Below are 144,179 nucleotides of genomic sequence, written 5' to 3'. Positions count from 1 at the left end.
CTTCCCCTTTAAGGAAATACGTAATTGCTGAGAAATGAGAAAAATAATCATTGAATTCCATCAAATGTCTGATATTTTTCCGAGCAATATTGATACACTGTACCACTTATGCTTTTCTAATGTTTGATCATCAGAATTATCAGTTTTAAGCTAAGATTTTATGATTTCACAAAGATAAGTTTACATTAATGTACAAGATCTAGATCTACGATAATATTTTGACTGCTAACCTTGATTTTAAAGACTTTCCCATTGTTTACTGCAGCTACTATCTTTCACCTAAACCATATGGCCTTGTGAAGCTATTAGATCAGTCATATATATTACCCTGTTAAAGGTGGTCTATGAAAAATTATACTTCTGATATATCATCAAGATCATGGATGATGATCATAATGATTAGCTAATTTGATAACAAGCTGCTTTCGAATGCACTCGAAAACAGAGAATACCTGGGCCACGTCTTACAAAGAGCCACAATTGATCTGATCAACCTGAAGTACCGGTTTATGGAAATCCATCAATGTCATAATTTTTTCCTCAGGAAATTTGCACAATGTCTTTTGTAAACAATGATAAGCGCACTGAATTTTCAAGAAAATTATGAATGGGGACATCATGTGTATACAAATGCATTGAACAAACAGGCTTTTTAGATGATGACGTTGCTGGCTTTCCATAGTTATGGTTGATCAGATCAATCGTAACTCTTAGTAAGACGGGGCCTAGGTATTTTCTGACTGGGAAATATACTTCATCTTTCCTGATTAGAGAATACCAATTATTTTTTCAAGTATGTAAGCAAATAATTTGTAATTACCCTCCAAAGATGCTTGCTTTTAGTAGGTACATTCACTTTGAAATGTCATAACTTTCTTATTTTACATCCGATTTTGATGAAATTTTCAGCATTGTGCTCATCTAATTTTTCTCTATTGATTCAAACCAACATTTTCTGAGGTGGACTTGACCTTTAAATTACAAAAACTCTCACTGGTATTTTTTTGTGACAAAGTTATTGGTATTCAGGCAATGGTAGGAAAGCAAATGTACAAGAACTTTAGCATCCCATTAGGTGGTTTCAAACAGCCTTGATCACAAGAATTCCCTGTTAAATTACATGAACTTTTCCAGGCTAAGAATACCTGATAATTATTTCAGCATTCACACCGCCCCAAAACATACTCTTCGGGGAAAGTCCCTGAAGTTACAAGCATGCGCAGTATGGGCTGATGAGCAGGCAAAGTGTGAGTTTCAAAATCGCTAGCTCAGCAGCCACCTAGGGTGCCAGTGCCCAACTAAGAAATTCCCATAAATTGCTTTCACACTGCCAAAATACCTGTGACCTTGGATTGGAAAAATCCCAGCGAAAGCTCTCTAGTTTTGAACATTACCTTTTATTTAGCGGGTATTTTCTTCAGAGTATATTATGTGTAATTTGCTTTCACACTGCCAAAATTACATGGTATTTTTTTATCAGGGCAAATTTCCTGATCAGAAAATACCTGGAACTACGAACTCCGAGGCAGTCTGAAATCACCTAGTGAGAATGCTGGGTGGGGATGCTACATAGGCTATTTTAGTTGCTAGCTTGCTTCACGATCATACTGTGCAAATGCCTCCTCATAACTTTGATAAAATATTACCCCTGGTTGTGTTGGGTCATTGTAAGTGCAGAAAATATCGGGTATTATGAGATTTGAACATTGTACTTTACATGGGTCGTGTGGTCTAGTGGTTAGAGCATTGGCCCCATAATCACAAGGTTATGAGTTTGAATCCCTACTCTGCCATTGTCTCCACTTTGCATGCTTTGATAAAAAGACCATAGACTAATATGTCGTCTATAATGTCACCCACTATGCTTGATTAACTTGGACATGCAACGTTTCCTATGTAATTGGTCATATACAAGCTTGGCATTTAACAGCAAAAAGCTGTCCTGCCGAGTTCCTATGGGAGTTTAACACCATGAACAGAAACAGAAACTTCTCATTATGTATTGGTGATCACATGAGTCTGAAAAAAACTTAGTGTGTGTGTGTGGTTATACAGAGCTTGCATGGCACAATCTTATTTTGTAGTTTCGCATTGCATGGTTGCCATATATTTGATTGATAATGATTTGTAAGACCTTTTATCCATTATCCCGTCGAAGATTCATTGTTGGTAACAAGAATATTTTCTTTCACAGTTTGCACCCTTTTAATTTTTAGAAAAGATGTCATCAAAGATGATCTTTTGGTGAAAAAGAAAAACGTACAGCATTGGTCTGTTTTGATCTTCTTTTGATTGCCATTATCAGATAAGTAATTTTGACTGCCAAAAAAGTAGTTCCCTGGATCTATTTTGTTCACCTAGAAAGCAAGAAATATATATTTTTTTTTGTATCATATGAAAAATTATTAACTTTTGTTTTATTTCCTTTTTCTTATCAGGGTCAAGTGCAAACATGGAAACTGCTGCAAGCACGCCATCTCTGGTGCTACTGGAACATCTGATGGATAGTCCTGAAGGCGGGTCCGGGCTCAAGTCTTATCCTTCCAGCCGAACTAGCTTACCTAACTTGTCCCCTGGTGGAAATGGTAGGTCCAAGTGGCCGCAGAGTCTTCTCCAAGACTTTCTTAGATCCTCATCCCGGAGAAGCAGGAGGAAAGCACCAGAGGGGACACCGGATCCTCCACCAGTCACCAGGAGAATATGGTGCGACAGTGAGGAGTGCCTTCAAGCCAGTCCATTTATCAAGATCCAACAGTTTCCACAGAATGGACAGTGCCAGAACTGTGGCCAGGCTATGAAGGATGTTGCCACCAATACAGAAGTGGTCCAGGATGCGAAACCAAGTGGTGAGTTTGGAAGTTCTCAAGGTCTTGTCACCAGGGATACTGAGCGATCAGAGCCAAGCATTGAAGAAGCCGTGACAAAAGTTGTACGAAGACCAAGAAAGAACCCTAATCTTAACAGAGTTTCATTTGATGAGAAGTCTTCAAGAAGGAGAAGTCTTCCAACAGCACTCGACTGGTGGTCAGACAAGGTGCTCAAAAGGCAAAGTTCCAACCTCAAAGACAATGTTCGTAAATCTTGGGGTCAAGATGAGAATGATCTGTCACCATATGGACCTCGTTCAGTCAGTGATCAAGCAATAAATCAAACTGTTGTAGGTGCTTCCAGAACCAGTATTAATGCAATAAAATCTGAATCTCCAAGACGTAAAGCAAGCAGTCAATGGACTTTGAGCGATAATGGAGGATGGTTCAGGGCCAAGAAAGAGCTTAAACATGTTTCTAAGTCAACTCCTAACCTCTCATATCCCTCAACTCAAGTAGATAAGTTAGAGTCTGCAAGATTAGCGGCTTGGTGGGAGGAATCTCCATTTCCCGTCCGTTCTCAACGTTTCACATTCCGTTCCCATTCAAGTGGGCAGAAAGTAGTCCTCAGGAAAGGCCACAGTTCTTACGAGGTCTCAGCGAAGGGCAAGAGAAGGCAGTCAACCAACCTTGCCGATCTGGAAGACCTGATGGGTGCAGTATCCGGATCAGAAGAAGAGACCGAAACTGATGGTGAATGCCAAGCCTCAAGAGCATTCCTTTTGCCGTATCAGGCATTGCAAGAGGAAATGGATGCACGCTCAGGGAACTTCAATCACTCCAATTCCAAAGATGCAATTCCAGCCATTAGAATAGATGCAGCCAAAGAGCACAGGACACCTCAAAGACCCAGTACCTTGTTGCTTGACCACTTAGTACCAAAGACACCTGAAACATTGTCAATGTCAACACCATACATCAACGGGTCTGGACCAGTCTCAAGTGATTGGTCTTTCTCATCACCTAGTCTAGAAAGTGTGATCCATTCCCAGTTTCTCAGAAACACTTCCCTTACTTCTCTGCACCATCATCAGAGCCACAACCACCACCAGAGGAGCTTTAGACCTACTGAAGGACTTGGGACACCAAAGAGACTTCAGAGTGGTAGAAGGAGTGGGACCAAACGGAAGGATCTTCTGCGCCATTCTTGGGCCGGTAGACCTAACCCCCTCAGTACCTCCATGCTAAAGTTGGCCAAAGGTGAAAGATCGTCATGGGTTGGTGTTGTCAATGAACTACCAGTCATTCCAGAAGATAGAAGCAAAGAGAAGGCCAGAGGGCAATGCAGATCTCTCTTCAGACTCCAAGGATCCCATTCATCTCTCCTTGGCTCAACAGTGCAATACCAAGAGGTAAGTTTTACTTGAATGCATTTTGTTAACCTGAAGGGAGAAGGGCATATGCCCCTGTACTGAAACTCAAAGACAGAGTCATTTCAAATGATCACCTTAGTCTAGAACGATATTGAAGATTGACAAGAAGCGGAATGTCCATTCTTTCTTGTTAAAGGTTGCTCAGATTTTGCTGAAATTATATTCTCCTTATATTGTTTTCTCTTTTGATGTAATGTTATTTCTTTTTTAATTTATTTTAGTTTGTTTTACAAAATTCTTTTTTTTCTTTTATAAAATTCAACCCATTTGTTTATTATTCAAAGTTCAAATAGCTTTATTTGATAAAATTTGATTCTAAGAATATATCTAACTCATCTTTGATATCCGAACTATGAGGGGTGAAATAAACTCCTCATTCTTTGCAAATCTCCAAAACTCAATATTCCCATAAGTACTTGTAATTCCATTTGATTTATGAGGTTTTATTTTGATTAAATATGACATGCCTTACTTAACTGACTTATCAAAAAGTTTATGATATAAATTAGCACTTTATAGATGACATGTCCTCAAGGTGTTTGTATAACCTGCCTTATCTTTTCAAGATGGAGGGTCTCGTTTCTCCCCTTGAATGTACTTGTCGCCAGAGTTTTGCTGATTTTCTTTTCTTGATTGTGTGACTTATCTCAGTGATTTTTATAAGACACCATTCTCACTACCTTCCTAAAACTAGTTTAGTGGAAACTAGTTTAACGTGTAATGAGAACGGTCGAAGAGATCTTCCAAACCGGTTCATAAAACCACCTTGCGCTGTACAGTTTTCAAAATCGCTTCATCTCGTTAAACTGGTTTTAGCCTAAGTGACGACACAACCGTTCTTCAGGAAGCGATCTTTACACATTTTGAGCGCGCTACTCCACACATTATGTGTAGATTGCCTACGCTTCGGTTTCGAATTTTGTGCAAAACGTGTCACTCCACTGAGAGCGTTCCCATAGCAACAAGATCGCTTTACGTGAAATGATTTTGAAAACCACTTTTGGATGATCAAATGGGAATGATAGCAGAGTGATCTTCCAAACTGGTTTCCTGAACCCGTTTCCAGTAAACTAGTTTTAGAAAGTGTAATGAGAAAGGGATCTTAGTTTCATACCAAAATATGTCAAAATAATTATTCAGGTCATTTTCAAATGGAGTATACAGGGCTCTGCTCTGAAGGTGTATGTTTTTTTAAATATTTTATATTGAGTGCTTACATGATTTTGTTCAAACTAAAGGCAAAACTGGGAATGATCAGATTAACATGAAATGAAGAAGATTCATAGACAAACATATTTACAATATAAAAAATAAAAAGGAAACAGTTGGGATATGACGATATACCAGAAATAAAGAAAGGGGGAAAGTGAGAAAAAAGAGGGAGAAAGCTGCATTGAACCTTGACTAAAGCATGCTGCACTTTTAAAACCCGACTATTATAGATATTTGAACAAATCGCATTTTGCATTAAATAAGTTCAAAGAAGTAAAGTGATCATATTTGATAGTTTGGCGTATTGCGAGGGATACTAAAAATATTATTCTACTTCACTGCAAGGGTTGTGGTTGGAGTAAAGTCCAAATTGGCTTCAAATTGCAGTGATGATGATATTACAATTTGGAATTGAATTTCTGTTGTTCCTACGAGGGGCTCAAATTAGACTAGACTTTTGCATTTTAGTATTAATCATAATTATTGAATTATTATTTAACAATTTCTTCAAAAATCAAATCGCAACAGATCATGAAGTGCACATCAGTCGTACTGTAAGGAAGGATAGTGACAGAATAAAAAATCAGGTCATGTTTGCCATGTGCCATTTGGCTTCCAGATGACATTGATTCTATTCTGTTAACCGAGAAAGCAGAACTAGTGTACATCGAGTCATATTGTGTACATTACTATTTATAGCAGCACACGACTCTGGCACCAACTGGTCCGACGGACTGTCCCAGACCAGTAGATATTGCTGTCGGGCCAGTAACTTTTCAGAAATAGCCAGATTTACTGGTCCGACATGACCAGTAAGATCTATATCAAACTGATGGTATTTTGCTCTTTTGTTTAATAAATATATAAAAGGCACTCATGGATTATGTTGTGTGTGTGTGTACTGTTAATTTTTTTTTTGGGGGGGTGGTATAAATAAGCAATAAAAGACAGCAAAAAAGTATTTTTTTATGTTTTTCTTTCCTTTTTTGACCAGTAAATTTTAGGTTTGGACCAGTAAAAAATTGAAAACTTGGTATCTACTGGTCTAACACGATCAGGTCGGACCAGTAGAAAAAAAGGGTTTGTGTGGATCCATGTTTATAGTTTGTATCATAAAACATGTATGGCCTACATGTAGATCTACATGTACATGTTTAGAAAATTACACATCTATGCACACCCTATAGTGTTAATATAGTATTTAGTTTAGAAACCTCCGATTAAATTGCCACGTTAGATTACACAGCCCTGCAAAAAGCTTTTCAATGAGCATCAGTATTGTCTTCATGCATTTTAGTTTCTATACTGAACATCCAATGGAATGTGGTCGTTGTAATAGCGAGATGAGAAAGATAACTCGGACTCCTTCTGAAGTGGTTTTTGAAGGGTTTTGTTTGTATAGCTTAGACAAAGAATGAAAAGCTTCCTATAGTCTGTTGTGCAAAACCCTTCACTGGGGTGAAGGGTCTGAATGTGCAGCCTATAATGCCTTGTTTAATACTGAAGACCCTCTCCCTCAGAATTGAATTGAAACTGCAAGTTTGTTATGTGCTAGTCTTTGCGTGGAGACCCACTTGTTGATCAAATTCCAATCGGAATCTGTGCCTCGGACTAGAGACTGCTCACACAAGCTCTGTGTTCAGATTATTGGCAGAAGAGATGGATGGAATTCCAATCTTGTGGCGTGAAGTTTTTCAGAGATTTTTTCCTGCACGATCTGTGTCCAGTGTGTTTGTATATTATGAGATTCTGTTTTTTGCGGGGATTTTCACTTTCTACAATAACTTGAGGATAATGTTTTGTACTTGAAACCTAAGAACACTGAATTTTGCATTTTTATTTTAAAGGACCCCAACAAAAAGTTGATTTGAATAAAAAGAGAATATTCAAACAAGAATAACAATGAAAATTTCATCAAAATCGGATGTAAAATAAGAAAGTTAGGACAGTTTTAAGTTTTGTAACTCTTTGTAAATCAGGGCCCGCGCCCAGATTGTCTTCTCCCTTTGGGGGTAAAGTGACCAGACAGTTTGATGAAGTCCAGAGATATCCTCTGTTTTTTATTCATCCCTTGTGTATTAATTAGATGAAGTGACCTGATGGTTAGGCTCAGGACAATTTGGTCAACATCGTTCAGTGCGCAGTTAAAGGTATTGTTTAACTTTGTGAGCAGCCGATTTAAAAAATTCTCAAACCAAGATGAAACATGTGTACAAGTGCATGTAATAGAACTAATAAACCCTGAAAACAACCATTATTGAGAATGAAAAGCTAAAACTACAAGGCAAACCCCGATTTTGTAAATAGGCGTCTTATAGACACCTAAATCGTACACATAAGTGTATGGTATGAAATTAAGATGGTGTTTCCGGTCACTTTATAATTCAATGTTTGAAGCACTAAATTATTTTAGAACGCAATTTTTTCTGGGCTTCATTTTTGTAACATCACAGACACAGGTGACAAGTGTGACCTTCTAGCTCATATTTTTAAAAAGTCAAACCAATGTTAACCAATCACTTTAAACTGCCTTCTAGTATTTGTTTAGCTACCAAAATAGTGAGGAAATTATATTATAGGACAGTCTAATGTGGTAGTTCACTGTTGTATTTTATCGGTTCTGGGTCAAATTTCAGGAATTAGAGGGGAATTTTAAGATTTTTTTTCATAAAATGTGTATTTATTATCAAAAGTAAAATTGAATGTAAAGTTTTCTACTATGCAAGTTTTTATAAGTGTACTGCAGATATATTTGCTCCTCTTTTATTAAAAAAAAATCATATTTGTTATGATGTTTACAATGAAATATTGAACCTGACCTTTACAAAGAAGATGATGATCAAAATGACTTATGATAGTACTTCAAAAAGCAAGAGACATGAGAGTAAGAACATTCTAGGTTCATGATCAGACAGGAACAGAGAAGGGGCAGGGGTGGAGAGGAAGAGAGGAAGACAAATACTGGAAAAAGTATTTAAATTGGAATTCAGTTTTGATGAGTTATTACTGATGGGGATATGATCAGGATAAATACAAGCAAATAAGCAAAGAAAGAAAACAAATACTTGAATTAACAATTGATGAATATCTTTATTTTTAAGATATGATAATAATCTGATAAACATTTCTAGCTATGAAGCACAAAAGCTGTTCACCCAGAATCTTTGTTTATAATTACTTTGAGAAATGAGATTAAAGGAGCTTGAAATTCCATGAGTCATGTTCAAATTGTAGCAGTCACATAGGAAGAAATTGTCAGTTTAAATTATAGAGCCCCTTTTCTTTCTTTCTTTCACTTCAGATGGATTCAATCCTGATTTTTATAGTAGTTGTCAATTGCTCCCTCTTCTGTCAGTTGTAGACCAGTCCCACTTTGTTTGTGTGTCCTTACAAACTCGATCAGGGGGTGAACTAGTTTGCTCAGTAACCTTTACAAAAAAGTAGAATGAAAGAAAGCCCAATATTTACCTTTCATCTGAAAGACTTTGCCTGGGATATTGTTCTTCAAGTGAGTTATAAATAGTGACAATAGCCATGGAGAGTGACTGCTCAAACTTCAAGGTACCTCATCCAGGCTGAAGTAAATACGAGTTGAGTAAAAGGTGATTGAAAAGAAAGAGTATTATTATTATTATTACTAAGTCTTATTTATCCAGGGTAGCCTCATCAGTGATGTACACTGTTCTCCCAGAATAAAGTTTAGCGAATTGTGTCTTAAAACCTGGAATAAGATCTTCGGTTTCTCCAATAAGATAAAATAAATGAGTAATGCAGCAATAGAATTGATGCACATCTCCCTAACGTCGATGTATAAATAATATTCATGAAGACTAATCTGTTTTTTAAAACATTTTTAATTCATTTGATATGTTTTGGACGCAATGCTGCCATCACAGCATGATAAAATTCGAGAGCATATTAAATTGAATGAAATTAGATTAAATGGTAGGAAGTTCTTTCTACCAACGTATGAATTCACAAAATTTGTGTATTAGAATTGCTGTATTGCCGTCATATAAGTTGATTAATTTGAATGCTGAGTATTATAGTGAAAGTGTCATTAGTATACATTTCTAATTACCTCAAGATCAGACATTTTTCAGACGTTTTCTCCTTCACATGCCCTTTTTTGGAAGAAAGAAACTATGATCAACTACTTATTTTTTATACCTTTTTTTCACTTTGAAATATATTATTTGAATGTATTCAGCTTAAGCTTTTAAGCCCCCCAGACAAATGTAAAACTCATTTTCTCACACAGAGCTACGGAGTAGAACAAAGCATGGTCTAAAAAAATAACATAATATCATGGCATCCACAAAGAAATTACAACAATTCACAAGCCACTGGATTGTTATGTCATGCCCACCAGGCCCTCATGCACTTTGTATATTATTGTACAAATGAATGTAATTTTATAAAAACGTCCTGACTAGTGGGGCACTTAAAGTCTGTTGTTTGCTCCCGATATCACTCATATGTCTTGTAATTCAATTTGTGATTGATTGCTAGTCTGGTTCCTGAAACACTAGGTGGTTTCAAACCGCCTCGATCACAAGAATCCCTGTTAAATTACGAGAACTTTTTTAGGCTGAAAAATACCCATTAATTATTCCTGCATTCACACCGCCCTGAAACATATCCTTTCGGGATAAGTTCCCGAAGTAACGAGCATGCGCAGTATGGTCTGATAAGCAGGCAAGGCGCGAGATTCAAAATCACTAGCCCAGCAGCCACCCACGCCGCCGCGCCCAACGACACGCTGGGCTAAAAGTTCCCGTAATTTGCTTTCACATTGCCAAAATACCTGCGACCTTGGAAAAATCCCCGCGAAAGTTCTCGTAATTTCGCCAAGTACCTACTATTTAGCGGGTATTTTCTTTCGGGGAAATTACGCGTAGTTTGCTTTCACATTACCAAAATACCAGGTATTTTGGTAAAACTACGTGTAATTTCCCCAAAAGAAAATACCCGCTAAAATACCTGGAACTGACGAACTTCGAGGCAGTCTGAAACCACCTACTAGGTGTAATCTGATTTGCCTCACCTAAAATTGATAAAATTTCAACAGAATATTTTGCAATTAATTGCAAATATTTTCTTGCAACATCCCCTGGCGCAGATAATCTTCCAGATTGAAGAGTGCCAACTTAACTCCAACACCAACCCTTAAAGACTTGCCATTTTGAAGGGGGGGGGGACGGCAGAAGCCTTTGAATTATAACCATTAGAGGCCAGAATGAGAAGTGCATTTTAGTCACCATTATGTTTGAAATAGTCCTATTAAGTTTCAGAGTGCTACAGAATTGCTACTCTGTCATCTCTCACTTTATCTTCATTGTGAACGCCTTCTATCCAGTCCACCCGGAAATAAGAAAAGATTCATGGATCAATATTCCAATATTCAGACAAGTCATTAAGATAATTGTTGTCAGCCTCTTTTGTCTGAATTCCAATCTCTTTCACATATCTCCAGCCATCCATGTGTTGTGCCTCATCTGGTCGATGTGAAAGGGTTCCATAGGGACCGGGTTTGACCGGGTAGCTTGACCAATCGTGCATCACAACAACTGATCAATGTTCAACTCCCTGGTCACTGGTCAGACTCTATTCCTTTACAAGTATGAAGTATGGATTGACCCATATTTAGGACACTTCATTCAAAGTAATTGCTGATAGGCATTATGACCCTTAAAATGATTTTGTAGTATTTAATGGAAAATTGAAGGATTGCATGTTTGAAAGTCTCCATTTCTGATAATTCTACCAATGATATGCATCATTTGTATAGTGCTTTGAACACAAATGTTTCAAAGTTCTTGAAGTATTCAACTTTTGAGACCAAATTTGCAACATTCTGGTATAGAATTACAAACAACACATGTTTTTTACAGCACAATGTCATTTTGAAAATGGCTCAAGTTTATACTTTGTGTTATGGTGTACTATATAGTCTCATCTCAGTTCCTGTGAAGCGTTGAAAAAAAGAAAGAACAGTCATTAGGCATTGTCAAAAGACTAGTACAAAGTAGTCTGCTGGCACAGACCATGATTTGAACATTTGATCAACAAGTGGGTCTTCCGACAAGACTAGCCTGCAGAAAACTTGCTGTTAAAGGACAAGTCCACCCCAACAAAAAGTTGATTTGAATAAAAGGAGAATATTCAACAAGCATAACACTGAAAATTTCATCAAAATCGGATGTAAAATAAGAAAGTTATGGCATTTTAAACTTTTGCTTATCTTCAACAAAATAGTTATATGAACGAGCCAGTTACATCCAAATGAGAGAGTTGATGACATCACTAACTCACTATTTTATTTTGTATTTTATCATATGAAATATTTTTATTTTCTCGTCATTGTCATGTGAAATGAAGTTTCATTCCTCTATTATTTTAACATTTTGTGCTTCAGGCAAGGAGGTCCTCATCATCAAATTCGTAAAAATTGAAATATTGTATAATTCAAACAATAAAAAACAAAAGAAATAGTGAGTGACATCATCGACTCTCATTTGGATGTAGCTGGCTCGTTCATATAACGATTTTGTTGAAAATAAGCGAAACTTTGAAATGTCATAACTTTCTTATTTTACATCCGATTTTGATGAAATTTTCAGCATTGTGCTTGTCAGATTTTTCTCTATTGATTCAAATCAACATTTTTCTGAGGTGGACTTGACCTTTAACAAGGCCTTCAGTATTCTACTCATTAATTGTAGGCTGCGCATTCAGATCGAGTGAAGGGTTTGCACAGCAGACTATTGCGAGCATATTCTGGGTCGGCATTAGTCTTATCTCAGTCCCTGCATGGAAAATAATAACCTCAATGACAAGGCCTTGTAATAAGGCTAGTGCAACTACAAACATAGCATGAAGTTGAGTGAATATAGGGGAAGGAAGTCGAAATCGGTGTGATCAAGCGTCCATGTAGATTGAGATGTTTAGATTCAGTCTTCCTTTCAGGCAAGGCTACGGGATCTGTGATAACAACTACATAGGAAGTATCCTTCACTATTAGTCTGACTGACGCAGATAGCTAGCGGTCCCTGTCACATAAGGCTAGGCAATTGATCGTGGGGTGGACTTCTGCGATCGATTTCATTGATCATTGTGTATGATCAGTCATAAAAATCAGCACCACTATCGATTACTATGCATTATGATACTAGGCCCATATGCACCGATGATTCTCCATGTGAGGAGATCAGAAGATCAGTGATATTTTGTACTATGGGAACTTTTGTTTTCATTCAAAGGGCCGTAATTCAGCTCTTGTAAATGCCTATTTTAATAAATATTAAAGAAAAATGAAATGATGGGTATAAAGGGTTACTCAAGGCTGAAAATGATTATATCTCAATAATTTTGGGACAGGAGGCTTTAAGCCACAGTAATATAACTTTTTCTCTTTGTTAATGGTTGATTTTTCTTATCTTGTATTGTTTATACTGAAATGTATTGTTCTTTGTATTTTTTTCTTTCGGAATTACTACTATACTGCTGCTGCTGCTACTGCTACTACTACTACTACTACTACTACTACTACTACTACTACTACTACTACTACTACTACTACTACTACTACTACTACTACTACTACTACTACTACTACTACTACTACTACTACTACTACTACTACTACTACTACTACTACTACTACTACTACTACTACTACTACTACTACTACTACTACTACTACTACTACTACTACTACTACTACTACTACTACTACTACTACTACTACTACTACTACTACTACTACTACTACTACTACTACTACTACTACTACTACTACTACTTCTACTACTACTACTACTACTACTACTACTACTACTACTACTACTACTACTACTACTGGTATGATGATAATAATTATTGAGTAAAATTCACTGAGCAAAACATTGAAAATTTTATTACAATCTGAGAACAAATAATGAAGTAATTGAATTTTTAAGTTAGCATTATTTTGTGAAAAGAGATGCTTGAAATCATGAATATTCATTGGGTGGGCTGATGATGTCACATCCCCATTTTCCTTTTTCTTATGTTATTACATGAAATCATAATTAGTTGATATTTTCCTACGTATTTGTATGATATGTCTCCCTTATTTTTATGACTAAAAAGTGACATATAGAATGAATATCTAATGCTTTAACCCAATCAATAAATTTTTCATATCATTCTTGATCGACAAAATTTGAAGAAAAAAAATTTACAAAGCGTATTAAAAATAGTTTAAACTTTGAAAGCGCCCTGGGGATTTAAAAACATACAACATGTGGGTAATTTTTTAACATATAATCTTGGGTTTGGGACTCATCTACCCAATGAGATTAAAAGATTTGAGAGAATGTTACACTTGAGTGAGCACTGTCAGAAATCTGTTTACGCAGAAATGCTTGTTTGTACGTGGTTTTCAAAGGGAATGGGGGATATCAAACTTACCCTCCGAAACATTTTTCATATATTTCCCTTGCATTTTTAGTCAGTTGAAATAAAACGGATACATCCATGCATTTTCCAACAATTTTGCCACCCAAATTGAAATTTCAACACTTAGTAAACACAACCTTTACCCTTTTGTGCCAGCTGGATCTGAAGACATAACTGAATCTGAATTCTGAACAAAAGTTTATACCAGACATCTCTAGCATTTTTTTCACTAAGTTTTTATCATTTAAAGTGAGTTTACATTTCATTTTTCATTTAATACTTGTTTCTCCACACTTTTCCCAAGCTTGTCAATGATTAACAAAGTGAAAATCAAGCCTAAGCCATTTTACGTAAATCACAGCTCAGTGTAAAGCAAATGGTCTTGGTGTGTGGGGGAATGGGGTGGGGCGCAATGCACTCGTCAAAGTGGTTTGGGCAAGGAAACAAGATAAAAAAAGGTAAAGATAACTTCAAATCAATTGTACTAGCTGAATTCCACGTGTTATTTATGATTAAGGTCTACTTTTATTTGCATAACTTTTTCAAAGTTCTGAGCAAATCATTTTTCACTAACTTTTCACAAAAGTAAGTGGCGCTTACTCGAGCGGAAATATTTTTCGACAGTTATATCGTCATTTGCTTAAATGGATCTGTACCAATGTTAAAATGTGGAAAAATCTTCAGGATATTACAAATGTTTAATTTTACAGGATTTTTTTCTAAGTGTAAACTTTTTTTTTATACTCACTTTTTAGCGGGGATATCCTCAGTTTGCTCATTGCATAGTAATGAAGACATGCATAGAACTGTTTAAGCAAAATAATACAAATCTTTAACATATAACTTTGTTATTCCTAATTTGATCTTGATGAAATTGTGTGAGTTTTGTTTGATCATATTTCTTTATCTATTCAAAACAAATCATCAACTTGGAGTATCCCTTAATATTGCAGAGAGTTGTGATTTTCTTGATGCTCTTTTTCAATTTCCATTGCTCTTTTGAGCATTTTTCCCTGTTACATTTTCAAAATTGTACAATATTTTTGTAAAAATGAACTTCAGTCAGCATATATATTCAATAAAGTTATGACATCATTTCTATTCTTGTCATGAATACCTTTCATTTTCTTTTCCATGGCAAATTAATGATGCAAGGATTATGTTCCCTCATATGAACTGATATGAGACTGCAAAAAGCTTCCGGTTTCCAGTTTGATAAAGGCTACCATATGTGATGACTTCCTTCCTTTGCTCAACTTCCATTCATAAAACAATTTAGGGATAGATAAATAGATTTATTGAAGAGTAGGCCTATGCATATACATGTAGCACAAGGATTGACGGAACATGAAGGTGAATTTCATAGGGTTTGTTCACTTTTTCCTAGAAATGCAATCTTTAAATGAAATGGCCTGAATTCACAAAGGTGGTTTTGAAAACCATTGGCTGAACCCATGGTTTATGCAGGTTTCCTGTTTAAAAAAATGTCCAATATTAATAAACGCTTTTGTCACAGTGTGCCAAATCAACATATATTACCATGGTTAAGAACACTATTTTATTCATGTGTCCACTGTTTGAATAAATGAGTCCACTCTTTCAAACAGTGGACTCATGAATAGAATTTCATTGATCGATCAATCGTAACTCTATGGAAGTCCGTGTCATAATTTTTTTCTATGAAAAATTTGCGCAATGTCCTTTGTATTCTAAGTGAAGTGCAGTGAATTTTTAAGAAAACAATGAATGCATGAATATGCATCATAGCTAGAAAATATTTTGAAAAAACATGTATTAATATAATTTTGATGTAGCTGGCCGTCCATAGTTGCGGTTGATTGGATCAATTATAACTCTTAGTAAGACGAGGTCCCTGGTGGGTGTTTCATAAAGCTGTTCGTAAGATACGAATGACTTTACGCACGACTGGTGATCCTTTCTTGTGCTATCTGATATCCCTCATGTAATTGAGTTATGACAAGAACAGATTCCAGTCGTGCGTAAAGTTGAAGTTATGAACGGCTTTATGAAACACCTTCCTGGTTTAATGAAATTTAGCTCTTTAAAATATTAATTTTTCACAATCTTTGGTTACACTGACTCTAACACAGTAATAACCAATGAAATAAAAAATTTAGTCTGCTTGGAATAGAATCACAATTTCTTTGACAGCAGTTGGATATTGGAAGCGCTGCGGTCTAGTGGTTCTGACTCTAGCTTTGTAGTGAGTGGGTCCTGTGTTCACTCACTGTTAAAATACTTAAAACAACGCTGGTTACCATGTGAATAGCACAGTAGTTGTTCAAACATTTCAAACGAGTGTTTAAAATCTATAACTACAAAGTTTGAATTCAAATATTCAATTATTAATAATTTGAGCATGGTTGTTTTTAGATTTTAAACACTTGTTTAAACTGTTTTAACAACTACTATGCAATTCACATAGTAAACAGCATTGTTTAAATTATGTTCGACAGTGCATCCAAACGGGTTTCTGCTCGGAATAATGCCAGGGATACTAAAAACTTAATTCTGCTTTGCCGCAAGCCTGGTGGTCGGAGTAAAGTCCATATCGACTTCAAGTTGCAGCCGATGATGATGTTGTTACAAGTTGGAATTGAATTTACTTTTAGTCCTACGGGCTCGATATAGACTGGAATTTCAATTTTGATATTCATCCCATCACTATTTGGAACTTTGATCGTTCAGATTTTAAAGGATGAAATGTTCTCAAATACTATTATAATTTACTTGAAAATCAGATTGTGTAGTATGTGCTGGGCTTTAGAGCCATGTCTATTGTACTTTTGATCCCAATCCAATTTTTCAAATTTTTGTGGAATTTTTATAACACATTGATTGCATTGGTGGGGTTATATTACTAATCAAAACAAGATTAAAGTCCAAATCCTTATTTCTTTTTATGGTACTTGAATGTTCAGTCAAATATTTAAATTGCTCTCATAAATCAAATTCTCCTTTTAATTCTTGGAAGGTGAATTTTTAGGGAGTGTTTGATGAAGAACTTTTTCATGAAATCAAATCAAGTGAAATATCAGATCAGTTTTGCTCTTTGATACACAAATTGGCGTATCATCACTATGTCATGGTTGTAGAAGCTTGCATGGACTTTTGCACGGAGTGAACATGGACCTACCTACATCCTAGTATGTATCCTTCTCTTTCTCTGCTAGCTAGCATGTGAAGAAACGTGAGTTTAGAGTGAAAATTGATTTCTAATGTTCTTTTGAAAACCCTTGAGTGATTTAGCTTGAGGATTGCGCTCCTATTGTGTCTGCTTGACATACAGAGTCCATTGAATGGTGGGGCTATTGTTGGGCTTGGCAGTGGGGACAGTTATGATGATCACCTTACAATAGGGCTTTGGAACTGGGTCTATTGTTCACATTGCCCAAATCCTGTGTTTTCTTGGTCCTATGACAAGGGCCAGGTCCACTCTTAGCACCTCCCTTCTTGGGTGAATTAATCATTGAGTTCTTTGTGGGTTGTGACTTAGGGTAGAGGCATGCACTGAATTGGGTCTCTTTGAGCTACCACTGTTTACCTATCGGCAGGGCGAACAGGCCCGTATTACGACACCAGACTTGCATTTCTCATGCATACGCTGCAGCCAGCCGTTTTGTATTCATAGGTATTGTCACAATTGAAATTCTATCACACAGCCCCCGATTGAATGGGTCCCACACTGCGATCAATTATCCATACACTTCATGACAATATTAATGCTTGGGAACTCGGCGATGTCTTGCGGGCATGGACGTAGCGGGTCTAAACATGGGTACCTATCAGACGGTCCATGAGAACAGGTTTGTTGTTGGAACTAATTGGCAGTGTGTGGCATCCTTTGGAAAGTAGCTGTGCCATTGGACTTGTTTTTATCCAGCTCCCCTTCCTCATATTATCATCAGGACGTTATTTTTACCATGTCTCTTCTCTAAGGTCCCCTCTATCAAGGGGCCATCGGATTTTTATTTCTGGTCTGGAGAGTAGGAGCCAAGGTTTGGGTGAAACCGTGAACACGTTACCGCTCTTCAGATATGTTTATTCAAAGCTTCGACTTCAATTGAAATTCAGTTTGCATATGAACGCCCTGTACATTGATCATGTGCTAATATGAAGCAGACAATTTGCATGTGAAACTGCGAAACTCGTCGTCGTCGTGTTGGTTATTCAAATTTTTGGAATTTAGAGAATGGAATATCATAAACATTGATGAAAATTTTTTTTTCGACCTATCCGCTGTGGATTCTTATATTCATAAGATGTACTACTGATGCCAGGTTTCACAGATATAAGAATGGTAAGACGATGAAAAATATTTATTATGAGTTTATTACTTATCTTTATATTCTCATTCAAGGACACTTGTGGAGGTGTACATGTAGACCATAATTTTATTAAAGTCCATGATAATTGACAAAACTACTTTTCGCAGTCTTTATCTGATAGTGATATTAGGTGAATACTGTCAGACCCCCTGGTGGAAAATTGCCAATTCGCCTGTTGCCACCTCGTCCATTCATCACATGGTCTACCTTCATTAATAGTCTGTCATTCTGTCCAACATTTCGACTAACAACTATCGATCAAATGACCATTTGGCCCAATAATCAATTCATGTAATCACCAGTTCGCCTCATTACTACATGTAGTTGGTCTACCCATTTTATTTTCATCAATTTTGCTCAATTAACACTGAGTCCAATAAGACCAAATGGCATGTTGACTAAATGGCTATTGGACCAGCTGGTTATCAGACAAAGTGGTTAGTGGACCAAATGGCAATTAGACCATGTGGATAGTGGATGAACTGATAGTTGGTAGTTGCCCGAAATGGCATTAGACTTTGAATTTAAGTTTTGAAAAAAAATATCCATAATAATCATCATGTGAATAGGGTTTTACATGTACACATCAACAGGGAGAGGGGAAGGGGTGGGGGTATAGGGGAAATTGCCCATCTGAAATATGCAGTCTTTCATTATTATTGAAAATGTCGTTAATACACAAAAAAGTGTGACCAGATTCTTCAATTTTACTAAATGTCTTGTGGGGCGTCACAAGAAACTTTCAATTGATCGCAAGTCAATTTGAGGTCAAAAAATCAATTGAAAGTCATGCATTTCATTGCAAATTTGCACTTAATTGATGGTCTGCTTCTTGCATCAACAAGTATGAATTGATTTTCTTTAGTTAGAATTGATCCATCAATTGTAAATTTGCTTCTGAAATTTTAAATTGATCACAAATATTTTCTTGCAACATCCCTAAGATCAGCTTGGTTAAGCCCCCTCAAATGATATTGATACAAATTTTAATTGTTTTTGCTTCCCTACACAGTAAAAAAATAGCACATTGTTTAAGCCTGTTACTCTTGAAAAAAACTTAAACAACATGCTTAAGATTTTAAACAACATTTTTACAGTGTACAGGGAAAATCCTAGCGTATTGCTATTGCAAAGGGAGTTTATTAGACAAGAAAAAGATACCTCAGTTTTGAATATATTTTGTTTTGAATTTGAATCTTAATTCATCAAATTTAGAAATTGAAAAAAAATATCTCTAAGTGTTAAGGAAAAATATAGATGGGTTGAATCATGGACCTTGAATGCATGCATTGCCATTTCATGTAAATGTAATTCATTCAGATTCTTTGTGCAATATACCAGATGTTAGTTGAAATTTTGAATGGAAATGTTTAAATTAATTTTAGAATTGTGCAAATTTAAACAGCTAAATCAACAAACCTTTTTCTGTTAAAAATACATATGAAAATTTAATCAATGCATTTTGATATCAAGGAACTATATTGTTAAATATCAAAGTTAAGTTTTTTTTTGGAGAATGTATACCTTTTTTTGCTTCACGTTACTGAGTCATTTTGGTTTTGTCACTGCCTGCTTTATTATAGTACAAACAACAATTAGCACCATCTGTTGTGTCATTGCAAATTCTGATTTTTTGGGTTTTTTTTTTTTTGGGGGAACCCATGAAATTATGAAATCTGTGTAAAGATTTCATAATCTAATGGGATTTACCCCCCAAAAACAGAATATGGTTTGCTCTACATGTTTCTTCCCTGTTATAGAAATGTAATTGTGACTAGCTTAGCTTAGGAAGCACTAGATAAAGTGAGAAAAATGGATGACACTTCCTTTACAGTGGAAACACAATAAAAGTAACCATGCATGTATAATATGTAGAAAAATTCATTACTGCATTCCTCCGCGTATCAATCCATTGTTGTCTTTATTTGCCTTTGAGAAGGACGTCGAATTATTGTAAATTATTGTTTGGTTTAAAGGTAGTTTAGAGTTGGAGGTCTGAGCTTTGATATAAATCCAAGGACCATTATCATTCCATATTTATACAAAATATAATTTATTCAAAGGTAAAGTAAGTTGATAAAGAGGAAGGATATTTTTGTTATGTTCGTAGTTACCTTTGCCTTTTATTTCAGTGGCTAAGATGGCACATGTACAAAGCCTTTAAATATTATAAAATTAGCAGGTGTATGGCTTGATTTTTATAATGATATGCGTAGAGCTGTGCTGAATCTGTTCAATTCTTGCCATGACCCTCAACTTTATTGGTCATTTATGCGCTACTACATGATACATGTATAATTGTTGAAATCGAAAGATTTTTATCATTTGTTGAAATCTGAAATATTTGTTATAATACTGACAGCTGTTTTTAGGGGAAATGTACATTGTATTCTGTAAGAATAAAGGACTGTCAAGGGTATCAGATCATTTTCCCTGAGGCCAATAATTGCTGTATCTCTCTTGATATTGAAGTACAATTTTCAGGCAATCTCATTTGGAAGTATTAATACTGAATTATAATTCTGTAAATACCACATTGCAATGGGCTACGATTGATCTTTTGTATTTATTTTTTAGGAGTCTTGTGCTCCAGCCCAGTAGATGTTCCACAAAACTTTGTATAACTCTGATTTCACAAACATTTTGAAACTAAAGAGCTAAAAAGGTTCAGTGATTTATACCAAAACTTGGTGAAACTTCCAATAATCTCAATTAGTACAGCAAGTACAGGTTTTGTAGATAGCCTGTCACCAACACAGTCTTGTTTTTGTTCATCTGAATAATAATCTGAACTTCAGGTTTATTTAACAATGATTTGATAGAATTAATGGAGAATTCGCTATGGAATCATGGATGGGGGGGGGGGGGGGTGGGACATGTAGGTAGCCCTCAGGCACAGACTCTGACTTGGCACTTTTATTCAATGGATGAAACTTGACAGAAGTCTAGCCTAAGTTCTAATTGCTTGCTATAATGAAGGCCTTGCAAAGCTTATATCACGGATCCTACTTGAACATTATATTCTCATATTCTGTTCCAAAAATGAGACAATCTAATAGTATGTTTAAACAAAACCAGGATTTATGGCTGCAGCGGGGGTGGGGCAGCCGAGACTAGTTTGCTGAAAAGTGCATTATCACACATACCAGTTGATTTTCATAAAACAAACATTTAGGGCCTAAGTCTAGATTGAACTTAGCACTGTAAGCAGCTCGGAGTGTATGCTTGTTTAATCTTGCATGATTTCATATTTGATAATGGCCTAGTTATTGATCAACGTAGGTTTACATTGAAATCCCATAGGAATTTAATGGTGTGAAGCCAAACCTTGTACTTGATAGGTTTCTATATATGTTTATTGCTATGGTGGTGAATAGTGTTGATATTTGTGACAATCTGTTTCTTTCTTCAGATGGAAAGAAAGATGAAAAAATAAAACCCACAAGTATAAAAAAAATCAGTGATGTAAATGTTTACTTTCAAGGCATTGTTTAACTTTGTGAGCAGTCAATTTAAAAAATTCTCAAACCAAGATGACACATGTGTACAAGTGCATACATTAGAACTAATAAACCCAGAAAACATGCATTATTGAGAATGAAAAGCTAAAACTACAAGGCAAACCCTGATTTTGTAAATAGGTGTCTTATAGATGCCTAAATACTACACATAAGTGTATGGGATGAAATTAAGATGGTGTTTCCGGTCACTTTATATTTCAATTTTTGAAGCACTAAATAATTATTTTCGAATGCAATTTTTTCTGGGCTTCATTTTTGTAACATATCACAGACACAGGTGACAAGTGTGACCTTCTAGCTCAGAATTGTTAAAGTCAAACCAATGTTAACCAGTCACTTTAATATTTCTCATAATTGACAGCTTAATTTCAGCTATTTCAGCTTTCCTCTGTTCAAAAGTAGGGGAGCTCTTTTAATATCAATTTTCCGCTTTTCCCCCACAATCTTCACCCTTTTTCAACTCTTTACATTTGGGACTACTGACTCACTCTCACCCATGTTCATACATGATTGTACTGTGTTATTGTCCAGAATGATTTTCGTTTTCTGTATACAGATGTCTCCCAAAATGTAAACAAGAAATGCTGGGGCCTGTTGCATAAAACTTTTAACCTGAGAAAACTCAGGTTGATTTTACCAGAGTTTTTGCCCTGTGTTAAAGTCAATGGCAGAAATCAGACTAACCTTAGTTTTCAGTTTTTACCAGAGTTTTCTCAGGTAAAAAGTTTTATGCAACAGGCTCCAGATATTTTAATGTTGAAAAAGAGGTGTCTTGAAAGGCCATTTGGCAAAAACATGTGGAATAAAATTAATTTGAATGCTATAGAGATCTCGAGCTTGATCGTATGATGACCCTCCGACATGTATGCATTGGATACGATCAAACCCACACTGCTTTGGTGAAACTGATCAGTGAATTAGATTGAAATACAGATTATCATTAGGTGTATCTGAACCGCTTCGAAGTTCGCCAGTTCGTACCCTACACATTTATAGAAGAACAGCCTTTCTGGCACCCATGAAACAATATTTGAAAAGTGAAAGTTGAATCTTCAGTCACAAAGATCAACATGCATGTCTTTGGCTCCATCTTTGCTAGCTCCAAAGAGTCGATTGCTTCTGAAACATTTCCTTTCACTCGACAGATAGGAAACTGTGACTAAAACAGAGAGATTATATGCCAAATCTGAAGAGATTTTTTCTTCTAATTCTCGGGGTAAACAATTCTTCTCATAATTTTGTAAATTGTAATTTGACTTTAGTTTTGACGCTCTTGCTGAACACTAGAATTGGGATATGTCTTTGAACGGTTACATGGAAATACCTGTAAGCATTATTTGGGAAGATTGTTTCACATTGCTGTACATATGGGAGAAAATCTTTCATTTTGCATGGAATATGATTGATTCTTGATAATGGATAGCTGGTATGAGGTGTGTAATGCTTGTTATGAAGCAACTAGAGGACTGACAGCTTTGCATCCTTTTCAGGGGACCTGGTAATGAAGATTGATGGTTTATCTTAGGGCATTTGTTCATTGACTTGACATTGAACTGTGATGCTTATAATGAAGATGGTTTTGACTCGACCACTGGACCATTTTGCCATCCAAGATTTGTGAATATTTTGGAAAAATTGATTCTGTTTGCCCATTTTATTTCAACTTCTTGCGAGTGTTTTACTGAGGGTTGCTATGTACATTAATTGGAAACTAGCAGTGATGAATGGCAAAATTTTGAAATGACAGGATAAACATTTTGCTAGTACTTGGAATGAAATGAAATCAGCTCATTTTTGACCAATTAAAAAAAAATTCTTTTGTGGCAATTTGTGCACATTTAAGCAAAGTGTTTAGGAGTATCTGCAGTGCTGAGCTACTTAAGATTAGAATTACAAACATTGACAATCTACAAGACTGTGGTTGGCTGAGATAAACTCTATTTTTTTAATGGATTTTCATCTGTATGATGGTGCATCTATAAGATACATTGATGGGAAACTTGCCTTAGTGACTGAACAATAACATTTTTTTACCATCATAGCATCCGGAGTATAGAACAATGAAGTTCCTTGATATATTCAGCTTCGGTTTTGAGCCTTTCAGATATCTGTGTTTGGGTGACAAAGCACAGGTTAGTTTCATTCTTTCCCTTCCGTATCTTGCGAATACTACATTCAGAGTAAAAACACTATTTTTTCATACAACATTTTTTTCATAAAATACTGTGTACTATATAAACCTTTTAGTAGTTTAAATGTTGTAAACAAATGTTCAAATGGTTAAGAAACAAAGTTTAATATTTATATTTAATTCTCAATGAAATAAACATGGTTGTTTAAAACTACTGTGAGAAGTTATTCAAGTCTTTTTAAAAAATCTTTTAACTTAAATACATCTAAATTTGAGTGTCTCCACTCAAAGACTAGCACATACAAAACTTGCTGTTTCAACTCTGAGCGAGAGGGCCTTCAGTACACAAGGCATGAGTACATGTAGGCTGCAATGCAGACCCAAATCTCAAGTGAAGGGTTTGCACAGCAGACTACTTGCTGATGGCGCTGCTTCCATCAACCGTGGATCATATGCATGAACCAAAAGATGAAAGTAGGTGGTTTCAAACCGCCTTGATCACAAGAATCCCCGTTAAATTACGAGAACTTTTTAAGGCTAAAAAATACCCGTTAATTATTCCTGCATTCACACCGCCCCGAAACACATCCTTCGGGATAAGTTCCCAAAGTCACGAGCATGTGCAGTGTGTTTTGATAAGCAGGCAAGGCGCGAGATTCAAAATCACTAGCCACCCAGCCACCCACGCTGCCGCGCCCAACGTCACGCTGGGCTAAAAGTTCCCGTAATTTGCTTTCACACTGCCAAAATACCTGCGACCTTGGAAAAATCCCCACGAAAGTTCTCGTAATTTCGCCAAGTACCTACTATTTAGCGGGTATTTTCTTTCGGGGAATTTACGCGTAGTTTGCTTTCACATTACCCAAATACGGTCTGAAACCACCTAGCCATGAGATTGTAACTTTGTTCAGGAATGAAAGCGAACTGTTGGAATATTTGCAGTATGATGATTGATGGAGTGTTTCGATTGATTTGGGAAACCCAATTCATCATTCTAGTTTTGATATTGGCATTGTAAGATGGATGATCTGGTAGCTTGGCGAGGAAAAGGAAATTTGTAACGAAAATTGACAGTATAATGAAAAGTCCATACATGTAGGTAAAGTTAAATTTGGTTTGATCCATTTTGCATGTGCAGTATTTATTCAAGGACCTTTAAAGGTATTATTTAACTTTGTGAGCAGCCGATTTAAAAAATTCTCAAACCAAGATGAAACATAAGTACAAGTGCATGTATTAGAACTGATAAACCCTGAAAACAACCAGTATTGAGAATGAAAAGCTAAAACTACGAGGCAAACCCCGATTTTGTAAATAGGCGTCTTATAGACACCTAAATAGTACACATAAGTGTATACAATGAAATTAAGATGGTGTTTCCGGTCATTCTATATTTCAGTTTTTGAAGCACTAAATAATTATTTTCGAATGCAATTTTTTCTGGGCTTCATTTTTGTATTATATCACAGACACAGGTGATAAAATTGACTTTCTAGCTCAGATTTTTTAAAATTCAAACCAATGTTAACCAATCACTTTAATACATGTACATACCTTGAGAATCTTGATTTGGGTTTGTGTTTTCTTTTTGGGTTGTATTTGCAGACTTGTCTGATGCTTTAATTGATATATTGAACCCAACCTTTCTCAACTCATAATAGCTCCATTTTTTACTGTGCTTTTGTTCAAATTCTTGTAAAGCTACATGTACTTCCGAGCTTCCTGAATTAAGAAATGGGAAGTTTTATCTTTTCCAAGCAGGCTGAATTGATCCTAACAAAAAAGAAAAAAAAAAAAGAAGACCGAATAATTCAAGAGGAGACATTTTTACAGTAGTGTTTATAATATATCTTTTGTTATTGATAATTGACAACTGATATAAGAGGGCATTTTGTTGCCTGTCTGCTGGAATAATGAAGATATGGAGACTTATGAGATATTTGTATTTTCCGTATGCGTTCAATTTATATAGAGTCTGATTGCTTAGATTTTTTTGCACAGCAAAATATAGGGGCCACAATTCTTTAAGATGTGTATTTTAGGTTGGTTTTCATTTATTGAAAAATTGTTTTGGCATGGAAATGTAATTGAAGTTAAAGAATAAATATATATACTTCTGGTTTGAGAATCGTTATTGTGATAATTTTTCTTGGTTGTTTTTTAGTTGTAGAAATAGATATGATGTAACTTAATCTTTTTGTATTTCGCCACTGAAAACTTGAGCAGTATTATTTTGTTAATTTTATTCAGTTCGTTCCTTTTCAGAATGAAATGGGGTATAGTGTTCAGCTGTTTACATAGACTTAAATTGTTTCAGGATTAAATGTTAATTATTTAGAATTCTTTAAAAGTTCACTAAACATGAATCATGAGTGAATGATTTTCTACCTCTTCTGGTAATGAGAATGTGTGAGAGCTTCTGCCTCTGGACTGAAGCAGACTTTAAAGGGGAATGTTCCGGTGCTTATCTGGCGGTGTTTACACGGGACTAAAATAATGAGGACACCTTAAAAAATTCAGATATAATCAATCCTCATCTTGATTCTTTATCACAAAGGTTTGTGATTGATAGGAAATATAAAAGAACACTTCTGATTGGTTCCATGTCAATGTTAACAAAATGTACATGCCTCGGTTATTTTCATCGGCCATTGACATTTGTCTGTGTTACAGGGCCCTGATGAAAATTTTCTGCAAGTACGCACATATTCATTTTGGTCCTCTTTTTAAATTCAACATGAAATCAAAATGGAATGTCTGTTTTATGGTTAATTCATTCAAACAAACATACACAAAAAACAACAAAAAAGAAATAGAAATTGATAGGATCATGATTTCAATATTACATGTACTTCCTTCAGCAAGAAATTTAACCACACTGTGCTGCACTCGACCCAGGTGAAAACTGGGTACCCGGCATGAGTAATTCCTTGCATGCACTAAACGCTGGTGATGGTAGCTCGACCTGAAGCCGGGGTAATAATAGCAGCGCTTTGTATATCCTCTAGCAAAAAGTGCTTTATAAATCCAGCTACCTTTCACAACCTACTGCCTAAATCTGCAATATTGGATATGCTTTTATCATAATAATGATAATAATGATAATGATAATGGTATATATACCCAGGGTAGCCACTTCAGTTATGAAAACTATTTTCCCTGCTTGCCCTGCTATTATTATTACCTGGCTAAACTAGGCTACTTATTCAGGTTCACACAGCTTTTTGAGGAACTATTTTCCGCCTGAACCCATTTACCTCACATGGGTCAAGTGCAGCACACTGTGGATGAATTCCTTGCTGAAGGAAATTACGCCATGGCTGAGATTTGAACCCACGACCCTCTGTTTCAAAGTCCGGAGACTAATCCACTGGGCCACAGCTCTCCATTATTTCAATGAATGGGGATTTCCAGGGCTCCTTTTACTTGGTTTCCAGGGATCTTTTGAGCTTTTGGGGGGCGAAATCACTCCGAGCCCCCGTGTACCTTTGGTGAGTTGCCAATTTGTCTAAAGTTTGCACTCCACTCATCACATGGTCTACCTTCATTTACTTTAGTCTCTTGCAATTCCGTCCATCAAGGTTTTGTCTTAAAAGGGTCGATATCCATTTCGTCCTATGATTACTTCATCTGATCACCAGTTCGTCTATGACCATTTCGTCTCGTAATTAACCAGTTGCTCTAATAACCATTTTCTTTTCATTTCGCAAAATTAAAGAGAAATTCCAGTAGTTGCAGTAAACACTGATTTCATGAGAAAGTCTGTAAAACAAGGCTTAATTGTCAGTATATCACCGAGGATCTAGATCTGGTACAGTTACATCAACTGAACGTTGTTAAATCTTGAAATCTACGCTGAAAAATGTTCACACTGAAGATAACCAACACAGATAAGCGCACGTGGGACAGTGTATTATTATTGCTGGAATAAAGACCCGACGGAAGTGACCAAATCCGCGCTTATTTTGCTGATTTCTCAGCAATTACACAATTTCTTCCAGAATCCTTTGGCACATATGTTTTATTTATACAAACAGATACTTTGGTGGTCTTTTCATTGGATTCTGTACGAACTCATTTTGATATCGTTACCAAAACTAGCATTTACCTTTAATGCTTAGTCCAAGTAGACCAAATGGTATATGGACTAAATGGCTAATATTGGACCAACTGGTTATTGGAGGAAATGGTGAGTGGACAGAATGGCAGTAAGACCCTGTGGATAGTGGACGAACTGATGGTTGACCAAATGATAGTAGATGCATTGGTAATTGGACGAATTGGCATTAGATTTAGACCAATTGAAAATATAACCGTAATGTTTTTCCCGGTGTGAACATATCCTTTGGGTGTATTTCCTGTATGAGAGTGATGATTACCTGTGTCTAGCGAGCATGGTCACTTCATTTTGGTTAAATTAATTGCTGAGTATACATGTCTGACAGCTCTCGCATTAGCAGCTCTGATTTATGTGTTGTTGTGAAGTACATGTACATGTAAGGGGAGACATCGCCAAGTCTCGAATTTTGAGACGTTCTTGGAGAGATTGTATCGTTAGTTCCGTTTGTTATTGCACTAATATATTTTTGCTGGAATTCGTGCAGAAAGGAAGCTGTACAGCTGTTGTGGAATTACACTGGTGAGTCTTGATTGTCAGTTTTCATATTCATGTTCCAATTCAACTGTTTATTATGTGTGCAAATGTGCATATACATTCATTACTTATACAAAGTTCAATTTGTTGCTGTTTTAATAGTGTTTTCTTGTGAGCCGCATAATTCAACTCTGAATAATTTGAATACTTTTGTACAAATTCAAATGTCTGATACACGTATGTGTGCCTGTATGCATGTGAATTTATTTCTTTTACTGAAGATCATAGTGACTCGTTGTTTTATAAAAGTGTGTTCTTATTGGCTGCGTGACACCAGCTCTAATGAAAATGCAAATATTATGAGATAAATAAATAGTGTTATTCTCTGCAGCTACAACGGCTAATTGGTGCAGAAAGCTCAAGCAGTGTAGCTGATTAAAAACAGACAAAAGGATCTACGTTATTATTATTTTTTCTTTCTTTTTGTGTATTTGTTCATTTTTTTTGGCGGGGTGGGGGTTCCACATGAATGATCAATCACAACGTTTTTCCAAAAGTTTTGTCGAATTGTTAAGTATTATCAAATGTGTCTGTCAGAAAAATGATATGATACTTTTCACTGTACCATCATGTTTATAACGACAATAAGATATGGTATGCTGGCTTTCATTTTGGTGTAGTACACTGTAAAATGTTGTTTAAAATTTTAGCACTGTAACCATCATAAAAATTGGTTTAAATCTTTAAAACAACTTGTTTGAAACTTTAAACAAACTGCTTAAAATTTTAAACAACTTTCTTATAAAGTTAAACAACTTGCTTAAAACTCTGAACAATAGTTACTTACAACATACTTAAAATTGTAAACATGGTTTTTACATTGCAAAACTAATATGTTTCCTTTGAACTCTTCTCAAAGTGATGCTCTGCCTGGCACCTAAAGGTTGTTTAAATTTAGATGCACTTTTATGATTTCTTGATCAAACAATAACAAGCCAGTCGTTGTATGTATACCTATGATAACACTCGCTCTATTGACGACTGGTTTGATGGAATAATACGAAGGTGTCACATCTTTTTATGGCATTCTCCTTCAATGAGTGACCTATATGTGTTCAGACAAAAAGAGACCCTCTACTTAAAGGCATGGTCCGGGCTAAAAATATTCAAATCTCAATACATAGAGTAGAAAATGAGCAAAATGCCGAAAATTTCATCAAAATCAATAATAAAGTTATTGAAGTTTAAAGTTACGCAATATTTTGTGAAAACAGTCATCATGAATATTCATTAGGTGGGCTGATGATGTCACATCTCCACTTTCCGTTTTCTTATGTTATTACATAAAATAAGAATTTCTTCATTATTCCATACTTGTGTGAATAATATGTTTCCCTTATAATGAAATAAGTTGCAGAAATAATTATCTTATGCGCTAAATCAGTTGTCAATCCAATTTTTCTAGTTCTTAGAGGAAAAAAATTGAATAAACCTAATTTCATATAATAAAATACAGAAGAACAAGAATTTTATTAAGCTATAAATACTTTCAGCCCGGACCATCCCTTTAAGTATAGAGTATAGGGCCAAAGGATGTAATTTTGGCTATTAAATGGTAACAAACTGTTTAGTAGGTCTATGTAACAAACCAACAAACAACCCATTAAAGATGATGATTATTTTTGCAAGAGAACTCCATAAGCTTTGCTCATGTGTCTGAATATTATATAAGGCAAATGAAGTTTTAGCATGGAATACATGTATATAAACATATGTTATGTATTAGGAGGATGTATGCAGTAGGGGGAGGCCGTTCAAGTTGGTTCAAGCAGCACTATTTTTCTTACCGAGAATCACTGTGAAAAGATGTTCGAGCTAGATACATGTATGATTCATTGGTGTTTAGAATGGTAATTTCCATCTTAAAGAAGATGATTCTAATACCCTTTTCATAAACCTATCCTCCAATTAGCCGCCTAAGAGTAATGCGGATAATTCAATAAAAATTGCGTTCACAAACTCCGAAAATAAGCCGCATTATTTTTACGAGCGCCCGTCCTGAAAAAGGCGGATAATCGTCATGACAACTGGACACGCCCCCTCCGATGCGGTTGTGTTGGAAAAGGGTGACCTTATGACCGCACCATGGCAATTATCCGCATTATTTGGAAATGCGTTCATAAACTCAAAATCTTGTCTCGATGCTGCTATTATGCGGATAATAGCAGCATCAAAATAATGCGGATAACTCTGGTCCTCCTCCAATTTTACGACCAAATTATGCTGCTATTAGCCGCATAATTGGGTTTATGAAAGGGGTATGATACACCACTTCTGATACACCATTCTGACAGATTTTATGCTGTCAGATGCAGCACCAAGCTCAAATACTGGAAAAGAAATTATGGGGAATCAAACCTTATTAGTCCTTTCTTTTCGAATTCAACGAGATAAAACATTGAAAATAGATAACACATTGAAACTAATCATGACTCTGATTGTACTTTGAAATATTTCGACGTCATCCTAATTTGGAAAATATATCGATTCATACCCAGAATAACATGCACAATCCTCTCACTGCTATATGATAACAATCAATTTTTTTCTCTTGTCGATTGTGAAGAAAATGAAAGTTAATGAAAGTGAAACACACCCTTTAATCCTGTATTCCTAATTAGTAGCCGTGGGATAGAGATATAACCCGTCAGTCTTATAAAGTGGTGAATGAATTTTCAGTTTGAAAATTTCATCATCCCCCCATTCCCTGTCTGTGATCTGGTTCCGACACCTCGCCCATAAACCCTGAAGGCGAGGTAGTTTGATTGCGAGGATGTAGTCCATCTTCGTCTGATTGAAAATTGTTTCTTTCATCATGAGACTGAAGACTCTCAAGACTGAATATTTGTAGCATCGAATCCAACTTCGACCTAATTCTGACAGATTCAAGAGGAAACCTCTGTGTCAAATTATCTCTGTAATGTAATATATATGGGCAATTCCACAGGTTGGGACAAATCTGTAACGTGAGTAACCGACACATTCCAAAGATTTGCCAGGAGCATAATAGAATTTCCCAAGTTTTGTTTTTATACAAAGGATAGTCAGACTGTGTACTTTGTTGTGATACGGAGATGTTTAGTTCCTATCAATAATAATGGAGTTACAGCTCCAAGTATGAGTCAAGGTGTCTCCAAATGTAACGTGAGTAACCGTGGAATAGCCCATATATATATATAAATATAAATAAATAAATGTAATAGTGCTGAAAAAATATATATTTAAAAAAAGCCCAGAACAAATAAAAATCCTTATTAATGCTGGAAAACAATAAATGACATATTCCAGAGTATCCTTCAGAAATCACATTCAAGATGATAAATATATGGGGTATTATTTATCATTATTGTTATTACTACTACTTCTATTAGTACTATTATTATTTATTTTTTTCGTAATTTTTTAAATTTTTTTTAGATAATATTTTATTTATTATCATTATTATTATTATTTTTTTTTTTTTTGGGGGGGGGCAAGGGAAAATAATAAATGATGCTTAATACGATAAAAAGCACATTAATTATGTATTGAAGGTGAGCCACTATAGCCAGTTGGGTTCAAAAGGGTAACTGTTTTTTCCCCCCATTTTAATCAAGCCAGATTGAAATACCGTTCTCACTTTTGATGATATATACCCAACTCTTAGAGTGTCCACCCATATCGGGACTCTCGTCGGGTTCTGGGGTTTCTTTAATATTAGTCATACAGCTCAGAGTCAGTCTGTCACATGGCAAAAATACATTGATTGTATCGTACTAAAGCTTCCTTCGTGTACCCAAAATTAGTCCATGAGTGGGCTGAGAACTTGGCAATGTTGCTTTGGCATTGGTGTACTTGTGCTGATAACAGTTCCAGCCAGCAAGTTCACCTTTTTCTAGACTAGTTATCAGGTTTTACGTGCTTTCATGAGCTGGAGGAGGCACTTAAAGAGTTGGATTCTGAAGATTGAGGGGTCCGAGAGAACATAGTGCTCAATGGCTACAGGTTCTGGTACAATGTGTAATTAGTGTTTATGAGAGGAAATTTTCAGGATATCTCAGGATAATATACTAATTATTTATATGAACTATCTGTTGGATTATTGATACTTGCCAGAGATTTGGAGGCAGTCTACAGATAGAGAAGGTATGTATTATTATTTTTGTTGTGTAATTGCAATTTCTTGTTTTACATGTCGATGAAGAGAAATCTGCCCTGCAGTTTTCCTGCTTGGCAATTATGCTAAGTCTTGCAAATTTTAGGTCGCACTCTTGGACATCAATATCTGATCCCAGCTGTACATGTAGTATATAATCAACCATAAACATTTATCTATTTATTTATTTATTTATTTATTCATTCATTCATTCATTCATTCATTCATTCATTCATTCATTCATTCATTCATTCATTCATTCATTCATTCATTCATTCATTCACTCACTCACTCACTCACTCACTCACTCACTCACTCACTCATTCACTCATTCACTCACTCACTCATTTATATATGTATTATTTATTAATTTGTTTGTTCATTTGTTCTTTGTTCATTCTCTTGTTCGTTCATGTATTTATTTTATTCATTTTTTTTATGTATTTTATTTTTTTATCTGCAGATGTATTTTTTTTCTTGGGGTGAAGGTTGTTGGATGTCAGTGCCAGCAGCTATCGTGACATAGGGCCCCTCTTACATTTTTCCCTCCCAATTCACTAAATTTCCTATATTGTGCCTGTCGATATAAAAAGAAAAAAACTAAGAAAAACCCTCAAACCAGAATAGGTTTGAATTAAGAGTGCAAAGAAAGGACTACCATGAATATCACATTGAAAATATGTTATGAATTCCCCTGAAAATATGGCATAAATTCTTACTCATATTGAGTTGTTCAACGAAATTGCATGACTGATTTTTCAAGTAACGATTCTCTTTTTTTTGTTACCACATATAAAAAAACAGCCTTATAGTCGTAAATAGAGCTCTTGTGAATACATGAAGGAATCATATCCTCTTTAGTAGTATGCTAATAGGAACCACATTTATGCAGTTTCCTTTCTGTGGATATTAGGACATGACAGGCAATGGACAGATCATTGAGACAGGTCGAGACCCCCATTTTCAACTGAAATTTCCATTCCAGAGCATCACCAATTTAGAAAGGCATAGAAATTTTTTCTTTTTTCTTTTCTGTATCGGAGACCCTCAAATTTGTGGTTCCTTGTTCCAGTTCGCCCCCATCATTATGAACTATTCTGCTGGTCAGTGCAGCAAGCTCAATTGAGCTTGCTGGCCTTACAAAGCTCCCTGTGCCGTACTCCGATCCTAGCATTAGCTTGATCGAAAGAATTGATTTGAGTATGACGCATGCATCTCTGTGTGTGTCTATGGTGACACAAATCCAGTGAAAAAAATAGTTTTGGAGACCCCCATTTTCTGATATATGGTCCGTTCCAGAGCATTGCATTTTTAGCAATCTTTAATCCTAGAGTAGTTCTGAAGACCCCTATTTTAAGGCCAAGGTTCCAGAACCCCCTTTCTTTTTACTTTGGTGTGGCACATGGGTATCATGTTACAATTTGAGCGACCTCCCCATCCCTCCGGGTTGTTTTAAAGTCTGTATGAAACACACCTTTGAACTAGACTAATGTTGCATTTACGTGCCGGGGGGGGGGGGGGGTGGTCAATGTCATATGAGTAGACAGTGATAGCTCAGTTGGTAGAGATTCAGATTCTGGTGACCCGGGTTCGATTCCCGCTTGGTGCGCTATTGCCCTTCGGTAAGGCAGCACTCCTCATTACATACTCTATTCATGTAGGCCATCCCCTTGAACTTAAGGGGCTCTTTTCTTCATTTTTTGTGTCTGCGAAAAACACCCATATATCTATTTCCGCATTTTTCTTCTTGTCAGCACTTGCTGTCCACTGTCCAGTTGATTGTGTCCAATGGCAGTGATCCCCCCTCCGCCATTTACCTCATGAGTCTGATAATGTATACAGGATATGAGTCGGGAAATGATAGCTCAAAAACACACTGCCATGGTGTCATACAGCTAATTGCCCCCATAACATAATGATGTAACCTTGAACAGCTTATAATCCATGCATGACACCATAGACCACAGACTCTCTTCTAAACCACAAGCTATCATATGAACCTCATTAACCCTACAGACCAAGGGGATCCGGATAAATTTCAGGATAATCGGTTCACATTTTCTAGAAGATTTAGACGAAGATATTCTTGGCACTGGAGAGTCTCAGGGATAGCTTTGAATATTGGTCTACCTGCCAAAAGTTTTTTATCATAATTCCATCTGCACTGCAAATGATGAAATGTATATCAGAACACTGGCAGGAAGGAAGTAAAGAAATGCAATTGAGATGGTGGTACAGCCACCCCTGCCAAAAAGTTACCCAGTATGCATTGTTCTGAATTTAAGAGGAAGTACAGTCCACATTCAATATCAATATACAATTTACCCAATCTTGGTGGGCGCTCAAAAAGGCGAGGGGACTTCTGCACAGGTACTATATTTCCTAGACTTCAATGAAAAACTAGAAATATTTTTTCTTGAAAGCGAAGCCATAGTTTAGCAATTTACAGAATCTCTTTTGCTACTTTTTTTACTTGGTCTTTTTTTTACATTTTGGGGTAAATAGTCATTTTCCCCTTGTGTTTTTTTTTTTTGGGGGGGATATTCTTCAAATCTCTGAAAGTCTTGATAGATCTTATCATGAAAGGTTCATCGGTTATGTGTGTAGTATTGTGTACAGCTTTATGAAATGGCCCCAAGGCTAGACTAATATGTGTGAGTGATGGTAACTTACCTAAATTGCATGATCAAACTGAAACCTGAGTCTAATTACTCTTGATTGAGCTTTAGCAAGCTACTTTGAAGTTGTTCTATGGATCAGGCAGGAACTAATCATCAAGAGGAAGAGTCTATTGTTGTCTCACTATGTTAAGTCTTGATGAGATTGACATCTGGTCTTTAAGTGAAATTTATGAAAACATGAATGTGTCCCGATTATTCATGCGACATCTGGATTAGATGTTGTCTATGTGATTCATGTTTGCTCACAAGTCAAAAGAAAAAATTGCCCTCAAGTTGCTGACTTTTTTCAGTCTTTCACCAGTTCCGGATTTCTTTTAGATCTGCTTGTTTATTTGAAACGAACACAAGAGTGTTTTGATTTGAAACTTTTGAAGATAGTTTAGTCATGATGAACAAAGTTAAGTATAGTGGGGGAAATCACACACAGCCTAGGGACCTCTCAAAAGTCTTTAAAGAGATCCCAATCCGCCCCCAAAATATCAGAGTTAAACCCATTATTATAAAATGCTTGAAAAGTCACCCCCCCCATCCTGGAGCAGAAACTTATCCTTTTCCAAACTAGGAACTCCTGGAATATACATGTAAGACTTAATATTTTTGTCAAAAATGCAATTTTGTAATATGAATAAATCAGAAATCGTCCACTAGAAAGTTATAGTATCCTTCATTTTACTTCCGTAGAATTTAATAAGTTTTTTTGTTCACATGTGGCCAAGTCTCTATCCTGAAGGCATATTGGTTTCATTCCAGGTGGATTAGAAATATATATTTAATCTGATGAGCTTCCTTATACTGTATGTTTTAATTGAGAAATAGGAAAGTTTATACCCCTTTCATAAACCCAATTATGCGGCTAATAGCAGCATAATTTGGTCGTAAAATCGGAGGAGGACCAGAGTTATCCGCATTATATTGATGCTGCAATTATCCGCATAATAGCGGCATCGGGACCAGATTTTAACTTCATGAACGCATTTCCTAAGTAATGCCGATAATTGCCATGGTGCTGTCACATGGTCACCCTTTTCCAACGCAACCCCATCGGAGGGGGCGTGTGCAGTTTCCATGACGATTATCCGCCTTTTTCAGGACGGGCGCTCGTAAAAATAGTGCGGATTATTTTTGGAGTTTGTGAACGCAATTTTTATTGAATTATTGGCATTACTCTTAGGCGGCTAATTGGAGGATGGGTTTATGAAAGGGGTATAAGATCATTGATCGTCTTTTGCAGTTGAGTCTGATTTGTGAATTTAGTTCATGATAGCTTCTACCCTATTCCCAGCCTTATGGTTAGTCTTTTCTTGCTGGCAGAAATTGATTTTGATTTCAGAGGATTGGCTTAGTAACAGACTGTAAAACTCCAAGTTGCACTGAAAGAAGGTTTATAAACTTGATTCAAAGTCACCATAGATCAGCTTGTGTGTTATTTGTATGCTGAAAGAGAGAAAAGATTTCCTATTATTGTTGTGATCCCCCTGATGGTTTTATCTGTTGTGGTTTTATATACAGCTAATTACGGGTGTGTTTTGATACCACTCATGTCTGGTTAACGATGCGGATTAGTGGGCTCCCAAGTTCAAAGGGTGAAGCTAGATGGAAGATAAAGAAAAATCAAATTCCAGACACATTTTTCTATTTGTGTGCGATTATAAAGGATCTTTTGTGGCTCCCTCTGTCGTGGGCTGTCAGCTTTAGCAAATTCTCATAATTGAGCTCACATGGGGGGTTGAGATTTGCTGTCTCGATGTTTTATTGGATACCTGGACTATTGTGTTATGAAGCAACAAAAGGAAGCACTGAAAAAAATATTTGTTGGTCTTGAAGAATTGATTGAAAAGTATTAGCACATAATGAGCCACATTTGGGCTACTTTTGACGATCTCTTGTGACTTCATATTCATGCAATCATCGCTGGAGTGAAAAATGTCTTTGAGATGAGGAGACGAAAGAATAACAAAGATGTCGGCTTGTACCCCATCTGGGCTGAGAGGGTGATGTAAAATTTACCATCGATGGTGAGTTCAAACTTGCAGACAAGACGTACTTTGAATGTGGAGTGAAATAAAAGTTTCCTGTGAGGCTTGAAGAGCCGTGGTATAGTGGTTCTGACTCTCGCCTTGTAAACAGAGGGTCGTGTGTTCAAATCCCACCGCGGTCTAGCGTCCTTTGGCAAGGCGTTAATCCACACTTTACCACTCTCCACCCAGGTGCTAAATGGCTACCCGGTAGGATGCGAAATATATTGTATGTTTGATTTTGCCAGCGCCATAATGTGGCTCCGACGAATGCAAGGAATGCTCCCCAGGGAGTGGAAATTGTGCCCTTTTCGTGCTTGATTGAAATGAATCCAATGACCGGGGTAATAATATGCTGTAACACGCTTTGGGCCATTCTGGGAAAAGCGCTTTATAAAAATTGGCTATTATTATTATTATTGATCCCTGGCTTGTATTTAGCCTGCGATTGCTAATCTAATGAATTAGCCCAATCAGAGCACATTGGGCTTATTTTCTTCTTGAGCACCTGTAACTGTAGATGTGTATTCCTAAAGGCCTGGTCACACCGCCCGAGCGTTGTTGGAGCGGTCGTGGAGCGGAGAGAAAAAATCATCACCGCTCGCTACAGTTCACCATTTTCGATTTATATATGTTTTTTTTTTTTTTTCTCGATATTTTCCCCAAATTTGTGAGCGAAATTCGACCCTCTCTCCCTACCGCTCCACGACCGCTCCAACAATGCTCGGGCGGTGTGACCAGGCCTTTAGACTGCTCGAAATAGTTTGGTTGTGGTCTGGTCATCATTCTAAAAATTTCAATGTACCTCACCAAATTGGTAAACAACATTTTTCAGGTTTGACTCATATATGAAAAGGAATATTGAAAATAACATTTTGCGAAAGGCATAGTTTGGTTTTTACTCATTCATGAAAGGGGAATACCCCCAGAAAATTAAGACATTCATGGTAAAACTCTTTGACTCACTGAGCAAAGGGGGGATAGGAAGATACCAAATTCAGAGAGGACTTTGGTCAGTCTGCCAGAAATAGTCTGGTTGTTGGGTTAAAATAAATCATAAAAAAAAAATTAAGGCATCTCACCAAATTGGTAAACAACATTTTTCAGGTTTGGTTCAGTTCATTTATAAAAAGAAATATTGAAGAATTTGCGAAAGGCATATTTTCATTTTGACTCATTCATTAAAGGGGAATTCCCCCCCTCAAAAAAAAATTAAAAAGGTAAATGATAAAACTCTTTGACTCACTGAGGGGGAATTAAAAGATACGAAAATCAGAGAGGACATTTTTTGACAGATTTGGCATCCCAATATGGTAAAAAAAGGAATTATCTGTAGCTTCTGGGGTTTCTTTTTTGGTTTAAAAACAACCACATTTCAATAATCAGTTATGATTTGTAAAATCATGCTTAAGGATTGCTAACGATATAATTGCGCAGGTTCAAAATCGGAAGAAGAAAGTAAAGTGAGACAGTCAATTTGGTTTTAAAGGGCCAGATATGGTCAATTTGAGAAGTAAATGTGTAAATTGCTCTAACAGTGCACAATAGCTTGCCAATATAGATTTAGGATTGCAATAAACTTTGAGGCTGTTCTCACTACGTTCCTAAAACTAGTTTACTGGAAACTAGTTTAGTGGAAACTAGTTTAACGCGTAGTGAGAACGGTCAAAGCGGTCTTGGAAGCGATCTTCCAAACCAGTTTGGAAAACCACCTCGCGATGTAGTTTTCAAGATCGCTTTACCTCGTTAAACTGGTTTTAGCGTAAGTGAGGACACAACCGTTCTTCGGGAAGCGATCTTCGCACATTTTGAGCGCGCTTCTCCACACAACAGGTGTAGAATGCCTATGCTGCGGTTTCAAATTTTGCGCGAAACGTCTCACCCCACTGAGAGCGTTTCCATAGCAACCAGAGCGCTTAACGTGAAGTGATTTTGAAAACCACTTTCTTGTGATCAAGTGAGAACGCTAACGAAGCGATCTTCCAAAGTGGTTTCCTGAATCGGTTTCCAGTAAACTAGTTTTAGAAAGCATAATGAGAACAGCCTCATACTTCTCTATACGATGCACAGAAGGCGTATACATGAGCTATAAACAGAGGTTTGAATTAGGTTGGCATAAACATCCCAAACCCATGTACTGAATTTATCAATCATGAAATGTCATTGGACCAGAATAATGGGATTATTTAAGTATTCAATGAAATGTTTTTTTTTTCGACTTTTCAGGTTTTCATAATGGTTGAAACAACCCCACCTAGTTTATTGCGCAGTTATGCAAAACCTTACAGATGATGGGTTTGTGATTGATTAAATTGGATCTTCCATTTCTTTTTGAAATCTGGATCTGTTGTGAATAAGGGTGTGTTTATGCTTCCATTGCGAGGACAGAATCAGCGATTTCAAACGTTGATTCAAAACGCCGATCGTAAACGTGGTTCTGGGAGTGCTGTTCCGCAACAGAAATTTCCAAGCTTGCGGGAAGTGTGCGACTAGCTTGCGCAAGCTTGCGACATGCTAGTAACTAGCATGCGGTTAGCTTAATAAGCGTGTGATATGCGTGCAGAGTAATAGTTAAGCGATCTTTTAGCGAGCAGGGACTGTTCGCTAGCATGCACTCGCTTATTAAGCGAGTGCCCTGCTAGTCGCATGCTAGTTACTAGCAAGCGGTACGCTTAAATTTCGGTAGGGGTTTATGCTTAACTTTTCAGAGCAAATCATGATCTCCAGCTGGCTTCGCATCGTAAAGCGAGGTCAAATTGGGCGCGCCTTTTTTCGAAAGTTTTTTTTCCGATTGTTGTTATTACGTGGAGATAACATGGAGCAATACGACTGTATTTGCCCGCGGATTTTCATCTCACCGGAAGCATGTACCAAATGATGTCATTTAAACACGTTTACGATCGTGGTTCTGTTTATACTTCCCCAGAAAGCCTGATTCTGGTCAAACGACGTTTACAAACGCACCTTTTTGTGAGTTTACGATCGGCGTTTTGAAACAGCGTTTAAATGAAAGTAAGCATGGACGCAACCGTGTTTTGGACTAATCACGTTTGGAAACGCTGATTCTGGCCTGAAAAGTGGAAGCATAAACACGGCCTAAGAGGGAGGAGGGGAAGCTGCAGAAGGATGTATATTGAATAGGATTTTATTTCATGTGTCATTAACATCAAAACTTATGGACTGAAAATCTCTTTTTTTACCCTAAAACAATGAATAGACTCATTGTGGTGGAGTACACAGAAGGAAAATGACAATGACAGCTGTTTATTTGTTTGTATTTATTATATCATTAATGGTTTTATGGTGAGATGAATAATTACCAGGATGTGTGAGTTTTTTTTCTTCTCTTTTTTGTGTGATGTTTGCTTGGCTTAGCTTTATCATAACACAACTCCATGAAAATGCATTATTATCACAAGGTATTGTTTGGTGAGAAGATTAGTTGTTTGTGTTTCTGACAGAGGTAAGTGAATTTGGTTATAGAGTATGTTTATGAGTGAGTTTGTTTTATGTCTTTGTTTATGCATGAATTTGTGATGGCTCAGTTAGTAGAGCGGGGGTTTCAGATTCCGGTGACCCGGGTTCGATTCCCACTTGGTGCGCTGGTGCCCTTTGGTAATTCATTAATCCTCATTACCAGGTCCCTCGGAGAGGACCTTAAGCCATCGGTTCTCTGGTTTCTTAGCAGTCAGGTAAAATATCACCACCATGTACCATCTACCATGAGATTAAGAACTAAGACCCTCAGGGTCTTAGCTAGGCCGTTGCATCTCTTATTTTCTAACTGTAGTTTGTATTCAGAATGTTTCTTTTTGTCACTCAGGCAGGTCCGAATGTGTACTGTACGGACTATGGAGCAATATGACTTTGAATGCTGCTTTGAAAACATTTGATGCATTGAACATGAATGGAATCAGCACATCAGTTAGCAGGAGACCTCTCTCTCGCTCTTCCTGATCTAAAAATCATCAAGATTAATTGAGAATTAACAGTTTCTTTTCCCATCTTATCAAGGCTTCCTGATGAAACGATTTGATATTTTTTCTCTTTCCTGAATGTATTTTGATTTTCAATCAGTCTGTTGCAGCAGCCAAATCCATGTGACACTACTTGCTTTTCACCATCTTGGTGGAAATTGTACAGTACTTCTTCAGTACTACTGTACAGCAGTGTGTATTTTGCTGGACCTCATTTGTTGATGCTTTTAATTTATGCTCTGGTGCAGATCATCACATCATGCATTACTTGTTTGTGTTGGAAAAATATATTTCATGAATGTTTTGTTTTTGTTTTGAACATTGTTGTTGTAATATATTATTCCCATGTCACTGCCTTTCTGATGCCTCTACTAAATAATTTACAATGTTGCTGTTTGTGATACATTAGGCAAGCTGATATTCAGATTGTTAATCTAAAGTGATTGTCATTACACATAAATAGATTAATAAAGGGGATTTGGAATTTCGGTTTTCTTCCTACGTTGCATTGCAAGCCAGATGGACTTTGGCACACCCAAAGGTTTCAAGATCTATCTTGCGGGCAGCAATCATATACCATCTCATTGTATCTTCCTTGGGGCGAGAGCAGCAGTGTGATATCAGATATATATCTAATAATGAATTTCCTGAATCTCCAGTCAGCTGTGATCCATGAATGTATCTTGACCCTCTGACCAATGAGATCATCAATCAATGGTCATCCTTGGACACATCCTTGAGGGTTCAGAAGACAACTGCCATCGCAAGGATCATTGTTCTGCAATTGTATCGTATCGTCAGTCTTCCAGAGACGAATGTACTTCCCTCAAAACGAAGTAGGCATGAAAGTGTCTAGAGTGGATATTATGATATGATAGAATTGGAATGTTGTGGAAATAGTATTGCCTTATGATCATTGTTGGATGCACCCTTAGAACAACTGGCAGTTTGAGGGTCGTTGCCCTGTAAATGTCTCTCAAGTCTTTCCACAGGCAAAAGTGCTTTATTTTGCTGAATATTCATTCTGGAATTAGAATGTCTTGCCTCACCTCAATGATTATCGCTGGACACATGCTCAAAGGGTTTAGAAAATCACTGGCAGTTTGAGGATTGTTATCCTGCCAATATGTTGATCTCGGAACTGTCAAGGATAAGATCTGGACAACTCCTTCAGGTGCATGTAGAAAACCAATGAAAGTGCGATGATTGCTTTGACACCACCTTACCATGTCTTGGACTCAAGCTGTTGAAGGGTTGGACTGACTCTTCAGGGTTTAGCAACCAAGAGTCCTGTTGAGGATCACTTTGTCACAAAGTGTATGAAATGTGTTCATCAAGGTTTAGACCAGAACTCATCTTCCTGGATATAGCCAACACCCTTTACCAGTTTCAGGAACACCATGTTACCTATCGTATGGTCTTACACAAGTACCTTTGACTTAGCATGCAATCATCATCAAGGATAGAACTGGATATATCTATCAGGATTTCACAAAGTGATAATCCATTTGAGAATCATATTTTACTCTGGATTTGGAAGTCCAGACAATTCATTGTATTTTGATCTGTCAAGTATAATCAGAGAGTCCTAGTATCCTTAATTCCAGGTTAAATAGACAGTTCATTCTTTAGTCCTATTGCTTTATGACGAGGATTCCTGTGTCTGAAATAAACACACAATCTTGTGTCAATTCTAGATTTCTTGATCCATTTACATCTTTGAACATTTTTAACACACCAAAGGGATGTTATCTTCTGAGTTCCTGCTACATTGGCAATCAATTTGAAGTAAAGGAACTGGTAAAATTCTAAGGCCAGCTCGTCAGGTTATCGCCAGATTGAATTTCATTGTAACATTAGCATGGGTGTAACCATGACATTTAAAGCGTTTTCCAGAATATCTTGGATCCATAAGAGAGGCGTAGTGTCTGCTCATGTTAGTCCCTATACATTGAAGGGGTATTCTGTCTCTGGTGGCCAGGTCTAAACTTACTTTTCATTGTAAAAGGAAAACTTACGCTAGCCACACAGGATTTATTTACACGTGTCAAACCATATTGAGATTACAGTAGAAGGTGACTATATATATGGATTAGCTTGGAATTTATAAAAGATTCAGTAAGTTTTCTTCCAATTTTAAATCTGAAAGATCAGGATGCCATGATGTCTGTGAGTATACCGCCTTGTGGATTCATCGTCAACGTTCAGCCAATCTTCAAATATGAGGTAAAACGATTTCACTCCAGATATAGGATTACGTCTCAACTTGAAGGATAACTGGTTGGAATGAAAAAATTAAAAAGTCTTTATTTAGGTGTGCCGTATTGATTATTTCTTCTTATTTTGTTATCACCATGATAGGTGGTCTATGGAATGGTATAGATATAACTTAGAGTCTTAGAGTAATGAATATTGATGATCATTTAAATGAATTTGAATAAAAAAGATGCCTAGCTTAAGAAACAGTACATAAATGATTAGATTGATAGTAACAATGAAGGGAAAGAACAAAGATGATATAAATATAATGAACAAAATAAATAACTACTGAAAACAAATGTGATAAATGATTGAGGGAATTATTTTAATGTTTTTTTTTTTTCCTTTGACATCTTAACTACCCCAGTTGGATAATGCAGTTAAAAAAATATCTGGCATTATCGTGATATTGGGAACCACCATTCACTTCATACAGCAGCACTTTATTCAGTCGCACGCACGGTTCCCTATTTCCACCTCCATTCACTTTGTACACAAGTGCGCGTATACAAATCGACGAGTGGTTCCCGAAACAACGATTTGGCCAAATATCTTCCTTGAGCAGATAGCATTTCAATATCCTCAGGTGTTTTCTGTCTTCTGACCCGAATGGATGGTCAACATATGGTCTTATTTATATTTAGAGTCTCGCTGGCTTTTTGCATAATTAATATTTCCACTCTGTGTGCCCTCCCCTACCATTCCTAACCTTACCTTCGATGCATTAATGCAGTGAGGTATATGAAGCTATAACATAAGTCTTATTTATGGTGGTATCGGTGGGGGGGGGCAGTCCACCCTATAAATTTGAAAACCTTTCATTTATCAACTGAAAATTTTCACAAAGTCCACCATAAGTGTGCTTGTAATCCAACAATTTTACTTCAGAAAATACAAAAGTGCCCTAATGACAAAAATGCTCGGTCACTTCCTTTCAAGTTTTTTCAAAAGTTTTTACGCATCAAGCCACGCCCCCTTCCGGAATTTTTTTGTAAAAATTTTAGTAAAAAAAAGGTAGGTTTTCAAAATCTGTGGGGGGGGGCAACTGCCTTCCCTGTCTCCCGCTGTGTACTGCCATGCCCATTGACACAAAGACATACCTCTGATGAAAGTCGGTATCCACACAAAAGCATAGAATGAGGGACAATAATATTGAACCAGATTAGCAGTCGTGTCAATGTTTAATGCCCTGTTCCAAGGCAAATCAACTAGTGTTCATAACATTTTCTCAAGGACTCTACAATGTGTTAAAAGGATTTTCGCCTGTCTGAGCATTTATTGTGATTGTCTCGATAGATTTCCTTATAAAATGTTGAAAAGATTGGATGTAAATGGCGGTATTTATCTCATTATTACTCCATTGCTGTCATTGCTTTTGGGATCATAAGCAAGCGTGTAAGTGATTCGGACCATTTTGTACATCGCTATTTTCCCTTTTCTTTGATTTTCTAAGTTTTCATGGGCAATTGCAACAGATTTCCTAAAAAACATGGATAAAACTGTGCTGAAAATGGTGGTATTCATTATTCATCTTGTTATTGTCCTATTGCTGTCATTTCATTTGGGGTATCATTAGCAAGCTTGTAAGTGATACGCACCATTATGTCTTTTGCTATTTTCCATCTTATTTGATTCAATTTCTAAGTTTTCATGGGCAATTGCCCCTCAAAGACCTCACCTTAATGGCTTTTCATTTACCCACTTGAAGTCTTCAATCAGGCTATACAGCTATGACAAAGCTAAATGTGTCTGGAATGACATTATAAACCCCTGCTAATGGCCTGTGCTTGTATACACCCATTCAAACTTTGACCCAATCCCAGGCTAGGGTTTAGTCTGCATTATCAGACCCTAATCAAACATGACCATTGTTGGATAAGAGAATGCATTTTAAATCCAAATTATTGTTGGTTGTGTAGTCTTTTCTTTCTTTGAATGTTCAGAAGCGACAGGGAATAGGGATCATATTTTTATTTCATGCAAATGAATAATATTCTGGATATTTCATATTTACACTTATAGATGTATGTGTATAAACAGTGGACTTGGGTGTCTTTTTATTTAGAATGTATTGTGCTTATGAAAATTATGGAATAATAATTGACTGTTAATCTCCAAATATCTGTATATAGATAGACCATAGTTACCAGTATTTCATGCAAATGAATAATATTCTGGATATTTAATATTTACACTTATAGATGTATGTGTATAAACAGTGGACTTGGGTGTCTTTTTATTTAGAATGTATTGTGCTTATGAAAATTATGGAATAATAATTGACTGTTAATCTCCAAATATCTGTATATAGATAGACCATAGTTACCAGTATTTGAGCTTCCTCCCGTTTTCATTACAACATTTTATCTGCCTGACTACAAGAGGTTCTTGAAGGACCCAGATAATATCAATTTCAATATGATACTTTTGTTTGAGAGTAGACTACTACTTTTCATCTTCCAGCATCTCAAGAAGCTTTCTCATTCACCTGATTACATTAGGTGAATACTGATTTAGGGGGCAGTGTGAATGCAAGTCACTCCCTTGAAGAAAATAACCAGCAATATCTAATTTGAGTTTAGTTGTGAGTTTAAATCTTTGGGATTTTGCTGAAGATGCAGGGATACCTGTAGCGAGAAAAGAATGCTTAGATCTCTCTAATTAAATTCCTTTAAGAATGTGAGTCTTGTTTCAGGGTTTATAGAGCTCTATAGTATAAGAACTTTATCTGGTACAGGCTTGTGTGAGTGCAAACTTTGATCATCAGGTCTGAAGAACTTCTTCTATTGTGGGTGACCCGGGTGTGTTTGAAAGCCTAGACTACTATTCATCTCCCTGTATCAAAGACTCCCTTCTCTCTCTGCAACCTGAACTCCAGACTTGAATGGTTCCGAAGAATGGCCCTCCGTGGGGGACGAGAAGGATCGGCTACGGATACCTCTGGATTGGGGTAGAACCTTCTAATTGATTGGTAGACGTTTGATCAGTGCGGACTTCCAGTCTGCTTCCTTCTTTCTAGTGTTTGTCCACTTTTCAATATTGGATTTGATTTATGGTGATCGTCCATGATTGCAGTAGGGAATTGTCTTTGGAGATACGACTTGTACGCTTGCCTCTGCAGTCCATGGTATGTTGTGAATTATCCAATTTCAAAACTTTTCTGAATGGTGTAATAACTCGTACCATTGCACCTTTGAAACACGATGTGAGGGGGAGTCTCCATGTTATCTTGAGATTTCATGGAGAAATAACTGTTACTATTGTACCTTTGAGCCATGATGTGAAGAGGATTCTCCATAATATCTTGAGATTTCATGGAGAAATAGCTTGTACTATTGCACTTTTGAACCATGATGTGAAGAGGACTCGCCCTATTATCTCGAGATTTCATGGATATAACTCCTATTATTGCACCTTTATACCTCTTTATGAACTTAATTCTTCTATGATTTCATAACTTTAAGATTAGAGGCATGACTTGTCTCCTTGCACCCTCAAATCTTATTAGGAATTGCAGATTCTCCAAGCATTTTGAAAGTTCTGTGCCAAAACGCAGAACAAGGATATTCTGGAGACCATGAGGCTTGCAATGAGTGGAAAGTTGAAAGGTATGTACTCTTGCATACATGTTATATATTGATGCCTTTTTTCTCATCATTTTGGGAAAACTGATGGGTATTTCAAAACTTTTCTCTCCTGGTATACAAGATGGTACTTTGAATGTTTCTATTGAGGTGTTAATTTCTTTTGTGGAAAGTTGAAAGGCAACTGCATTGTTTTTCTCAAATCATCAAAACATCAGAGAAAAGCTGATGTTTACCTCCTTGTTTTGTTTCCATCGGGTATTGGGTTAATATTCTAAAGGTTTGCATTTAGGGCTTGTGGAACATTCAAAAGCATGGTATTCCTCCAGTGGTGGTATTCTCAAATCATCAAAACATCAAAGGAAAATGTGTTTTTGTTTGTATCTTCGTGGTGGACCACGCTGGGGTTTCCAGTCAAGGCATTTATGAATGGACTCCAGGGGTACATATCACAAAGCTTAGCAATTGATCTTAGTGCTTATGTCTATCATTGATCATACACAATAATCATTGCAATCAATTACAGAAATCAACCCCATGATCAATCATTAAGCTCTGTGTAACAGGGTCCTGGGCCCCTGTCTTACAAAGAATTACGATAGATTGGATCAACTTCAGCTATATGGAAATCCATCAATGTCATAATTTCTACTACAGGAAATTTGCGCAATGTCCTTTGTAAATAAAGAGAGGCTCACTGCATTTTCAAGAAAACAATGAATGCATAAATATGCATCGTATCTGGAAAATATTTTGAACAAACAATGCAGTTTTGATGTTGACGTTGCTCAGGCCTTCCATACTTGTGGTTGATCGGAACGATCGCAGCTCGGGGTCCTGATCAGTCAATCCTATTCTGATGCATCACATGATGTGAGAGAGAAATCCGATTTGGTTTATTTGATGTTGACAGTACCAGGCACCTGTGTAAAGTAGGACAACTTGGACTGAATAGGTACATTCAGTTTGTTCGTAGGCACATTAAATTTGAACAATTTCTTTGTGACATAGATATATATATTCAGTGTTCCTTCAGATTGGCTCTCAGTTCTGCCAAAGGTACTCTCTTAAGGATTGGCCTATCTGTCATGGATATGGTATAATACAGCTCTTGGATTGTATTTAAAAGGTAAGATTTGATATACAGCATGGATTCAAATGGATTGGTATTGCATTTGCTTTATGTACAACCCTCGTTTGGGACAGTGTCAAGGCTAGGAGAATACTTCATCAAAGTTTAGGCTGTTGTCATTACACAGAGGTGGGTCGGATGAGTTAAGTAATAGCGCCGTTAGTCAAATTTTAAACTTCCTGATTTTGACTAACACACACCATCAGTTGCTATTAAGTTTGATAAGAAATTTGTTGTCAAAATACAGTTTGAAAAACACATTCTTTATACTAAAATTGATTATGGTAATCCTGATCAATATGATTCTTTACTTTATACTCAGTTGAAAGATTTGGGATTTAACCAGCATTTGTCACTCTCTATCTATGAGATACAGATACCTTGCATTGACTTCAGCAGCCTTTGGATTAACAGCCCTGGTGGTGAACCTTCCTTTTTTTCTTTCAAAATTCAATATTGTGTGATAATTTCAGTGTTTCATGCCTGCCCTTGTCATCACACATGTAGAGTTAATGCACCCATAGAAATTAAGAAAGTATCCTACTGTTCTGTTTGCAAACACACCGGGGCATTGCATCAACTTCTTTCAAATCTTTTATTACCCCACAACAAAAGAAGCCAAGCCCCCCCTCCTCTCCTGAGTCTTGAGAAGTATATATACACCCATTCAGAATAGAAATCAATTATGGATTTATTTTTGCTGGTGTTCTTATTAGAGGCCACCCTTCCATTGTAGGGGATCTTTGGGGGATTATCAGTTGTTAAGGGTGGTGTAATGACACTGTTAAACAACCTCTATTGTTCTGGAGCAACATCTTTTTGTCAGAGGAGGTTGATAGAAAGAGTGTTGTTGGTCATTGGTGGTATTCTGGATGATCTCTTGGAATTTCAAGGTTCTTAGAATGGAAGGTGTTTGAGAGGGGGCTAATTATTGATTATCAACAAAAAACTTTTTAATAGGTTTACCCACAAGCCAAGGCCTACAGGTTGAACTGCACCAGGGGGGTTGAAATTGATAACCACAACAATTTGTATTTGTTGCCGCCATCTTGTACATTAACATCGATCTGTGCGCAAACTTACTGGTGTGTGTTCTAAGAATGCAAAAAGAGCTGTTGCATTAGAACACCAAATATACTGACAGTATTCATTGATTTATATTCATTATATATACATTCCTGTGCTTATATTAATTACAGAATATACCCATGAAAAATCAACTGCATGAATGTGTAGGCTAATTAATATAGATTTGATGCAGTGGTGGTCAATAGAAAGTATAGGCCTCTCTCTCTCTATATATATATAATCAGGTTGCATATTCAGAGTATATTTCATGTTAATATGTAAATTCAAAATACAGGCCTCGTAGTTTAAAGGCTTATTTCACAAAATTATTTATCAGTGACTAGTATAGTCAAATGGAAAATTATTGCCCGACAATTTCAAGAACCATTTCGTTTTTCCCTCTCTTCTGAAACCCTCCTTGATCTTTTTTTGTGTTTAAACGCAATCTTGAAAATTCAATTTAACTTTAGCCGTGACCTAATAAGATTCCAATGTTACCCCTTTCCTTATAAAAGCACCCCAAGTAATGTTATAAATCTGAATACTAAATAAACATATGGCATGACAGGTTATGTAGGAAAACCAGTTTATTTTGCTGAAATTGAATTCAGCAAATTGCCATTATTTTTCTTGGCAATGTTATCACTAGGTTTTATTATTAATATCTTGTGAGCATAACAAAAAGTGTAATAACTTTGCTTTTGGGCTTTTGGAAGGAATTTGGTATTTTATATCAAAAGGTGTAGTAACTTTGCTTTTGGGCTTAGGGAAGGAATTTGCAATTTCCTACAAGGATTGCTCTTGAATATGAAGAAAATGGAGGTTAGGGAAGGAAAATGGTACTTGTTTACCGGTTCAGTTCTTCAGAGGTATTGCATGAAATCTTTTGCGTACCAGTTTTGTCTGATTGAAGATTGAATTAAAGGGACACCTCATCTATGTTGGGGAAATATTAGAGAGTGACATTTTCATGTTATTCAGGAAGAATAATAGGTCTGTAGGCTATTATAAGGTGACAGCATTTTCCACACTTTCATTTTTTAGACTCAAGGCAGTAAAAATGTTGTTTAATTTTTTTATTTAAATATAAGGTTACATGTATTCACTATGTACCTTACAGTAGTCGTTTAAACAGTTTTGACAAGTGTTAGAAATATTGAACGATAAAATTTAATTTTCATTGTTTAATTCTCAACAAATTAAGTATGGTTGTTAAAACTGTTGAACAATTACTGCAAGGTCCATAGAAAACAGCACTGTATAAGAAATTCTTAATAGTGTTTTTACTGTGTGTAGACAAATACGGTAAAGTATAAAGGTATCACCGTACTGCACATGCTCAAATGATACCATTCCTCACAGTTTCTCAAAGTAATCCGCTCCTTTTGTCTATATTAGCTTTCTAATCGTATCTTTTCTACTGTTACCTCATGAATAGAAATTGAATTCTTTATTTATTCATGCCTAAAGTCAAGGGACAAGGCTAGAATGCTTAGGAGATAGATTTTCAGTCTTTCCATGATTGTGTTATAGTCTTATTCACAGACTCTGGGATCCTATGATCCTGTAGGCCTATACTCTTCACAATAGTATTGTACTGTTGAAGCAAAAATTCTTATAAAAATCATTTGTTTTCTCCGATGACTTTAACTTTATTGTGATCTTGAAGAGAAAGTCGTAATTCAAAACGTAATAATTGCAATGTTGCTTCATACAAAATTTTTTGTAATGTACTTTTTTAAAGATTCTCCTGAAAAATATTAATAATTTTCACTCAATCCATGTTGTTCTTCTACTTCTTTAGGTATACTGCCCAACGCCCCACAATGGGAGCCAACCGGGCAGGAAGTGCGCAGATGTTAATGGCGTGGAGAGAGAAGATGCTTTTTTAGTCTTTGCTTTGCTTTGTATAGATTTGAAGTATGTTTCGCTTGAAGGTTTCTATGTTCTTGATTTCGATGGTTGGGGGTGTGAGGGAGTTCCAGTCTGGGATGGTTCTTGGAATGAACGAATACTTGTAACAGCTTTTGTTGGTCGAGATGGGAATGAAGCTTACGGATGAAGATTTCCGAAGGGCCCTTTGGACCGGGCTCAGGACTTTTCGCACTGGAATGGCTAGGCGACCCGCAAGTGCCTCGCTCGAAGTTGTTGCGCGACTTACTTTTCGGCGCAGTTGCAGCGGCTGCTTGTTAAAAAGAAAAAATGGCTTCTGAAACCAAAATTTTTTTTGTGAGTAAAATCTTTTCATTTTTGTACTCTGATTTATAAGAATAAAAAAGGGCATAACAAAAGTGAATGACACCAGTTTTCAATGATGTGTAATTAATGAGGTGTCAAATTAAAGGCTGATTAGGATTATTCCTGAAAAGTAAGTAGATCAAAGCTCTCAAGTATTCATCTTTGAGTATGATAAAGGAGTGAGCTTACTGTGTGTGTGTTCTTTTTTAGGGTCAACAATTAGTCTGCAGACACAGACGGGATTGAAATTTTGACCAACAAGCGGGTCTTCACACAAGACTAACACAGGCTGCGCATTCAGACCCCTTATTTCGTGTGAAGGGTTTGCACAGCAGACTAATCAACAAGTGCCAACTTCTGTTGCATTGAATTACTCGGAGGGGGTAGTCTATAGGCGCAGACCCTGATTGAAACTTTGATCAACAAGTGTGTCTCTATGCAAAGACTAGCACATAAAAAATCGTGCTGTTTCAATCCTGAGCGAGAGGGCCTTCAGTACACAAGGCAAAGGCCACGAGGCATGAGTAGGCTGCAATTCAGACCATTTTTTCGTCGAGTGAAGGGTTTGCACAGCAGACTAGGGAGGGGGAGCGTTTGGGGGCAAAGTTATCCTTGCTTCTGAAAGATTTACTCCAGTGACTATAAGTTTAGCAAAAGGATATATGTAAAATAAAAAAAAACACAATATATGAAGAAAAAAAAATAGAGGAAGCTGATGATGTCCTCTATTTGCACTTTCTCTTAAAAGAACTTGAAAACTGGATCAATGTTTAGGTTATCACTGTATTTTTATTTTCGCAAGAAGGGAGACATTCTTGAAATAATCTCTTACTTTGTCTTTGTGATCAAGGGGATATATATTTAAAATAAAATTGTAAGAAAATGGTTAAGGTTATGAAATTAAAGGAATGATCATTCATGCTAAGATAGGCACACAGACCAAGATGAAGCATTATCCAGAACATGAAAATCAAACATTTTTATTGTTTGTGTGCTGTGTGTACATAGAGGGATGGGCCTCTCACAAAGTGCCCTCTCTCCAAACATTTTTTTGTTGAAACCTTTATTCATTCCGTTTTAAAAAATGCAATGGCAAGGTCAAGTTTACCATATACATGTATATCCATGTAGGCCTCTATATTAGTCACAGTTCATCCATGGAACATTGAATAATTGCAGAAGGAGGGCTCTCCTTATAAGCAATAATGTTCTTGTAGACATGGTTCCTCATAAGAAGTAATAATTAAATGTTCTCATTATATATTTTAAGTTTTCTTTTAATAATCCCTCAAATCCTGCCAAAATGAGGAAATTCTTGTCTTCATGATACGTCCAAATGCAGAACAGTTGTTTCATTTCCCAATCAAGATCATGAATTGCAATTATTGTCCATACGTGATTTATTTTATTTCATTGTGGTCATGACTAAGGTCCATGTTGGATGTAGTCATCTTGTTGACTTGCTACTTAGACTTTCACATGAGAATTACCAAGATTTAAATGAATTAACAAGATCTAAGTGAGCTTTCGGAAGATCCAATATGAGTAATGATTTGGTAATGATAGAAATGTATATTTTTTCTTAAAAGGTTTAAGATTTGTTGTGTCTTCCACAAAGTCTGCACTCATCCCTGTGAAAGTGTTGTTTAAAATTTTATACAACGCTGTTAGCGTTAAATATATGAGCCTTACAGTTGTTCAACATTTTAAACAACTAAGCTCAATTTATTGAGAATTGAATATGACAAATTAATTTTTTTTAACACTTGTTTAAACTGTTTAAACAACCACTGTAATTTTAAATTTAAAACAGCATTTTTTACTGTGCATATGTTTAAGCCTGTCACTGTTACAACTGTCGTTTAACCTTTTAAGCAAGTTCTTTAAGATTTTAAGTTGTTTAAACTTTTAACAAGTTGTTTAAAGTACTACTACTTCATGAAAGTGAAAGCCGAGCTTGGGTTATTAGAAGCAAATTTACATTTATATGAATGTTATTCAATGTTGCTTGAAATTCGATAGATTTTGCCTTTCTTCTTGGAGGGGAAACCTACTTAAGCAGGTGTCAATTAGTGCCACTTGGCCAAGTCCCATTGTTGTTCTCTTTGTTTTGAAGTTCTCTAAAAACACGTACTGTATTAATGTAAAGAAGTCGATCTGAAGAACTGAGGCCTACAAGGGCAACTCTCAGTCGCTCTTGTAAAAAGCTTGGCACGGCGGAAACTCTTGCGAGCTCGTATATTTGTGTTTTCCCACTGCTCCCGGAGATTTTAAAGGGCTTTGGAGCTGTGCGATAGACGGCGAGGATTGAATTTGGAAAGCCGTACCATTTTCGAAATAGTTTGGTAATGAATTGTATCCTGATGTCTCTTCCTGTCGAATTAGATTGGCACATGTCAGGTCGGTTTCCCCTCAACACAATCTGCTCCTATCAAACAACGTGTCGGAATGCATACTCCGTCTGTTTAGGTGCTCGATGGTTAGAGGTATATACATGTAGGTATATGTCGACCTATGGACCACAATGTCACAAGATCCTGGGCGATTTGCTCTGTAACAAAGACACAATAGCACAATATCTGCTTGAAAGTTTTTAATCACAGTTTTGTTACCCCAGTTGTCATAATTTTGATTTGTTTTGAGTTGTATTTATTGTTTTTCTTCTGCATCAATTACATTACCAATATAATATATTGATTATTGCTATTGGCATGAATCATGCCCAATACGGTCTAATACCAAATTATTATAACATTTTAATCTGTATGCTTCTACATTAATCCAATTGGTGAAAAAAATATAATGAACTTAAAGTCTTAGTGCCCAACACTCTTCATTTTCTTTGCAATTTTATGAACTTATTGTTTCAAATGTGCATATTATAGGGACGAGGGCATATGAGGATATGCTTATATACCTCTGTGCTATGTGATATGAAGTAAGTGAATATTATTACTATTCTACTGATCCATAAGATTTTAATGATATAAAATGATGAAAGGATAAACAGTGCAAACACTTTTTCTCAGCATGGATTCGATCTCAAAATTCAGATTTATTAAGTTGTCCCTCTTCAAAGACCCTTCTTAGTTCTGAGTGAATATTTTGCAATATTTTTACCTACTAAATGTAGGCAGGTCAACGAGTATCGTTAGTGGGTTAATTACACCTGATTAAGATAGGTTGAATCATCTTCCTCTTGAATCCAGGGATACGATGTGTACTTGCTACTGTGTGCACTCGGTAGTCAGGCAAAATAATGGCTAGTCTTATTACAGAGAACTTATAAACACTGTTCTTTGGTTACACCTCTTTTCATATTCTTTCTTTGTTTTTTTTCCTATATTCATAAATTTGCACATCATTCATTCGTTCATCCATTCATTCATTCAATCATTAATTAATTAAGTCATTTGTTTGTTCGTTCGTACAGTCGTTCGTATTATTTGTTTGTTCATTCATTCATTCATTCATTCATTCTTTCATTCATTCAATCATTAATTAATTAATTCATTCATTTGTTTGTTCGTTCATACATCCGTTACTATAAGGTTATTTGTTCATTCATTCATTTTTCATCCATCCGTTCGTCCGTCTGTCTGCATACGTCCATCCATCCATCCATCCATTGTTTGATTTTTTTTGGTTGTATTTTTCATTCACCGAAGAAATGTTCATGAAACACTCGACTGTATAGCGAAATTCGACTCATGTTATTTGCATATTTTCGTTTTAAAAACTTGCTTTTACTTGTTTAGACATTATTTGACTTAGGGAAGTTTTACTCTCAGTATGTGTACTTTGGCAGAGGGACCTGCAAGGACCCGCACCATCCCTTTAACAGGGGTTTTGATTTGGTTGAGGAATAAGACTACGATTATATAGATCCACACACACTTCAGCTCCTCTCAACTTGCAATCAGTTCAATTCCAAGGGGGGTGAAAGAGGCATAGCTGAATTTAATCAAGTCCAATGTACAATTCTAGCCTTTTTTTTGTTTATCACACTCTCCAACGAAGTGACGACAGCCATGTCTAATGCGTACCCAGAGACGGACACTTTATAATTGGATTTAATCAGAAAGATTTGTGGTTGTGCGTTGTATGTGCGACCAATTCTCAATGTATTATAACACTTTCAAGGCATGTGGATTCAAGCTATGTGGATGTCATACACTGGAAAGCATAGAGGTATGATGTTGAACAGGTTCTTTTCGGAAGTTGTTTTCAAGGGGATACATTTTGACGAAAAACCAGCTTCTTGATCATTATCTATTTTTCAGTTTAATCTGTATCCTTTAGATTGGTAGATCATCATGAATATCATGAATATTTATTCTTTTTCAGGACCAACACTTGCCAAGAAATTTACATGGTGTACCGTGAAACCTCCTACTGCACTATTCTTCTTTGCCATGGAAACCTTAAAAAGTTACATTGATGAAATTTGTTTTTAAAATGTAGGATGTGAAAGTGTTATTTTTATTTTCCCCCATATTCACAGTTATTTTTGCACCACACATATTTCATTTTGTCAGTTAATATTGGATAAAATATGTTATAAAATATAGGGAGTGAAAGTTATTTACCCCAAATTTGCAAAATTTGTACAATTTTTTTCTTCCAGTTCCAATGTATTTTTGTAGGTTTGCTGCTAACGTTTGAGAAATCAAACTATTTTTATATTAATTTTCCTCCAGATAAATAAAATTTCTAAATATTTTCTTAAATGTAGTTCTACATGTTTTACTGTTTGCTGATGATGTTTTTTCCAGAATACAGTTTACACTGTGGATTCTTTTGAGGTGTTGATGTGTTCAGTCAAATTTATTGTGGTTCATTCTTACGCGACTCTGAATTTGTGAGTTTTTACAAAAATATGCCAACTTCTTTAACACACTGACTTTGGTCTTTAAGTAAACATTTAGACTGTTCCTGTATAGCAATGCCCATTATTTTAAAGTGCAAACATATCTCTGGCAAACTGCATTTTTGTGTGAGAGCCAACACAATAAAGGATGATTGCTCAATTATAGGTGTAATTACAACGCTTTGTGATTGCTTAAAGTCACCCTTTATTGACATATCATGACATGTCGGTGGACAGTATTTGTGTTGTAGGGTTATCATCATAGCCAATGCGAGCCCTTTGATAAGGGCGTGTGCCTTCAGGGAGTCAACGACTGTTTGAAGAACGTTGTCCTGTCGGCCCATGGACTGAGAAATGTCGTCCATGGAGATGGAAGTTTCTCAGTTGTATTGCCATGGTCAGCCATATTATTGGTTCGTTGTCATGTAGGAGATCTAGGGCATCATCTAGGGTGACTCTTCCCAATCTGGTTAACTTTTGGCTTTGGATATACCATTCATTCTCCTAGATTTGTATTGTCCAAGGAGAAAAAAAATATTTTCATGCATTCTGAAAGGTATACTAGGTAAGAGTATATCATTATTTTTTTTTTCAGTGAATTATTTACAGTTTGGTCTTTTTGTGTTTGTATTCTATTAATATTTGCTTCACAGGTTTGGGAATTAATTTGAGCTTTAATCGCAATTGATGTGTGATACTACTATTGCAAGAAAAAAAAAAAAAGAAAATGATTGCTTTGAAGGCACAAGGTTTCGGGATGAATCTGGCAAATTTTAGACTGCATGGTTTGCACTGTTGGACCTTCTTGGTATTCTCTAGTGTTAAAAAAAGGTTAGCTATTCCCAGTTGCTATGGCGATATCATGTTGATAAACTTCCACTTTTGAGTTGACATTCGCTGTTCAGGTTCACGTTGGAATGTCGTCTGTTTATTCAGGTCATGTTGTACTATTGAAATATGAGCTTTACCATAAACCCACCCAGTGAGACATGCTCTATTATTCATCTTTGCCATAACACTTACACAGTAGGGGAAGGCGGGGTAAGTTGAGCATAGGGGCAAGTTGAGCCACCAGCCCCAGGCCAATAATGAATGAGTCAGACATTGTGGTGGTGTCATGTATTGATGACCCATAGCATAACCCCTAACCCCACCACATTGTTTTCCATTTTGAAACAAAAAGTAGTTTTTTAGAGGGAAAAGTATGAATTTCAGCCAAAAAAGTAAAAAAGAGTGTGAAATAGATAAGTGCTTTATACACACACACGTCTTTGAATATAGTAAAGACATGATAACAACATTGTTAGTCCAGGTATGGATCTTCATTCTTATTATAGTCTTTTATATGATGGATGCATAATAAATGTGTGGATACAAAATTATCGCACTAAGTTCGGACTGGGGTAAGTTGAGCCAAACAGCATGGGGCAAGTTGAGCCATGGTAATTCTTATGGTAATGTATCTTAAAAAACAAACAAACCATAAAAATCGATTGAAATGCAGGCTGAACGGAGCAAATTTACATGACTGTTCTTTTCCTTTTAAAGGATGTTAGTATTTATAGAGAATTAGCAAGTGAAAAGACTTTAAACAGAAAATTGACATGCTGGTTCTCACCTCATACATTTTGTACACAGTTTTTGTGGCTCAACTTACCCCAGAAGGTGGCTCAAACTTACCCCATATATGGGGCAAGTTGAGCCATTTGACATCGTTTTTTTCAAAGGTCACGATGACTTTCAGTGTGGGGTTAGAAAGTTATATGTAGGTGAAAAACATTTCCCAAGAATCAAATTTAAAGGCAAGGTACTTATTTCTACAATAGTACTAGTCATATCAATTCTAACATGCAAAATGCAAAAAGTGTCACAACTTACCCCGCCTTCCCCTATGTCTCGGGATTGCATTCAAACAGCCATTTTTCACCCAAGTTTTCACACTTTACAAAGACATCAAGTTTTAAAACAACGAAGCTGTGTTCAAACAATTTTTTTTTCATGGGTATGAAAATAAGTCTCTCAGTTTGTGTATCAATGTAATCAACTTTCTTTGTATCGATCAAAAATTGATACCTCTTTTCGAAATGCAAACTTGTTATGTGCCGAAAAGTGCGCATTTTCTAATGTGCTTCCAGAGAACAACAATGTACATTGAACACTAAACATCAAGGAATGCAAGGGAGATCTTAATGATTCTATGACATTATAATTCTGGTTTGAACATCGGCCTGTATAGCTTACATTCCAAATGGACATGAACTTCCTAGGTCAAACCGTGAAGTGCAGTGAGCAGTGGCATGTCTTGACCTAAAGAATTTTCAGCGTTTCAAAGAATAGCTTGAATGCAACCACAAAGTTTAAGTGCTCGTTTTCATGATTCAATCTGTGATACCAGCTTAGAAAATAGCTTGAACGCACCTTCGCTTCCATTCTACAGAAGAATTCTTGATATGCTGACATCACCAAAACAATGTTTTCGAAGTTTTCAAGACGATTTCACTTCTGCGGAGAGCGTATCCAATCGTTATCGCGTCTGTCACAGTATTGCATAAGCGCAGAGGAAGGAAACCCTTTGACTGGGTAGCTTGGCATAGAGAATTGGGGCATCGGGGATAATTTGATTAGGAAATCTGTCCGTTCAACAACAACAAGATTGTCCTGTTTGTAAAGCCTCTTGATTGGGCTGTATTGTACTTGTGTTATCGGTAGCACAGGAGTCACAGGGTCTCATCACTGCCTTATATCACGGTTATCAGGAATGTGGAATTATCATTTACAGTGTTGTCTTTCTGGAGAGAGAAGTACCTAAATTGATACTGTATATCGTGCTTTTCATCAGTTAATGAGGTAGGTCTCGTCGTTGGGCAGTATCGATGCTTGCAAGATCGCATGATATCAGAGGTTACCTGTTGCTCAATACATATTTCTGTGGTTCAAATGTCTGTTTTGTTTTACTCTTCTCTCTTTAGTGCTTTCAAGAGAGAGATTTGAAATCATGTTATGAGTGGTTTTTAAAAATTTATCTTTCCATGTTGATATTGCAATGATTGAATGATTGACTATCAATTACCTCCGTCCTTGCATGAATTCATTACGTCTTGACTAATGACTTGTCTTACTTCTGAAGCTAACGTAGCCTGATGGGCCAGTTTTTGTGGCTACAAGGGAATCTTGTATTCTTTTTATTGTTCTGTCTATTTGTATTTGAATGTATTTATTTATGTCTCTTAATGTATTTCAATTTTCTTCTCATTTTCCTTTCTAAAACATGTTTTGATTCTTCAATTCTATGACTTTCTCTCGTTGGATTACTGCCTCGACAAAAACTTAATGTTTTTTTTGCAGTATTCCTCAATTCCATCCTTTTCTTGATATCTCTGTATCACTTTATTTAACATAAGCATGTTTACATGTATATCTTTATAATGTTTTTTTTTTGTTTGTTTTACAATCTGTTATGCTTACATGCATTTATCTGTATATATTTTTTATTGGAATTGAAAATAAACGAATTGAATTGAATTGAATAGTTATAAAGCATTAATGCTATTATTGATAAAAGGTAGGCCTAGTGTGAAAAAAACATAATTTGTTTAAAAGATACATCTGGATGTGAGCTTCAAATGAATACAACATTATACAATATTTTTTGATAGAATTTCAATGATATATATCCTTAAAAACATCTGTTTAATATGCAAGTATGCATATTTGGCAAATAAATCAACATTTGAAGTCTTTTTGGTTATTTATTTAAGAAATTGAATGATAGCTTTCATGAATAGTTCACTCTAAGAAAGTGTTCAGTGGCATATTTTGCTAATTCTAAAATAGTACAGATAGGGGTCAAGTATCACTTAATATGGATTTGTACAGCAAGAAAAACTCAACTACTTTCATTTTCCATCTTGAACAATAATATTATCAATCCCCAGATGTTCATCTATGTTCTCACTTTGCTCTTAATTAACTTGACACGTTTTCCATATGCGGCCCAGATCGTTCTGATCTAATCTGTAGTTTGATAGCATTGAGGGGATAGCTATCGTTTCAGGCCAGCCACCCCCTGAAAATGGGTACATTCCGTCACTGTTGGCATAGCGATCCACGTTCTTTTGAATAATTCTTGACATGTCTATGTGATTGAGGGGTTGGCATTGAAAGGAATGCTGCAGTAAGTGGCATTTTACTTCCAGATAATGTTGTTGAAACCGTCACACTGGTCGCTTCACTGCGGATCCCCTTTCAACCGTTTTACAGGCAAAAGTCTTTTTTTGACACTTCTAAGGAATCGCATAGTTGTGGGAGTCCTTTCAAATCATTCTGTTAGAGTTGCTTTTTGTTGTTCTTCATTGTCGATGGGTTCATGCCCTTTCATGTCTGACTGTACCTAGTGCAGAGCGTTGCGAGTAAACATTTTTAATTTCAAGTTCTAAGGCTGCTTCAACTGTGAGTGATATGCAATTACAAGATATCTTGAAAGTTATTTGACATGTTTACATTGTCTGAAGTATTGCAGGAATTGTCATTGTTACCTTTGCCTTGACTTGGCATTGATGGTAAGTTTGTTATCAGTGGTAATTACCATGGAATCATTGCCCAACAGCCAATCAGGAGCAAGGTTTTACTGGAAGTTACAAGTGATTGCATTGTTATGGTGAATGGTAGGTTTTATGTAACAGGGCCCTGGATGAGAACAAAGTGGTCATTTTGATGTTGAGCATGATCAAAGAATGATTTCATTCTCTATGAAGAAGAGATGAGATAAATCTCAATGATATTTAAGAAGTAAGATGAAATGTTTAAGTCTTCTGCTTTGATTCCTGTCTTACAAAATATTTTCTTGTTGATGTTTGTTCTTTCAGGCCACAAGTGGACTGGGTAGTGAGGAGCCTCAACTAGATCCTGAAGAGGATGATCATCTAAGATCGTTGGACACCAAGCATCCACATCTCCTAACCGGAGAGTTCTTAGTCAAGAGAAACAGTCGCAGTAAACCTCCATTCCAGGGCAGGGTCTCACCTCCTACTTCTTACTTCAACCCTTGGGTCCTTCAGCCACAGCAGCTGAGGAAGAAACTAGAATCCCTCCAGCAACAGGAGGAGGGTGGAGGGAACGACTGGAGGAATGGCGTTCCGAAGCAGATGAAGCCAGAACTGATTGTTGTGGATATCTTTGACGATAGCCAGGAAGTATCTTGTGGTGATAAAGATTGTAAAATGCCTCAAGAAAGTATTATGGAGGACCCTATCAGTGAATCTGTTGCCAACATGGATGCCTTAGAGGATGTGTCCAGAGACCTAGAGGGTGATGCGACTTTAGAGCAATCTGGTAACAGTCCTCCTAGATTTGTGCGTAGTGTCTCCAGCATACCTTCAAGAAATAGGCAAGTGTCTGTTGACTCTGTAAGTGGAGCCAATCAAAGGACAGAGAAGCATGCGAGGACTACTAACAATAATCGCAGATCGCTCTCCCCACAGGCAAGAGAGTATGCATCAAGGCTCAATGCCTCCGGGAAGCAGCGGTCTCAGTCTCAGGCATCCAGTGGAGAGAACGATGATCAGCAGACTAACGGCTACAGGCAGCGCAAGAAGAGCCTGGCCCTTGCCATGAACGAGGGTCGACTTGAAATGAAGGAAGTGTGCATGAGACCATTGGATGTGGACCTTGATTTTCATTTGATTGCTCAGCTGAACCAGCTCAATCGGGAATTAATGGATCTATCCAAATCAGGATCGTCCACGTCTCCATCTTCACCAGGTGTAGGTGCCAACCATAGTTTCTCTCTCCTTGAAAACAACAGTGAGATCCTGGCTGATGGTGATACGAAGCACAGTGTATCAAGTTCACCTCAGTCCCCTAACTCTTTACAGGTCCAACAAACAAAACATTCTCCAGGAAATGATATGTACAGTCCAATATCTTCTAGGAGAGGTAGGAGTCCTGTAGAAGCCAAGCAAAAAAAGTTTAGTTATGATTCGCCGAGGAGGAAGCAATCTGATGAAAATGTAACTCCTGTTTTTTCTAGTAAGAAATCATCTCCTGAACAAAGAACAATCTCTGAAAATAGTAAGGAATCCAAGTCGGTGTCACCCCGAGAAGTAATCTCTCGGATCAAATCACGTTTCAGTAACCCCAAACTGACCAGGGGGTCACCACAAAGAAGCAGTGCTGGGAAAATTGAAATTCAAATCTTGAGACCAAATCTAGGAAACTCTGAGAACGAATCTGGACCATTCAAGAGATCAGCATCTCTTAGAAACGACTCTGACTCGAGAAAGACGTGGCCCAGCCTTGAAGCGTCTACTGAGGGCTACGAAGAGAACAGCCAGAGTCCGTCCGGACAGAGTCATGTCTATCGACGGAGTGAATCCGATGGACCGCTAGAGAGGCAACGGAAGAAGCCAGTTCTTCCGGACTCTAACCCTATGATAGAACAGAACCATAACGCACCAGGTAGCAGTACTGATAGTGGACTGGGCAAGGATCAGAGGCATTCCAAGTCAAGCGCAGATTCATTACTAGAGGTGAGTCCAATAATTACAGCCTAAGTAGATGATTAGATGATTTAGGTACCTTGTCAAAAGTGTGCGTCTCACCTTTTAGCAGGAATTTCGTTATAAAGGCACTTTGTGTCTTTTCATAGCGGCTTTCCTGTGTGCCTTGTTTTAAACTAGTCCTAGGAACCCGCCTGTCAGAATCGATTACTTTTAAAGAACCAATGCCCAAAACTGAGCCATAATCATTAAAATCTTCAACATCTAACATTTTCAGCGACCCCCTCCCAACACCCCCCCAAAAAAACTCATCAGCAACTCTTTTAGTCTTTTATGGGGATGACATTGTCTGAGAACTACCATACTCGGCTTCTCATATCCTTCTGTTTGAATCATTAGCAGCAAACCGAGCCATAATCATCAAAATCTTTAACATCTACATTTTCAGCAACTACCCCCCCTCCCCCAAACATAAAAACAGAACATCTTGCCATGCTCGGCTTTGCCGAAAGCGTTCTGTATGTACTCATGAATTCACACATTTTCTTGTATGGAAGCAAGAACCCCCCCCCTGCGCTGCCCCCCCCCCCTGTTCAGTCTCTTTTCTTATGCTGGAATGACATTGCTCTAGCACCTGCTATTCTCAGCATTACATTTATCTACCTTTTCATTTCTTCTTGTATCCAAGACTAATAATCCACCCTGGATTTAGCAACTCAATCCCTTGTTTACAAATCAGTTTTGTTTTGATGATATTTGCTGTGAGTGAGCGTCGATATGCACTGTGGATTTGTTTCATAATGTCATGTGCATGACTAATTGTAATGAATCACTCGGGAGAGTACATAACATAGTTTATCCCATATCACATTTAAAAGACAGATCTACATGTATATTGATAACAGGAGTCTAGACAATGCAAAAAGATTTTGAAATAATGAACTACCTCAAATTCTTGTGCTATCCAAGGTAAAAGCATTTATATGTTCCATATTAATTGGTATTGATAAAGAGAAAGCAATAAAAATCCCTGTGAAAGTTATTTGCCCTTTGGAAAATTTATCTATTTTTTGCTGGAATAGTTTATACACATTTTGCAAGGAGCAAATAACAATAGTGTATATTTGTAGAACACGCACACCGTCAGTAGACGCTCGTGGCGCTAGCCGAGCAACAGCTCTCTTTTACAATGGAAAAATGAGATTTTATAGAAAATCATATGAATACTACACAAGAACCATGAACAAGTACAAATAGAATTGTTTATTTAACGTTTTGCAAGGAGCAAATAGAATAGTTGATATACACGTTTTGCAAGGAGCAAAGCCTCATGAAACGTCACGCTTCAGTGCCAACGTGATTAATACGCAGTAGAGCACGTACCTTGAGCGTGATTTGACCAACGCAAGCAACTGGAAATTTTAGTATTATGTTTAAACCCTCCCCCCTCTCCCCAATATATTTGTAAGTTTATCTTGAATATCATAACTTTCCCTGAGTGGTTTAACCCTATAAAAAAAATTTGCACTTAAATGCAAAAAGTTTGAATTTAAGTACTTAAGTTAAGTACAGTAATGCTACTATATGTATACTCCTGGTCTTAGGTATACATGTGCATGTATGTTTTGGTGTTCAAGTTTTCCCCATATTGCACTAGATCACTAAGAACAACATTCACCAATCTTCATATCTCTTCTCCGATCTCTTTTCAGGATTTCCATGTTAGCAGCCAAGTTTCGTCTAGGTGTAACAGCAATCCTCCCTCCAGACCCCTGTCGTCCGACACAGGTGATCTGAGCTGGGAGAAAGGTCGCGACCTTTTGTCACCGAGATTGAGAGGTAAGTTATTCAAGAGTTTGATAGGGCTGTTATCGATAACCTTTTTATTTGCTATTCTTGTCGATGATTGCATGTTTTTTGCCTCTTAACGATATTGATAACCTATATCTCATTGTTGATAATACCTGCTATTATGTAGGGACATGACAGTGATTTTACGCGACGGTGGAAAACGGACAGAATTCATGGAAACTGCCTTTTGAAAGTGGCTTTTAAACGGAAAATCACGGAAAACATATTTTTCCTCAAAATGCACAGAACAGCAACAGAAAATACTTCAAAATCTCAACAAAATATAAATACTTACCAGCCACAAAACACGATCTCACTTCGCTATATTCATGACAATCCAAACATCGTGACTGCACTCGATCGTATCGACCAAAAACAAGTACCAACTAATGTAGAAGGCAGCACACATGGCCGTATGTTGCTGCCCTCTACATTCAAAGATGTGTAACACGATATAAAAATGGTGTATACGTGAAAGTCGTTGACTGCTGAGAACGATGTCCAAAAAGCCCCAAAATTATTAAACTTCATCCAACCCTAAAATAATGCTTATAACATGAAAGGTGAGGATGTATTTATGTTAAATATGTTTGTTAAAAGATTTTAAAAGATAATCAATTTTAAAGCGTTCTTGTTACAGTGGCAGATACAAATTTTGACCAACGCGAGTATTGTGACAGCACTAAATGACGGTAATATTTTGATCAATTCATAAAAATGTGTATTGATTATGTTCTTATGTCGATAGTTATCGATATCGGTAAGCTATTTTTAGCGATATATCGACCGAGAATGTTCTTACCCATAAAAACCTTGTTAACTGCAACTACTTTCATTTGTCTTTTAAAGTATAGTTTGTCCACAGTGATACTTAAGGAGTGATCACTGCCAAGCAATAGTAGCTTTAATTTTGATATCTTTCTTTATTGACAGCAACATGCCCCATAAGTGAGCGATGAAATGCACAGTTCTATAACGAGATGGGTGTGCTATTATCTAATTATAAGTTGGGTTGAATTCAATTTCCAACACTTCCAGCCCCTATAGATAGCGCCTGTGCCCTGAATTTTCTAATATAACATTAAATAGATATAACTAACAGCTGTTCTGGAGTCATTCGACACACAAATGATGTTTTTAGATGTGAATAAATCTGGCTTTGCGGACATGTATGTCAGTGCAACTGTTTATTACAGTTAAAGTTGTGCATTTTTCTTTTTTTCACAACATATATGTGCATACATGTAAAGATGGTAACATCATTTAATAAAAAAATCTTAAGTGTATCAATCAAAAAATGTCTAGATACGAGGTCATGTTGAAATTTTGTCATGAAAGAGGAGGATACCCTTTATTTGAAGGAGAGCTGGGGCTGTCATAGCAATATGCTGCAGGGTCTTGCATGATTTTTTTTGTTTTTTAAAATATACACGTATGTAGAGCCTTGAAAAGCAGCAGAATCTCCTGTAAAAGGCAAGACATAGTGACCATGGGACTGTTACTTAGATTTTATTACTTATTTTCCCCCCATATGTTTATTCTATCCTCTTTTTCTTCAATCTGTCTCCCTTGTTATCATGTTTGTCATGTTATTTTATTTTTATATTTTGTAAATCCAATGCAAGTCAGCCTAATTGCGATATGTGGATATTCTAATAAAATCTTAAACCTTGAACCTTCAATGTCAAAGTATTGTATGGAAGGCCTTAGCATAAAAAGACCATTTACCCATAAGAAGCTACTTAAAACCCTTTAAAATGCAAGCTTGAAGGATATGTATCTCACATGAACATATTGAGTATGGTGTCAAATGAGGAACTGATCTTATTGGAATGATGAGTCATGTTTCTCATTCGGATATCAGTTAATGCTTAAATGATTGCAAGTTTAACACTTTTTATACAAATATTACAAATTTAAGTTGTTTGAATGGAGCCTAATTCACTTGTATGTGAGTTTCAAAATGCACATGTGGAAGAAAATACAGAATTGACTAAACAGTCACTATAGTTTGTACAAAATTTTATTTAATTATTTTCAACATTTCAATTTGATTGCACTGGAAATGGTGTATTTCAAATAAAACGTTCATTGTATCATTCAGCAAAATTACAATGTTGAATGATGTCTTTAAAAAGAGGGAATTTTTAAAGGGGTAACAGGATCAGCATCTCTTAGAAACAAATTTGACTCGAGAAAGACGTAGCCCTGCATTACAAGCTATTTTTTCAGTCTACTGGTGGGTGTTTCTTAAAGCCCTTTCTTAGTTACGGGCGACTGTACTGGTGACCCTTCTTAGGAACTAAATCATTGTCAATCATGGAAATCTGGGACCCGTTTCATAAAGGACTTGCAACTGTTGTAACTTTGCCATAATGGCAACTACCATGGTAACAGGGCTCAGCAGCCAATCAGAATCAAGGTTGCCATGGTAGTGGATTTGGATTTATGTTACAACAGTTATAACTCTTTGTGAAATGGGCCCCTGGTGTAGGCCCTACATAATATACTACAAGAAAGGATCACCAGTCATTCATAAAGTTGCTCATATCTTCCAAACATCTCGATGAAACACCCATTTGAAACAGCATCATTTGATTGAATGAGGTCAAGGTTGTCATATAATCTCATCGTTTGTTATTAATGTTAATGGATTTATTTTATTCTGATAAAGTCAAGGAGGTTTTTCATTCCGTAAGAGGCTGAAAAAGGAGAATAACTGGCACTGAAACTGGATTTCATTGATCAAGAAATTGTGTTGCCCTGATTTCATTTTTCTTTGCCGAATTTAAAGTGCAGTTAACCTTAACAAGTAATTAGATTAATTTGTGAATAGATTAAGCGTTCCTTCAACCGTAATGTTTACAAACACTGTTGTGTTTTGAGACTTGTACTCTACAATAAATGTCAAGGCTGGATCTCAAGCTGGCCACTTCAAATCAGTTTTTTTCAAAGGCAGCTCCAAGTTAGGCCGTGTTTATGCTTCCACTTTTCAGGCCAGAATCAGCGTTTCCAAACGTGATTAGTCCAAAACACGGTTGCGTCCATGCTTACTTTCATTTAAACGCTGTTTCAAAACGCCGATTGTAAACTCACAAAAAGGTGCGTTTGTAAACGTCGTTTGACCAGAATCAGGCTTTCTGGGGAAGTATAAACAGAACCACGATCGTAAACGTGTTTAAATGACGTCATTTGGTACATGCTTCCGGTGAGATGAAAATCCGCGGGCAAATATAGTCGTATTGCTCCTTGTTATCTCTACGTAAAAACAACAATTGGAAAAAAAAAACTTTCGAAAAAAGGCGTGCCCAATTTGACCTCGCTTAACGATGCGAAGCCAGCTGGAGATCATGATTTGCTCTGAAAAGTTAAGCATAAACAGCACTCCAAAAACCATGTTTACGATCGGCGTTTTGAATCGACGTTTGAAATCGCTGATTCTGTCCTCGCAATGGAAGCATAAACACACCCTTATTAGGTCACTTGTTTTTTTTTCCTATGTCTGCTTATCACCGGGATAGTTTTTCTCGCTCTATTAATCACAAAACTTTGTTGTGGTGATGACCATGAAAAGAATTCTAACAGATTCCAATCGGACTGACTACCAAATGGCCAGTAATCACCAATGATCACAAAGTATTTGTCTAATGATTTTGTTGGAAAATTTATTGAGCAAAAATTATTTTACAAGCATATAGATCATCCATTTTGCAAACTACATACGCCTACAGGCCTAATTTAAACATTTTACATATGTGCGTATCTGTATTGATGATTATCATCAACCTATGTCCTTTTTTCATCTTCTGTTGAGGTTTTCATGCTTGGCGTACATCAAGATTGATATAGCAATACACATTGATTAAAAAAAAAACCAAAAATCATTTTCCACTGCAACTCCTCAAGCTTCACTTTATTAAAAGTTTTCTTCTCTAAGCCTTTGTTCTATGTAGTTCCAATTTCATTTTCTTTGATAATTTATATGATAACTTAATTCACAATGAGACAAGTAATCTAGAGCACTGTCAATGGTGTCTTCTACCTGTAGGGCGTCTGATTTATTAACATTACTCTTCATCCGTTCCATATTTTGTTTCTTTCTACAAAATTGTCTGTAAACTTGCATGGTTGCAGTTGATTTTCTGCAGACAAGCGTATTCGCATCACCCTGTAGAGCCTATTTCCATTACTCCCCCTCTTAGAGGTTAGGGGCTCGGAGTTCCCCCTTCCCCCAAAGAGCGGGGTCAAATTCTAGAACATGTAAACAGGATGCAGGCGCTCAGGGACTAGTCTAGTCTCGCAGTGACTGCTAGACTAGGTCCTACTAATAAATGTTTTGAAAGTAGACGAGGTAAACCTCTAGCTGACAATAAAATTTGATCATTCATGAATTACGGTGTAACTTACATGCCAAACTTCATTTGCAGTTGGAAACATTTGAATTTCTATTTTCATTTTTTCCTATAAAAATTTGTATTTCTTTCACTCTTTTTATTATTCTGTTTATTATCTTTGTCATTTTCGTTTCGTTCACATTTTTCTGTATTCTCTTGATTTTCTGTTTTTTCTTTTCTTTCATTATGTGTTTTTTTTGTTGGAATATCTGTCTTTCTTCCTTTTTGTCTCTTGATTTCTCCTTTGTCAGTACCGGTATCTGTTTAATATTTTAAAGGGATTAATCAATCATATATTAAATCTCTCATCGATCTTTTTTCTCTACTTCTATCCCTTCTCTCGATCAACGATGAATTCAAACATTAATAATTCATCCTCTAAAGGGGAATCAATTTATCAAAGTATTCTGTTAAAATCTACATTGATAATTACAGTAGTTACTCATTTGTACTATGAACCAGCATAGGATATACATGAGAGCAATAGGAGATTTCACCCTCTTGAAAGCCCAAATCGCCCCTTAAATTCCCCCCAAATGCATGCTTTGGGGCAGCATACATTCGTAATTTTGAAGCTTCGTTATTCCAAAGGTTCGGATATTCCGAAGGTTCGTTATTCCGAAGGTTTGTATATCCAAAGGTTCGTAATTCTGAAGGTTCGTTAGTCCGAAAACAAAATGAGGTTCGTAATTCCGAAGGTTCGTTAATCCGAAAACGAAAGGAGGTTCGTAATTTCGAAGGTTTGTTAGTTAGTTGGAACCTAATTTCGTTTTGGGACTAATGAACCTTTGGAACAACGAACCTTATTTCGTTTTCAGATTAACGAACCTTCGGAACATCAAACCTTATTTCGTTTTTGGATCATCGAACCTTCGGAATAACGCCACAAATGTTCGGATTAACGAACCCTTTTATGTTTTCGGATTAACGAACATCGAGGTATAGGCAATTTACGTGTTTCGGAATTATGAACCTTCGGAATTACGAAGTGTAACTCTTTGGGGCAACCATTCTTTCTAGAGCTTCCCCAAGATTTGTCATGAACAATATCCAGAATTATTTAGAAATCAATATTCTAAATATGGCAGAATAATGATATTTGGATTTACTGCATAATTTGCTTGTTTCCCCTAAAAAGTAGCCCTTTAAAAAGGAAGAAATCGCTCCCACATGCTGCAATGGCCCCAACGTGGAATTAAAGATAGCCCTAAAAGATAAATATTATCTCCTACCCTGCTATGAAGGCAAAATTGAGGGTCTGCTAGCGAAGACTAGAAGCTATCATCCAGTCAAGGCTGTATAGATCCATATGAACTGATAATATAGCTCAATGAATATTGATCATAATTTCTAATATTTCTTTGATAACAGTTCGAACGAAATGAAAGTGACCTATAATCCAGTCTTAAATTTGATGAAAACTGTAGTCATATCACATTTCTGATAAACCTGTATGAGCTATCATAGATCTTCTGTGTGGTTGAAGTTAATCAGGCATTTTAGCTTCTACCCCATGATTTTTTTTTACTATTGCACATGTTTTCTATTGATTCCAGCCCACTTTATATGTGGGGTCTGTCTTCAACGGGTTTATATTGGGAAAAAAATGTATCACACTTTATATAAACTTGACTAGGATGCCAGTCTATAAAAAGGGAAATCTGTTTTAAATAAAAGCAGAAAAATATTAAAGAAAATTTACAAAAATCATTAGCAAACTGTATTTGAAAAAGTAACTTGACATGCAAGTCCAATACCTATCTCCATTTTCAATCATTATTTGATCTCTAAAGCTCTTCTTGTTTTCTTTTGTAAGTCCACTTTCCCCATCTCTTAGTTTAATGTATAGTTGAATGCTGCCATCTGTTTTGGGAAAAAGTTTATTGGTGACTGTCTTAGATATTTCTTTTTAACATATTTGTAGCATATTAGCGGGTGCTGTTATCAGGTCATGAAAAGGACTGTATTATAGTGACTTTGCAGTTTGGTCCAATTCATTCTGCAATTAATTTGATCAAATCAAATTATAATATATCATATCAACAATCTGAAATATTATTAACCTTTCCACAAATTGTGGTGGTTAAAAAAAAATCATGCACATCATACCTAACAGCATTCAGTCAGTGTAGGTACTTGTATTCTGTTGCTGGTAAACTGTAACATCATGCACAGAATAATTAACCCTTCCTTAAAATTGTTTGGGTTTAAGAGAACTTGCCTAAGGTACGCCCTACTGGCAGCGAAGCATTTTGACCTGTAGTCTAGACATATACTGTCTTAATTGTTTTCAGCTGTGCTGCTACTGGGTCTTGAGATTGATTCTCCTTTTCTGGATGAGATGCAATCAGGATATCTGAAAGCTGTGAATTCATTAGAAAGACTTCCGTTTTTAATTATGACAAAGGTGGTCTAATATCCCTCAATTCTTCACAATTTCTGAAAATGGATGAATATTGAAGCCTTACCTAGATCATTTGGTTTAAAAGTATGGTTTGCAAAATGTCACATCTTTTAAACAATCAATGTGTAATCTTAGAATATGTTGGTTGTAACATAAAAAGCAATTGTTTTCCCAGTGAGATCATAAATAAGTTACCTTAGAAACTACTATAGTGAAATTTCATATAATCATTTGAAGTATTTAAACAAACTTGTTTAAAACTTCAAACAATATTTGTGAACATGACAGGCGTAAAGATAAATTCCAGTTTTGGTAACGATCTCAAAATGACTTTTTACAGAATCTAATATAATGACCACCCAAGTGTCTGTTTGTATGAATAAAAAATATGTGCCAAAGGATTCTGGAAGAAATTGTGTAATTGCTGAGAAATCAGCAAAATAAGTGCGGATTCGGTCACTTCCGTCGGGTCTTTATTCCAGCAATAATAATACACTGTCCTATGTGTGCCTATCTGTGTTGGTTATCTTCAGTGTGAACATTTTTCAGCGTAGATTTCAAGATTTCACAAAGTTCAGTTTATGTAACTGTACCAGATCTAGATCCTCGATGACATACTGACAATTAAGCCTGGTTTTACAGACTTTCTCATGAAATCAGTGTTTACTGCAACTACTGGCATTTCTCTTTAAATAACATGCTAAAAATTGTGAACAGCACTACAGAGTATGCATCCCATACATGTATATTAGCTTTTCGTGTACACACAATTTTCCAATAAAATCTTCTGCATCTCTTGTGTGATGAATACGATTTTGTTATCCATACCTGTTTTTTCTTTGTTTTGTCCAATATTTCATGGACATCATCTACTGATTCGTGACCAACTTTTTCAAATGTTTGAAATGATTTTGAAATAAAGTATATTTATTTATTTTGCCTTGATTGTTTTTTTGTAGGTTTTCCAGGCTATCTATCTAGTTCTACACCACATAGTCCTACTAATCTAACCCCAGCCACTGGTAGTAGAGAAGATCTATTGGATGATGGCTTCTCTAGACCAGGTAGGTACCTGAAACATTCTTTGGGAACAAAACAGTAACATCTACCACAACTTAGGTAACATCAACAACTAGTATGACAACAATCCATAATCATACTGCTGAGAAAGATAAATAAAAATTTCCAATACTGGGTAATTCCATAAAATTATCAACCTTTTTGTATGTCCGACCCCCATTTTTCTCAAGTTTTACTTCACTTTATAAGCCGACCAATTTATGGTCCTTTGAGAACATTACAGACTGTCAAAAGAGCTAGAAATCAGAGACAAAAAATTTCACTAAGGTCCCCCACATATAGGGGGTCGGACGAACATGTTTTATGGAATTGCGCTACTGCCACTATTAACGCCACGAATATTCCAATACCAGTAACTCACAGTTATATATCTGTCATCAACCACTGCTATCATTCTATCTACCAACCACATACCCATATACCTATGTTGTCAACCACTGCTGCCACTTTACCTACCACCCACTACCACAATGACTACCACCACCATGAACACTACCAGCGATTGCTGCCACCACCACTCTAACACCTGCAAGTGCCACTGTTATCACAACACTACCACTGTCACTATCATTGCAATGGCACAACTGTCACCACTACCACTGCAACTACCACTGCAACTACCACAAATGGGGTGTTGCAAGAAACCTGTGTTTAATTGCTAATTTATTTAGGGTAACCAAATCAATTTTATGTCTTGCAATTGATAACAACTACATGTACTACCAACAAATAATTATTAAAACTACCAGTATTGCCACTTTCCCATTTGTACCACACCACCAGTCTCACAACTAGATACCACCACTATCAACCACTTACCTTTAACATCACGTCATCTACCACCCCACCACTTCCAATGTTGTCACTACGTCTACCTTTGCCACTGCAACCTTCTTTCCACCACCAAAAACAACCACCACCATCACCGCCAACACCTCCACCAACCCAACCCATCACCACATCTACCACCACCACCATCACCACCAACACCACCACCGCCACCATCACCGCCACCATCACCACCTCCACCTCTACCACCACTACCATCACCGCCACCATCACCACCACCAACACCACCACCAACACCACCCAACCATCACCTTATCTACCACCACCATCACCACCACCAACAACCCACCCATCACCACATCTACCACCACCTACCACCGCCCACTACCACCACCATTACTTCCACCCACTGCTCACCCCTACCGCCACAACCACCACCACCCTCACCACCACTGCTACAGACCAAACACCTGTAAAATCCACAGCTTACATAATTCGATAAACACAACAAGCAACATCTCTTTGAGATCACCTTACACTTTCAACCTCTTCATTGCTTTGTCAAACTCTTCTTTTTACTTTTATTTGTATTTTGTAACATTTTATAAAGTATGAAGGACGGAAAGTAAACAAGTTCCTTCAGGAAGATAATGAGAAGACAATTTTAATCTTTTTAATCCTGTGAAAAACACACCACCACTCACTGGAACTTTAACATACCCGGGAGTCCCATCAGGTTTGAATATAAAAGTTTTCCTTGACGAGATTGAAAACAACTTATATTTTTTCAATAGCTTGTGATGCGTACCATTAAACACTGTAATTGTCATGTCGGGGGAAATATTTTGGAGGCAAAAACATCCCACTATTCTCGACTATGCAGTGCTGATACAAGCAGTTGTTACATTCAAGCAAGTTTTCAGCCCAGAAGCTTGACAAGACATGAATGATCAGTCTTGTTTACGTTTGGTAATATAATTTCTGTGATGAGCAATAGAGCATTCATGCAATGTTCTCTGCTCAATGCCAGCTTTGATTTTACGCAGTGTGGTAGGCAGTTTGACCCCATGGCCCATTTTATGAACTTTGGGTTAAGGGCAAGTCCACCCCAGCAAAAAAAAAAACAACAACTTGATTTCAATGAGAGAAAAATCATAATAGCCTAATTCTGAAAAAATGGGGAAAATTAAATGTAAAATAAAATACGTAAAAGTTTCTCTAAATTTCACAAAACAGTTGAATCCCCTGCAGAAATTTAAGCGTGCCGCTTGCTAGTAACTAGCATGCGACTAGCAGGGCGCTCGCTTAATAAGCGAGTGCCTGCTAGCGAACAGTCCCTGCTCGCTAAAAGATCGCTTAACTATTACTCTGCACGCATATCACACGCTTATTAAGCTAGCCGCATGCTAGTTACTAGCATGCCGCAAGCTTGCGCAAGCTAGTCGCACGCTTCCCGCAAGCTTGGAAATTTCTGTAGGGGATACTTGCATATCAGCGTTACATTGGTTTGATTTTATATTCATATTCAAATCAACTTTTTGTTGGGGTGGACTTGCCTTTTAATATTTGTGTTCGTAATTATGATTCTTTAATCAACGTCATTATACTGAGCTACAAATGCTTAAATAGGAATATGGAGTTGTGCATGTAATAGTGCAGTCTTAAATCACACCCCTCACAATTAGGTCATTGGCCTAAAGCAGTTCAATATAGTTTACTTTTTGAAAGAAAGATTGCAGCAAAAAAGTAGTGATTGCCCTGAGAGAAAAGAAAGAGAAGGGGGGGGGATGGCTTCAGAAACTTTCTCTCATATTGTAGTTGTATACAAGGGAAGTCATTGTAAGATAATATCCCAATTTGCCCCAATAGTATCTAACAACAATAACCCTTGAATAAAAAACTTTAAATTCAAGTAAAGCCTCATGGTAGATTAGGTTCAACTTCCAAGTATTGCTGTACATGTAATTCCCAATAATTAATTTTTCACAGTATTTTAACTTAGTATGTTCTCAAATGTTTTTTTGGACATTCATAATGATTAGTTTTAGTATACTTTCAAATGAATGTTGCTGTAATTTCTCTTCTTGAAATAATTGTTACATAACCTAAGTAGGAGTGCCCACGGCCTTCTCCATTTACCCTTATCAGGCCTCAACTCATTTCCATACAGTTTGTGTGGGTCCCCTCAAAGCCCTCTTGAGCGCATGTATGCCTTTGAATAATAATCTGCAGTCGTTTCTGTAGAGCTTCATTGGACTGTGAAGTCCCAGCTTTGTACCTGCCCATCCCTGATCCGACAAGCAGGAGCTAGCTTTTGTCACTTCTGATGCATTTTTGTGTATTCCCACTTTGGAGCCATATGACGAGTACTGCCCCTTCAGACAGCCACAGTATTAGATGTATTTGCCTGAATTGGGGAAGGTTCTTGAAGCAGTGTAACAGGCTTGAGGAGATGGAGTAAGGTAGTGGATGTTTCAAGGGGATTTTCGACTTGTTGCCTTGGAGGAAACGTGATATTGATATGAGTTGGAGGTGAAAATTGTAACATGGGGCCTGTTGGAGATGGGGTCCCAGCTCTGTCAGTGAAAGCAGTCATACCCCAACTGATCTCTCCTGCGTCTGCTTCTTGTGTAGCAGACTCTGTGATGTCTTCTACCATGTTGCCTAGCGCTGTAACGGTCCTGTCAGGTTCGGATGTTGCGTATTCCTCACCGTCCTCCCCGTCATACCTTGGAGAACCCGATGTTCTCTCATCGTCTTCCATTCCCTACTGTGGGCTATCTACAACCATGGCAACCACATCCAGTATTACCACTCTAGCATCATCACCGCCACCATCATCGTCATTGCCACCATTGTCATCATCACCATCTCGGTCTCTTACAAAATTGCTGAAGGTTGGTCCAAGACTCTTGAAAACATCAAGTATCGAGGAACCCAACTGGCCTGGTCCATCCTCCAAGACAGAAACATGTGTTGATTCAAACTCTAATCTCTCAAAGAGATATTCCAGAGATTCCCTTGACAGTAGTACCTTGCATCTTGAAGAAGATGCATTGACCATGCTTACCAGTACCCCTAAGCTTCCATCTCAGGGTCTTGAGGACAGCATTTCAAAGACATCTCCTAGACCCTTGAGAAGAAACAAACGCATCTCTGACCATCCATCGCCAGTTGTTACCCCTCGCTCCTCCCCATACAAAAGACTATCCTACCCGTCACAGACTGCTTCTCCCAAAATCTCCAATTATTCCTATCTCCTTTCAGAGAGTCAGGAGGACCTGCTGGGCAGTCGTGGCAACGGGATGCGTGCCTCAGGGAGCAGCCAGGGAAGCAGTATCAGCCATGCCATGCAATCTGGGATCAAACCACCAAAACCACGACATAAACCCCTGAGGAGGTCAAAGACAGATCTAGGTGATCCATCAATCATCAAAGCAGCATTAACTCTTGCAAAGATGCAAGGTAAATATCTTGACTTGTTCATTATTTACAGTCCTATACATTAGTTAAAGTAGATGACATACTCACTGGTAGGAAAAGTAATGTTAGACATTAATCTATTGTTACTTTATTATTATGATTTGATGATGATTAATTTTGTGATTATTTGATTTGACAATCATTCATGTATTCAAGTTAGGTCAAGATTTTGCTTCATTGATTCATAGTCAGAATCAGTAGTATAATTCATGGTTTCATTGTACCTCTATTATGTCAACAGGTAAATTCTTTCGTAACGTACCCACTCCACAAAGAAGAATTTTTTTAGCTGTCATGAACCATTCCAAAATTGAAATCTATGCATTTTATATTGCAAAACATATGGGGGAGCTGCTGGTATTTGACATCAAATAAAAAAACTTATATTTTAAATAACTTAATCATTTATGGATTTTCTTCAAACCTTCACCAGTATCTTTTTTTTCCGGTTATTTCTACAACAAATCTTTCATCAGGTTGCACTTCTCCTTTAATCACAGAAATAAGGATCATTCAAAAAATGTATACGCCTAAACATTCTATACCCATGAACACTCTTTTCCCTTTGCACCTTTCTTCATATACACCCATATTTTTCTGTTAATTTTTTTTAATCAGAGATCTTGACATGAAATGCCTTGAAATGCCCATTTGCTTACAAGCCTTATTCCCCCCAAAAATTTCTTGTTACCAGCTTTCAAGAATTTCTTTATACCCGAATCACAATAGGTGGTTTCAGACCGCCTCGAAGTTCGCCAGTTCCAGGTATTCTCTGATCGGGAAATTTACCCCGATCAGAAAATACCAGGTATTTTGGTAATGTGAAAGCAAACTACGCGTAATATCCCCGAAAGAAAATACCCGCTAAATAGTAGGTACTTGGCGAAATTACGAGAACTTTCGTGGGGATTTTTCCAAGGTCGCAGGTATTTTGGCGATGTGAAAGCAAATTACGGGAACTTTTATCCCAGCGTGTCGTTGGGCGCGGCGGCGTGGGTGGCTGCTGGGCTAGTGATTTTGAATCTCCCGCCTTGCCTGCTTATCAGACCACACTGCACATGCTCGTAACTTCGCAGGTATTTTGGCGATGTGAAAGCAAATTACGGGAACTTTTATCCCAGCGTGTCGTTGGGCGCGGCGGCGTGGTGTTGAGCAAAATTACAAATATTAGAAAAGTCTTTTTAAAAGAAATTTGTTTTCTATCTTTTACCCCCCTGCCCTTCATTTATTTTCTTTCCTTCTATCAATTTAATTTCTTTTCTATCGTTGCGTTTGGCTCTCAGTGTCCCTTCCCCCCCTCTCTCTCTCCTTTCTTTCTCTATTTCTATTTTTATTTATTCACTTTTCTCTTGCACTCTCTCCCCTTTTACCTCTCCCCTTTTGTCCCCCCCCCCCGCAGCATAATTTGGTCGTAAAATCGGAGGAGGACCAGAGTTATCTGCATTATTTTGACGCTGCGATTATCCGCATAATAGCAGTATCGGGACCAGATTTTGACTTACTGAACGCATTTCCGAAATTATGCGGATAATTCCCATGGTGCAGTCACAAGGTCACCCTTTTGCAACGTAACGCCATCGGAGGGGGCGTGTGCAGTTGCCATGACAATTATCCGCCTTTTTCAGGTCGGGCGCTCGTAAAACAATAGTGCGGATTATTTTCGGAGTTTGTAAATGCAATTTTTATTGAATTATCTGCATTACTCTTAGGCGGATAATTGGAGGATGGGTTTATGAAAGGGGTATATATGTGTCTTTCTACCTGCTTGTGCTATTTATCTCTTGCTGTCTCTCTCTCTCCCTCTCTATCTCTCTCCTTCCCTTTCCTCTTTCGCTTTCGATGTCTGCCTATGCAAGTCTCTTGGTTTCTTTCCCTCACTTTCTCTTCAACCCATTCCCCATCTATTGTCTTTCCTATCTATATCCTGTATCCTTTCTTCAATATGCACACTCAATGTATGTACAAGTATTCTTCAAGCTCTGTTGGAATGCCACTTCATGGCGTCAGGGGTTGGGGGCAATTCACAAAAAAAAATAGTCACCATTTTCACTGACCATTTTGCTCTTAGCCAATCATATATCAGGATTTCAGTAACTTTTCAACATGTTTCCTTGAAAATAACTGACTATTCGTATTGTGAAACACTCTCCAGGTTTGTTAGAGGGTAAACAGTTGATTTATTGTCAAGTTACAGACAATATAGGGGCAAATACTTCTCATTGTTAAGCAGTCTTTAATTCTATATTTGTAGAACTATTACCGTGGGGGTTGCGTGTTAGGGTTTTGTTGCCGGCGGACTGGACTAAGGTTACTTCGACCAGATAATAGAGCAAGTTCTGTCAAAAATTGTATATGTAGTTTTTGTTGAGATTGTGATTTTATCTACATGTACCTCTTTCAAAAGAAATGTCAATTTTTTATAGTGTTTTTTATGAGATAAAGACACTATGTAGAGATTGAGCAAATTCAGAAAAAGGGATAAACTTTTGTACAAGATGTGCATTGTTATTTTTCTATACCTCAAATTGAACATTGAATTTTCTTACACCTAGGACCCTGTCTTACAAAAAGTGTTGATTTATCCAATCAATCTCAACTATTGAAATCAATTGATGGCATGATTTCTTCACATCAGAAATGTGTATGCACAATAAGAGCGTGCCAATTTGTCAAGATAATGATGTGTGCATCATGCAAATTGTATCTAGAAAATACTGATGTTTGTTAATGGTTTGGTTGGGTCATAGGTGATGAGACTCCCAAGGCTGTCGAGGGATCATCTCGAATGCCATCGGCGACGAAAAAGAGGCCGACTTCGGCGCTCGGCATCATGGGAATACTGAACAGCGGTAGCGGCCGAGAGTCTCCAGTTACACAGGTTACTCAACCAGATGGAAAGGTGAAGTAATGATGTTCATCGACCCCTCTTCACTTAATGAATATTATGAATACAAATAATACTAATAATATTTATAGCGCTTTTTGCTTGAGTATACAAAGTGCTGCTACTATTACCCCAGATTTAGCTCGAGCTACCATCACTGGCGCTCAATACATTCAAGGAATTCATTCTGCTGGGCACCCATTCAGCTCACCTGGGTTGAGTGTGGCACAGTGTGGATGAATTTCTTGCTGAAAGAAAACGCCATGGCTAGGATTTGAACCCACAACTCTATTTGAGAGGCGTTGGTCAGAACCACTTGACCACGGCACACCCACAAATTGGTTATGTTAAATTTCAAATTACTTAATTTTGTTTTTGTATTTTGTTTGGAGTCGCCTGGGTCTGGGAAGCAAACAGTGAACTAAATAACTGTGAACTTCGAGGGTCCTCTCCCTATATATATATATATAAATATATATATATATATATATATATATATATATATATAAAAACCAATAGGGGGTAAGCAAGTGGACCACTACAGTAGTAGAAATGCCAAACAAATTAATTTAGTACTAGAATATGAGATAAAACAGAAAAATACTGACAGTTTCGTGCAAAATGCTGATTTTTTAAAGTTTCTATGTTATCCTTCATATTTCTTTGAAAAAAACATTGGGTATTAAACTAAGTGATCATTACCATCATTATTGATATTTTCTGCAGCCCTCACCACGCCTTCAACGATCTCAACACCAGCCTGCCCCGGAGCCCTTATCCCTGGTCGTCGATATCGATGTAGAGCAAGATAAAACCGTGAATGATCTTCCGCTGACTCCCCGGCCGAGATCAAGGTCTCTTGGGTCTCTGGGCACCTTTGAGATCCCTGACATGGCGTTGATGAAGAGGGCGCTATCACTCCCAGCAGGTCAGTTTAAAAAAAAACTTATGCCGGTATTCTTAAGTCCAGGTGGGAGGAGGGAGTCTTTCGCCAAGGATGACTTAGATTCCCAGTTGTGTGCAGCATAAAAGGCATTACGTCATAGGTCGAATCATGCCAAGCAGAAGCGTGCTTCTGCATATTTATATATCAGTTAGATTGCGCATGGAATATCATGAAGATAAATGCCCATTATGCGTGAAAGAGAGAACAAAAAATATTGCTTGGAAAAATACCTGATATTTGACTCAAACCTCTATTATTTTTTGAATTTCTCTTCAATAACGCAATTTCTTATAGAAATCTTTGGCTCATATTTCATAATTTATGCAAACACAGAAATTGGTGCCCATTTTATTGGGGAATCTGTACAAACTCATTTTGAAATTGTAACTACAACAGGCATTTTTTATACTGAAGCAACGCTTTTATTCCAGACCAAAAAAAAACACGAGAGTACAGTTGATTATCATTGCTCACTGCAGACTTCACGGTGAGGCTGTGATTAGAACATTTCCCAGCCTTTAATATGAAAGTGAGACATGAAAGAAAACATTGGATGTTTGTTTTTGCTGAGGAGTTAGCCAAGAATCCAAGTAAAACTTGCCATGAAATGTGTACAGAGAAAACATTACTGTGTTGCCTTCAAGCCACTAACAGTGGGATAATAGATGGATGGAATTCTAAACAGGATTCTTTAGTTGCCCATTGTTCCTTTTCAAGCCATTCAGGTTACATTTGCCTTGGAGATTAGAGGCTGAGCAGGCAGAAATCTCTTTTTGTGCAAACTTTCTATTTATTAGTGCTATTGCTGTAACCTGTTAAAGACTTAACCCTTTGTAGACAGTCCCACATAGGCCTACATGTATGTTTATCTGTAGGCTGGAGTCTATGGAAAGCATACATGTATACGCTATATAGCAAAATTCAAATTCATACAGGATATTGAGATAAAAATCAATAAAAAAATTATTCCATTATAAAGTAAAATAACAATGAAAATGGTAAAATTTGGACAAAATAACAAAATATATATGGTCATGACTGGGATGTAAGGGAGTAGCAGTAGGCCAATTTGCCTATCTTGGCTATTCCCTGATGTACATTCATAACTGAAAAATCTTCCAATCAACTTTCTTGGATTGCAATCACAATTATTGAATCAGATGGTCAGTTTTATGGATTTGTAAGAGGTTTTGGAAAAAAATGGAGAGCCCCCTTGCCCCCTCTACCCCCCCCCGTCGCATCGCATGTTAATGTGACTAGTTTCCACAAAATAGTAAAATTTGTGCTTTGGGAATCATAGTTCCAACCCCTTTCTCTGGTGGCCTTATATTTGGTATTCACTGTCATTCCAACTTTAGCAGTGTCTTGTTGATCCAGTTCTGGAGTAATCCCTGACATTTTTCTATTTTTTTTTTACTCCATATTGTAGTTTGCAAGTTGAAGATTTTCAGTTGATTTTTTGATAATCCTTGCTCCAGGCGAGTGTTTCATAGAGTTCATAAGTTATAAGTGACTTTCCAAACGACTGCTGACCATTTTTTAGGAACTAAATCATCGCCAATCAGAATATGGTGTGCATCACTTACTACAAAGATGGGATGACGTGACATTTGTTCCTCCGACAATTGCTCCGGGCTTAATTTCGTCCAAGATATGGGGTTAGGGTTAGGATGGCAACAAGGTTTTAATTTCGTCCAAGGTTTTAATTTCGTCCAAGATATGGGGTTAGGGTTAGGATGGCAACAAGGTTTTATGTTACATGTAGGTATAGGGTAGGGTACAGTGCTAAATCCAGGTTTGAAGTCGGGTCATTCGATTAGTGTGTGGAATTTAGGTGGAGCAATTGTCGCCGGTGGAGCAAATGTCATGCAGCAAAACAGGATCACCAGGTATCCAAACAGCTTTATGAAACACCGACCTGGATCAACAATTGGGAACAAAAGACTGTCCTACTTCACCACAAATACATGCCATTGAGCCGTTGTCAAAATGGCGATAGAAAAATATATCATCTTCCCTCTCTTGGATAGTACTTTGAATTGGATGATTGTTGTAAAAGGATAGATATGTGCGAAGGTTTAGAAAGGTATGCAATTACCTGCAAGTTTTGATGCTTCTGAGTCTGCGATCCTTTCTTCTTGTGCTTCCCTCTTTCAATTTCTACACCTAAATGTACTTTCAGAAGGTTGTGGGCTGAATGGTGATTTATTGATTCATTAATTTTGTGACAGTTGGATGCATTGATGATATGATATCTCTTCAACCATTTTTCATGGTAAACATTTTTTTTTTCATTTGTTTGTTTGGCACAGGTCTGGGAGATGATGAGGTGATGATGTCAGATCCTGATCTGAGTAAGATCAATGCAAGAATGTCAGAGGTATGTAATTATAAAGAGGGGAATGACCTGAATGTGGGGGGGGGGGGGTTGGGATGATGGAGGAGGACGATTGATAAGATTAAGAGGGATGATAATGGAAGGGAGGAGTGGTTGAGGGATCAAGAGAGATGGGGAGGGGGAGAGAGGATGGGAGGAGAGGGGAGGGGGAGGAGGGGAGAGCAGGGAAGGGGGAGATAAGGGGAGGGGAGGGATGGAAAGAGGAGGGGAGGAGGGGAACTCAACAGGGGAGGAAGGGGAAGGAGGGAGAGAGGGGTGGGAGTTGGAGGGGAGAGGGAAGGGGTGTATGTGGATCGGGGCAGGTAGAGCGCAGTGATGGAAGATTAAAGTGCGTGGGCAGCCTGATGAAGGAGTAAAATGAATGAAGATGGTGGGTTGGAATAGGAATAGGGGAATGAAAATGCATGTGAAAAGTTTATAAAAGGTTAATGGAGGAAGGGAAGGTTGGGGAGAGTGGGGGGAGATGGATGGAGGGAAGATTGGGAAATGGAAGGGAGTAGGGGATGAGGGATCAAGTGTGGGAGGGAGGAGGAGGGACGGAGGGGTATAAAGTTGCCAGTAGATGGATGGATATGGAAAATGAGTTTGACAGATGGAGGAATTAAAAAGAAAAGCGAATGAAAGTGAAATGAAGGAGGGGGTATCAATGGAGGGAGGGATGAGAGAGGGAGGGGGGGCTTAAAGATGAGGGAAATGGATAAGGCATATAATAGGAAGGAGGGGAGTGATAGATGGATGAATGGAAGCAGGCAAAAAATATGTATTCTTTTTATTTGGGGTGCCCCAACTGAATCTGCAAAATTTGATTAGCTTTTAATAACATTGCACTGAATTAGGATTTTTATGTGGCCCTTTTGAGCTTTTCTGTGTAATTTTTTTTCCAAGCTGGAAGAGAGAGTTTTTGAGGTTTGTTTTCAATAATGTATACACATATTCAATATTCCAGAGATGGATTGAGATATGAATGCCTTCATGTTAATACAAATTAGACTCTCATATCGATTGCCTTTGTCTATCCTCTCTCTCTCTCTCTCATTTCAGACATTTGAGCAATTCTGTGCAGCGACGTTGGCCGAGGCTCTCTTTGATCATGTGACCATGGACGGGAACGAGCTTACGTTCCAGGCTGGGGACATGATAGAGATCACCGATATGACCGACGCCTACTGGTGGTGGGGGTGTATAGATAAACAAGAGGGCTGGCTACCGGCGCCCTTTGTTAGAGTGAGTAGCAGAAGTAGTAACGTAGCAGATTGAGATAAATATGGGGCCCGTAACACAAAGCTTAGCAATCATAGCAGAAGATTATATCTATGATTGATTACATTGACTACAATGTACAATCAATTGTGAAAATCAAGTGTACAATCAATCACTAACCTTTGTGTTACGGGACCACCGCTACTTCAAAACATTGATTAATATTACAGAGGTCTGGCTGAAAAAAAAATTTCAGCATGATTGAGTGTTGATTGAGTATTAAAAGCATTGCATTACAGAGGTCTTGTTAAAAAAAGTACTGAACTTTGAAGTGTGTTATAATTAGTATTATTTGTATGGTTTAAACTAAAGGGAACACCCAGGAAATAAAGAAATGAATTTTTTATTGAAAATTTGATAAACTAGAGGGTCTTGACAAAAGACCATCACAAATATAGCTTGCTGTTTTTAATTTTAGATTGTCAATGAGAGGGAAATTCTGTGGATAGTCATTGCCAGAGACTATAGGCTGCACAATCAGACCACTTCTCTTGAGTGAAGGAAGGGTTTGCACAGCAAATTGGTTGGGGGGGTGGGGTGTAAATTAAAAGGATAAAACATTTTTAGTTTTTATTGACACTCCTATGCAGGGTTTTGCAAAAGCAGTTTTGACTACTACTGATAATATAAAATCTGGTCATTTATAATGCGCTTAAAGTGATTGGTTAACATTGGTTTGACTTTCAAAAAATCTGAGCAAGAAGGTCACACTTGTCACCTGTGTCTCTGATATGTTACAAAAATGAAGCCCAGAAAAAATTGCGTTCGAAAATAATTATTTAGTGCTTCAAAAATTGAAATATAAAGTGACCGGAAACACCATCTAAATTTCATCCCATACACTTATGTGTACTATATAGGCATCTATAAGATGCCTATTTACAAAATCGGGGTTTGCCTTGTAGTTTTAGCTTTTCATTCTCAATAATGGTTGTTTTCAGGGTTTATTAGTTCTAATACATGCACTTGTACACATGTTTCATATTGGTTTGAGAATTTTTTAAATCGGCTGCTCACAAAGTTAAACAATACCTTTAATACATACATTGTACCAACTAAGTGCTTACGGATTTGATATTACCCAAGTCATTGGATTCAACCAGTCATTTCTGCATGCAACGTATGCACATCCTCCGCTACCTGGGGAGTATTCCAGCCAGTCCCTAATGAGACGCACATACAATGACTTTCACATCTACTGGGTAGAGCGGCAGATTTCGGACTAACGATTTCTGAATGTTTCTCATTTGTTGGTTCAGCTGAAGGTCAGTCAGGGGGAAACGGTTGAAGAATGCATGTCACGCCTCCAGGTAAACACCTCGTCCAATCAGCAGGGACTGAAACCTTCCCCATGAGCCTCTCATCAGAAAGGTCAGCCTGAGCTTCCTCAGCAACGACCAGGTCCGGGCGAATGTCATCAAAGAGATCATAACCACCGAGAGGGATTATGTCAAGAACTTGGCTGACATTTATGAGGTAAATACTGATGCTTTAAGAAAGTAATGTATATTTTCTGTGCTGGGGCAAGTATTGCATATATGTATGTTAGCCTACCACCACATCAATAATTGTTCTGTGTGATATTGAAATGTACTGTGTGTACTGTAGCTTTTCAGTTGTATTGTTCCCAAACATTCAAAGTTTCTCCCTCAGAACTCCTTAGAGTAAGCATGCAGTAAACTCCATTGTTATTCTTAAACATGAAATATGATTTTTTGTTCCCTTATTGGGAGACATCAAGCAGACCTTACATCTTGTATACTCTCATATGCATTGCTGATAGATTTCACATTTTGCTTCAATATTATAGAAGAAAGTTGTCTCCAAACCTTTCATTTTCTTTTAGTTATCTTTGCACCAAACTTTTTTTTCTTCCAATTTTGCCTCTTCAGGGCTACATTGAGCAAGCACGGAGTAGACCTGACATGTTCAACCAGACGCTCATGTCCAAACTATTCTGCAACATCGAGGAGATCTACTGTTTCCAGCAGCGTTTCCTGACGGACCTCGAGCAGTGTATCGACAATGATTTACCTCATAAGAGTGCGATAGGGGACTGCTTCCTTAAATATGTACGTGCTTTATTATAGTTTCCTCATTTTTAGAAATGCGTTTCCAACTCGCACTTCTGCTTTAGTGAAATTTGATATCACTTCCGGATGGCCAAATTTTAAAGAATTGGCACGACCATTCTTCTGCGGGTGCTGTATGTGCATGCATCGGTCAATGCTGATATTTATCTGATACATTTTAGAGGTAGAAAATACCCTTATCTTATTTAAGAATATGTTGAATGTAAGATTGGAAAATTATTCTGAAATATCAACAGCATAAGCCCATATGCTGATTTAGCTTCTTTTTTTTTTGTTACGTATGAATTTGTACATTAAGAATTTTAGACATCGTTTTGTAAAAAAAACTGCTCTAGTTTGCACATGTGTCTTCTGTTAGTCATTTATAATCAGCAATCATTATTAAAATTTGACATTTTTTCTACCCCCTTTTAGAAATTGACCTTTGACATCTATGGTGAATACTGTAACAACTACCCTCATGCAGTGAACGAGTTTCAAGAACTCATGAAAGATAACAAATATGTGCAATTCTTTGAGGTGAGCTATAGCCTTGTTTTAATGTTTGGCAAGTACTTCTTTCAGTAATTTGTTTGTATTTGTAGTTTTGAAGAATTACTGTTTTTGCTTGAGTCGTAACTATTGAAAAAAACATGATAGAAAAATGGGAAGGGGGGCCTGCAAATACATAGCCCCCTACACCAAATGTATCATCATTTGTCAGTGTCACAATTTGGAATGCGAACATTTAAGTTCCTCTCTGTTCGAGAAATTGGATTATAGAAGAAACTGCTTGGGAGTTCATTTATGGGAGAATGTTGATTGTATTGATCATAACACATCTAGGACTTAGCATTTTGTCATTTTTAGAACCACCAATGTGTTTAGAAAATTGTAACATATTTGCCATGAACCGCATGTACTGAGCACAGGAATTCATATATGGGATTACACGCAATTGTTACTTTTAGCCTTAATAGCCTCAAGAAATTGTCTTTGTTTTGCTGTATGCTGCAGGCCTGCCGTCTCCTTCAGTCCATGATCAAGATCCAGCTCGATGGCTTCCTCCTAACCCCGGTCCAGAAGATCTGTAAATACCCTCTCCAGCTCAACGAGCTTCTCAAGTACACCCGGCCGCAGCACCCCGACTTCCAGCCATTGAAGAGCGCCCTCGAGGCCATGCGAGAGGTTGCCCAGAGCATCAACGAGAGGAAACGAAGGATAGAGCATATCGAGAACATTGCGCTGTGGCAGAAGACAATAGGAGATTGGGAGGTAGGTCTAATAATAGCTGGATTTATATTTTTAAAGCACTTTTTGCCTGAGGATACAAAGTGCTGCTATTATTACCCCGGCTTTAGCTCGAGCTACCATCACCGGCGCTCAGTGCATTCAAGGAAATAATCCTGGAGGGTACCCATTGACCTCACCTCACCTGGGTCGAGTGCAGCACATTGTGGATAAATTTCTTGCTGAAGGAAAACACGCCATGGCTAGGATTCGAACCCACGACCCTCTGTTTGAAAGGCGAGAGTCAGAACCCAAGGCACTCGATTGGTCTTGCTTATATATTTTGATATGCGTATCAGGCTATGATAGGGTTCAAGCACTCTGCTCCTCGGATAGGACGTTCAATAGAGGTCTTGATGATGGTGATGATGATCCACAGCATTTATATTGCACCATATTCCATACGTGTCGTATGGGACATTTTGTCAACATTTTCCAGTCCCTTAGCTGATTGCTCAAACAAACAAAAAAAATTTGGGTCAATAATAAAGTTATAGTGGGTAGTCATGTGAAAAAATGATTATTATCATAAAATGTTTGATTATGGCTGAATTAAAGGTGAAAATGTTGTGTGTCGTACAGACTCAGAAATGTCCCGTACTACACGCAACATTTTCACCTTTAATTCATCCACGAAGAGCATAGTTTTGTTGGTTGTCATTTTTTCATATGACTACCCAGTAATACATTATTATTACCACAAAATAGTTCTTCATTTGTTTGGACAATAGGTTGAAAAATGTTGCGAAAATGGCTAATTTTTCCAGCATGGAATCGCCCATTCTAGTTAATAACATTGATAGGTGCAGCATAGAGGAGAGTGTAAAGAAGAATCAAAACCGTTAAGAACCCTCTGCACTCTCTGTAACAGAGTTGGGGAAAACCCCGGCATAGTGGTCTACCTGCATTTACTTGATTATTACTGAGGAAATGGCAATAGTTATTGAGGTAATCACAACTTGTTTTCAATCTTTAACTTTCTTTTGCAGGGTGATGATGTCCTAGATCGTAGTTCAATGTTGATCTACTCTGATGAGGTGAATCGTGTTAGCTTGACTGGTAGGCATCGCACATCGCCACGGCAACTGTTTTTATTCGACCATCAGCTCATCATCTGCAGAAAGGTAGGTGTTTATTGTAATAATTTCCCCTTACATTACAATTATAAACATCTCTTTCTCTCTAGACGGGATTAGAAGTTCATAAACATCTCTTTTCTCTTTAGATGGGCTTTAGTAGTTCAACTCTATTCCCTATTGGAAACACTCGCACCATGTTTATTGAAACCCTCTCTTCTATTTGTGTGTATTCTTCCATTGGTTTTCTGGAAGGTTTTTCACAAAGATTTAAAAGGTGACTTAGGATTAAACTTAAATTTCCAGTTGCTTCAATAGTAAAAGTAATGCTGTAACACACTGGTATTATGAGCATTTCATGAAATTACTTGTCTAAAGTTTGATTTTACAAGTTAGCTTTATCTGACAGTTGCCATAGTAACATTGCTTGACAACTGAACAAAATCAAGGAAAGTTGTCAGATCTGACAACTTGTCCGATGAAAATGTTAATGAAACACACCATGCTCAGAACATGTATACTTGTGGGTAGTCAGTAATGAGCTCACACACTGAAATCAATGTTTGAGGTTTGCTGAAGCATGACTTTTAAGACAATGCACTTCAATTCAATTTCCTTTAAGTTACACTTAACTCTTTGTGAAACCGTCCCCACTGATTGCATGTTAAGATGATAACAGGAATGGATGAGGACTTACACAGAATAGTTAGTTGTGAATAAGAGAATCTAGGAGCATTTTTTTACTACTATCCATCTGGTAGCTAGATGTTTTATATTTATAATGTCAACAAGAAGGAATTCAAACATTTTCGGGAGGTGTACTCGTACATCACAAATTTGGCCTCTCTAAAGATGTGTGAAAGTCACATTTATCTTCAGTTTACAGTGTATTTTTTATGAAAGCTCACAATAATTGTTTCTCACCTGTAATTTTTATCAACTTTGCTTTTCCCTCTTAATGCCGATAATTGTAGTTATGGGTAGATGAGTGGATAGATAAAACGAGGAAAGGAGAAATTAGCGGCAAGGAATACCTGACTGCCTCGGTCTACATGTGGCGTGTAAGGATTCAGTGTCGATTGTAGTCCCATCTGTAGCACTTGGTGTTGGGGATATATTCAAGGATTCAATATTGTAGTCCCATCTGTAGCACTTGGTGTTGGGGATATGTTCAAGGATTCAATATTGTAGTCCCATCTGTAGCACTTGTTGTTGGTGTATATTGTGCGAGGGACTGTGGTTCACAGATTATTATTGTTACGTGGTACATGTACAGTGGGTGATTTCAAGTTCAGTGTTGACCTTTTGGTGTTGGTGTTGGTCAGTTTTAACATGAGTTTAACACCAAACGTAAAAGGAAGATGCTCCTGAAAAATTCACACACTAGGTGTTGAGCTGTTAATATTGTGATCTCGATTGTGTAAACTCAGAATACTTGTGGGTTTTGGACCAAGGAAATGCAATCCAAAGTGTGCTTCCAACACCAACACCAACACCAGACTTGAAATCACCCAGTATGGTGTCGGCCTTCTTTAACTTACATGTATGTGCCATCTTGATGAATATTTACATCTTTTCTAATCGTATTTCACCTTTTGATGTTATGTTAGTTTTCAATGAGTCAGTGCCTAGTAAAACTAGATCATATATTCATCACAATGTCATTAATGACACATATTTTATATAATTACGTTTAACCAAGTATTGTTATTGTATAGATGTGTAGGAAAGATAACTACAGTAACATATTTCTGTTCCTTATAATGATGTTATATTCAGCTAACTTTGCAGCAGACTTTTCATGGATTATTTTTTTCCATTGTATTGGAATAATGATTATAAATTCTTGTTTTTCTTTTTTATGTTTACATGTATATAGAGCATTCTATCATTACCAGCCTGTATATGTATAACCAATGTCAGAATTTATTTATGTTTATATTACAATTATATTTCTCTTTTTTATTGTATTTCTTTAATTTTCCAATGTATCCTGTGACTTCAGCACAACTAATGAATAATTATACCAAACATGTATATATTGTGTCTCCTTGGTTTTTTAATTAAACTTATATAGTCTTATATCCAAATTAATATTTGCATACTTATTTTCAAAGATGGCTGACAAATAATAATTATGATTTAGCTACAACTTGAGGTGGATATTTCAAAGGGTTGGATATCATTATGTGCGTGCTTATTACAGCAATGGAAATGTAATATTTGAAGTTTTTTTTGTGTGCTTAATCTGATAGCCATTGGTCATATTCCAAAAGAAAAACATGATAACATTTTATGCAATGCAATAAGAAATCTGCAGGAAAACTTAGAACGTAGTAATTATTACATGTAGTTTCTTTACTATATATTTTATAGTAAAATGAAAAATATTTAATTCATTTTAGTGATAATTATCAACAGCATCTTTTTTTTCTTTGAGAAAAAATTCAGTTTGGGATTCCCCCCATTTGATTTGATAGTAGCGATAAATTATGATGAAAATGATTATGATGTGAATATATACATATATTTTGTTCATTTCAGGTTTTGTCCCATTTAATTCAGTTTAGTGAAGAAAGATCATTATCAACAGCATCTTTTCTTCTTCGAGAAAAAAATCAGTTTGGGATTCCCCCCCATTTAATTTGATAGTATCGATAAATTATGATGAAAATGATTATGATGTGAAAATTTTGTTCATTTCAGGACATACTAAGGCGAGATCTGTATGTTTACAAAGACAGAATAGATCTAGATGACTGTCAGATTGAAGATCTTCCAGACGGAAAAGGTAGGACAATGGGTGATCAAGTTCAGTGTTGGTGTTAGTGCTGGTGTTTAACTGTGGATGTTGGTACTATTTTGGTACCAGTGTTAGTAAATATTGGTGCTGGTATTGGTGTTGTTGGTGGTGTTGGTGCTGTATAGGTACTGGTGCTGTATTGGTACTGGTGCTGGTGTAGGTCCCAGTTTTGGTATTGGTGGAGGTTTTGGTGTTGGTGCTGGTAATGGTGTTGGTATCAGTTTTAGTAATTATATGTGCTGGTTCTGATGCCTGTGAGTAATTGTTAGTAGTGGTGTTGGTGTTAGTGACTTTTGGTAATGGTAGTGGTGTTGGTGTTAGTGTGGGCATTATTAACTGTTGGTGCTGGTGTTGGTGCCAGGGTTAGTAACTGCATTGGTGCTTGTCTTGGTGTTGTGTTGCTGGGAGCACAATTAGGATTGCTTCCTCTAGCCCCCACACCTAATCTTTAATAGTTTACATCAATGATCCAACTCTAATTATTGATCGCTCAACTCATGTGGGATTTATCCCATGACCACATTCATATAGGATGGGGGGGTTGTTGTTGTTATCTTGGGTTTTAACCCTATCTAGGCCGGGGGGCCTCGAAGGCCCCCCTCAACGAATCGCGCGATATTTTCGCCGTGCAAAATTTTTTGACCGCACCGCTCGCTGACTTTTTACTTTCAAGTCTTGCGCAACTTTTGAGACCAATTTTGCATCACCCGGGTACGTGGTTCCGAAATTACGCAACATTATGTAAGTGCATGTCAGACCGAAAATTGCTCAAAACATGATTTCGTGTACAAAGTCAATGCAAATTGTGTTTTTCAACCAAAATTCATAAATGTATGATTCTTTTTAGTTTTTTTTAGTCTAATTGTATTCATTTTATACTTTTTATGATCACAGAAGAGTCCCCAACAAATTTCATTGAAAACACAATGGAAAACAAAAGGTCAAAAAAACAAAGAAATACATAAGAAATTGCAAAAAACAATATAATACATAAGAAAATGATTTGATATCACAATTTTTTTCATGTACACTTGTTAAGGACACCACAAAGAGTTCCTGTACCAAAAATTAGTACATTTGGAGCTTTATTTAGGGAGTTAGAGGGAAAAGTATGATTTCGCATACTAATTACGCATAAATTAGCATGATCACTTAATAGCGATTCGCACGAAATAAATTACTATATAATCTTGTAGATTATGCCCAAGGCAACCCGCGTGCCAATTTTCGGCGTGATCGCGCAGTCGACGGCGGAGATCTTAGGGGGGGGGGCCTGGGAGGCCCCCCGGCCATAGGAACTCCCAAAATACCCCGGCCTAGAATGGGTTAAGGCACGTATTATCCAGATATGAATGATGGTATGAAGGATGGTAGCCTATAATCCAAATAGAGGCTTCAGGAATTGTCTTAAATACCATCATACTATATGTTAAAGCAGATACGAACCAATAGCGCCATCTTGAGTATTGAACTACTCATACATGGCCAGTTTTCTGACCCATAATGCTAGTGTAGTCTAGTTATATAGACCCAATTGAATTATAACATGCTAATAAACTACTCAATACATTTATGCCACTATAATTATGTTACTCAGTAGCAAAACAATCATTTTCCTCTCGAAACATTTAAGTTTTCCTATACAAATACAATTATACTGTAGGTCAATTTATTCTCTGTAATAGCAGATATCTGAAATCGTATGTATTAAGACTATGTATTTATAACACACAGTCAATGAGAGACCACACACAGTTCTCTCCCTCTGTAATGATACAGGTATGTACCTCTGGGGGGGCGTTTCATCAATATTTTCATCCGACAAGTTGTCAGATCTGACATCTTTCCCTGATTTTGATTGGCTGAGAGGCACTGTTCCTGTGGTAACTGTCGGATAAAATGGGACCTGTCGGATAAAACGTCCGACAAGTCCTTTCATGAAACTCCCCCCAGAACTGACCATAATGTTCAATGGGTATACATTTGTTTACCAACACAGAGAACGAATGGAACGTGACGCTACGGTACGCCTGGAAGATACAGAACTTCGAAGACCAGTCCAAGGTGTATGTCTTCATGTGTAGGAGTCGCAAGGAGAAGAGGAGATGGCTGAGGCATTTCGCCAAAGAGAGAAAGATCGTCCACGAGGGTCTCACCAGAGGTAGGCCAAGGATCTTTGAAATTTGGTGAAAAAACAGTTATGAAGTTTACTTCCTGGGCCCGTTTCAAAAATACTTGTTATAACAACAAATTTCTATTTAAACAAATTCTAGCCGTCAATGGAATTGAATGATTTGAGTAGCTTTAAGCTGTTACTGCAGCAAATGTGTTGTCATGACAGGTTTTGTGAAACAGGGCCCCAGATCTACTCACAAAGCTGATAAGGTCTGAGATGAAAGCTTCCACTGTAAAGTTTGATGAAATCTTACAAAAGAGAAGTGACTGTGAAAATAATTTTTAAAAATGTAGGTTGAAATTCAGCTTTTTTAGTGCAATTTGCATGGTTGAGAAACAGGGGGGAGGGGGGGGGATGGGGTTCACAAAGATTTAAGTTCGACTTAGAGTCACACATCAATGCTGACACGTATGCGGTATGCAATGCGCAATCTTATTGATTATATTGATTAATATGGGGTGGTGCACATCCTCTTGGCATGATCTGACCAATGGTGTCATGCCTTTTATACATATACATGTACTGCAACGCAACTAGGCATGTAAGTTCAACTCTAAATCTTTATGAAACACCCCCTGGTTCTATTTGCCATATTCCAGATTTCGTTGGTAGTATTTGTGATTGGACAATATTTTTATTCAAAATTTCCCTTTAATAGTAAACGTGAGGGAAAGTCAGGTCAGAAGTAGCCGTTTCTGATCTGATGTTGGTTTTGCACAGAAGTCGGCCTCAAAGAACCATTGTGTTTAATACCTGCTTGACCCATGCCTACTGCTAATAATCATAGGCCCGTATTCTGAAGTCGGGTGTAACTTAAACTCAGGTTTAAAGTTGTGGTTTAAGTATGGACAGCCAATTGTCACATAATCACTAACAGTAAAGATATTATACTTCAGCTCATTCGGTTCTCAAATCATTTACTAATTGTGCAGGAAGTATACATAAATGATAGTCTTCATCATCGATAAATCAGGAAATAGCACAGTAAACATAAGAAACATACAATTTGATGAAATTTTGATACTTTTGGCCTTCCATACTTAAACCACAACTTTAAACCTGAGTTTAAGTTAAACCCGACTTCAGAATACGGGCCATATAGTTCAGCGCTTCTCAGACGGTGGGCCGCGAGAAGCTCCAGAGGGAAAAAAACTATTGAATATTTCAGAGACCTGTCCGATCAGTCGACGTGGGTCAAACAAAACTAAAGCATGCATCCTGCAAAGCATGCACATGCACACTAGGATGGTTTCGATCTTACTTTTTAATGTGAACCTCATGTGCATGCATATTGTGTATGTATTGTCGCCCATTTATTGGACATTTGCCAATGCAGATTAGTTCTCAATATGTTTCTTTCAAATGTGATTATGAGCTTCGTGTTCAAATTTCACGATACATTTTCTTAAAATTTTGGTAGGTGGGCCTACAAAAAAAATCTGAGAGTCAAAGTGGTCCTCGAGTAAAGAAAGGTCGAGAAGTGCTGATATAGTTGACATAATTGTATAAAGATTTTAAAGGGGAAGTTCACCCTGAAGAAAACTTTGTTGCAAAAATAGCAGAAAAAATAGTAAAAAATATTGGTGAAGGTTTGAGGAAAATCCGTTAAAGAGTAAGAAAGTTATTAGAGTTCAAAGTTATGGATTTGTGACGTCATAAACGAGCAGCTGCCCCATGTGTTATGTAATATAAAATGCATGAATTTCAAATTTTGTATGGTTCCTGGTGACTTAATTTTTTTCTATTCATGATCGAGTGTGAAGTGATTTGTCAATCGATATACAAAAGGTACAGTGAAAACCATTTTCAATTTTCTGAGAAAATGACATTTCATTTATTTTTTACCATTCGCTATGTAGGAATGCTGCTTGCACATGACGTCACAAATCAAATAATTGAAATTCTAATAACTTTTTAATTATATGAATTTTTCTCAAACCTTCGGCAATATTTTTTATTATTTTCTGCTATTTTTACAATAAACTTTTTGTCAGGGTGAACTTCTCCTTTAAACAGTGTTTTTTACTGTGTATTGGTACTGTATGTAGATCTTAAATCTGAATGATAAATATTTGGTATTGCAATGAAATATATCTGATTTTATTTCTTCTTGAATAACTTTGTATTATAGTAAGTCAAGGTTCTCTTCGTAAAAATCGACCCAAGAGAAGATTTAAGAGTAAGAAATTCATGTTTTTGGAATGAGAATCACGGAATGCTTCATTCTGAAATTAATTTAATAATAATATCAATTTATGCATTTTATTGATTTGCTTGTATACAATACTATTTATTTTCTATGAGTTTATTTCACATGGATTACGTTTGCATGTTGCATGGATTTTTTTAAATTCACAAACCATTTTTTTTACTTGTATATCATGAAATTTAATTGATATTCATTACTATCTCATTAAACTCAAGTCACTCACAATTAATATCGCAATGAACAAATATTATACATGATTATTATTATGTAATTTTAAATTTACTTTGGAATTGATTATTTACAAGTAACTGTCTATCAGGTATTTCATAAATTTATCACCTTTTTTGTATGTTTAACGTTCATTTCTTGCCAGTCATACTTCACTTATTTAATTGCTCAAGCTTCTTTTATTTTCAAATATTACAACTTTTCATATGAACTAAAGGCAGACAATTTATTTCACAAAGGTTCCATCTATAGCAGGTTGGAATGCAAAGATGGCATGTGAATGCCCCTATTCTATCCTCAATTTATAAATATATAAAAAAAGGAGAAATCTTTGCTATTTTTCTAATGTAATGAGTGAAGTAAAAGGCATGTGGATTTGCATTTTCCGTATTGATATGAAGAAATTTTCATCAATCAAAGGGATATATTCACATATATACTGGTACCATAAAGGCTGTGAAAAACTGGTGAGTCAATGTTAAGCAGAATTTGTTTAACACTGTGCTGCACTAGCTCCTCTGTATTTGATACAGAGGAGTAAAATCATTTTCCTTTCCTGTATCCATGTATTTCTGCCTTATTTATAAATGAAAAAAAAATAATTTCTTGATAAAATGTGTATGGACTATAATAAAAAAAAAATTTGTATTAAAAAAGATGCCTGATTGAAGGGTCTGCATTTTCCATCACTAAGCAATATTCAGCTGTAAATGGTTCAGTACACATTGCCATTCTAACTTGCATGAACATTGACTGGTATAGCAACGATATGTACGTGGTGGTAATGGAATGTCAGACATTGAATAGCTGCATTGTATAATAATGGTTACTTTATCAGAGCTGTTGTGATCTAGGGGGCATGTTTCTGGACTTGGATCACAAAGTTCAGGTTCAAATCCTATCATGGCACTAATGTCCTTAGGCAAGGCATCAATCTACATTTGCCACACAGGACTTAGGTGACGTAGATGGGTATATGGCAGGAAGTTATTCCAGGAATTGCTTGTATCTTATTGACTACTATGGTACTATTTGTGAGGTATCAGGAGTGCCATATACATGTTTGACAGACTTGACTTCTATAAGAATGAAGTATAATTTTATTTCTCTATAATACAAATATTATTCAGTTTTCCCTATGACAAAACTTTTTTTTTACTTTTCCCAATATTACATAACTTTTTCAGTTTTGAAAATTCAAAACTGACATAACTTTTGTTACTAGTAGGTACATGTATGTATAGGCCACATAGTGTTAATGAGGTGCAGATTATCTAGGTGCCTATTCAATGGCGCACTATATGTTACCCGGCTTTAGTTCCAGCAGCTAAAGGCGATTGGTTCATTCAAGAAATTAATCATGGCGGGTACCCATGCACCTCACCTGGGTTGGAGGCGGCATAATGTGGATCAATTTCTTGCTGAATGAAATCACACCATGACCGGGCTTTGAACCCACGCCCCTCTGATTCAAAGGCAAGAATCAGAACCTTCTGATGGTATTTTAGGAGTTGAAATTATCTGCATTTTTGCGTTGAGACTAATTTTGATATTTTGTATTTCTATTTTTTTTTGTGTGTGTTCAGGTAGCAGTTTCATGGCCGCAAAGGAAGCTGCCTTAAAAACATCAACGACGAACAAGCCCAGTAAACCAACAGACAGAGGTGAGAATTGATTCTAGATATGAATGCCAGGGAGGGTGTTTCTCACAAAGATTTAAAACAACCTTGCATTGACAAATCATGATGAAATCAAGGGTAATCTCAGAACAGATAAGGGATTTAAATCTTTCTTGAGGTGGTTTCAGACTGCCTCGAAGTTCGTCAGTTCCAGGTATTCTCTGATCGGGAAATTTACCCCGATCAGAAAATACCAGGTATTTTGGTAATGTGAAAGCAAACTACGCGTAATTTCCCTGAAAGAAAATACCCGCTAAATAGTAGGTACTTGGCGAAATTACGAGAACTTTCGCGGGGATTTTTCCAAGGTAGCAGGTATTTTGGCAATGTGAAAGCAAATTACGGGAACTTTTAGCCCAGCGTGTCGTTGGACGAGGCGGCGTGGGTGGCTGCTGGGCTAGTGAATTTGAACCTTGCCTTGCCTGCTTATCAGACCATACTTCGCATGCTCGTAACTTCGGGAACTTATCCCGAAGGGTATGTTTCGGGGCGGTGTGAATGCAAGAATAATTAATGGGTATTTTTATCCAAAAAAAGTTCTCGTAATTTAACGGGGATTCTTGTGATCGAGGCGGTTTGAAACCACCTACTCGGCTGCATGCCTGGGGGTGTTATGTAATGGATGCTGGGAGGTCTAACATAGGAGAGCAATAGTTAGTAGACCAACCAACCAGAAGTAAACTGCGTGTTTTCACTTTGAAACATGTAACTTCAGCGAGGTTAGTTATTTTGGTTTAGCAATCAAGAGTCTAGGAATTGGGATTGTTGGAAACTAGAACTGCGACGACCCAAAATAAATAACCATCAGGAGTTCTGTCAAATTAGTGCTGTCCAAACTTTTTATCGTTATTAGTCCAACGTGTGCTCATGACGGACAGATTATATTATGCAATTCAATTGTCCTTTTGCAAATTTTATATTGATTCAATCTCCATGATTTGTCAGTGGCAGGGTGACTTGGGTTGCTCTTAAATTTCAGGTGCTTGCAGCGTATAACGCTTCACTGAATTGGTCAGATCATGTATTGTGAAATTTAAAGAAGAAAATACTAATTGAAAACAATGAAGACCATCTTTATGAATTCTTAGTATGTAAAGTTCGCCAGCTGGCAATGTTTACAAATACAACCAAAAGAGCTGAAATTCATCTGGCATTTTAAGAAGCCATTACGTGTAATTTGCTGGAAAAAGATGTGGGGAAAGGATTCTTTTTTTCTTATCAGAAACTTAGTATGAGGTGCATGTAATAATTATGATGTTGGTGATGGCAATGATAATGATGATGGTGGTAGTGGTGGTGGTGATGATAATGATGATGATGGTGATAATGGTGATGGCAACAAAGGTGTTAAATTTTAATGATGATGATGATGGTAATGATGATGATGGTGATGGCAACAGAGGTGTTAGATTTTGATGATGATGGTGATGATGATGATGGCAATGATGATGATGGTGATGGCAACGAAGGTGTTAGATTTTGATGATGATGATGATGGTGATGATGATTATGATGACGGTGGTGGTGATGATGATATGATGATGATGGTCATGATGATGTGATGATGATGATGTTGATGATGATGAAGATAATAATACACAGTTCTTTTAATCATGTTATAGCAACTCTCCTCACTTCCAATCCTTTTATCTTTTGTTTTACAGTGATGGTGAGAAGAGCACTATCGATGCCACATCGGAAAGCGAGAGATCCGAACGGCAAAGAACCTCCCTTACAGCTTCCAAGAATGGCCTCTACGGAAGTAGAACCCGATGTCAGCACGCCAAAGAAAAAAGGAATCTCATTGTTTGGTGTCCAGTTTGGAAAGAAATGAGGTCACCTCTTCAATATCTGTGATACTATTGTGATGGGATGACTGAGCGCTCTCTGGAGTCCTCTGTGCGATGTCGAGGAGTGGTCGTGATTGGTCAAATTAGACTGTCTGAAAAGGCGAAGACTCTTGTGGGACGGTTTAGTCTCATAATATGGGACTCTGAAAGGATCAGCTCCTGGAATGTGGTCCATCGTTGCTCTATCGGTGAAAAATAAAGCATCGACAGTGTGGGAGCCGATATGGGATTGTTGTGAAAAACGTCTGGAGCGTGCATGCATTATTTCATGGGAATGCCTTGTATGTTATGCGTACATCGTACAATCATGTTTTCAGTAATACCAAGCCTCCATAAGATACACTGTATTGGCCCCATTTCCTAAAGACTTGTTATAAGAACAAATGCACAGTTTCTATAACAAACTTACTATCAGCCAATCAGATTAAAGGATTTTGGTAGCTTTTAACTGTTATTGCAAATTTGTTCTTATAACAAGTTTGATTGAAATGGGTCCCACGATGTGAGGAAGCTAAGCAGATTTTTCACGAACGTTCAGACGCGGCCCATCGCAGAGAGAGTTTCGATCAAACACAACTCCAAAATAGAATACATATACATTTTCAACCGATGGAATGTGCTTATTAGGGACTTGCGCTTGATTTTTTTTTTAGTTGCATACAAATGAAACTCTTCATGCAATGGACCCACGATGAGATGAATCGCCCGCCCTACTTGTGCTTGTGTATGCGATTGAATGCTGCAACACGTCACTTGACGCCTCGCCGATATTGACTTTGCCAAGGTTCTATGCTGAGCTGTGTTGTCCTTGTCTGAATTGACCTGGGGGTGTGTCACAAAGACTTAAGCGTGACTTAGGCGGTGTTGCAAGAAAATATTTGCGATCAATTGCAAATATTCTGTTGCATAACTTTACAACTGGTAGATCAATGTTAGTTATACATGTAGCAAATCAGATGAGACTTCTTGTTTCAAGGAGCACATTAGCAATCAATCACTAATTTGCTATTAACTACAAGACATGCATGATAGATGTAGGGACCAAAAATAGATTTGCAATTGATCGCAAGTTTCTTGCAACACCCCCTAAGAGTCGCACTTATGTTCTCTGTTGTGTGCAGTATAGAAGGCATCATTCTCTGCACGACTGGTGATCATTTGTGCGGAATGATATCACCTGATAGCATGTTGCAATCGCGCGTACAGTCTAGCGTAAATTTACGAACAGCTTTCCGACACACCCATAGCTTCCTCAACTGCTTCATGCGTCATGGCATGATAGTTAAATTTGATATTTCACGGGTTTACCATGCATTATTTTGGTGTGCATGTTTCTTGGGTGCATCGATCAATTCACAGTATTTCTCTGTAATTTGTTATTTGTATGAAAACACACGTGTTATATTCATTCCATTGAATATTCCTAATAAAGCAGTATCATACCTATAAATGAACCTCTAACTACTATGGACTTCTGCAGGCATTCTTTCCAGAGAGGAATTATTTCAAGGGCTATTAAATAATAATAATAATTATACTTGCTTATATAGCGCTTCACACTTACTTTGTCAGAAGTCTCTAAGCGCTCTACAGTATATGCAGCATAATTACCCTGGCTTTAGCAGTGCAGCTGTTACGCACGCTGCGTTTCAAGGAATAAATTCCTGCCAGGTACCCGTTTACCTCACCTGGGTTGAGTGCAGCACATTGTGGATTAATTTCTTGCTGAAGGAAATTACGCCATGGTTGGGATTTGAACCCACGACCCTCTGTTTCAGAGTCCGGAGACTAATCCACTGGGCCACAACGATCCTCAAATTAGCAACACTGTTGTTACAATAGTGCACATTCCTATACTTCCTACTATATCTGTTCTGATCTTTTTCCGTACCCTGTCATGTTGAAAATCATAGTGAAGCATTTATTTATTTATTTTTTTTTAAAAAAAGCCTCGGTGTTTCCTAACGCAAAACAACAAGTTAATGGTGCCTATTTTTATACAAAACATTTAGCAGACAGGTCAGTCTATTCTGATTGAAAAATGAAGCCCACAAAGTTTGTTCTTTTCAAAGTTTGGTTTATTATGTATAATGACAACTCGACTATAATGTAACGGTGTGTTTTCCGTAATTTTTCATTTAATAAAATAGGAGTACCATCGATATGTTGCTTGTATTTGTAGCTTCATAGGCATTTTACCAAAGACAGAATGAAAGTGCTCAGTTTTAATTTTCTAGGTAGAAATTGTATAATTGTGGTAGTATATGTATGGTGTTGCGTAAATGTGCGTTATTTTACTGGTTTGTGTACTTTTTCATGGCTCTGTCTCCAGCCTGTCTTGTTATTTATTGAAAATTTTAAGGGTTGATATCAAAGTATGACAGAGCAGTATTGTTTCTTTACATTGCTAGCTAAAAACAAGAGATTTTGTGTACAATTTTCTTTTTCTTAAAGGTCAAGTCCACCTCAGAAAAATGTTGATTTAAATCAATAGAGAAAAATCAGACAAGCACAATGCTGAAAATTTCATCATAATCGGATGTAAAATAAGAAAGTTATGACATTTTAAAGTTTCGCTTATTTTCAACAAAATAGTTATATGAACGAGCCAGTTACATCCAAATGAGAGAGTCGATGACGTCACTCACTCACAATTTCTTTTGTTTTTTATTGTTTGAATTATACAATATTTCAATTTTTACGAATTTGATGATTAGGACCTCATTGCCTGAAGCACAAAATGTTGAAATAATGGAATTCCACTTGTTCAGGGAGGAATGAAACTTGATTTCACATGATATTGACGAGAAAATAAAAATATTTCATATTTTATATAATAAAATACAAAAGAAATAGTGAGTGAGTGATGTCATCAACTCTCTCATTTGGATTTAACTGGCTCGTTCATATAACTATTTTGTTGAAAATAAGTGAAACTTTTAAATGCCATAACTTTCTTATTTTACATCCGATTTTGATGAAATTTTCAGTGTTATGCTTCTTGAATTTTTCTCTTTTTATTCAAATCAAGTTTTTGTTGGGGTGGACTTGTCCTTTAAGTCAGTTCTTTTGTCACATACCATAAATCTGCCATAAACAGTATTTTTTTTCTATATCATATAAGTTGGTATTTTTCTTCCTTTATTCAATTGTCCAGGATACAATGTTTCAGCACCTTTGTGCTCAATTTTTTATTTTTATTTTATTTATTATTATTTTTTTTTTGGCCGGGGGGGCATTGTTTGCATTGTTTAGACTGACATTCAAATGCCTTAGAAGAATATCCTGGTTTACAGCTTTTACCTGTTTTCGAGTCACCATGTAAATGTATACAGTAAATTATAAGTCTCACACCGTCCCTCCATTATGAAGACTTGCAGTTATTCTTCATGGATTTTAATCTGATTTGTTTGTGAAGAAATATAAAATGAGATTAAAATGAAACGAGAAAGAATGATATTGATAAAAAAATAAGAGATTACATTAACCAAAGAAGGAGATTGATTACAAAATGAGATTGTTTTGAATCAATTGCAAGTCTTCATAAGGTCGGTCCTATCATTTGGCATACGATTAGATATGTGTCCTTAATTCATAAAATAAGATCCGAGTATTGTTTCATTGTAGGTTTTATACGTAGATGTTATTATGTCCACTGAATTAACGTTATTTATACCTACCAGATTTATTTAGATGTAGAGAATTTATTTTATTGTTTGAACAACTCAATATACATGTATTTCTATGGCTAAAAAATTATAATTATTTTTACATTATTTTTCATTTGTGTAGTTTATGTGGAGAAAATCTTTAATATTGTCATTGATTTGTAAATGAATGTTATACAAAATCACGTGGGATAGCAGTATTCACAGAACATATTCCTTTTTTATCCAATTTTCAATATTACCCCTTTCATCATCGAGATGATACATGTATAACCTTTAATCTTGATTTTTTGGCCCGTATTCTGAAGTTGGGTTTAAGTTAAACTCAGGTTTAAAGTTGTGGTTTAAGTATGGGAAGCCAAAAGTATCAAATTTGTTATTAATTTGTATGTTTCTTATGTTTACTGTGCTCTTTCCTGATTCATCGAAGTTGAAGCCAATAATCTTTTTATACTTCTTAGACAATTATGAATGATTTGAGAGCCAAATGAGCTGAAGTATGATATCTCTACGTTTGTGATTTATGTAACAATTGGCTCGCCATACTTAAACCACACCTTTAAACCTGAGTTTAAGTTAAACCCGACTTCAGAATATCTGTATCTGTTTTATTTCATCCACCAGACAAGAGGTGGAGGCGAGACCAAGGGGTCCAAATGATTTCTGCCCATCACAAATGTTACCCAGTAATTGCTTGAAGACTCCCTTTGTTAAGAGCGACTTTGAAAATGACTGGTGATTGTTTCTTGTGGTAAATAGTATACTTAAATTGGCGATGGTTTAGTGCGTAAGAAAGGATCTGCAGTTGTTCTTAAAGTCACTCTTAACTTGCGAACAGCTTTATGAAATGGCCTCCAGTATTTTTTATTGCAATATTACCCAAACTTGATGCACGGGGGTACTTTCATGTAATGGTGCTGTTGGAGGTCACATGATAAGGTCAAATGGAAATTAGCAACTTTTGGATGAATTTGGTTTTGATATTATTTTTTCCAAAATAAACTTGGTGACTAAAAGACAATTGCCAATTAAAGGAGTTAAGACAGATTAATTTGAACCGTAAAACAGGATTATCACCGTGACTGACAGCCATATTTTTTCCACATATCCTAAGAAGGTGAATTTTTGTTTGATGCCAGTCTTTGTAACCCGAGCGGCATTTGATTCGTAATTTTTGAATTCTTACAGAAATGGTTTATTATATGAAACATTGCTTTATTACAAACAGATATATCTTTATGACCCTATGAATCCTGCTTTGTACGGTATTTCTTGTAATCACATGAATGTCACTTGTCATATCGACCTGCAATGTACGCATGGTCAACTGTAGATTGTTTGATGGTAGAAAGGCGTAGGTGTTACAGACAATTTACACATTTCATGCCCTTCTTCCTCAAACAAACATATCAATTTGGTGCATTATTACACTGTGTTGTAATTTCTCATTTTATGATAATGACCGATGATTTCTTTTAATGTACATGTACATACAAGTTTTTGTAAATAATCATAGTTTTGGTTTTATCTAACAATCTTGCTGGATGAGGTCTTCCATTGATCGATAGGGCCAAATTAATTATAAGATTTACATTTATATCTGAATATTTTTGATAGCGCGTCAAAGAGTTTTGACAATTTTTTTATTATTGGATCAGTGATTATCTAGTCGTGCTTTCTGCTTGTCAGTTCAAGTATGAATCTATGTAAGATTCCAGGTTGCCTTGTATTATCAAGGATAGAAATAAATTTTCTTGATATATCTCATGAATTGTGCATCAAAGGATGAATATGTTCAAGCTTTTATTAGCCTATTTGATCACAGAACGACTGGTGATCCTTTCTTAGAGCTAAATCAACACCAATGAAATTTGGGTGAACATCAATGATTGCAAGAAATGGTCACCAGTCGTGCGTAAAGCCATTCGTAACTAATGAACGGCCTTATAAAATGGCTTACAGAATTGAAGGAATGGCTTCACTTTAATAGAAGTTGTTAGCTCTTGCTCTCCAGGGAGTGGAGAAAGTTGCATACAGAAAACTATTATCAGTTTATACTTTGGAATCTTCCATAACTGTTTGACTTCCTCAAGCCAAATGATCAATCATACGTCCTTTGAAAGTAACTTCTGGTGATGATAATGCTGATGAGGATTTTGGTGGTGATGATGGTGGTGGTGATGGTGATGATGATGGTGGTGATGGTGATCATGATGGTGGTGGTGATGAGGATGGTGATGATGGTGGTGGTGATGATGGTGGTGGTGATGATGGTGATGACGGTGGTGGTGATGACGGTGGTGGTGATGATGGTGGTGGTGATGATGGTGGTGATGATGATGGTGGTGGTGATGGTGGTGGTGGTGATGATGATGGTGGTGGTGATGATGGTGGTGGTGATGATGGTGGTGGTGATGGTGATGATGGTGGTGGTGATGATGGTGGTGATGATGATGGTGGTGATGATGATGGTGGTGGTGATGATGACGGTGATGATGATGACGACGGTGATGTTGATGATAATGGTGGTTTCTAATGATGGTAATCGTGATGATTGATGACTGTGATGTTGATAATGACAATGATGACGGTCATGGTGATGTATTAGGGTGATGATAATGATCTGATGTTGATAACAACCTCAGTTTGGTTTCAACCTGGAATATCTACAGCTGATTTATTAGAAAATATGTTATAATGAACAATAGACCCATTTTGCATGATTTACCATGATAGTTTGCTACGATTACATCATTTTTTTTTATTTTTGCTTTTTGGGGGAGGGGGAATGATGGGGGGTGCAACCATACAGGGTGGTGTTTTGTAAACCTTTTTGTTTAAGTTATCCACAACTTTACGTCTGATTGTAAGCTTGGCTGGTCATCCTTTTTTGGGTGCTGTATCAAAATCAGTTATTTTTATTTCCATCAGCTTATGCAAGAATCTGATCTTTGTAAAATTCTGGTAGGGAAGTATCTGATTAATCAGAAATTCAATATTTTTCTAAATTTGATTAGGGATATGGCAAAGGCGCGTCCATCGTGATAAAACAGAAAATGTGGGGGCACATGTATCTCCTTTAACCCAAAGAATAAACTCATGGATAACTTTCATAAGCAGGTGGATGTTTCATTTTGCTGTTCATAAATTATGAGCAACTTTACAAATGACTGGTGATCCTTTCTTAGAAGCTTGATCAACACTAATGAAAATTAGGTGCACCTAATTAATCACAAGATAGGATCACCAATCGTTTGTAAAGTTGCTTGTAACTTACGAATAGCTTTATGAAACACCCTCCCGCTCTATGAAATGCCCCTCAGACCGGAAATAATTTGCCCAAATGCATTCATTCTGGTAGAAAAATTATGAAATTTGGATTGTTATTGTTCTTAATATTCCACTTCATATCACCCCAACCCAAAATGAATACACAACAATATTTGACATTTCAGTGAATATGAAAAATATTTATTCACAAGATACAGTTCCATTAGAATACGGCAATGCCATCTGTACAAATATACATCTCTGAATAGATTGATATTTTGAAAACCCAATTCTCTTCAAACACATGTTGAAGATTAACCATCGCAAACATTGTTTATGTTTATGCCCTCAATGTACAAATACATAGAAAGTATTAACAACACAAACAGATCCTTGCTTCTCTTTCTACATTGATTACAAAATGAACGAGAAATGATTACCCACCAAAAGATGCGGGCATGTGCAAAACACAAGTGAAATGCCAGATTCCCATTTTAACACTTGATTCTAATTTTGGAGTAGATTGATACAACAGATCATTGATCATACCTACGAGCATACCTATTATCATATTTATAATAATTAATCCACAGTGTGCTGCACTCAACCCAGGTGAGGTAAATGGGTACTGACAGGAAGTAATTCTTCAAAAAGCTGTGTGCACCTGAATAGGTAGCCTACATGTACATGTAGCTTAGCCGGGTAATAATAATACATGTAGCAGGGCCCGCTGGGAGAACAGTTTTCGGAACTGAAGTGGCTACCCTGGGTAAAGATATCGTTATTATTATTAAGGATATACCATCATGTAGGGGATGGGGTCAATACATGAATATATTACATCGGTCATGTAGATTCGAATCAGTGATAGGTCAATACGCCATCACGTGACCATAGCTGCGAGGATCGCATTTGTTATATTCTAGGATTTGACGTCATCCCAGGGAATATACCGCGTAGTATTTTCAATTGCGGCGTTATATCCACTAAGGTGACGTCACTCGCTGCATACAAGTTGCGCAACAAGGTAGTTGAAGTACACGCTAGTGTTAACGCGTTGATTGCATGAAGAACGCGCTTAACCCTATCTAGGCCGGGGGGGGGCCTCCGAGGCCCCCCCCTCAACGAATCGCGCGATATTTTCGGCGTGCGAAATTTTTTTACCACGCCGCTTGCTGAGTTTTTACTTTCAAGTCTTGCGCAACTTTTGAGACCAATTTCGCGTCACCCGGGTATGTGGTTCCGAAAATACGCAACATTATGTAAGTGCATGTCAGACCGAAAATTGCTCAAAAACGTGATTTTGTGTACAAAGTCAATGCAAATTGTGTCTTCAACCAAAATTCATAAATGTATGATTATTTTTAGTTTTGCCAGTCTAAATGTATTCACTTTATGATTTTTATGATCACAGAAGAGTCCCCAACAAATTTCATTGAAAAAAACAATGAAGAACAAAAGGTCAAAAAACAAAGAAATACATAAGAAATTGCAAAAAACAATATAATACATAAGAAAATGATTTGATATCACAATTTTTTTCATTTACTCTTGCTAAGGACACCACAGAGGGTTTCTATACCAAAAATTAATACATTTGGAGCTTTATTTAGGGAGTTAGAGGAAAAAGTTTGATTTCGCATACTAATTACGCATAAATTAGCATAATCACTTAATAGCGATTCGCATGAAATAAATTACTGTACAATCTTGTAGATTATGTCCCAGACAACCCGCATGCCAATTTTCGGCGCGATCGCGCGGTCGACGGCCGAGATCTTAGGGGGGGGCCTGGGAGGCCCCCCCCCGGCCATAGGAACTCCCAAAATACCCCGGCCTAGATAGGGTTAATGTATTAAAAAAAACTATTATGACTATTATCAGAGCTGTAGCAAGAATTTCAGGTTTGAGCCAGATGATGAATGCAATTTCTGATGGCGAATCCACATATACTATATAATATAACAGATATTGCCTGGTCTATCGTTTTAATAAATAACATTTCAACTCCCCTCCGAAGCTATATTTTTCCCTCGGGATAATATTTTCCCTCAGCGCTGCGCGCTTCGGGCAAAATATATTCCCTTGGGAAAAATATAACTCCGTCGGGGAGAGGAAATGTTATATTCAAACTCTAGGTAGGCAATATCTGTATAATATTGTCAATATACAAATTATCTAAATGGAGCTTGAGAGAATATAATTAGAACCTACAGTAAACCACATGGGAGCTTAGTTGCAAAAGAGGTCTAATCATTATTTCCCACACAGAACACATTATTTGACACATCCCATTCTAACAGGAAAGCTGAAGACACGTCTGTTTCTAGACATAAATTCTGCCTTTCATCTTTAGTTAATATAAACAGGTTTCAATCCTCACTGTATGAATGAAGATCAACCTGCAAATACCGTATAGATTTATGACTGGTCTAATGGTCCATTAGCTAAAATTTTGCTTTCTTATGAGAAAGATCTGTAATAGCTCTATGCTGTAAACATGCTAATATCAGTATGCTAAAGTGACAATATTTAAAGTAAAGAGAATGAGATATTTTGTTTTTTTGAACAGCAAGGCTGGTCATAACAGAAACAAAAATACATGTGTGTTACACAGTGCTGTTCTTGTAAAATGTAGATATTCTTTATACAAAAGAAATAAATTACCTCATATATACAAATCAAATTTCAATAGGAATGATAAGCAAGTAGATATAAATACAAGTGGAATGCCTCTGGCCGTCTCACCTGCATCACGCAGTTCAATATAGCAGCAGTGCTGACTTTGAAAACTACTCTAACTCGCACAAGATGTTCAGTGATACATGGTTACTCTTATGTCCACTTTTTATGAACTAGACCAATAAACTTACAGAGATATGATGGTTATTCAACAGATACACCCAATATGGCCAAAGTTCATTGACCTTTGACCTTGGTCATGTGACCTGAAATGCGCACAGGATGTTCAGTGATACTTGATTACTCCAATGTCCAAGTTTAACGAACTAGACCAATAAACTTTCAAAGTTATGATGGTAATTCAACAGATTTCCCCAATTCGGCCAAAGTTCATTGACCCTAAATGACCTTTGACCTTGATCATGTGACCTGAAACTCGAACAGGATGTTCAGTGATACTTGATTACTCTTATGTACAAGTTTCATGAATCAGATCCATAAACTTTCAAAGTTATGATGGTAATTCAACAGATACACCCAATTCGGCCAAAGTTCATTGACCTTTGACCTTGGTCATGTGACCTGAAACGCGCACAGGATGTTCAGTGATACTTGATTACTCTAATGTCCAAGTTTAATGAACTAGACCAATAAACTTTCAAAGTTATGATGGTAATTCAACAGATTTCCCCAATTCGGCCAAAGTTCATTGACCCTAAATGACCTTTGACCTTGATCATGTGACCTGAAACTCGAACAGGATGTTCAGTGATACTTGATTATTCTTATGTACAAGTTTCATGAATCAGATCCATAAACTTTCAAAGTTATGATGGTAATTCAACAGATACCCCAGATTCGGCCAAAGTTCATTGACCCTAAATGACCTTTGACCTTAATCATGAGACCTGAAACTTGCACAAAATTTTCAGTGATGCTTGATTACTATTATGTCAAAGTTTCATGAATCAGATCCATAAACTTTCAAAGTTATGATGGGAATTCAACAGATATCCCCAATTCGGCCAAAGTTCATTGACCCTAAATGACCTTTGACCTTGGTCATGTGATGTGAAACTCATGCAGGATGTTCAGTGATACTTGATTAACCTTGTGTCCAAGTTTCATGAACTAGGTCCATATATTTTCTAAGTTATGATGACATTTCAAAAACTTAACCTCAGGTTAAGATTTCGATGTTGAATCCTCCAACATGGTCTAAGTTCATTGACCCTAAATGACCTTTGACCTTGGTCATGTGACATGAAACTCTAATAGGATGTTCAGTAATACTTGATTAACCTTATGGCCAAGTTTTATTAACTAGGTCCATATACTTTCTAAGTTATGACGTCATTTCAAAAACTTAACCTCAGGTTAAGATTTGATGTTGACGCCGCCGCCGCCGCCGTCGCCGTCGGAAAAGCGGCGCCTATAGTCTCACTTTGCTTCGCAGGTGAGACAAAAAATCCAAGCAGTAACAAATCTGTATTCAGCTGAGCAAGAACATGTGTTCTTGACATCTAAAAATGCAAAGTATGAGAGTAGAAAATTGCATATTATTATTATTTGCCATCACTAGAGGCTTGTATTTATTCATTTTTTATGTGTGTGTTTTGCCTAAGTTTAAGAGACAACTAGAGGCACTTGCAATGGCCTTAATTAACTGACTTACTAACAAATTGCAGAGAAGGGACAGGAACTCAAATACACCCTGTACCTAGTATGTATCCACTGTCATGATTTGCATCACGATTTAAACTGCGTTCTCAATTGTGGAGAAATCGTAGTGATAGTATCAGATATCAGATCAGTCGTGATGATCATATTGATAGAAGAAAACATATTTGGACGGTTCATTTTTTTTGTGATCAGCTGCGAATTAGCCAATCTTGGCTTTTGCAACGTATCGCACAATGGTGGGAGTGAGGTATTACCCACAATACAAGAGCGTTGAAGAGGTTCATCTGATTTTTTAACGCGACGGGTTAAATTGCCTCTCGTTTCACGCTGGCTTTGTCTCGAGTCTAGACCCATGTTTGGCCTTATCCCACATGGTCGAATCCTACTTCATCTACAGCAATTCATTTATCAGCCATTTGGTCCAACTGCCAGTTAGCGCATTCACCATTTCATTTGATTTCAAGGACGTACATGTATGTTTTATGACTGTTGCGCAGTCGCTCTCAGCAAAGATGGCTGCGTCCACGTCTCGGAAAACCACTTACTCCGCCGAAGAAGCTTGGGTGTTGATATACGATGAAGAGTTCATCAAAATGTTGGATATCACACAGAGTGACATCGAAGTCGATATGGACGTAATACTTTACATTTTTTGAAGGCGTGGGACTGGGGCGGCTGAAACCCGAACTTTTGCTTTTATTTCTCAAAGGTCAAAGGTCACTATTCGTACATCTGATTGAACTTTGCCATGTACCATTCTATTCAACAGGTCCTACGCTACAAAATAAATATAACTTGTAATGAACAAAAGTAAATTTATAAAAAACTGTTTCAATTTGTTTGGAACAATGCCTACTAATTACCAGTTTTATTATTTCCTCCAGTGAGAGATTGCCATTATGCATATATGCCATATAATCTGTGTGTGGTCTAGGGTTAATATCCACTTTGTCTGTTATCCACTTGTTATCATGAAATGGGTACTTTTCCGTTAACATAACCTTGGTCTGTGTTAGATTTGAAATCAGAACACATTACTCTAATTGCTATAAAGCTAAAGAGGTCTTAACAAGGCAATACAAGTTGTATATTATCCCAGTAGCAACTCTGTGTTATTCAGTCGTTCGATTCACCCACACTATACATAAACACATTGACCTGTATTCTGAAGTCGGGCTAAACTTAGACCATGGTCTGTCTAACTCTGTGCTGGAGTTATGGGAAGCCAAAAATGTCAGCAATTTGTTTACAATGTAGATTTCTTTATGTAACTGTTCTCTTTCCTAATTCTTTAACAGTGAAGAAAAACATCTTTTTTTATCCTTCCTATAGGATTAAGAATCATTTCTTGTTAAAATGAGCTGCTACATTGAACCTCTCCTGAAAGAGATTTCGGTCATAATTGGCTATCCATAGTTAAACAACAACTGTAGTCCAGAATAACAATTAAACCAGACTACAGAATTCCAGTCATTTGGTACAGGTAATAAAAATGACACGTCGCGAGTTTCACAAAGCAGTTTGTAAAGTTATGCATGACTTTAAAAGCAACTAAATCTGGAAAACCAATTGATTTTTTTTATACAGTACCAGCATATGTCAAATAAGCACATGATGATTACATTTGTTGATTGTTAACACACATTTTTGAAGCAAAGTACGTTGGCTGCAATAGCTTCACAAGAATATATTTGAAATACAGATATACTTTTTTAACATTAAGAATGCCTTTAGGCTCATATGTGGCATTTCATATTCCAGTCATTCTTAAAATCATGTATAACTGTAAAAATATAAAAGGTGACAGAAACACCCTCAATGACTCAAGGCACTCAGATAATTTATTGTGACAAGATTCTGAAGAAGTACTCTGTCTCCAGGAGCGCATCTTCTGGGAGATCGGTGCAATGAACGGCGTTATTGACCTTGTTAACTCCAAACCTGGCTCGAAGGGTGCGGGGTCGTAGTGTACGAGCTATCTCCGGATCTGCCGGTCCAACAAACTCACGGAAAGCCTTGGCAACGTTGTCGAACTTCCCGCTGGGGGAACTAATCTCCAAGACATAACAAGCCCCGGAGGTTAGCTCATCCACCATTTCCTATCATAAAAAACAAGAGATATATAGTTATTATTTCTAGAAAAAAAATTTGGAATCATAGGATGAAGTTGGACAAAAAATATTCTCGGCGTGATATCAGGAAGTACTTTTTCAGCAACAGAGTAGTAGATATGTGGAATAGTCTTCCTGATAGTGCTGTTTCACCAAGAATCGCCTAGATAGATAGACTTTGTCCGTCCAGCTGAAAAATGCTAAACGTGATTTAACGACTATTCTAATATTGATATTTTTATACCTCAGTATAATTTGCATAAAATATGACCCTTTACCGCAGCTTTGGTCAAGCATCAAATCGTTTTGGTTTTGTGTTGCAAGGCATATTCCAGGGGACAATGTCATAAAACTGCTCCTAAGTTGAGGGCAACTTTAAACATGGCTGGTGATCCTTTCTGATAAATAGTATACACCAAAATGTTCATTGGTGATGGTTTAGCGCATAAGAAATGTTCACCAGTCGTTCTTAAAAAGTCATTCTTACATTACAAACAGCTTGATAAAAAACCCACCAGTTGTGGGAAAGGCATGAAAAAAATATTCTGAGGTTTCAAATTCTTTTTATATTTTACTAGAGTATGATTAAAATGAAGACCGATTGAGGACACAAATTTTAATCTTACCATGTACTCAGTAACGACACCCTTATAAACCTCAAAGAATTCTTCCGAGTTGGCTTTCTCCATGTGGAACATCTCCATGGCAGTCACTTCAAATCCTTCATTGCATATAGCTGTCATGATCTGACCGGCTAACCCTGGGGGTCAAAATATACACATGATCCCCTTTATCAACAGCTACTGGTGTTGTCATTTGATGGGGGGGGGGGGAGAGAGCTAACGGTCTTAAACTCAAAAGCAAATCAGATTTATTGAAGAAAACGCTGAAAATTTCATCAAAATCTGTTGATGAAATCTCTGGGAGTGGAGAAGGTGCATACATTGTATGCGGGCATGCAAGGATCCGATGACCGGGGTAATAATATATCTGTAAAGAGCTTAGAGACGTCATTCCGATGTGTTAAGTGCTTTATAAATGCGGAATATTATATAATTATTATATCATTATTGACAAATAACACAATTATTTCATATTTCATATTTTTATACACCTGTATGTGGGCCTAGTGTGTATTGTATGTCTCGCACATTAAATCAGTAGTCAATCCATTTTTTTTCATTCCTGGTGGGCAAAATTTCAATAGATAATATTTCATATACATGTATTGAAATACAAAAGAATAAGTGGGCTATGACATCATCAGCTTCCCCATTGCATACACACAAGGAAATGGACGGAACCGTTTTACCGAAATAATGCAAAACTCTATTAATAATGTCATAAAACTTTGTGATTCCTTGTCCGATTCTGATGAAATTGTGAGTATTTGTTTGTCTGTTACTTTATCTCTTCAAATTATATTACTTTCAGTCTAGAGTACATCTTTGATATACAGAACAGTATACAAAATAGTTACAATCATACACGAATATGAAAGCCAAGTTCATCACCTACAATAAATCAACCCAAACAAACTGTAAGATTGTGATACAGTGTGATATTGGAAAGCAGATTCCAGGCTTTGAAATGATATCTTCTCAAACCTTTATCAACAATAACCCCATCAAGAAGTAGTTTATAAGGCCCATAGCCAGGGTTTTCAATTAGCGGGTTCAATCCCTTTAGTCACCCCCCCCCACTTCTCCTTCTTCCCTTATTGTTTCTTGCTTTTTAAATTTTAGGGCCCGAATTCACAAGTGTAGTTTTGAAAACCCACGGTTGAATCCATGGTTTATGCACATTCCCTGAATAAATTACGCTTAATTAATAGCACGTATCGGGCGCGTGTATAAAAATGTCCAATGCTGATGCGCCCTTTTGTCAAAGTGCGCCATATTGACACCTGTTACCATGGTTAGATGCACTATTTTATTCATGAGTCCACTGTTTAAAGAGTGGACTCATGAATAAAATAGTGAGGATAACCACGGCAATAGGCGCCAATTTGGCGTACTGTGACAAAAGTGCTCATCAGCATTGTAATTTTTTATACACGTGCCCGATACGTGCTAAAATTAAGCGTAATTTATACAGGAAATCTGCATAAACCATGGATTCAACTGTGGGTTTTCTAAGCCGCCTTTGTGAATTTGGGCCCAGGGGTTTCGATCAAACGCCCCCTCCGCCTGGCTGGAGGCTCAGTTAAGTATTACATACCTTCTTTGATTGCCGATGGTTTAATGATGCAGCATGTGCAATCCCGAAGTGAGGCATTGTTTGGAAACGCTGCCGGCTGTCCAAAGAAGAAGGAGATTTCCCTGTCTGCGGATTCCATGGAATCTGAACCATGGCATGCATTGCGGGTGTTGTCTGGAAAGAAACAAAAGAAATAGAAGGGGGTGAAAGTTATCGCAGTTTTAAAGTCAAGGGGCATCAGCGTCCATGGGGTGTGGATTATTGTTTGCTGATCCCAAACTTTGTGAAAAGCATTGGAAGTACCCGTGATAGAGACTTCTTTGGGGGAAAGCAAATTTGGTGTACAGGCGAGAAATTCTTCTGCTAAACCTGCTTATATATAGCCTCAGGCAACTGTCAGACCAGCGAAAGTTAGATAATAATTTTACTGTAAGGCAACTTCCAGTGTCATTACACAACATCTGTTGGTTACGAATCTTGTTCTTTTCTATGTGACTGAAATCAACATAGAGTAAAATTCCCCAAATTTAACATATTTATTTGATAGTCAAATAACAAATAATTAAATCACAAGATTTATGTATTTTGTACCCCCCCTCTTACCTGTTTGTGTACGTTCATACTTCATCTAAATTATGTTTATTTTCTCTGGGGCAGCTCACCAACAAGACTTGTTCTTCTATAGCTGTCACCATCCACAAAAAAATTATATAGTGCACTGTATATAATATGGTCTGCATTTAGTGTTAAATGCAATGCTTGCATTTTTGATTTTTTAAAATTTTGAATGAAATAATAATAATATGCAACATTTATATAGCGCTTAATACAAATGTTTCTAAGCGCTGCATACTATTACCTCGGCTTAAGCACGGCTACCCTGATCAGGCGCATCGAGCACCGGGTACCCATTTACTAACCTGGGTCGAGAGTGGCAAATGTAGATAAACGCCTTGCTGAAGGACGCTAGTGCTGCGGTGGGATATGAACCCCCGACCTTTGCCCTCTTTATCTTCAAACACTGCTACGACGATACTGCTACCATCCGTTCCACAACTAGTGCTACTACATTGCACAACTAAATGCCGTACTACCACTGCAATTTACTTACCTGTACCAAACTTAGCTCTGATGCTACCGGGGGCATCACTGCGGGCTGTGGCACTATCCGTTGGTCCAAGAAGAGTGCGCCATTCTCCTATACCATTATTGGTGATCAGCTCCATAGCAACGATTGGACCACTGCTCATGAAACTCACAAGGTTGCTATAAAGGAAGAGAGAAATATAAATGACATTTACAACTTGTAGGGCTGTGATGTGAGAACAAATGCAAGATTGACTTAAATGGGCACTCCAGGCTTGAAAAAGTATGATTTGAACATATGGGTAAGAAGATTATTTCTTATTACTTATTGAGTTAAAAAGGGAGACGTATCACACACACATCTATGAAATTATGAAATAATCATGATTTCATCTAAAATTCTCTTCTACAACCTTTCTCCGTTAACTAGAAATAAAGGGGATTTACTCGCAAATTATGATTGCATGGGCACTTAACCCCTATCTAGGCCAGGGGGCTCGGAGGCCCCCCAAACGATTCGCGCAATATTTTCGCTGGGTGAAATCAATTAACCGCGCCGCTCGCTGACTTTTTACTTTCAAGTCTTGCGCAACTTTTGAGACCAATTTTTCGCATCATTATGTAAGTGCATGTCAGACCAAAAATTGCTAAAAAACGTGATTTTGTGTACAAAGTCAATGCAAATTGTCTTTTCAACCAAAAATCATATATGTATGATTATTTATTGCATGCTTTTTATGTTCTCAGAAGAGTCCCCAACAAATTTCATTGAAAAAACAATGAAAAACAAAAGGTAAAAAAAAAAAGAAATACATAAGAAATTGCCAAAAACAACATAATACATAAGAAAATGATTTGATATCACAATTTTGTTCATGTACACTTGCTAAGAACACCACAAGGACTTTCTATACCAAAAATTAGAACATTTGGAGCTTTATTTAGGGATTTAGAGGAGAAAGGATGATTTCACATACTAATTACGCATAAATTAGTATCTTCACTTATTATCAATTCGCATGAAATAAATTACTATACAATTTTGTAGATTATGTCCCAGACAACACGGTGCCAATTTTCGGCGCTATTGCGCAGTTGACGGCCGAGATCTCAATGGGGCCTGGGAGGCCCCCCCCCCGGACATATGAACTCCAAAAATACCCCGGTCTAGATAGGGTTAAGACTGGGCATTTTTTATCTCTACCATTTTTGCCTTTGTCATTTTTACCTCTGCTATTATTACCTAGAGCTACTATTTTCACCTCAGCCATCCCAGGACAAATTTCCAATTTTACCTCTGCCATTATCCCCTTCGACATTTTTAAAACCGATCAGATCTCTTCACAAGATTAAGCACACTTACTTATAGAATGGTTTTCCCGAATGCTCTCTATAGAACTCCTCAGCTTGACCTCTGGTCAGCCTGGTCATCTTGGCATTGGTCACCACGAATCCTTGCTTGTATGTCATATCAATAATGGGACCTATACGGGGAGGAAATCAGCAAGATTTGAGCAGATAAGACGCTCCTATTTTCATTTATGGTACATGTAATATAAGATTGTGAAGATGATCATTGATGATGATGATGATAGTGGTGATGATGAAGGTGGTGGTGGTGGTGATATATGCTTTCATTTGTATTATCATAGATGGTGACAATGATGGCATTGATGATACATGTATGTGCTTTCATTTTCATAAAATAATGGCGGTGGTAATGATGATGCTGATGATGTAGTGGTGATGCTGATGATGTAGTGGTGGTGATGATGATGATGGTAATGATGATGATGGTGGTGGTGATGATAATGATGATGATGGTGGTGATGATGATAATGATGATGATGGTGGTGGTGATGATGATGATGCTTATGATGATGGTGATAATGATGGTGATGATGATGATGGTGATGATGATGGTGGTGGTGATGATAATGATGATGATGGTGGTGGTATTGATGATGATGATAATGGTGATGATGATGCTTATGATGATGATGGTGATGATAATGATGATGGTGATGATGATGGCGTAACTTTTAAAGCATTAAATCCACTCTGCATTAACTATGCACTGCGCATTCTGATTTTTAATCCATATAAACAATATTACATAAAACATGAATAAAAGTTCAGGATTTATAAAAAAAGATCTTTGTTAAATCAACCATTGTCTTCAAAAGACAAACTTAGTTTAGTAATTTACAAAACAAATATAAAAAAATAAGCGTTTGTATATATATACATGTACATAGACTCACCAAATTTTGAAATGGCGTCAGGTTTGATCAGCCCTAATGTCCTGAAAAAGAATGAAATAAATTACATCATATTGGATTCCACAATATACTATTTAACCATAAAATATTTGATCTAGAAGAATTACTGAGAGATTTTCAAAGAACAAGTAGAAAACAAGTTTTAAATTACTCGATTAGGGCATGATGATGGCCCCGAAACGCAAACGAGAAAAGAAAGCACAGCAAAAATTTATGACTACTTTGTTTGAAATCTCGCGCAACTTTGAGACCAAATTCGCGACATGCAGGTTTAGCATCGCAACGCGACACAAGTTTTTACGAGGAAATGTCATGCCGAAAATGTCTCATTTTTTACTTTGCGTACCGTAAGTCTAAGGGAGATGAAATTCACAAAAGGGTGATTATTTTTCATTCTAATTGTTCTACTTAATTAATTAGGGTTTAATTTAGTTTTTAAATGGTTGTAATGAACTCTATTGAAAAAAAAAACAAGGAAAAACAAAAGATAAAAAAAAAAGAAATACACAAGGAAAAAATTGGCTTTAAAACTTTTCCTTGTGGAAACATTTCAATTAGATTACAAAGATGACATCTAGACAAAAAAAGAAAATTTGATGTGAAAGTGGGTGTTAAATATTGAAAAAAATGTTCTCGAGAATAAATTTGCATCATATATTCATAATAAATGAAAAATAATTGTTTTCAGAATTTTTTTTAATACTAGCATGTAGTTTATGTGGTAAAGAATGTGCATGCCAAATTTTGGGGCGATCTCGCGAACAGCAACTGAGATCAGAAGGGGGCTTCAGAAGGAGGCTATCATACTCAAATAGCCCAGTCATTTTAGGGTATAATAGAGGAAACAATGAGAGATTAGAAAAAAAACAAGAAAACAGGGTATGAAGTTTTAGATTTACGCAAGTCCCAAGCATGATACCATGTTGAAAAACTCTAGTGTACATGTAAGATGAGATCGAACTGACATTAGACCAAGGGCCTTTTTACACGTGAATCTTGAATCACCATTGTATTTTTGCAATCTCATCTTTAGAAATATTGGACCTTTCACACGTCACTTGAAAACTGTGATTTGAATTTCAGAGCGAAGGCGGTATGTGTCCTTGGTGACTTGTCAATCAAAGCACTGAGTGTATGACAAATTGTATTATCTACGGAAGTGCATGCTTGAAAGGACACGTAAGCTCCGCCCCCAAAAGATGTTTCGGAGGTCAAGCCTTCCATACGTAAAATTAGTACTGTAATTTGAGTGAAACTTAACTGGAATTCACTTCCGGAGTAGAATTTGTGATGATTGTGATTAGCATTCACGATTCTACTTTGGTTTCACACGTGCTAAAAATTTGTCATTAGCCTCATTTTCACTGAAATCATTCAAATTACGATTTTTTTACCGTGTAAAAGTGCAGCAAATGGCAAGGATTATTGGAATTAGACAAAATGGCAATTCATTACTTTTGGTTATAAATACTCACTTCTGTTTGACATTTGTAAGCGCTCTCTTCGTGAAATCATCAGCATACTCAACCAGGGTCAGCTGACGTGAGTGAACGTTAACAATACTACCAACATAGAGGTCTTTTAGATGGACTGAATTGCACTGTGATCTCTTCAAGAACTGACGTCTATTCTTTAGGTCATACTGATAACAAAACAGGAAACAAGATTCAAATAAATTGAATTACAGACCAAGGGCCAATTGCACGAAAGGGTCTTTCCAAGGACCGTCTTTCGCGTCACCTTTTATGATGCGCTATAAGCAGGGTGTTTCTGAAATTTATGATAAAAAAATAAAATATGTTCGCTTGCTTTTAAATTAAATTTTATACAGTTTCACGAGATATCACATCATTTTATAAACAAAAATTTTGTTTATTTTAACGGACGAATAAAACATATGTTTGAAGATGATTTATTTGAAATGTGTTTCACATGGTGCATCATAAAAAATGGGCAACATGAAAGACAGTCTTTGCAAAGACCCTTTCATGCAATCGGTCCCTGGTCATCCCAATGACAATGACTTGAACAAATTAAGAGAAAACAACTTAAAATTTTTACCATAATCAGATATTAAATAAGATATAGTACCCAAGGAAATAAGTCTGTTATTTCTCTCTGTTTTAATATAAATTATGCACATTAAAGAGAAATGCCAGTAGTTGCAGTAAACACTGATTTCATGAGAAAGTCTGTAAAACCAGGCTTAATTGTCAGCATATCATCAATATGCTGCCGAGGATCTAGATCTGGTACAGTTACATAAACTGAACTTTGTGAAATCTTGAAATATACGCTGTAAAATCTTCACACTGAAGATCACCAACACAGATAAGCGCACGTGGGACAGTGTATTACTACTGCTTTGAATGTCAGCCCGACGCTTGACCTAAATCCTGTGCTTATTTGCTAATTTCTCAGCAATTACACAATTTCTTCCAGAATCCTTTGGCACATATTTTTTATTTAAATACAAACAGACACTTTGGTAGTCATTTCATTGGATTCTGTACGAACTCATTTTGATATCTTTACCACAACTTTTTCAGCATTTTGCTCTGTGAAATATTTTACTCAGTTTATTTAGATATAAATATTTTCAGCCCGGACCATCCTTTTAAAATTGAATCCACACAAATTCGGGTTGCACATTCTCTACGTTGGGGAAGCGTTTGAGACAGGTGCGAATCTGATGCTCAGAAAAAAAAAGAATATTGAGTAAACCATTGCCATCCGGATGGAGACAGGCAAAAATCACTTGTTCACTGCAACCATCCTGCCTGTGGGGAATCTACAGGATACAGGTAGGACTATGGTATGCTAATGCTGTACATAGCACACACTTTAAATAATCATTAAAATATCTTTTTGTGACCAAAATTACTCATTTCCATACAGTTGCAATTTATTTTTCATTAGTAACTAGGGATACTTTTTGTATTCACCAGAGCGCTCAAAAACTTGAATTTTGGGCATATTTTTGTGTACGCCCTGTATTGGTGGAAAGTAATATGGTAAGAAAATTTTCATTTTTTAAATCTCTATTTTTAATTAAGAAAAAATAATCTAAAGGATCAATATTACTTAGGAGCCAAGTTATATGATGAATAGCTGTAATGAAAACTGACAGTGTAAGAAAATCAAGCATTTGTCCTATGGAAAAAGAGAAAATAAGCCAAACATTGCAACCCATATTTTGCCACACATGGAGATGTAACTGAGAACAAGGTTATATCATAACCTTTTTCATTGAATGAGTGGGCAAAATGTGAATTTGTTTGTTTGGCAAATATGTGAGATGACCAAGGCATTACAAACAAGCTTACCATTTCAATGGTGTTATCATTAGGGTAGAAGAGGAACTGATATCGTCTGATAATTGCTGCATTGTTGTCGTACCACTCACAAATAAAAGAATAGCGACCATCTTGGGCAGAGCTTGCCTGCATCAAAGAAGAAAGAAAGTTATTTGATTAAACAAATATTGCACTTTTACAGCACTTGCTTAATACATTGGAACCACATAATGATAATAATAATAATAAACAATTTTTATATACCGCAAAATCGCAAAATTGCCTCTAAGCGGTTGAGAGAGAGGAAAATGAAGTATAAAGGAAATAGAAATACATGTACTTTGCACAACAAAATGTCACCAGATCATGAATAAAGAAATACCATCAAATGGGCCAATAAACATATAATATTAAGATTTAAAAAGATGAGTTTTAAGCATAACTTTAAATGTATTAACACTATATGCATTGCGAATTTGTAGGGGGAGATTGTTCCAAAGAAATGAAGCTGCATAAGAGAAAGAACGCTGACCATATTGTTTGTAAGAAGTATGAGATCGAGAAAGAAGAGATTGGAAAGAAGAACGTAGAACTCGAACTGGCTGATATCGAGGAAGGATATCAGAAAGGTATGAAGGAGCTAGACCATGATATGACTTGAAAGCAAGAAGAAGAATTTTGTAGGTGATACAAGAAGTAATAGGAAGCCAGTGGAGTTTGACAGATATATGATTCCCCCACTCATCGCATCCTGGTAAAATGTCTTTTCACAAAATGAAAAAATGAAATTTGCATCAATGCATGTTTATTTCCAACTTCCATCTCAATATTTCATAAAATTTTCAATCTTACGCTGGCCTGCCAGTGTAAACTTCAGAAGAAGGAAATGTATCACGGAAATTACAGTGGCCATTCATTCCCCCATTGCCCTCGGACCCCCTGTCGAACAAAGGCAAGTCGCCAGCATGCCGTCAACTTGATTTCTGTGTAAATTCAAAGCAGTTGAGTTTTTCCATTTTCTTTCTTGATTTGTCCTTTTAAAGATACTGAACAATCTTCAGTTTGCAAGAAAGTTCGCAAAATTGGGATAAAAGTTTTTAAACCACAGATTTCTTCATTTTTAGTGCATTTTTCGGTGACCCCAGTTCTTAAATCTTAGCTAAGGCTTCTTGCTCTGGAAATATGGCACAGATTCCACACTTTTAAAGGCACTGACTGTGCTGGTTTAGCTTAACAATAACAATTAAAGGGGAAGTTCACCCTGAAGAAAACTTTGTTGCAAAAATAGCAGAAAAAATAGTAAAAAATATCGGTGAAGGTTTGAGGAAAATCCGTTAAAGAGTAAGAAAGTTATTAGAGTTCAAAGTTTTGGATTTGTGACGTCATAAACGAGCAGCTGCCCCATGTGTTATGTAATATAAAATGCATGAATTTCAAATTTTGCATGGTTCCTGATGACTTAATTTTGTTTTCTTTTCATGATCGGGTGTGAAATAATTTGTCTATTGATATACAAAAGGTACAGTGAAAACCATTTTCAATTTTCTGAGAAAATGACATTTTATTGATTTTTTACCATTCGCTATGTAGGAATGCTGCTCGCATATGACGTCACAAATCAAATAATTGAAATTCTAATAACTTTTTAATTATTTGATGAATTTTTCTCAAACCTTCGGCAATATTTTTTATTATTTTTTCTGCTATTTTTACAATAAAGTTTTTGTCAGGGTGAACTTCCCCTTTAATGACGGCAGTGCACATTTCGAATTCCACACATGTTACTGAGAATATTTTGTGAACAAATTTGTGAAAGAGTTCCATATGCACCCCCACCCAAAATTACAAGATTGCCGAGACTTCCGGTTGGGTCACTTCATACATAGTAGTTCTCTATCAATTTTTTCAGTGTTTCCTACGGCTAATGTTGCCTGGGTTTCGAACTCAACTCGTTGACACTGCAGTCAAGACCTCTTCCCAATATGCTAGCAAGAAGTGCTGATATCGTAAGGGGTATTTTATAGAAGTATCTTAGAAATTACAAGATGCACATCCCAGAGATGCCAAGTTCAAAGACCAGCTATGCGTGAGATTTTCTGTGAATCTCAGTGAGATCACAGACATTGTGTACAATGTATATGGGGATAGGCTGTGATAGTTGCGTGAGACAGAGATTTGAGACTTGGTAGACCAAAAGCTTCAATCTCTGTATTTTGGTTGTTCCACTGAACTACGTTGGCTCCACTCACCATACATAGACTGAAGAGTTAGGGGCCCGTGGGCTACAGACAACGTATAGTGAACTAGCATTATAGATCGCGATTTAAAACTGTTTTTTGAGCGAAATTTCTAGTTTCATTATCAGGGAAATGTAAATAATTGCATACCTTGGACCGGAGTTATTGAAAAAAAATCCACTGGATGATTGAGAAATCTGTCATCTAAGACATTTTCTCCTGACCTGACGGTTTTTCTTGCAAGTTGCCATCTTGAATGACGTCATTATCGTTAATGTCTCGATATATCGCGATTATAACTAGTATCGTTTGTCTTCGTGTAGTGTATCGTATCGTATTATTGCCTTGTAGGTGTGCTGGTGGAATGCAATATCGATATCACATTCGTAAATTGTTGACGCCCTCTCCGTTCGTTTGTAAATATTTCATAGTTTGGCTGCCATAATTTGGATCGATTTCACTGTGCTTTTCCCAACTAAACATCGGTAAAGTATAATTTTCATGCATTTTCATCTATATCGTTTAAACTACTCTTATGTTAAATAGTTCTATATTTTTAATTTGTAGTTTATATATCCTTAGAGTGTAACCTCGATGTGTTATATAGCCCCAAACTTTGGACTCTGGATTGACAAAAGTGCTGGTGTTATAACAAATGGGAGCCCACACGGACACTTTACCGTCGGTGAATGGGGATTACAGTAAAATGTCAGAAATTGTTGAATAAATCCCCAGAAACGACGGTTATTCCTGTCTAGAGACTTGGTAGAGCTCTCTGACATCCTCTGTGTGCGTCTTGTAATTTGGCGAAAGACAAAAGAGAACAAGATGACGACATAAACATCATGGCAAGTCTTCCCCATCTTTTCAAGATATTTTTTCGTTTTTAAAATTAATTATAATTTTTTTTATGTTCAAAAATGGAATCAATATGGTATAAATGTTGAAAATGAAGTTGTATCCTATCATTAAATCTAGAAATTCTACATGAATTAGATTTAATCTAGGTCTAGATTTTTTTTTATAGCAGGAATGTAACTCAAAATTGTCAAATCTCGGCCCTCGGGGGCAAAAATTTCAGTTTTTTTGCGGTACATGCACATGAATGGGACGGAATCCCTGGCTCCGTGGAGAGTAAGCACAAGTTAGTGAAAGAATTTTACTCTCTTACGATCTTCTATACTTGAATCCTAGTCCTCTTTGCTGAATCCATCTACCTTTTCTGACTGACAATACATACTAAGTTACAAGTACTATTTGTGCAGGATCTCTGCTGATCTCCGAAGCTAACGGAGGAAGAAGTTAGGAGCCTCTTCACTCTTAGTCTTGGCTACCCACGAAGCCAGCGCCACCTGTTTCTATCAAAGACTGCCTGCTTCATATTAAGACCTTATTTTTTTATCTTTTTATATAAACTTAAAATGTGTCGATTGAAATCTAGACCTATGTCATGCTCACTCATGGTTTCAAATCGTCTCGTGTGTGAAGGATTCATATGCACCTGGTGCACGCGAATCTTTCACACCATCTTTACTAAAATAACTATGACTTTACATCATATCTATGAAATATGATTTTTCTATAATACTTACCGAACCATATGGACCGTTTGTTGAATTCTTTTTGTTGTTTGTTTTAATAAAATAAGAGCAATTTTCGTGATCTTCACGTAGATGCCTCCTGGTCAGCGTTGATATCAACTTTTGCCTAAAGAGGGCGCGCGATATTATTCACCAAGCCGGTAGGCACTTAAGAACCAAGTTTGAAAGGATACTCGTAAAATTATGTCACTCTGGCCGATGAATATTCATTAGATCGTGGTCGTGCGTGTTCAATACACACCGAGTGCATGCATGCAGAGAGACAACCGGATCTAATGAATATTCATCGCGAGAGTGACATAATTTTACGAGTGTCCTTTCAAACTTGGTTCTTAAGTGCCTACCGTACCTTTGTTTACGGTGTTGCAAGCTAGCTGCATTCTAGGCGATCAGCATTATTTTCTTGCTCGTTCAATCCACTTTCATCATCATCTTGTCAAAAGATGGCGTACTTTACCAATAAGTATATACATGAGATGCAACCTGTTGATTTTTGGTACAATTTCCTATTACGCGCTGACGACTTGAATTGAGAATGTTCGATACGAAAAATTGCTTTTCGATTGTTGTTTGCGTACTTTCCACCGCAGTATTAAGGACGGATCGAACGGAGTATCCTGGTTGAGACTTGGAGGTAAGCGATAAAAACAGTTTTATAAATAATTTCCACTTCATTTTGTTTTTTTAAACTAAATTTATTAAAAAGAAATCATTAGTGGAGAAATACTGAAACGTTTGGCGTTTCTAATTCCCTCACATTCGTGTGATGAATGAAAACGTCAAAGTCCACTATGAAACCACATGCGTTGTGCGAGGTTAGTATTAGTACTACTACTAACCTCGCATGTTGTGTGAGTGTGTCATGCTCAGAACCAGGGCAGTATGATAAAAATTCTAACCATAAACATGATAAACTGCATGAACCCTGATGTGTCTTTTACTGCTTGACCTGGCTTAGTTTTATTTTGGATGCTATTGCCTTCATAGGGCTGATAAGGATAGCTCTACCGTGCCTGGCCTGGCCAGCTGCTCCACTTCCTCCAGCGCAAGCGAGCCTTCGCCTTGGCGGAGGCGGCAGAGCCAGAGCTAGAGGGAGAGCTCCACCGGCCGCGCGCCTCCAGCTCGAGCTCCGCGCGCCTATCGCTAGCAAGTTGATAAGTGGACTGTGGAAATAGGCAACTAATGAATATATTACAGATTTATTTGATACAGTAGCCTCTACAAACACTCACCATTGTTAAGCTTGTGTTCTAAGCAGTCTTCTCTACTGAAATGTGGAAAGTTCGATAATTATAACTAATAAGTTTCAGACGGTCTGCTGCAAAATTCGTTTGAGGTTGTCAAGCAACAATTTTTGAGTAAATCAAATGTGAGGACAGATTAAGAAAAATATTTACACAAAAAAACAATTCAAAAAATTTAAGTTCAATTAGAAATAAAATTTAACGTGTATAATATTTTTTTTGGAAAAAAATGATCTCAAAAAAATATGAAAATCAAGCAAAATATATAAATAAAATTCAAGTCTTTAAAACCGATCGGCACCATTATAGATAGGTGCGCGCCCTCATCGATAATTAAATTATAGGAGTTTGAGAAAGTCGAGACGAAAACAAGGACTTTAAAACGTATTTTCTTGATTGTGAACGGTAATTGAAGTGATCAAGTCCATGAAACATCATCAATAAGTCGACTTAAGTGCATATTCACCGCTCTACTTATTTTTTTTCATGTGAATTTAAAGAAACGACGAGTAAGATGTCGATACCTCGACCTGCCGCAAATCCGGAAGTTGGCTGCGGGGGATCTACGGGCCTCGGTCCATCAGGAACGCCAGCGGTAGCCGGGACTGGGACGGCGGCGAACCCCAAAAGTACTGACCAGAGCCAGAGACTATTTTCCTTGAAGAAATGGAACATTGTGGCGATGTGGAGTTGGGATGTGGAATGCGATACTTGTGCAATTTGCAGGGTTCAAGTCATGGGTAGGTGTCGTCTTTCTGAATGCCCACAATGATGACAATCTAAATTGTAAATAAAGAAATATGATAATTGATATTTTCAATTTTTTGTGAGACTGACTGAGGAGGGTGAGCTGAGAAAGTCAGTAGAGGCGCATGGCCAATATTGGAGACTGTCTCCCATGGCATGAGAGAGATATCTCCAATATCAGAGACTTTCATAAAGAATTTTGGTATCCAATTTCAGAGACAGTCTCCAGTTTTGGAGACCAATTTTCTTTGTTTACATTTGCTTAAAAAGGATTACCTTGGCGGCAAATAAAAATGTGATAAGCAGATTCCTCATGAAATATTACCCCTTTTCACCGTCTACTTTAAAAATTCACTGTTTACTTTTGTTTTTATAAGGATTTTTGTTGTCATCCACACACAAAACAAAGGGGCTTCTGACCTCGGTGGGACAAACGTTTGGGTGGAAAAAAATCATACTTTTGTTGGTGTTGTTTCTTTTGTTCTTTTGCAAAGCAAGTGACCAATATGGAAGATTGTCTCCCTTATTGGAGAGAGTCTCCCATATAGGCCGTGCGCCTCTACTGAAAGTGAGAGTATCAATTAGATTATTTAGATCTATACATGTTATTAAGCATAAATTTTATGCAATCTTGGTTGGAATAAACGCAGGCCAGTCACTTTCACTTTGTCTTTGAAATAAACAATGATTGTCGGTGGCGTAATCCCTATTATGAGCCAAAAATTTTGAGGGGGCCAGATGTACGCGTTGGATGTGGCATATCGGACAAAATTCATAAAGTTGAGAGTGAGCGAAGCGAGTTGGAGTGAGCAATGATTTTGACACTTATTACAAAGATCCGATATTTCTATGGATTTTTACAAAAAGAATATTCAGAAAATAATATATTTCACCCTTCATGCCCTTCTCTCTTTTCTTTCCTCTTCTTTTTGTCTCACCTGCGTAGCAGAGTGAGACTATAGGCGCCGCTTTTCCGACGGCGGCGTCAACATCAAATCTTAACCTGAGGTTAAGTTTTTGAAATGACATCATAACTTAGAAAGTATATGGACCTAGTTCATGAAACTTGGCCATAAGGTTAATCAAGTATTACTGAACATCCTATTAGAGTTTCATGTCACATGACCAAGGTCAAAGGTCATTTAGGGTCAATGAACTTAGACCATGTTGGGGGAATCAACATCAAAATCTTAACCTGAGGTTAAGTTTTTGAAATGTCATCATAACTTAGAAAATATATGGACCTAGGTCATTAAACTTGGACATAAGGTTAATCAAGTATCACCAAACATCCTGCATGAGTTTCACGTCACATGACCAAGGTCAAAGGTCATTTGGGGTCAATGAACTTTGGCCGATTTGGGGGTATCTATTGAATTACAATAAAAACTTTAAAGGTTTTTGGATCTGATTCATGAAACTTGGACATACATGTAATAGTAATCAAGTATCACTGAACATCCTGTGCAAGTTTCAGGTCACATGATCAAGGTCAAAGGTCATTTAGGGTCAAACTTTGGCCGAATTGGGGGTATTTGTTGAATTACCATCATAACTTTGAAAGTATGTTGGTCTGTAGTTCATAAAACTTGGACATAAGAGTAATCAAGTATCACTGAACATCCTGTGCGCATTTTAGGTCACGCGACCAAGGTCAAAGGTCAATGAACTTTGGCCATAATGGGGGTATCTGTTGAATTACCATCATAACTTTGCAAGTTTATTGATCTGACTTTTGAAACTTGGACATAAGAGTAATAAATTATCACTGAATATCCTGTGCAATTGTATTGGTCTAGTTCATAAAACGTGGAAATGAGAGTAACCAAGTATCACTGAACATCTTGTGCGAGTTATAGTAGTTTTCAAAGTCAGCAATGCTGCTATGTGGAATCGCGTGATGCAGGTGAGACGGCCAGAGGCATTCCACTCGTTTTGTCAAATGTGGTCGTGAATTTGTCTCTTTTTTTTCATGGTTATGATTTTTATATTTTTAGGGGGGAGGGGCAATTAAGTGCCCCCAAGCCCCTCTCATTCGTATGCCACTGATCATTGTGCTTCATGTCTCTTCATTCTCCTTACTAGATTATGATCCAGGGATTTTGATGAGAAAGGCAGTATTCTCTTCAGTTATGTCTGATATTCCTGTATGCACGTGCTTGAGTCTAAAACGTATATGCCAAGTTTTCATTTACATGTATTTAATTGTTCTGCATGTATCTAGTATTATGACTATGAGTATTCCATTTCCAGCAAACTTACATGTAGTTTGCAACACCTCACAATAAACATGCGTAATTATTTTCTTTCAGATGCCTGTCTAAGATGTCAAACAGAAAACAAACAAGAAGAGTGTGTCGGTAAGTCAATCAGTCATATTCGAACGTAAAGACCAAGTGCAGTCCACCTTAACCTGAAGTTGATGTGAATAGAAAGAGCAAAATTACTCTTCTTGTATAATTTAATCAAAATCATGTTAACAATGTTTGTTGAATAGGAGAGTGACTGTGACAGAAATTCAAATGTAACTTGTGAGATATTTGGTATTGCTTTTTCATTTGCAAAGTACTATGTTTCATAATTTATTTTCTTTAATTTTAAGTTTTAATTTCATCCCATTTTTATGTAGGGGTTGTGCTGATACATGTAAGGAAGCTGTTAATGGGATGGTCCGGGCTGAAAGTATTTATAGCTTAATAGAGTAGAATTCACTGAGCAAAATGCCAAAAATTTTGTCAAAATTGGATAACAAATAACAAAGTTATTGAACTTTAAAGTTTAGCAATATTTTGTGAAAACAGTAATCATGAATATTCATTGGGTGGGCTGATGATGTCACATCCCAACTTGTTCTTTTGTATTTTATTATATGAAATAGGGTTTATTCAAATTTTGTCCTCCAAGAACTAGAAAAATTGGATTGACAACTGATTTAGTGCATTGAATATTTATTGCTGCAACTCATTTCATGATAAGGGAGACATATTATTCACACAAGTATGAAATAATGAAAAAATTATGATTTTTGGTAATAACATAAGAAAACGGAAAGTGGGGATGTGACATCATCAGCACACCTAATGAATATTCATGGCAACTTTTTTCACAAAATATTGCTAAACTTCAAACTTCATTAACTTTATTGTTTGTCATCAGATTTTGATGAAATTTTCGGCATTTTGCTCAGTGAATTCTACTCTATGTAGATTTTTTCAGCCTGGACCATCCCTTTAAGGATTTTATTACCAGGTAGACCAATTCTATGAAACCATTCTTTGATATTTTTTCTTGATTTATCTTCATGCTTTGCAGGAATAGGTAATGAAACATTATGTAAATGGAAACTTGTTGATAATTACATGTAGTTGAAATAGAGATGTATTAATTTGGTTTTGAAATATAATTGGGTTTGTTTTATTCTAATTCTGTCCTTTTCAAAGCAATGTCCAGAATATTTGGTTAATTTTCATATCTATCATACTTGAAAGTGCAATGTCGCCCTCTGGATTTTCTCAAGTGCTATCTTATGAATTGAGCTGCTGAATGCAATGTGCATATTAAATGTTAAAGAAGGGCCATTTGCAGGAAAGTTGTAATCAATTGCAATTTGAGATCAATCAAACAATCAATATTGTTTTAATAATTCACGCACTATCATATATGTACATGCCTGCAAATGTAAAAAAAAAAATCAAATGATATTGATTAGCTACTACTGGAAATTTCCATGGTTATAAGTTAAACTGTTTTATAAATGCACATCCAATTGCCAATAATTTTCTTGCCATGCCCTCCCCCCCTCCCCTGTGTCAAAGTATCTCCATGTAATTCTTATTTCTTCATCTCCGTATCAATCCCTTTTCCAGTCCTTTTCAACTTTATCGTTTCAATCTACATGTACCTGATGAATCCTTCCCCCATCCCTTTCTCATTTTCCTCGTGTCCCAGGCGCATATCCAGCATTGGATTCTACAAAGCATTTCTTGGGCCCAATTATCAGGGGACATTAGACTTAGTGTCTCTATTATGCTTGTGCATTGGCCCTACATTTCTTTGTCTTAATAATTGATGCTGGATACGCTAGTGTGTCCCCTCCATATTTCATTCAAATTTTTATTAAGTTTCAACTTACATTTATTTCCCTTGTCAAGTTCAACCTGATGAATCCCCCCCCCAGCCCTTTCTCGGCTTCCTTGTGACCCAGGCGCATATCCAGCATTGTATTCTACAAAGCATTTCATGGGCCCAAGTGTCTCAGGACAATAGTTACTCTATTATGCATGTGCATGGGCCCATACATTTCTTTGTCTTAATTGATGCTGGATATGCGAGTGTGTCCTCTCCATATTTCGTTCAATTTTTTTAAAGTTTCAACTTACATGTATTTCCCTTGTCTTGTTCGATAGAGCTTTAGGTATGTTGCATGTTTTTCTCTTATTTTCATCCGTTCTTTCTTCTCTTTTTCTTTGATGCAGTTGTGTGGGGCGAGTGCAATCATTCCTTCCATAACTGCTGCATGTCGCTTTGGGTCAAGCAGAACAACCGCTGCCCTCTATGTCAGCAGGAGTGGATGGTTCAACGCATAGGAAAGTGAGGCAGCCACACCCTTCCATCTGTTCGATCAATACTGCTCTCACATTCGGGTTTAAGGCATATGCCAGCGATCACCAAACCTGTGACTTCGATGTTAACTCTTGTAAGGATGTTCAGTGTTCACAGCTCCACTATGTCTTGCAATTGTGATTCTGGACATTGCGCTTCCAGAGTTCCAGGACATGTTAAATTCACCGGGCTTGCTCAGTGTTTGATCAGAACTGCGGAATGATGGACATAAAAATGTCCTAAACTTCAGACAATGATAATAACTGATATTTGTTTAGCACCTTTCACAAGATATAACACATACACCATCAGAGGAGGCAGTTTCACAAAAATTTATGTGGCGTTATGTGCCACAGTTACATAATATTTAATGCATGATCTCATTGGTGAACTTTGAAAATTACTCGACAGTGACGGTATCCATCGAGTACAGAGGGTAGTTATATATGAGGATATGGAATAACTTGGGCTTTGAAATTTCATTTGAATTGTTCCAGTATTGGTAAAGATTTAGAAGAAGTTTGACAATATAGCGAGGTACAGCAGTATTATTCAGAATATATCATCCACCTGATGATTTCACATAATTTGTTGGGTGCTTATAGATTCATTCAAACAAATCTTGTCACTATGGTTATAATTATTGACAATTTTAATCCACTTGATGATTTCAAGTACCGGTTTAGTGTTGGGTGTTGAAAATAGATTTATCGAACAACCTACTTCTTGATATCAAGTGTGGTGTTCGGTTTTAGTGCTGGCATTGGTGTTAAAAATGTGCCACTGGGCTGGTTGTCTGAGCTCTGAAATTGATTGTGGATGCATCGCATGGAAATGTATGCCTGGTAACATAATGATGCACGTTTGAGATCATCTGGGCCCACTCAGACAAAGATATGTGATCGATCTCAGCAGTATCACCTTTGGAAACCCATAATGCATAATTCTTCATATAGGAACTGTACACCCCATTTCTGAAAGAAAGTGTATTGTAGCACACTTGATTGTTTGAGTATCATCGTCATGTTTTGTAAGCTGTGTGAATGAATAAACACATTGCAGAAAAGATGTTGACCCTGGTGGCTTCCCATACTTTTGATTTAAAATCAAATCCGGCACAACTGCAAGATGATGCTAATTATATTCCGTTCATGACTTCCACAAAAAATATCATGAAGATGATTCTCATTTGAGTAATGTGTGTATAAAACTGATATCTTATAAATGTTATGTATTATTATTATTATACGTTTCCTTGATGTCAGGCAGGCAGTTCCTAATACGTCCTGCCTATTTCCATCTTTTTTTAAAATCACTATTTTGGGAGTTAAATTTATGGTGATATTGAGAGATTACTGGTGCTTATGTGTGTATCAGGGCCTATTCTCAGATCAGCCACATCTATGGAAATCCAAAAATGCCATGATTTAATTGCTAGAATGAATAAATTAGTAGTATTTGAGCAGTCAGTGACTCAATACCTTTCCAAAGATTAGTTAAAACTCATGCTAAGTATGCATAATACAAGTAGCAAAACAATTATTAATCTCAAACTAACTAGGTGTTACATGTACATGTATATGTCACAATCAGGTGCCTGTTTCATAACAACTGTTGGAACTTTGTCACTATGGCAACTACCATGGTAACCTTGATGTTGATTGGCTGCTGAGCCATGTTGCCATGGTAGTTGCCATAATGGCAAAGTTACAACAGTTGTAACTCTTTATAAGATAGCCCTGATGGTCTCCATGGTAACTGTTAAAACAGATAAAACAGGACTTTTTGGATGAATCATGAATCATGAAACATCCACAAAGTCCTTCCATGAAACGCTCCCCATTGCTACTTACATTTGTCAATCAAAAAGTGAGAATGCCAGTGACATTGACAAGTTAGTTGACAATTTAGTCACCCAAACGCCTCCTGGGGATCATGTCATTATCAGCCTCGGATGTAACAAACAAGTGCGTGGTGAAGATCATCTGGGCCCCGTTTCATAAAACTTGTTATGATAACAAACTTGAAATGCCAGTTATAAGCTACTGAAATCCTTCATTCTGCTTTGCTGAGAGAAAGTTTGTTATAGATTTTGTGCATTTGTTAGTATACCAAGTCTTTGTGAAACAGTGCCCTGTTATTTTTGGTCTATTCACGTACATGGTCTACCAGCAGTTAGTCTACTTTTTAGATAGTCTAAATGCCACATTAACCAAGCCCATCTGGTCTAATCGCCATTTAGTCTACACTATACATGTACTTACACATTGCTTTGTAGTCCATTTCTTATTTTGTCTAATGCCCAATTGGTCTAATTTCCATTTCATCTGCTTTTTTTGCTTTACTCTGTATTATTTTTTTGCTCTGTCAAATGAAACTTTGGTTCTTGAATAGTTCATCCAACCATGAACTACATGTAAGTGGTGTTAGAGCCAGTGGATATGAGACAAAATGGGTATAGCCTAACTGAAAATTTGACAAAAATTGATAATTGGCCCAAATGGTTAGTAGACAGCGTGGTTAGTGTAGTAGGTTTCACGGTACACCATGTATCTTTGTTGGGCAAGTGTTGGTCCTGAAAAGGACCACCCAGTCTTTACGTTTCGATAAGTGTGTTCTTGTCGTCTTCAGGAGAATGTCTCCTGCATGTGTGTTCTTGTCGTCTTCAGGAGAATCTCCTTAAGATGACAAGAACCCACTTGTCAAAACGTCGAGAATGGGTGGTCCTTTTCAGGACCAACGCTTGCCCAAGAAAGATACGTGGTGTACCGTGAAACCTACGACACTATTCTTCCTCGCCATGGAAACCTTCAGAAGTTGCAGACAATGTGGTTGTAGACAAAGTAAGATTATACCATATGGAAAGCAGACTTGGCAGATATAGACTAATTGGCAACTTTCTACATAATGTACTCATTGAAAGTTAGACAATGTCATATTTCAAGGGTAGTTTCGTTAGCTGTATTATGTGTTCAGCATGGGAATGAACCACAAGTTTTGGGTTTAACCTCTTATCAATGATTTGCAAAATAATTTTTGTGACAAACTTCATTTGCCCAAAATAATGTTGTGTGCATACCAAGTCACCTGTTCTACGCAAATGACAACAATCACAGTTCCGAAGTTCGTAATGAGTCTTTTCATACAAATGTTTCCTCATTTACACCTTTTGATTCATTTTGATTAAAAAAAAAAAATCACAGATTTTTGCTCCTTTTTTTGCTGACTTGCTTGCTGAAAAGAAGAATTGGGCTTATTAGCTTTATTATGGGTTTTATCAATAACAGACATGAGGTCTATAAATGAGTACAGATCTTCAAGGCAAATGTTAATATGTCATTAAAGCATTTCAATGTACATAAAATTTATTCCTAAGAATACCTCCTTCTGCTTTCAGTTTTAGGTGATTATAAAAATGATGTATTTCTAATGTGAAAAATTGAGTTGAGGGATTTACATTTACCAAAAGATGCGAGGGAGAGAGAGAGGGGGAGGGAGAGAGAAAAATGAATGAAAGGAGGGGGAGGGGATTAAAGAGAGGGGGTTGTAAAAGTGAAAATGGTGACAATGAAAGATTTATGAGAAGGATGGAGAGATGCTAAGCGGAAAAAAGGAGAGAGAGAAGAAAAAGTCATGGGAGGCAGGGAAGCTACAACATAACCAGGTGCAACAATTTTTAGGGGCCTTTTTTCTAAACATTCCCCAACATCCATCACCCGAAGCGACAAGTTCAATGTGCACCTTTGGGAAAAATTAAGGCAAGAAAGCACCTGTTATGCCGACCAAAATAGCTACTTTTTAGTCTGGGGTCTCTGATGTTTTGTTGAATGGATATTTAGACTTCATGTATGTAATACATACGGAGCCTTTAAAATGCCATTGACTTGACGACTTGGCGAGATACTTTATCTTGCCATGTTTACATAATAACCTTATGTTGACATGTCGAGATACGGTATCTAGACAAGTCGACTTACAGAAAGTTATATGTCGACATGGCGAGATATTTTATCTTGCGAGGTCGACTTATAAAACATTACATGTCGACACGGCAAGATATGAAGTGTCCAAGGCCCGACGAGTCCAAATATCTCGCCAACTTGACATATAACTCTTTATAAATCAACTTGGCAAGATAAAATATCTCGCCATGTTGACATACAACTTTTTATAAGTCAACTTGGCAAGATACCGTATTTTGCCATGTCGACATAATAAGGTTATTATGTCGACATGGTAAGATAACGTATCTCGCCAAGTCGTCAAGTCGATGGCACTCTAAAGGCTCCGTAAATACCGAATAAAGACTGAAGTACACCGCGAGTCCGGTCCCACGTCTGAGTAAAATGCTTCATTTTATTGACTTTTAAATCGATTGTCAACAATAAAAAAAAATATTGGGTAAAATTCTAACCAGCACGAGGGTAATAATGTATCGATCAACCAATTGTTGGCAGTATTTTACCCAAAATTGTCCAAAAGCAGCAATTATTTTAGAATGGGCAAAATTTTCATCACACTGGATAAAAAAAAAATGCCACAAAGTAATGCCCAATGTTGGTTGGACACAAAGCATTTTACCCAAAAATTTTAAAGTGAGTGTATAGGTCAGCGATGGCGTACCGGCCGTCGGACGCGGCATGGGGGGGGGGTTGAGACTTAATGCACGCTCAATGCAAGTGAAATGGGGAACGATGAAACCCCTTTCCCCCTTTTCTTTGACCTTGAATTTTGTGAGAAATGTATCTAATATTCCTTTTGTATTTACACTATTTGGGGGAAACCCATCTGATCACTTTATAAAGGCATTCTTCAAGTTCAATTTGACGCGATTTCTCTCCATATTTAAAACCACTTTAGAGGAGGGTATAGCTATAGTGGTATGTACATGTTCTCCATATCTTACAAAGTTATAAGACCACTTTAAAAGTCATTTTGATCCGGGGAAGTTTCTTGGCAAGCAATCAACGTGTTTCCCTTTGTTATGTTATGCCCAGGGACTCCGCGACTTTGACCCGGATCGCAGGAAGGTCGCAGACAGAAGAATGTTTTGATTTTAGTCAAGTGCTAGGTTATGTTCTTGTCAGGGATGAATTTCTTAGGTGGGAATTGGATGTTCCTTACCGGGGGGGGGGGGGGGGCTCAAGTATGATGGCAGCATATCGGTTTGTGCGGTCCTGAAGACCCCTTTTCATGCTTTCCAAACATTTCCAATTATTTCAACATTTGATTGATCAACCCGTTATCCCCCGTTCCTAAGCCCCTCCTTTTATAGGCATAAGTTCTCAAAATAACCCATCTCTATTTAAATTCCAGTTCCCAAGCACATCCGTTTGCAGATCGAGGGCCATCTTGATACTAAACCGCTGATTTCATAGCAACTTCAGTTCTTAACATGCTTTAGGGTATGGTTTTAGGTTTTTTGGGCCGCTCATCCCTACCTTTTCCAAATCTGAGTACCCCCCCCCCCCTCCCCGGTAAAATTATTTGGAGAAGAGACAGGCAGACAGACAAAGAAATATAGCGAATGAGAGTGAAATAAAGGGGGGGGGGGGAGAGAGAGAGAGAGACAAATAAAGAGGGGGGGGGGAGAAAAGAAAGTCGTAGAAAGAAGGAGAGCCTGAGGGTGGTGTTGCGGGGGGGGGGGGGATTGGGGCGGTCGAGAGGTGATGACTGGAAAATGTGAACTTTTGATTATATATGTCGATTCTAGATTCAAGAACAAACAAGGGGAATGCAATGTAGAATAAGAAGAGGAAGAAGAAGAAGAAGAAGGGAAAAAAGAAGAAGAGGAAGAAGAAGAAAAAGAAGACGACGAAGAAGAGGAAGAGGAAGAAGAAAAAGAAGAAGAAGAGGAAGAAGAAGAAAAAAAAGGAGAAGAAGAAGAGGAAGAAAAAGAAAAAGAAAAAGAAAAAAAAAAGAAGAAGAGGAGGAGGAGGAAAAAAGAAGCTTCCATAATAGTTTAGACCGGAAGTCATGAATTCAATTTTGAATATGATCGCCACTAACATGACTAGTTTTCTGTTTGGAGGAGGGGTTGACAAATCGTTTGCGGCACATTTTGATAAATTGCATGCTCTGCTAAATTACCAACATGAAACATGAAAGGGGACCCCCATTCAACTGTGTCTGGTAAGAATGATTAATCGATAAAATGACGAAAAATCTGTCAAAATGCAGGATATCATCAATTGACATTTTTTATTTTGGACGAGGGCCAAAGGACCACCTAATGACATTTGAACAATGTTACTGAGAAAAGTCACTCTAACATGAAACGGGAGGAAAACCACACGAATGTTTGATATGTTATCATATTTAACATCTGGTATCTCGCACGCGAGTAATGACCTTGGCTCTTTCGGGGGGAGTCCCAGAACATTTGATGATTTCATCAAAATTTCATGAAAACGCATGATATCCCCCTACTTTTATTTCTTGGCCGGATTCAATAGTGTTTTCTTATAAGAAATTATTGATAAAAATAGAAAGAAAATATTAATCAAGTAGAACATTAGACGATATACGAAAATAATATATGCAATGAAACATGTCTCTTTCATATTTGATTCAACGTTCCTTGCATTTGATTTAAAGGAAAAGTCCACCACCAACAAAAAGTTGATTTGAATAAAAAGAGAAAAATCAAACAAGAATAATACCGAAAATTTCATCGAAATCGAATGTAAAATAGGAAAGTTATGACATTTTAATAAGAAAGTTATGACATTTTAATAATTCATAAAACAGTTATAATTATGCACATACTGGTCGATATGCAAATGAAAAGACTGATGATGTCATCCACACACTATTTCTTTTGTATTTTAATATTTAAAATATGAAATATTAAAATTTTCTCCTCATCGTCCAGAGAAACAACGATTAATTCCTCCATGAACATGTGAAATTAGCATTGTTTAATACTATATGGTTCAGTCAAGTTGGTCCTTATCGTCAAATCTTAAAAAAAAATGAAATATTGTATAATTTAAACAATAAAGAACAAAAGAAATAGTGAGGGATGGACATCATCTACCATCTCATTTGTATATGTCACTGAGTTGTGCATATCACTGTTTTCTGAAAAATAAGCAAACATTTAAAATGTCATAACTTTCTTATTTTACATCCAATATTGATGAAATTTTCAACCTTAGGCTAGTTTGATTTTTCTCTATTTATTAAAATCAACATTTTTCTGGGGTGGACTTGGCCTTTAAAGTTTATTACCAAAGTGTTCAAAGAGACGGAATGCTGAAATGTGAATTATATAAAGGAGAATGATCGATCGTGAAATAAAAAAAAGAAATAAGAGAAACGTCATCTGCAGGAGCTTATAAAGAGAGAGAAAGCGAGATGGGAAGAGAGAGGGGGAGAGGGGGGGGGGGGGGGGAAACGGGGCTCAAAACAACTTTCTCCAAAAGCGGGGTATTATTTGGTGAAGTCGAGGGGAAAACCAATTTCGCAAGATAATCTCTGGTGGATGTAATTGATATCGGAGAGAAAGTTCACATTCATGTCACTCTGTCGGATTTAGTAATACCCAATCCCCACTGTCCCACTATCACGGTGCACACCAAGATTGAAACCGTGGTCTAAATCGGGGAGTAATCGTATAGAGATCGTGCTGAGATCGTGTCAGGTCTTATTTGATCTTGAGGTCGGTCGTGGGGGTAAATTTTGATTGTAATAGACATTTTGGAATGCTCAAAAATGATCGCGATCAGCTCTGAGAACCCAATCGTAACTGATCGTATACGACAGTGGGAACGGGCTAACCCATTCGTGATCATTCGTGGAATCTCGGCTGCATGGCTGGTATGTTGACAGTTAGATGGTATGATGCGAATGATCATAATAAAAAATATGATCATGATGAATGTTCCTTTGTTAGACTTGGTGAGTGAGAGTAATTGGTCCTCTGTCCTATTCTTAGAATCACTTCTAAAAACTCTCTGGGGTAGTGCATTCTACTCCCAGGTTTTTTTTTTATAAATCTTTCACGACCTTATGCAGTTTTACAGCATTGTAAAGGTTGAAAACTCGATCTCATCGGTAATAAAATTAAGCAATGGGTAATTTCTCTGATATCGTTTGATTTCATTTATTTTCAAAGCTAAGCTTTAATTAACTTTCCATTTCATTTATATTTCTTCTTCATTTTTTCAAAGGCATACTACAGGCATGCGAATTTTATTGCTCAAACTTTCAATTTAATTTCTCAGTTTTGGCGCTTCACCCTCTAGCTATGTTGGAAATGTCAGATCGAGAAGGGAGGGGCACTGCATCTTCAAAATTTACCCCGGGGTGGGTGTTTCATAAAGCTGTTCGTAAGATACATGTATTTGATTTGATTTTATTTATTTGTTTCCACATTCCAATAACAAAAGTATATAATCATTTTTCTTAGCAGAACATAACAATAAGCAAATGACACAATTAATAACATAATGCATATATACAATCCAATAATCGAATTGAAATACATTTATACCTGATTTTTTTTTATTATTGAAACAAATAGCAGAAAAAAATTGTATATATACACAATGACATAATACATTTGAAATGTGGGAGACCTTCATCTTAAGCTTAGAGCTTGAAAATGATAAAGGCCTCAAAAGGAAAGGGGAAGGAAAATCAGACAAACAGTGCAATAAAAGAGACTAATCTTTTATTGCACAAAATGATAGGAATATTACAAAAAAGTAGATAGGGAAAGAAAAATTAAAATGAGGAAGTTATAATCATATTGATAAAAGTTAAAGTGCAAGTGCGGGGGGGGGGGGTGTAATATCGGTTGGTACATAACACACAGAGGTTTTAGGTATTATATTTTAACAGTGTATTTCTCTTCAAAACAGCCTTGAATGAATAAAGTGTAGATGTTATACCGAGGGTTTTTTTTACCTGACTGCTATGAAAGCACGAATGCCTGTGAACAAGCATCCAGGGGACCAACGGCTTAAGGTTCTCCCCGAGGGACCTGGTAATGAGGATAAATGCCTTACCAAAGCTAGCGCACAATTGGGAATCGAACCCGGGTCACCGGAATCCGAAACCCACGATCTACCGACTCGCGCCTCCTATACAAATGCATGTACACTCAGAAAAAAGTTCAATTTGGTACATTAGTTCAACCGTTTCTCACTGGGAGTATTTTGGTGGGTGTTATTTATTTATTTAGTCATTCATTCATTCATTTATTTATTTATTTATTTATTTATTCATTCATTCATTCATTCATTCATTCATTCATTCATTCATTCATTCATTCATTCATTCATTCATGCATTCATTCATTCATTCATTTATTTATTTATTAATTAATTAATTAATTGATTAATTAATTAATTTATTTATTCATCTATTTATTTTATTTATTAGAAATATTTATTCAGGATAAAAAGATCAGCTGAATTGCTGTTATGATTATCATTATTATTATATTTTTTCCAGCACTTATACCATTGGCTTTATTTGATCCTGTAAACTAGCGAATACACTGCAGAATTTTATACAAATGCTCTGTTTTGATCACATTTATTTGAAAGAAGCAAGGACATTGGCTAGACAATTGACCTGAACTGATCATTGAAGAAATAATTATTCATACAGGTCAGTACTTTTTTGTCGCCACCGTCAGTATGAACAGTGGTGGCGCTATATGATAATATCAGATAGAGTATCTTTATGTAGGTACTCTAATATCAGATAGGCAGGAGGGGGGGGGGGGTTGACCTATGATTACTCAAGAAGTTAAAGGGGAAGAAAGAAGAGTAAAAAGGAGCCAGGGAAGGGTTTCATCAACATTTCATGTCCGACAAATGGTCAGATCTGAATAATTTTCTTGATTTTGATTGGCTAAAAAGCACTGTTGCGATGGCAACCGTCGGATAAACTTTAACTTGTTCGACGAGTCATAACATGAAAAGCTCCCCTAGACGTGCTACCTTCTGTTGTGCCTGTCATTTAATTGCGGGAAAAAATTGAGGTCATTTATTCGTAAATCCTGCCCCGCCCCCACCCCCATCATAACATCCTGGCGCCGAGCTCCTGGTCTTGCCTCAGAACAGATCATTCCGCAAAGTGTCATGTGTGATGTTAATTTTATCAGGCGTTGCCAAGAGTTACTAACTTGAAACGAAAATACAAATCGCTCATCACCCGCTTAAAAAAGATCAATGCATATATCATTTGTAGAGCAGAGAAAGAATAAAATGATATTTAAGTGTTAATTTTATACATCAAAGCAATTAAAGATGCGACAGTCAATAGGCATAAAATCATGAAATCGAAATCATATGATTATAATATACATTGCTCAAGTGGCAAATCCAGAGTACTTTCATAAAAAAGGAGTTAATGTCATACACGATCTGCTGGGGCCCGTTGCAGAAAGAGTTGCAATCAATCGCAACTCTAAAAGTTAGGCGCAACTTGATTTTCAACCAACCAACAGCGCGCATTTTGGACTTGCGATTGATTTTTTTTGGCTTGCGTTTAAACGCAACTCTTTCTGCACCGGGCCCAGGTTCCATGACATTTGCTCCGGTGACAATTATTGATCCCCTGCAAATTCCACACATTAATCGAAAAGACAGTTTGCTTTAATCCTGGTTTTAACACTACACTGTAAAAAATATTGGGTAAATTTTTACCACCACGAGGGTAATTATGTGTCCAACCAATTTGGGGCAGTATTTTGCGGGAAGCATATTGTCCAGTACGGTTAAAAAACAAGCAGCAATGACTTTAGAATGTGGAAACTTTTCATCACACTGGATAAATAAAGATGCCCCAAAGAAATGCCCAATGTTGGTTGGACACATGAAAATTACCTTAAAGGGGAAGTTCACCCTGACAAAAAGTTTATTGTAAAAATAGCACAAAAATAATAAAAAATATTGCCGAAGTTTTGAGAAAAATTCATCAAATGATTAAAAAGTTATTAGAATTTCAATTATTTGATTTGTGACGTCATATGCGAGCAGCATTCCTACAAAGCGAATGGTAAAAAAAATCAATGAGATGTCATTTTCTCAAAAAATTGAAAATGGTTTTCACTCTACCCTATGTATATCAATAGACAAATCATTTCACACCCGATCATGAAAAGAAAACAAAATTAAGTCATCGGGAACCATACAAAATTTGAAATTCATGCATTTATATTACATAACACATGGGACAGCTGCTCGTTTATGACGTCACAAATCCAAAACTTTGAACTCTAATAACTTTCTTACTCTTTAACGGATTTTCCTCAAACCTTCACCAATATTTTTTACTATTTTTTCTGCTATTTTTACAGCAAAGTTTTCTTCAGGGTGAACTTCCCCTTTAATGGAGCACTTTTACCCAATATGTTTTTTTAGAGTGTATACCCTACCCTATAAACCTAACACAAAACCCTACTGCAACCCGAACGCTAACCTTACATGTATCTAAGACGAAATAAAGCCCGGAGCAATTGTCGCCGGAGCAAATGATGTGTCACCCACGATCAAGGCCTCTCTTTGATACTCTTCTTCATTATCTCTTCCTATAAATTCCCCTTATTATTCTTCATCCCCCTTTATTTTCAAGGT

At 36.9% G+C, this 144,179-nt stretch overlaps 3 protein-coding genes across 4 annotated transcripts; 2 read left to right on the top strand and 1 right to left on the bottom strand.

Annotated features, from left to right (window-relative positions):
* Window positions 1–55,560: 55,560 nt before the first annotated feature.
* On the top strand, window positions 55,561–101,341 carry LOC121429428. The gene is given in 21 exon segments (XM_041626413.1): window positions 55,561–55,829; window positions 61,374–63,035; window positions 64,718–64,844; window positions 72,614–72,718; window positions 76,791–76,988; window positions 79,754–79,905; window positions 80,617–80,818; window positions 83,149–83,216; window positions 84,276–84,458; window positions 85,754–85,843; window positions 85,845–85,970; window positions 86,387–86,566; window positions 87,002–87,106; window positions 87,584–87,841; window positions 88,846–88,980; window positions 89,907–89,993; window positions 91,639–91,723; window positions 93,735–93,896; window positions 96,043–96,090; window positions 97,935–98,012; window positions 99,692–101,341. Coding segments are annotated over 21 exon segments (4,308 nt in total). The 5' UTR covers window positions 55,561–55,742; the 3' UTR covers window positions 99,862–101,341.
* A 9,781-nt stretch (window positions 101,342–111,122) lies between these two features.
* On the bottom strand, window positions 111,123–127,351 carry LOC121429683 (nucleoside diphosphate kinase 7-like). Of its 2 annotated transcripts, XM_041626844.1 has the most exons (9): window positions 127,225–127,351; window positions 122,185–122,301; window positions 120,334–120,500; window positions 118,841–118,881; window positions 117,940–118,060; window positions 116,602–116,756; window positions 115,512–115,664; window positions 113,918–114,051; window positions 111,123–113,279 (listed from the first exon to the last, which is right to left on the bottom strand). In XM_041626844.1, exons 1-9 carry the CDS (start codon window positions 127,225–127,227, stop codon window positions 113,022–113,024), a joined length of 1,149 nt encoding a protein of 382 aa, XP_041482778.1. In that variant the 5' UTR covers window positions 127,228–127,351; the 3' UTR covers window positions 111,123–113,021. The 2 variants fall into 2 exon arrangements, with proteins under 2 accessions (XP_041482778.1, XP_041482777.1); XM_041626843.1 differs by lacking the exon at window positions 127,225–127,351 and having other exon boundaries at window positions 122,185–122,307.
* Window positions 127,352–127,553: 202 nt separating this feature from the next.
* Window positions 127,554–135,953, top strand: LOC121429700 (RING-box protein 2-like). Its single transcript, XM_041626868.1, has 4 exons — window positions 127,554–127,641; window positions 127,737–127,976; window positions 130,296–130,343; window positions 132,459–135,953. Exons 2-4 carry the CDS (start codon window positions 127,751–127,753, stop codon window positions 132,575–132,577), a joined length of 393 nt encoding a protein of 130 aa, XP_041482802.1. The 5' UTR covers window positions 127,554–127,641; window positions 127,737–127,750; the 3' UTR covers window positions 132,578–135,953.
* The last annotated feature ends 8,226 nt before the right edge of the window (window positions 135,954–144,179 follow it).

The sequence above is a fragment of the Lytechinus variegatus genome, chromosome 16, assembly GCF_018143015.1.
Source record: "Lytechinus variegatus isolate NC3 chromosome 16, Lvar_3.0, whole genome shotgun sequence".
Lineage (NCBI taxonomy): Eukaryota > Metazoa > Echinodermata > Echinoidea > Temnopleuroida > Toxopneustidae > Lytechinus > Lytechinus variegatus.
The sequence above is the reverse complement of the archived record's forward strand: the minus strand, read 5'-3'. Positions and strand labels throughout refer to the sequence as shown.

Bases quoted from the DNA above. Each gene is read 5' to 3' on its own strand.
- LOC121429683 (XM_041626843.1), bottom strand. From the start codon at position 122,307: ATGCAGGCAAGCTCTGCCCAAGATGGTCGCTATTCTTTTATTTGTGAG. The intron at 120,501-122,184 runs GTAAGCTTGTTT...TTTTGTTATCAG, and splicing joins ATGATAACACCATTGAAATG to TATGACCTAAAGAATAGACG. The intron at 118,882-120,333 runs GTGAGTATTTAT...ATTCTTTTTCAG, and splicing joins CTTACAAATGTCAAACAGAA to GACATTAGGGCTGATCAAAC.
- LOC121429700 (XM_041626868.1), top strand. From the start codon at position 127,751: ATGTCGATACCTCGACCTGCCGCAAATCCGGAAGTTGGCTGCGGGGGA. The intron at 127,977-130,295 runs GTAGGTGTCGTC...ATTTTCTTTCAG, and splicing joins TTGCAGGGTTCAAGTCATGG to ATGCCTGTCTAAGATGTCAA. The intron at 130,344-132,458 runs GTAAGTCAATCA...TCTTTGATGCAG, and splicing joins CAAACAAGAAGAGTGTGTCG to TTGTGTGGGGCGAGTGCAAT.